The sequence below is a fragment of the Nipponia nippon genome, unplaced genomic scaffold, assembly GCF_047370975.1.
Source record: "Nipponia nippon isolate SJK-2023a ecotype South Korea unplaced genomic scaffold, ASM4737097v1 scaffold_24, whole genome shotgun sequence".
In the NCBI taxonomy this organism is placed as follows: Eukaryota; Metazoa; Chordata; class Aves; order Pelecaniformes; family Threskiornithidae; genus Nipponia; species Nipponia nippon.
Genome location: NW_028262341.1, coordinates 7,048,808 through 7,181,771, shown reverse-complemented (window position 1 = coordinate 7,181,771; position 132,964 = coordinate 7,048,808). Strand labels below are relative to the sequence as shown.

General features: G+C 40.9%; 5 protein-coding genes across 19 annotated transcripts; 2 read left to right on the top strand and 3 right to left on the bottom strand.

The window, feature by feature from the left end:
- Positions 1-18,659: 18,659 nt before the first annotated feature.
- Positions 18,660-22,401, bottom strand: RFESD (Rieske Fe-S domain containing). The gene is made up of 5 exons (XM_009476320.2): positions 22,354-22,401; positions 21,054-21,431; positions 20,010-20,190; positions 19,885-19,919; positions 18,660-19,656 (listed from the first exon to the last, which is right to left on the bottom strand). The coding sequence occupies exons 2-5, from the start codon at positions 21,129-21,131 to the stop codon at positions 19,363-19,365; spliced, it is 588 nt and encodes a 195-aa protein (XP_009474595.1). The 5' UTR covers positions 21,132-21,431; positions 22,354-22,401; the 3' UTR covers positions 18,660-19,362.
- GPR150 (G protein-coupled receptor 150) lies at positions 21,724-25,479 on the top strand. Its single transcript, XM_087761421.1, has one exon. The coding sequence runs from the start codon at positions 23,942-23,944 to the stop codon at positions 25,028-25,030; it is 1,089 nt and encodes a 362-aa protein (XP_087617547.1). The 5' UTR covers positions 21,724-23,941; the 3' UTR covers positions 25,031-25,479.
- Positions 25,480-29,771: 4,292 nt separating this feature from the next.
- On the bottom strand, positions 29,772-52,581 carry ARSK (arylsulfatase family member K). 5 transcript variants are annotated; one of them, XM_087761337.1, is made up of 9 exons: positions 51,303-51,323; positions 49,639-49,741; positions 46,299-46,428; positions 44,121-44,280; positions 40,837-41,119; positions 36,684-36,855; positions 35,021-35,245; positions 31,811-32,035; positions 29,772-31,725 (listed from the first exon to the last, which is right to left on the bottom strand). In XM_087761337.1, exons 3-9 carry the CDS (start codon positions 46,366-46,368, stop codon positions 31,451-31,453), a joined length of 1,410 nt encoding a protein of 469 aa, XP_087617463.1. In that variant the 5' UTR covers positions 46,369-46,428; positions 49,639-49,741; positions 51,303-51,323; the 3' UTR covers positions 29,772-31,450. The 5 variants fall into 5 exon arrangements, with proteins under 5 accessions (XP_087617463.1, XP_087617461.1, XP_087617462.1 ...); XM_087761335.1 differs by lacking the exons at positions 49,639-49,741; positions 51,303-51,323 and adding an exon at positions 52,438-52,581; XM_087761336.1 differs by lacking the exons at positions 49,639-49,741; positions 51,303-51,323 and adding an exon at positions 52,438-52,581 and having other exon boundaries at positions 44,121-44,226.
- Positions 52,582-52,700: 119 nt separating this feature from the next.
- Positions 52,701-102,020, top strand: SKIC3 (SKI3 subunit of superkiller complex). 11 transcript variants are annotated; one of them, XM_087761325.1, is made up of 43 exons: positions 52,701-52,829; positions 53,121-53,219; positions 53,674-53,852; positions 54,237-54,334; positions 54,843-54,986; positions 56,041-56,132; positions 56,827-56,902; positions 58,299-58,439; positions 60,283-60,381; positions 60,477-60,585; positions 62,399-62,539; positions 64,203-64,304; positions 67,152-67,285; positions 67,949-68,035; positions 68,125-68,228; positions 68,341-68,467; positions 69,663-69,842; positions 70,668-70,792; positions 71,240-71,493; positions 73,937-74,039; positions 74,804-74,980; positions 75,889-76,033; positions 76,199-76,277; positions 76,397-76,458; positions 76,583-76,639; positions 76,901-76,969; positions 77,948-78,022; positions 78,647-78,788; positions 79,979-80,072; positions 80,652-80,729; positions 82,035-82,159; positions 83,018-83,141; positions 85,665-85,883; positions 86,701-86,773; positions 87,505-87,558; positions 87,670-87,781; positions 89,073-89,201; positions 89,836-89,957; positions 91,850-92,008; positions 96,032-96,184; positions 97,945-98,075; positions 99,751-99,874; positions 101,390-102,020. In XM_087761325.1, the coding sequence occupies exons 3-43, from the start codon at positions 53,822-53,824 to the stop codon at positions 101,465-101,467; spliced, it is 4,728 nt and encodes a 1,575-aa protein (XP_087617451.1). In that variant the 5' UTR covers positions 52,701-52,829; positions 53,121-53,219; positions 53,674-53,821; the 3' UTR covers positions 101,468-102,020. The 11 variants fall into 11 exon arrangements, with proteins under 11 accessions (XP_087617451.1, XP_087617455.1, XP_087617456.1 ...); XM_087761330.1 differs by having other exon boundaries at positions 52,781-52,875; positions 53,674-53,772; XM_087761326.1 differs by having other exon boundaries at positions 52,781-52,875; positions 54,240-54,334.
- Positions 102,021-104,471: 2,451 nt separating this feature from the next.
- On the bottom strand, positions 104,472-129,907 carry FAM81B (family with sequence similarity 81 member B). Its single transcript, XM_087761363.1, has 8 exons — positions 129,876-129,907; positions 127,972-128,215; positions 124,195-124,313; positions 118,657-118,786; positions 114,974-115,080; positions 111,373-111,508; positions 108,894-109,089; positions 104,472-106,470 (listed from the first exon to the last, which is right to left on the bottom strand). Exons 1-8 carry the CDS (start codon positions 129,905-129,907, stop codon positions 106,364-106,366), a joined length of 1,071 nt encoding a protein of 356 aa, XP_087617489.1. The 3' UTR covers positions 104,472-106,363.
- Positions 129,908-132,964: the final 3,057 nt, after the last annotated feature.

Below are 132,964 nucleotides of genomic sequence, written 5' to 3'. Positions count from 1 at the left end.
TGAAGTCACTGGTGGAGACATCAAGGAAAACTAGCACAAATCCCAAGGCTTTTTTACTGAGTTGTGGAATCACCATCCTTAGAGGCATTCAAGCTTTCACTGGGAAAGTCTTTGCACAATCTGAGCTTGTTAGATGTGCTTGGAGTGGAGGCTGGGTTAGATGACCTCCAGAGGTCCCTTCCGACCTGAATTATTCCCTGACTCCACGAATGCCCTCCCTCCTGGAGAGTGACTGCTAAGCCCTGTCCTCCACTTCCTCTTCTTACACCAGCTTTTAACCCAAAAACCAACCTCCCATCCAATCTTGTGGCAACATAGTTTCTTTACAAAGTTTAATGAGCTTTACAAAAAGCTTCTCAAAGGCTTTTTGAAAATGCAAGAGGATTATTATGCCCACACGACCCCCTTTATCGGCATACTTACTGCCCCTCCTCCAAATGCCAGTGGTGCAGGACTGCATCGGAGCCTCTCCAACACCTTCCCAACAGATTGCGTTCATCTACGTGTCCCTTGATCTCATTCTCTGTCACAGACTGTATCACCTCACCAGGAATGGCAGCCATCCCCATTACTTCAGCATTCCCCAGGCCCCGCTAAAGCAGTTTTTGAGCATACTGGCAGCCTCTGATGGCACCTCCAATGACAGACAGACCTCAGACCCAGTTCTGTGGTTTCTTATCTGAGTTTCTGAGGAACACTCTCATAAATGTTATCCACTCCTGGATACCTATTAACATCTACTTTGTCTATTTTTTCTAGTATTACTGTATCAAGTAACGTAATATCAACCCAATACTGAATCAAAAGTATGAAGGGGGTGGAAAACAATCTGATAGGAGGAGAAGGAGAAAAAAAATTTACACTTTTTCAATGTAAAGCAGACCCAGTTTGTAGCAGAACAGAGCTGTGAAAGCAACTACTGAGTTTTGGAAAGCTGGTAACACAGTGAGGGTGAGCCATGGATTACCAGAAGCCATTTCTGCTGCTGCAGAAGTCCAATGGAAGGACTGCCCTCCCAGCTTGCTGCCTTCAGCCATGAGGGAACAAGTTCCCATGTCACAAGGAGGGGGCCCGTCTGCTGCCTACTTGCCTCAACCTGATGCAAAGGGCTGAAAAAAAACACCTTGAGGGTCTCAAAGATCTTTTCCAACCTAAACAATCTATGATTCTATGAACACTATATGCTGCAGAAGAAGACACCCCATTCACAGCTGGAAGAATCCTCAACTGCAGATGTGCAGCTGCACCATGTAATTCTCATGTCATTGTTAAAAGGAGCTATTAATTGCATTAGCAGGCAGGTCAAAGGATCAAAAAAGTACTTTATATCTTATTTCTACTGTTTTAGATACAGAAGCCGTTGCCCTGAGGTGGGCAGGGGCCATCACATCATGTAGACGAGCACCAGCCCCAGCCCACACTCCCAGGACAGCTTGCTCTGCTTTTCCTTGCCGAGGCTTGTTGGCTTGGCCTGGTGCTGAGGCTGAGCTGCAGGAAGAGGTGGGCATGGAGCAAGCACCAAGAGGAATGGGGAAGGGGCAGGTACTCCCCACCAAAGAGGTGGGGAAGGTCTCTTCTGGGATGGCCTGGCCAGATGTACTGATCAAACTGCTCCACAGGTCTCTGCTGCTGGGTGGTCCCTTCCACAAGGTGCTTGGAGAGGTGTGGGACCACCTTGGCAGGAGATGCTGCTGTAGTTTGGGGGCAGGGAAAGGGTGGCATATGATCAAAATGTTTTGAAAGTTCTGGGCTATTTTAATCCACTTTATGATCCTCTGGATAAGTGCTTAAGACCGAGTGACCCAGCACGTGAATTCTACAGGGAGAAGTGCCTCAAAACTACTTAATGTGCTCCTGCAGAAGCTCTGCCCTTTGCCTGCCCACAGTTTTGTTCAGTAATGTATAAAGTTTCTAGTTTTTCTTACTAAAAACATATTACAGGGGTGCAGATAGCATTCATTACATTAGGTAAATGAAAATGATGGAATAATGTCAGCTAAACATGTGAATTAATGTGCATTTTAAGAAGAGAAAATTAAGGAACAAAGGTTATACCTAGATACACCAATATCTACCATGTAGTATATATATAACACAAACAGTTATTCACCAATCAAACTTTTATGTTCTCAACGAGTCATAAATAAAACTTCACCAGGAGTAAGTTTCCTTTTTAAAGTTACCTTCTAACTCTTTTTTTACAACTGCAGTTCTCCAGAATTAAAAGACAGAGCACATTGTTAGTTAGCTTTCCTTATACAGACGTTAAACACCTTCCAAGTGGTCATTGGATGGCCATTTCATATTTGAAAAATTGTTTTCATTTCCAGAAGTCCAAAGATTCAGTTCAGATGTAGGCTTTAAATCAGCTGTTTATTTATTTATTTATCTTTCTTATTTTCTGTTATTATTTCACAGCCATTTAATACTCCTTCTAGTTCTCAGTAGTTCTCAGCCTCCTCTGCTGTCCAGATACCTCTAACTACAGAAGCATGTATCAAGGCAGCAAGAGAGGGGATGATCTGTGTGTGGAAACTGAATGTTTTTCATGGATTTGAATGTTGTCCTTACTGCCTTCACTGTAATAGAAAATCACTTAATTTTGGTCTCATAGCCTGTCGCAATCTTCTGCACTCTTGTGTTACTTATTCCAAAACTGGAGCACACTCTCAGGAGGTATTTGGCTGCTCAGGAGCCTTTGCTGGGTGATAAACTATACATGTGATGTGAGAAATGGCGCGTAACAAAAGGACATAAATGAAAATGTGTTTATAGATTTTTTTAAAAGCAGAAGACGGTGAATTACTATTTTCCTGCCTCAGATCCTGGGTATACAAAGCATAGTCACAGAAGGGTTCCTGTTTTGGCTCTTGTCTCTATAGGAGTGTTATTGAGGTCTCGCTACTGAACAGCCTATTTTTACAAAACTAATAGGAATTTACAGTCTTCAAGGCTTTTCCACCACCATTCCACTATAGTCAAAGTTTACCACTAAGGGCTGACAGATGGACAGGTATGGACAACATGACTCTTTAAGCGTTGCTTCCTCTAGAAATTAGGCTCTGAATCACCTCTGAAATCACTAAGGAGGACCAGGACATATTTGGTAAGTTTTCACGTAGAAAGTTTTCAATAAGAGGCTGACATTTCTGAATGCCAGCTCTCCAAACTGAAATGGAAACCTTCACTTAATCCATGAATCAGTATTGTACTTTTAGCTTTATTTTCTCTAAGTTGAGGTAAACAAAAGTAACACAAATTACCTTGTATTTATTGTTGGTCTAGAGTTTGCACAGATATAAACTGACTGATTAGAACTAGATATTTTGTGATAACTAGGTTCAGTGTATATTGCTTTATTAATAGTATTGTGGTTGCAAGAAAAATGAGGCCAAAAAGCCAGACTGGTCAGCATCAAAGACAGTCTGCTTAGAAAAAAATCAAAATAGATTAGCATTGAGGGCCTAAAATTTTCATATTGCAAAAAAGATAGCAAGAAGAGGAATTTTCCCATATTATAACAATATACTATTCTTGATACTGCAGAAAAACTAAAAGAATTGCCAAACAATTTGCAGAAGGAGCTGACAAACAATTGCAAAGAGAGTTGGTTGAGCTGGATGAAGAGAACACACATGCAAGTTACATAGCTGGTTTGTTTTCCACTTAGTGTCTATGAAGGTCTAGCAAATATTGCAATCAGTAACTTGTCTAAATTTCCTTTTTTACTTCTTGTATTTTCTTTTTCATGGCAGGTGTGGTGCTTTCCTGATGGCAGTATATGCATTGTAAACTTCCATCTGCTTCTCTTCAGTTAACCTCATAGTAAAACGTCATGCTTTGTTAATATGAAAGAATGCAATTCTGTTTGAATTTCATAAAACTTTTTTCTTCCTTTCTTAATGTTAACTTTTTCTCTACTGAATCGTAAGAAAGAACAAAATTGGTATTGCTTTCAAAAATCACGTTCATAGCCTGCTAACAATGACATCTCACTTCCCAGTTTAAAACTGAAGACAGAAGCGGCATCATATGACAAATAACATCAAATTTACTGTGGCAAAGGCCTTATTTTTGCTTTACTTTCACTTCAGAGGCACTGCATAAGTCTCCAAATAATTAAGATACTCTGACATTCTTACAATATAAGTATAAACAGTAAGTACTACTAAAAGGTAATATTTCAGGCACACATTTGACATGTTTCTTTCTTCTCTGGAAACATTTAAAAAAAAATCAGCTTTTTCTGCAAGAAAAGATTTGGCAGTTCCTGGTTTGGTGGGGTTTTTTCTTATATTTGATTCATTAGTAATTTTCAGTTTTCTACAGTAGAGAGTCTTAAATTACACTGTGATTTTCAGTTACGTATTTGGCAGCCACTTAAGCCATAGTCTTGAGTGTAGGTTGGTATCTCCAGAACTCTTGCCAGGTTTGCCTAACAATGCTTTTTCATTTAACAAAAATAGAAAAAGAGAGGTATGATGTTTGAAAAAGACCAAGTAGAGCAAAACATGCGGGAGCAAGATAAAACAAAGTGCAAAATAAGCTACAAAGAAAAAAATAAATTTTATTTTCTCTTTAATAGCAATACTGGTTTTCTATAAGCTCCTAGGTTTATAGACTTTCCCATGTATTTTACACACAATAGTTTATTCAACGACAGCCCTACAAGGCACTCTTGTTCTCATCTTTTGTTTACTTTTGACAAAAATGTGTTCTGCTGGGACAGAATATTCTGGTTTTACACCTAGTTTCCCCCTCTGGAAGCCAGTGCTCAGTAAGGTTGCGTGCAATGATTTATGCAGCTTGTGCTTATTAACAAAAGTCTTTTCAAGTGATTTCAAAAGAAAATAATATACAGCGTCATGACTAAAACAAAAATAACTCATGTTGTAAGTCCAGGAATGGAGTTACTTAATGGCTGGGCTTACCTCTTATTTCCTATTCACTACATGAAATCATGAAAATTTTAAAGTAAAAATATAAATGGAACTTACTTGAAAAGCTTCAGTCTTTAAGAATATTTTCCATTCTCAATCAGTCAAAACATTTGTACTAATATAAAATTAATCTGTCAGCAAAGTAATGAGTTTGTATATAGAAATATCTTACATGATACATTTCTATAGATTGCTAAATGTGATTTAATTAACTGGGTTTTAATCTTATTTTGGTACATCCATGGTTTAATATGTACTTCTCTGCTAGAGAACATATTGGTTTAACATCCAGTCCTTTTATGAGTGAAATTCCTGACGTACTCTTCGCTGGGTAAAAAACTGTCTGGACGGCCGAGCCCAGAGAGCGGTGGTGAATGGAGTTACATCCAGTTGGCGGCCGGTCACAAGTGGTGTTCCTCAGGGCTCAGGGTTGGGGCTGATCCTGTTCAATATCTTTATTGATGATCTGGATGAGGGGATTGAGTGCACCCTCAGTAAGGTTGCAGACAACACCAAGTTGGGCAAGGAGTGTTGATCTGGTGGAGGGTAGGAAGGCTCTACAGAGGGACCTGGGCAGGCTGGATCGATGGGCCGAGGCCAGCTGTATGAGGTTCAACAAGGCTCAGTGCCGGGTCCTCCACTTCGGTCACAACAACCCCATGCAATGCTACAGGCTGGGGGAGGAGTGGCAGGAGAGCTGCCTGGCGGAAAAGGACCTGGTGGTGTTGGTTGACAGCCACCTGACCATGAGCCAGCAGTGTGCTCAGGTGGCCAAGAGGGCCAATGGCATCCTGGCTTGTATCAGGAATAGTGTGGCCGGCAGGAGCAGGGAGGTGATAGTGCCCCTGTACTCGGCACTGGTGAGGCCTCACCTCGAGTACTGTGTTCAGTTTTGGGCCCCTCACTACAAGAAGGACATGGAGGTGCTGGAGCGTGTCCAGAGAAGGGCAGCGAAGCTGGTGAAGGGTCTGGAGCTCAGGTCTTACGAGGAGCGGCTGAGGGAGCTGGGGTTGTTCAGCCTGGAGAAGAGGAAGCTGAGGGGAGACCTTATTGCTCTCTACAACCACCTGAAAGGAGGTTGTAGTGAGGTGGGGGTCGGTCTCTTCTCCCAAGTAACAAGGAATAGGACGAGAGGAAACGGCCTCAAGCTGCGCCAGGGGAAGTTTAGGTTGGATATTAGGAAAAATTTCTTCACTGAAGGGGTTGTCAAGCACTGGCACAGGCTGCCCAGGGAAGTGGTTGAGTCTCCATCCCTGGAGGTATTTAAAAGATGGGGAGATGTGGTGCTTGAGGACATGTTTAGTGGTGGACTTGCCAGTGCTAGGTTAACAGTTGGACTTGATGATCTTAAAGGTCTTTTTCAACCTAAATGATTCTATGATTCTATGAGCAAGAGAAACCTTCAACAATCAGTCAGTAAGAGCAACAAATCTGATAATATCACCCACAAAATTTTTGAGCTCTCTAAAAAATAATTAGTTCAAGCCAGATATATACTACAGAACCTCAGACGCAGTGAGAGCAGGCTCTTCAAAAATCTCATCCACCTTCTTGCAACTTCTGTGTCATGGTATGGAGCATATATTGTAAATGCCTATGCATTAGATATGTCACAGTATAAACACTCAAGCATCCTCAGATACTCCAGAATTTCTAAAGTAAAAAAGGATTTACTTTTTAGAAGTGAGTGATCAAGACATTTGCTCATGATAAGAAATGAACATTTTATGGTTTTGATGTTTTGAATTCTCCTGACGGTATTTTGCAACCCTCTGAAATTGTGGCTCACAATTTATATTATACAAGAGGCAGTTTGTTGACATGAATTTGCAGTTTCATACTTGACCACTGAAGACAGTGGTCAGAATAGCTCAGCAACAGTAAAAACAACTTTTTGAAGCAGGTAAAGAAAGAAGAAAACTTAAAAGAAAATGGATAGTGCAGTATTTTGCCTGTGATTAGATAGTATTTTTTGCAAGGATGAAGATGAGCTCTTCATTGTTAGCTTCATGAAAACCGCTTCATTCATTTGGGGTGGTAAATATTCTGGCCTGATTATTGCAGGTGATGGCCATGCACAAGTAAACTTGGAGCACTCCTGGGGAGATGGAGGTCCAGTCGTCTGTTTTATAAATGAAGTTTATAGAAACAGCACCAGGCACCCAGCTCTTCCACTGCAAGTGGAAGGTGCCTTATGTTAGCTCCATGTCAATGAACCTGAGAAATATTATCAGTCACCTAATTCTCTTGGTGTTTGAAACCCTCCCAAGATGCGGTGCAATGGGAAGGGGGTAGCCAGACCCCAGTCCTTGCTGCTGCAAATAAACAGCAGGATGTGTTTTAAAAATGGGGGTTGTGCCCTACTGCTGCCTTACAGTCTGTACGAAAATTTTGAAATGGAGTTCTATGAAGGGTGAATTTTACTGAAGAAGCATCAGAATGCCAGCCCCCTTTCCCTAGCAAATATTAAGAGTGTTGCTATGGTTATATATAGAATGTATACATTAACACAACAAGTTAGGGACTTAAATCCAAAGACTTCTCATTTATATTGATCTCCAACCTGATATCAGGCAGACTTTGAAGGCTAATGAAGAATTCTTCTCTTCTTCAGTTGCCATGTACACTCTGATGGTAAGAACACAATTTTTGTTATCAATAAAAGAAATTCTCCCCACCAGCCTGCAAAATCTGGACTCATTATTTAACAGTTTGAGACACTTAAAGTAACTGAGGAATGGCATCAGTTTCTGTATGGATCACCCTTTTAGGATCTCTTTGTACAACGTGATGTGAGGATTAGTACTGAGGTTGCTTCTGCTTGCACACACTGTATGATGCTCTGCCTTCATAGCAGCTGTGATGGACGACCAAAAAATCAAATGGAGTACAGCAAAGAATGACAAGATAGTAATAAACTTCAAAAATATCCATTTAAAAGGTATAAACACTGACATAAAGTATTGAGAGAGAATTAAAACAATTTCAGAAAGTTATTAGAATATTAAGGGGGGGGGGGAGGCAAACCAATCCATCTTTACTTCTGTGACTTTAAAAGTAGTTAAATACTAGCTTTGTTGTGTCAAAATAAACAACCAGATTATTACACTAATTTTTTCTGATTGCAAGCAGCAGAAGTTTCACTTCTCTTGTCTTCCTTTGGGTTATGGCCTACCCATATTGTGAAATTAACTGCCACAGATACTCGCAGGCTATTAAATAACTGCTATTAAATAAGTGCTGGTCTAGAATAAAGTTATGCCAAGACAGTGGCCCATTTGGGAAAACACTGTTGTTTTATAAAACAGTTCTTATTAAACACCATGGGTCCCAGAAGGAGATCCTGCAGAACTCTTTCTTTGGATCTCCCAGCCAGATTCCCACATGGCAGAAAAATAAAATATTTGTGTTTGTCTCTGCGCTTGTACCTTCTCAGAATATCAGTCAAAAAATTTGGCCTGAAAAATCAGTTTGTTTTCATTTGTGACCTTCATACGGAACAGACTTCATGTCAGGGAAATTGCCAAAGGGAAGGATCACATAAATTCACGGTCTCATTACATAACCTGGACTTTCGGAATTGGATATATAAATTAGGCACCTAAATAAATGACACATATCTGATGTTGAACAAGTACCTGCCGTTGATGTCAGCTAAAAGTCTTGTTGCCTGAAGGGATGTAAGATCATAAATGTAAGTTACCTCATTACAAGTAGTAAGGATGCTCAAAATTAATAAGGTATTTTATTAACCTACTATACTGAAAGGAAATAACGAAATGTAAAAATACCATGCCTAGCTATTTTAGCCTCAGTATTTCCTTTTAACAAGCTTGAAGAAAATCTCTGAACAATACTGCATCATAGTTAATGAAATACAAATTCTCAGGCCTTCAAACAGGTTCTGCATTGGTTTTTTTTTAGGTAATGGATTTGATTGTCATCTTGCATTGTCCAGAGATGAATCTATGCCTGATTTCTTTCTTGACACCATCCACTAGAAATCGGATCATAATTATCATTTCACCTGATAAGACATTATAAAGTCCTACAGCTAATCTTGGTGGATTTGGGCCAGTGGTTTGGAACTGGAAATTATGTGTCAGACACCTGGTTAGGATGTAATGCAACCAGCTAGAGGAATGACAGGATTTTCTGGGATGTCTTGAATATTGATTAAATGACCCTTTTTATGTTTTAGAAGGAAGGCGTTTTATGTAATATCATAAATGACAGCAAAATTATTTTTTTAAACTGATTTCTGGTTATTAAGCATAACGGTAAAAATGAGCATTAAAAATACATTAATTAACATTATTATTGGGAAACGCAAGTGAAAAAGTTAATGATAAGAAAGGTAAACATCAACAGAGTGATGTTAAAATGCTATCTGTGTTTTAAATAGATCTTGTGCTGTTAATTCTTGTTCATTTGTTTTCAATACTAATTTAAGCGTTCCCAGATTTTTTCCAAAATTTCTGTTCTAGTAGAATCAACTAATGTATATTTGTCTGTTCTTATTGTCCTTTTTTTTTTCTTTCTTTTGACTACACTACCCTGTACCTCCACAGTTGTATATTTTCGAGTAAGTTTTTTAAAATAAAAGCTTAATTTCTTGAGTACATTAGAGTAATTTTGCTGACAGAGTTCAATTTCTTTAGAGGCTATATACTCTATTGTTGTTAACTGTACACTAATTGTTCATCATATGCCTTGATTAAGGGCTATCAGCCAGGAGAGAGCAGCTCTGGGCACTCTGGACAGGTGATCTCTCCACCAAAGCCAAGCTGCGCCTGTGATCCCCCGACATGGCCTCTCTCACTCACCCCCAGACCTCCAGCTGGAGTTTCATCTGTACCCCTGTGGCACTCGCACCAGAGAAATGCAGGGATGGTGTCATGCTGAACTCAGGTCCCAAGAAACCACGACTGCTCCCAACAGGACTTGGGAGATGCTCAGAGATCAGAAGGCACCTGGGTCACCACTTAGTGCTGCAGCTCCCGTTAAGCAACCTGGGTCTCCATGAACATCCACTTTCCACGTTCTCGTCTTTTCTGTAGCGTTATAATTCTCTTGTAACATTCCAGATTAAGAGGAAATGAGGATGTAGAGTCTCAAATCCATTACCAAGGTAACAGCACAGGGTTGGGATAGCAACTATGACCATGACAGCATCAAAAAGATTCTTGTCTCAAAACTTTGCAGTACGCTGTCACTTAGAGACTGAGTAAATGAGTTCATTATAGATGCAAAAAATTTCTAGTTACTCTTAAAGAATTTTTTCCTTGCTAGAATTCTTAAATAAATTTAGGCATGTCACTTGAAACAAATTTTAATGGGCAATGACTAACCGTGCATTTCTCATCTTCTTGACACTTTATGCTATGATTCATTTAAGTACAGAGTACTTACCTGAAACCACCACTGAAGAAAGCTGTTGTTTCACACAGAAGAGCTGTATGTTATTATGTACTCGGAAAAAAAAAAAACCAACAGGTTTTCAGTATCTCAGTTCAGAGATATGGGACTGGACGCAAAGTTAACAAGCACCCTTTATGTTAATATTTGCCTCATTTGCCAGGAATAATGGGGATCATTATCCTTTGATCTTGCTAGAAAATTGTGATAAGTTTTTCAGTGAAAAGTTGGGTATTACAGTGGTACAGTTTGAGACATATAGAGAGCAATTAAGGTAAAACAAAGCTCAACAGTCAGAGAATATTTAATACATAAGTAAAGAAGCAAACTACCAGACATTAGGTCTTTAATTCTGCAAAACAGTATATGTACCTGTGTCTTTATTCACCTAATGAATTTTGCTAAATTTGCCTTTGCATGAGTGAGCAGTAATTAGGGAGCAGTATGAGATTCCCATATCTTGGTATATGAACTTTCTGTAAAAATCTCCTAGTCTTTTTATCGGTCCAGAAGTTTTGCCCCTAACTTCAAGGCTTTCATGGTTTTGCATTTGAAAAAAGGTGGTGTGAGACACGACTCCTCTACTGCATCACGCCAGGAGAGGATGAGCTGTGCATGTTAATATGGTGGGATTCTAACACAGCTCAGGTTGTGCTTCACAGCCAAATGAAGGCAGTGTTTCAAAAAGTATTGCTAAGTCATGCCCTCATAAAAAAGCACTGATTTTCAGCTGCTACAATACCTCTAAATTGTAAGGCTTATGTTTGTCTATTGGAACCTGGATTAGCAAACTCTGAAAAGGATGAACATCTGAACGAAGAAATGATCTCACAGCTACCTCATTTGCCATTCACCATGTGCTATAGCCTAGCAGCTAGAGCTCGATTTACAGAGAAAGGTTGTATAATATGCATATATATGCATAACCATGTACCTTAGCTTCTCTTAATCCAAAGAAACCTGTGACTAGGTACCATTCCCTGGTACCATGCAGCGCTGTGCCAAGATCCCACCTTAGCAGAATAAACATCACGCATGCCCTACGTTCAGCAGAACAGGACACAGCTACATTCAGTTGTCAGATGTGTACGCTGTCAAGTGCCGCTGGGTTAAAAAAGATCCTGCAAAGTGGGAGGGCTGCTTGTTGTGGAAACTCAGTTCCTCCCCTTTGAAATAACCACCTGAAGTTTGCTGGCTGTCGGGCACATTGCCCTCCATTGTTCCATTTCCCTGGCTGCAAAGAAAACTTGGAGATGGGTGATATATGAAAGACCTTGACAATGACTTCGTTAGCGGTATTCATTCTTTACTGCTGTTTATGTTGCTCCTGAGCTATAGAGATGATGTTGAAGAAGCTCATTTTATGTTAAACACCAGGAGTTTGCCAGGGGTCCCAAGGTGAAGTTGCACTTTTTATTTCACATGGAACAACTCTGGCCAAATAAACTCATATTCTCACTGTCACTCTTCCCACCCACAGCTCCTTTATAAGGGGACTTGGAGGGGCCTGGGGGAATCCACCCCATCCTCCTATGAAATCGACCTGGTGACTGATTCCCAGCTACCCCACAGCAGGTCCACAAGCAGCACCACCACAGGATCCCAGTCTTGCCATGCAGCCACCAACAGCTGTTTGCAAAATACCCTGAGCAAAGTCACCCAAGGAACGGGCACAGACTATCCACATGCATTTCTAGCTTTTGCTGGCAACCACCTGAACAACTGCAGCTATAGCAGGAACCACCATTTCTCACAGATGTATGGATTTTGTTGGTAGTCAGTGATAGTCTGCACAGGAATACACTGTCCCCTCGGGTCCTGACCACAGCTCCGGGGTGAGCCCTGCAGAGCCAGGCGCAGGGAGGGTTTGGGAGCTTTCTGGCAAGCAGCCTTGTATGTGTGAAAGAAGTGGCTAAATACGTCATTGCTTAAGTAATGGAAAAGCTAGTCATCACTGTTAAAGAGCATAACTGCTGCCCTTTGCAAGTGGCAGAAACTACAAGCTGTGTTGCTTATCTGAAATCTCAGGAAGGGGATTTAGAACAGCTCTGGTTTTGTCTCTTTTGAACTCAAAAAGACAAGAAATCAGATTTATTTTGTTTAGCCCAAAGGAACTTTTGGATTCCTTCTTGTTTCCATTTTGCAATGGGGAGATACGGCAGGAGTGTTTGGGTAGATGCCAAAAACATGTTTTATGTTATTTTTGTTTCATTTTCAGTACTTACATTTTTTTTTCTAGAGGAATACTCATCTATACCAAAACTAGGGAACATTTCAAATGTTAATTTCTGCTTCAGTTTCACAGCTATGAAGTACGGATAATATTATTCACCAAGGAACCGACTGATAAAATTTGAAAATGCAGGCTATGTGAGGCAATATTATTGACTCACTGTATTTTACTGCTATGAATGTTCTCGGAAAGGATTCTTCCATTCTGAATGGCAAAGAAAAATTTTGTAAAAGATGTCCATAGAAACAAACAGATAATTACTGTTAAAGTTTGCATTGTCCAAATTATGGAAGCAAAGCCCATTGGGATAAGAGATCAACACAGAAGCAGCACATATTTTCAAATGCTAGTATGTTTTGTCTATATAGTTAAAGTTAATCAGTTATCAATTATTAAAAAAGCAACAGAAAAAATAACCAGGAGTACAACATTACATAAAATCACAGAATCACAGAATGGCTTGGGTTGGAAGGGACCTTTACAGACCATCTAGTCCAACCCTCTGCCATGGGCAGGGACATCTTTCACTGGATCAGGTTGCTCAAAGCCCCATCCAGCCTGACCTTGAACACGTCCAGGGATGGGGCATCTACCACCTCCCTGCGCAACCTGTTCCAGCGTTTCACCACCCTCATTGTAAAACATTTCTTCCTTATATCTAGTCTAAATGTACCCTCTTTTAGTTTAAAACCATTACCCCTTGTCCTGTCACCACAGGCCTTAGTAAAAAGTCTGTCCCCATCTTTCTTATAAGCCCCCTTCAACTACTGAAAGGCTGCAATATAGAGACCCTTCTCTTCTCCAGGCTGAACAACCCCAGCTCTCTCAGCCTTTCCTCATAGCAGAGGTGCTCCATCCCTCTGATCATTTCTGTGGCCTCCTCTGCACCCGCTCCAACAGGTCCATGTCCTTCCTGTGCTGAGGACCCCAGAGCTGGACGCAGGGCTCCAGGTGGGGTCTCACCAGAGCGGAGTAGAGGGGCAGGATCCCCTCCCTCAACCTGCTGGCAACACTTCTTTGGATGCAGCCCAGGATATGGTTGGCTTTCTGGGCTGCAAGAGCACACTGCCGGCTCGTGTCCAGCTTTTCATCCCCCAGTACTCCAGGTCCTTCTTGGCAGGGCTGCTCTCAATGCTTTCGTCCCCCTGTATTGATACTGGGGGTTGCCCCCACCTAGGTGCAAGACCTTGCACTTGGCCTTGCACGTGAATTTAGTTAACATCAAGCCTCCTTTCTGCTTAGCATATGCTAGATTAGCCAAACTGATAATGAAAATTCACATGAACACCTGCATCTCCAAAGTGATGTTGAGCTTCAGGTTTTCTTTTGGTGCTGAGTCTCATGAAAAATACCATGAGCACTGCAAGGTGACACAGCCTCCTGGGAGATGATATTCATCCTGAACAGCTATTGCTTTTCAAATTCAGGTGACGGTGCTGGTTTCTTGCATGCTGAGCCAGTACAGTGCCAGGAACACTGCAAGTCCATATAAACCATCAGGGAAAGGCCAGCACTGCACTGCTCTTCTGTGCTTTCCTTGGCCAAACGGCAGCTACAGAAGTATGCATTTTTCCCTGGAGCTATCTGTGCCAAACAAGCATGGAATTTTTTCAGGATAAAAAAGGTGATACTTCTTACTTGAATGAGGATATAGCTACATGTCTTGGATGTTAATGGAAATCAAGGCAGGACATCTGCAAGCATAGGTAATACTTCCTATTAAACAACTCATATATAAACACGAATAAATCAGAAAAACTTCAGGCACTATAGCCCTACTTCAGTGTGCCTGAAAGCTTTAGTACTTTTTCCAACTACAGTTGCTGGCTTAATAAAAAGATACTACCTTTATGTGCAATCTCTGGGTTGTCTGGGTCCTAAGTTAACCACAGCCTCAGCAAAATACCAAGAGCACATGGAAAGCCACAAACAAAATAAATTCATTTGTTCATTGTAATCCGAAGAGTTAAATTAATTATAACCTTTTTTTTTTTTTTAAATAAGATAACATACATTTTACCATAACTTTCATATAGGATAATTATTTCTGGAGTAGTCTTTCCTTCATAAGCCTTGGATTTCTAACAACTACAGTTTGTAATAACGAACCATGCTTTTCAAACATCTCTTTTAGCAAAACAATCCCACTGTTCAAGCATGACAGCCAGTGCTTGTCAGGGCACTCTCTTCATCTCAGAGACGAAGAGTCATTAATGGGCTAATCAGGATATCTGCATCAATTTCTCAGTTTGTGTACCTACAAGCAAAACTGGCATTTTCACTTTTAGCCTAGTTCAGTAATTTACAGATGTCAGGTGTTGAGAACTGTGTTTACTCTTCATTCAAGCAAAAAATTCCACTTAACAAAATCAGTAGGTTTGCATGAATAAATTCCACAAAAAAACATTTGCTGGATAGAGTTCAAAAAACTGACCCAACCCATCACACCCTCTTAAGCCTCACCTGCTCCTCCTGCATCCCCATGCCCTCAGTGTGGTCCTGGTTTAGCCACTGGTGGAGGTGGCTGAACTTGCTGGCCTGGCAGAAAACCACTTACCCCAAATGCCTCAGATGCAGCTGGGGGGCGAAGCCCCCACCAGTTGGATCCACTGTGGGACCGGCTCTGCCAGAGCGGTGCCAGCGAAGGGCAGTCTCCCCACATACAACCAGAGGCTTCAGTACCTCTCCAGCAGTATTATTTCCATTCCCCATCCCCTGCTCACTCCAGTAACCTCCAAAAGCAGCTGCCAAGCCAAGTGGGCAGAGCGATGGGACACCTGGGAATCGGTGAGTGCTGACTCTTGCAGCCCATGTTTGTATGATCAACAGGGGAACAACATGAATTACTTTTCCTAATCATATCGGAAAGAGCAGGTGCAAACTTCAGACCTGATTTCATTCCAAAATTGAGCATGAAATTAGGAACTGTGCACTGCTATTGAAAAGGGCTTCAACAGTGAAAGGTTGGTTTTAAAATTGTTTTCCCACAGACTAGACGTTTTTCCCTGCCTGGTGTGATCTCCTATCCTGCAAAGGCTGCTCTCACCGCTGTATGTGCTTCATATGGGGTACGTTCATAAACTTCTCAATCCTGACTTTATAACACTTTTCACATTGAAGCTGTCCTTTACTTCATGTGCAGCACCGAATGAAGTCAAGGGGACATTGGAGAACAAGGTACTACCTGCAGAAGCAAAACATACCACATCCAGCCTTACAGTTAATATTGTCTAATTAAGGTTTACGGTGCAGTTACATCAGGTGAAGGCTCAAGCTCCTGTTTAAACTACTACGGTGATAGTTTCCACCTCTCTTTCTCGAAAAGATGGCTCCATGATAGCAGAACTTGTTTATTCTGTTCAAGCTCCTTGTGAAAGCAGCTTACAGAGCCTGAATGTCTCACAGTCATCATGAAAATTTTCAAGCCAAAGCACAAAATATATTTCTCTGTTCTTTGCCTGGCTGATTAATGATGGGAAAACAGATGGTGTTTGCTCATTTGTCAAATTAAACTAAACCCCCAAAACTATCACTAACAAAACACTCCTCCTGAATGATTTGGAAGGTTGATCTTAACATCACTCTCATTAACAGATCTTGCCAGGAAGCTCTAATTATCCAGCCAGTGACTTTTTGGTCTCTTGCCCACAACTACTCATTCCTTCTGTCTCTTCATTGTCCCTTAAATGCCACCTCAGTCTCACTGCCTTAACTTAACCACTCCTCGTCTCCCTCCTTGTCCTGCTATTAGTCTCTAATTGCAAACAGCCACATCCCAGCCATCCTCCACCCTCACCAGCGGTTCCCTGGATGGCTCTTGGTCCCCCACCCTGCTTCAGTCTCCTTGCTCCCAAAAGTGCCTTTTGCTGCCTTTTCTGTTTTTTCCCACTGAAGTCTCCTTCCCCCATGAGTACCAACACCTTCTCTTCTCACCTGTCTTGACGCTCCTCACTTCTCACCCAGCTCCGGTGCCTGCCGTTCCTGCTCTCCCATCACATCCAAGATCCCCCCGTGCTCCCCCTCCATCCTTCCCTACCAATCTCCTGACTGGCTCCCTTTCAGGATAACCCCCACATTCTCCATGTCTTCACACGATATGCCAGTATAGCTAGAGACCTAGAAAGAGCTAGCAGGACAAGAGACTCAGAAACGTCCAACCCTGGGACGTTAAATGGTGACAGTATTTTCAAATCAGGTGCATATTCTAGCACTTCAAAGCTCAGACAAATAAAACAGAATAGTGCAGGTATTTTTTTAAAGGTAGCAACTTTAACATGCTGTAGGTTTTGTTCTCTGCTGTCAAAAAATAAAAAATAATAATAAAAAAAGAAAGTCTAACAGACAGCTAACTCTCCCTCCTTCGTTCACAGCCACCAGAGTTAATAATTGTCTGTTCCTTCTGTGATCATCAACAAGAAAATTGAGGGGAAAGCAAACTGACAAACTTTAGATATTAAATTAATGTGATCTCCCTGAGAATAAGAACGTTTAAAGTAAAAGCAAAAACACTTTAAAAGCTTGCAGATAGTTATTATGCTTGAGAAGTAGTGAAGAAAGGGGACTTTTCTAAGCCTGGACATGCAGTTCCACTGATTTCATATGATTAACAGTAAACATATGATTAAACTCTTCGCTGGCTTTTAGCCAGAAAATTCAATTCTGCAAAAGCCTGAGAACTCTTCTACTAATATGAACGTGTTCATGAAACTTTCAAGTAAAACTTCCTATTACTAACATTCTACTAAATGTCGTACAGGCAATAGCGTATTACTCATAATTGGTACTTTCTTAAATTGAACTGTGTCTTTATTAATTTAAATTGTCAATTTCTATTAATGCAGTACTTTAAAAAAACAGCAATAAAAATACTATCTAAGCAATCACATGAGTCAACGCAGGTATATCTGAAGACCTTACAATACTTTTATTTTATATGATCCCTGTCCTTCAATAGGACAAGACATCAATGCTTAAGTTTCATCACAGGTGCAGGTAGTTGGGTGAGGAGGGAGGGAAGGGAAGCAGTTCTCCATCCCCCCCTGCAGCACCCAGAGTGATGTGTGCTCCAGGCCCCTTGGAATATCAGCTGTATAACTTCCCCTCCTGCCTCACCCTCCTGCCACCTACCCTGTGGCTGCAAGATGAGAGAGAAAGAGGTTATCTATTCCTTTAAAAAACAAACAAGCAAACAAAAAAAACCCTACAGAACAGGTCAGTACATAACAGCATTTTCTGGCAGATGATCAAGATGTAATTCATCTGACAGAAGGCAGGCATTTGCATCTGATCTCGTCGGCACTGGCTGGCTGAGCGGTCAGCGAGAGGTGGAGGAGGAGGAGGAGGAAAACATTTCTGTGCTGTAGTTTTTCTAAAACACAAAACTGAAACAGGTCAGCTCAACAGCACCTTGAAGGTGCCGCTTCCCCCTATCAACCACAAAAACAATGTAAGGAGGCATGATCAGAGGTGCGCATCTGAATTTAAATGTGGTGAAATAAATTGATTATGTGCTTTGCTTTTTTCATTGTGATCAATCGGGCACAGAAGTTTTCCTCTGATACCTCCCTGTGCCTCATGACTTTTAAATACATTTATATGAACAATGGTGTTGACACAGACCTACTTACCCTTCACATACATTAAACGCAAGACAACCCACTGCATGCACAAGAGAAACTTACAGACCAGGCAGCTTCAAACTGAACCTGATTACAACCGAACTTTGCAAACAGCCAACAAATCACCCATAAATGCACCCCAAAGTACTGCAAACATGCAATTGCAGCCATGCAAGAGGATGCTAAGCATTCGCACAGTATTTCTGTACTCTGGACCCCACGGGCTGGGCAGGGAACCCACCGTGTCCCAGAGCCCAGCTTGGCCCTCACACAGCACAGGTCGGAGGGAAACTTTCTCAGAGGGATTATCGAGGCAAATCTGATATTATACAGTGAACACACATAGAGAAACCTAACTTTTGGCTCTAAACTGAAAGCTCATTTTTTCAAAGGAATGTATAAAACTGAACTTACAGTAAGTTAAAAAAAAAAGAAACAAGAGCCACTACATTATGTATCAGGTTTTTATAGACAACAGCTTCTTTCTTATCCAAAAGAATCAGGAAGAACAAGCTATACATGAAAAATGCTTGTCAAATTATTTGATGAACTACCAAAAGGAGTTCAATGAGGAGAAGGAAAAGAAATACTTCTATGGAATCATGGTAGTAATACACAAATAGGCATAAAGAAGGTCACTAAAATATGCTCAAGATTTGTACTTCTCTTTGTGGCACTTAATAAACACCCAGAGATTTCTAACGTATCTAAAGTTAAAAATTTTTGTGTCATTTATACCGAAGGCATTATAAGTATAAACTGTTAAGCCTATAAACATAACCTTTACACCTGACTATTTATCTTAAACTCTGTAATGTGTTTTATAAGCAGTAATACACTACATTCCCTCCTAAAAATTAAAAAGATTCTAGCAAACTAGGATTTCTAGGATATCAAATATTATGAGGCACTCTACTGTAAATAAGCCTTTTTGAAATGCTAGTGCAAAAAAAAAAAATCATTGCACAAGATCAGTCACATTTGTGACAACGCAGAGCTTCTTATCTTACTCAATTCTATGTGTTTCAATGCTTTAACATAACATTAACACTAGAGTTGAAGCTGGAGACAATCTTTATGGCCACAGTATGTTTTTATTTCACGACAATAGTTCGTTGGTACATTCACCAGGATTCTGCTTTCTGGCCACAACTTACGCTGCTGCTTGTGAATTGCTTTGTTTTTCCATAGCTAAATCACCATTATTTTTGTACTTGTCAGCAAAATAATCGGAGTCAAAGCTTACTGACAAATCTGGAGGACTCACATAAACGTTTCCATTGTCTATTGTGACTTTATGAATCCTTTGTTTGACTCCTTTTGATTGCCACTGTGGTGTCGGTGATGGCTCCAAAGGGTTTATTCCTTCATATAATCCTTCTCCTGTTTCCAAAGTAATTTTATACTTATGCCAAGGGCAAACAATACATGCTTGACCATCGATATCCTGCAAGAAGAAGAAAATAAAAATAGCAAGTCATCGGCTTCTGATTCTTCTCCTGGAACAACCTCTAGGACAAAAGACATGTTTGGTGATTTGGCTGTATGGCTGTCTGCTATTATAAATATATAGCCATTTCTTTTGATGTTATGTTCAGATAAAAGTATTCAAAAAAAGCATTAGAGTTTTCACATTACTCTGTCCCCCTACATTATTTTTATTTTGCTGACGTACCTCTATTTCTCCAAGACGTAAAGGGCCTCCTTCATCTGAAACATGGTAGAACACAGCATTAATTTATGCAGCAGATTTTACGCTTAATTGTTGCAACATTGAGCTCATATGTGCAAATATCTTACGGTAGCAACGAGAGTCCATAGCATGAAATTTCCCTTCATGGTAGAAAACAACAACTTCTCTGCCATTGACTTTGGCTGTTACTCTTCCTGACCTCTTTATGTCACCTTCTTTGCCAATTAATGTAAGACCATCTGGCTCCATTTGAACTGTTCCTGTGCTTGAGCTGTGCAAATCCACATCCTTAAAACACAAAAAAATTTAAAAAGCCACCTTAAGAAACAGTTTTTGTCTGAATTTCTACATTTCTTCAATGAGTGACTCAGTCCCGGAGAAAACCCTGACCCATTTAACACGTGAAGTGAAAGAAGCAGAAGTTTTAGTAAAAGACTATCAACATGCACACGAAGCAAAGCACATGAGTTTGGTGATAATGTTTGGCCTACGTGTTCACTAACAGAACTGGGACTAGGAAAGCCAGCTGTTGCAAACCTGATACCTGAGGCTGAGGCAAGATAAATTCTAAATCACTATTAATTTACTCTGCACTTTAATCACCATATCCCCGGGAAAGCTACATGCAAAAAAATACAAGGATGCTACATGTAAAACACTATACTATTTAGCTATGCAATGGGTAAACAGTAACATTTACATGTAAAGCCAATACTTTAAAAATAATATTATGGTTAGAAATACAACCTGATATAAGTTGATAAAAAACTGAAAATACCATCTGCAAAAGGGAAAAAAATTGTTTATTGAGAAGCTGTATTCAGCCTGGGCTTTTTACCAAATGTGTTGGCCTTTCCCTTCTTCCTCTTACATATTTCAAATGTCCAATGGCCCCTCCCTCTCCTAGCACAGGACATAAGTAGTTTTATCACAAAACCTGCCTTCCTATTAAATTTGCTTACAATTAGCTACTGTGTTCCAGTTCCTCTGACTTCCCAGTACAGCCATGCTACCCTTGCTTCCTCTGAAAAATCAGGGTAAAAAAGGTCTTTGTACGTGCTGAGACAAAAGGGGAACTGCAGGCAGGGGGGATCCCGCTGCAAAGGGGTGCAGAGCCACGAAGAGCAGCGTGGCAGCAAGCCACACCATACCTTAGGTGCACGCCAGATCGCAACAGCGATGAGAAAGCAGAGGAAGAAATGGAGGCTCAGAATAATGAAGTCCAGCATTGCGTCTCTTCGCCGTGCCTGTTGCAACTCTCCCACCTTGTTCACATACGTAACAGCATGTGTTGCAGCCTCTCTTTATGTGCAAATGGAGGCAGCGGTGCCGGCCCCTACAGCAGCAGAGGCAGGATGTATAGAGGCTCAGTGCGGCAGAAGCCAGCTCTGTCAGGACTGATAAGGAGCAGGGACACGCTGGGCCTGGCCTGATAACAGAAGAGAGCTCCGGGTTCCTCCTGACACCTTGCTCCCCATGAGCCTGTGCCACCACCACCTTCTCCAAGTGGGACGTGCCGAGCCGAAACCCTGCTCAGAGCCACATGTTACGTTACGTGTTTATTCAGGATCAGCAACTGCGCGTTTCCTAATAAACCGTTACAGCGGGAAGGCTGGTGTAAATAATAGTGTGGCATTTTCAAGGCCAGCTGCTATCTGATTTGCACACGATCAACCACAAGGACCAACTCTCTGCTTTCCAGTTTACAGGAACTTCCACCCAGTCTTACCTAGAAAGTGAAACGTCACTCCCAGACTCACAGGACCATCCAATAAGGCATTCACGCTTATTTTCTTTAGAAAATAAGCATAGCTTGTAGCAAACTAACCTCAAGAACTGGAGTAGGAAATCCCCTATTTTTTACTATCACCTTTTGACTGACTCTGCATGTAAACTTCCCAAATTGGCCAAAATCTCAAAATGCAGAAGCCTGTAGTTAGAAACGCTCTTACGAAGACACCTCTAAAAAATTGTGTATCTATATACATACATATATAGGCACACACATATATATCTACATACATCAACACACACATACATGCGTACTGTCCAGACCAGTATTAAAATAACACTTGGCACTCCAGCTCATTTAATGATGACATTTCTACAGCCAGCCTGGATTTTCTATACATAAATTATCCAGGCACCCCAGTCTGAACCTGGCTCCGACTGTCAGCACGTTGTGGACCCTACATGGCCCAACTGGTGTAAGCAATCAGTATGGTTTCATTTTACAGTCAAGACTTCCATGCTTATCTACAACCAACTGCAGATTAAGAATTGCCTTGGCATATCGGAGGTCCTCCAGAAGAAAGCCCTCAAGGCAATGTACGCTTGGTATTACACTAATGAGTTTGTTAAATGTATGGTGGGAAAAGACTTTGTTCCCTTAGAAAAAGAGCACAGCTAAGGACTCCTCATCACAAAAGACCTGTAACTAGACCCTCTTACCGCTGGCCTGCTGTTGGCCACTTTCTCATCCATGAAGTGGACATGTACCTGCAAAGTATGAACAGAAAATGAGAGATTTCAACCTAGAGCAGCCCAGGAGGGACTGAAAAAAGGAGGCAGCAGTTTCTTGCCTAGAGGAGTTCTCCGAGTTTGGGACAGAACCCAGCATACTGGAAGGGCAATAGACCTCTGAGGTGGTTTTCACCCAACGTGACCTTCTCCTCTTCCACCTCAGCCCCCAGCTTGGTGCCATCTGGACAGCTGCCTCCACAGCTGGAACCAGATGAATGAAGACCTGCTTTCTCCTCCCTTTCTTTAAACTGCACAGCCACAGGCATTAAGCCCAGATCAGGGGATAGCTGAGCTGGTGTCAAAATCACATTAAAATGGCAATTTGTCTGCCTGCCCTCTCACAGCTCCTCGGGAAATGAGCTCTCCATCACACTCTACCTAAGGTTAAATAATAACCAGTTTTGCTTGCTCCTGTTTTTTTCCAGGCTGATGACCATATTAGAACCACCCATTCAAACAAGACACAGAGTACCATGGCCCACATAACCCTCCCAGGTCCCATGACAGAATCCTGAGCTACCAACCCGCTACCAGAGCGGCATCTACCAACGGAAGTAAAAACATTTCAATTAAACAGAAAAAAAGTTATACCCACACACACACTTCAAGTTCATTTTCTACTAGATTTTTCCTAATGTTTTCTTAAGAGTTTGGCTGCTTTGACATTTTCTGAGTCACTGCGCACCGCACTGGATGGAGGCGTCCCTGCAGCCAAGTGCCGTCTGGTGGGAAGAGCCGTCAAAGGGGTTTGGGAGCAGCGAAAGGATTCATTTTCCGGCTAGAAATACAGCTGGGTTTATAAGTCGTAGTAGTTCATTGCTGTACCCTGATCTGACTCCTTTTCCTCCTTTGGGGAAAGAGAAAAAAAAAAACCACTGCCATGCGGGGCGTGGGCCCAGCATGCCCCGGAGACACGGGTGTCGGGGCTGCCTGGGGTCCCAAAAGCTCCGGTGTGGGGACCAGAACAAGCGGCGGCGTGACCCCCCGGCTCCCCCCGCTCCGCCGCCGCTCGCCCCGGCTGTCCATCCATCATCCTCCGAGGGATGCTCCGCCGGCGGTGCCGAGGGGGAACCGCTCCGCCGGGGCGGTGCGGCCGGCAGCGGGCGGGAGCAGGCTACTGAGCCGTCGGGGGAAGATGCCCGCCAGCCCCGGGCGGTGCAGGGGAAGATACCCGCCGGTGCTGGGCTGCGTAGGGGTTGAGGAACGTCGAGGGAAGATGCCCACCGGTGCCCGGGGAGAGCACTGCCAGGGGAACATGTCCGCCAGTGCTGGGCGGTGCAAGGGGAGCAGGCCACCAGGGAAAGATGCCCGGCAGTGCCGGGGGAGCGGACCGCCGGCTGAAGATGCCCGCCGGTGCCGGGGGCGGGGGGCGTGCGATCCGCCGTTCGCGCAGCCCACCCCCGGTGCGGGATGAGGGCCAGCCCCTATATATGCCTGCGGGGAGCGCCGCGCCGCCGCCGGGGAAGCTCGGGGGCCCGAGCGGCGGCCCCCCCTCGTCAGCCGGGGCGGGCTGGCGATGGAGGAGGACCCCTTCTCCCCCGCCCTCAACCTGTCCGTCCCCGGCGCCCTCCCGCCCTTGCCCGGCCCGCGGGCGGCCTGGGAGGGAGCCGTCCTGCTGCTGGCGCTGGTGGGCAACGGGCTGGTGCTGGGGCGGCTCTGCGGCGGGCGGCCGCGCCGGCGGAGGGACCTGCTGCTGGGGCACCTGGCGGTGGCCGACCTGGCGGGCTGCGGGCTGGCGCTGCTGCCGCGGCTGGCGGCCGAGCTCCGCGGAGCCGGCGGGACCCCCGGCGCCGCCGCCTGCCGCCTGCTGCCGCTGCTGCAGCGCTGCGGGCCGCTGGCCTCGGCCCACGGGCTGGTGCTGCTGGCGCTGGAGCGGCACCGCCCGGCGCTGCCCGCCCGCGGCCTGGCCGCCCTGGGCTGGCTGCTGGCCCCGCTCCTCGCCCTGCCTCAGGCCTTCGCCTTCCGCCCGGCCCCGCGCCCCGGCGGGCCCCGCTGCCGCAGCGTCTTCGAGGAGCTGCCGCGCTGGCACGGCCTGGCCTTCGCCGCCTACGGGGCGGCCACCGGCTTCCTGGCGCCCGCCGGGCTCCTCTGCTGGGCCTGCGCCCGCAGCCTGCCCGCCCTCGGGGCCGCCCGACGGCGGCGGGCGGAGGGCGGCGGGCGGCGCGGCGGGGGCCCGAGCCGCGGGCGGGCGCTGCGGCTGCCGCTGGTGCTGGCGGGTCTCTTCGCTCTCTGCCGCCTGCCCCGCTGCGCGCTGGAGCTCGGCCTGGCCTCGGCGCCCGACGGCGGCGGCGGCGGCGGGCCGCGGGAGGCGCTGGCGGCGCTGGGCATCGTGGCGGCGGCCAACAGCGCCCTCAACCCCTTCGCCTGCCTCCTGCTCCACAGCCGCCGGCCCGCGGCGCGCCGCCTCCGACGGGGCCTTTCCGGGACCGGCGCCGCTGCCTGCTGCTGCCCCGGCCTCGACGGCCAGCGGCGACGCGGGGCCACGCTCCGCCGCCCGCTCCGCCGCCGCCCCGGCGGCCCCGGCGGCCCCGGCCCCGGCGCCCCGCCGCCCGCGGCGGCAGCGGGGTGGGCCGGCGCGGCCCCGCCGGAGGCAGCGCGGTGTTAGCGCGGTGTTAGCGCGGCGTTACCGCGGCGTTAGCGCGGCGGCGGGGACCGGGGCACGCGTGGGTGGGCGCCGCGGCGGAGACTCGTCACGGAGGAGCCTCTCGGCCCGGGACGGGGCCCGGGACGGGGCTGTGCCTGGGGAAGCGCCTGGGCTGCCACACAGCCGTGCCCACGGTCTTTTACCTTACCGTTGGCTGAGCTTGGGGGATCTATTTTATTCTGTTTTTTTTGTTTTGTTTTGTTTTGTTTTTTTGTTTTTTTACTTTTTTGGTGTCTTTTCGTCTCAGACATGCTTACAGAAGAGGGCAAAATCAGCAGGATGGCTGTTGCTATGCAAACTGCCCAAACGTTTTTCCCATTCAGTGCCTGACTTAACTTGTCATCCTTACAAAGCCGTATGAGTATTTTGGTCGTACTTTCTGGATTTCGTGATACCTTGTTCAGAAATAAAATCGGTCAGTCCAAGAAATTAGTCTTTTTTTGTTGTTGCTGTTGTTTAAATCCACTAGAAAAGTATGGATGTGACCATGTAATTTCAGATGGGCTGGTGTAATTCTTGCATTAGTTAACTAATTAGCTGTACAGGCTGAGCAGGGGCCTGTAAAAGGCATGCTGCAATGCAATGTACGTGTGTAAAACGTGGCAAAACTCTTCTAAAACGTTGTTATATTTATTCCCCATGTTTAAGGCAGGGCAATGAAAGAATACTGCGCTGAGACCATATCCTTCTCATTTAGCTCCAGTTTTATTCCTAAGATTTCCACTACACCCACTTCACCAGCTGAATATTTTTTGTCATGTTGACACTACAAATTAAGCTAAACATAAATTTTTCTGAGATACGAGAGCTCTATTTCTGTAGGACTGCGCACGAATGATGTGCAATGTTTATAGCTGGTAGCGTATGCGTATCAGTACGCTCAATGTGTTGTTGATAGCTCACACGTATGAAAATGATTGACAAACCAGAGCAGGTAACAGTGAGAGCTCTGTGCCTGCGAATGGGAGCCGCGTTAGATGCTCTCATCAGACCCGGGAGGGACCTCACTGATCCTGACGGAGCGGGAGGTACACCCGCATCCCCACATCTGGCTGTCGCGGTGGATTCCCAGTCTGACTGACGCCCTTCAGGAGCCCCAGACGCTGAACGCAAACTGAAATGTGTTTATGCTGTGATGGCGTGATGCTGTTTCTCCCTCAAAGACCCTAGCTGTCATTTCTGTGCAGGTACCACCAGCGTGGGGAACAGCGCGGCCGCCTGTGCAGGTTTCAGCGGCTGCGTAGCATTTTTCATGACGTCGTCTTTTTTTGTAGGAAGCTGCCAAGTGGGGCTTTTCAGTTCCTAGAGCCTGCAGCGGCGTGCGTGCGGTTGGGCTCTCCCTGACACTGCTCACGTGGGGAATGAGGAAGGTCAGCCCGGGGCAAGGCTCCTGCTTGCCTGGGGTCTTGCTGGCTCTTCAGCAGGGTTTTGTCTTGCTTATCCTGGGTGACAGATCAGCACTGGTTCAGTGACACAGGACCTGAGGCTCATTACTACAAGGACATCCAGGTGCTGGAGCGTGTCCAGAGAAGGGCAACGAAGCTGGTGAAGGGTCTGGAGCACAAGTCTTATGAGGAGCGGCTGAGGGAGCTGGGGTTGTTTAGTCTGGAGAAGAGGAGGCTGAGGGGAGACCTCATCGCTCTCTACAACTGCCTGAAAGGAGGCTGTAGCGAGGTGGGGGTCGGCCTCTTCTCCCCAGTAACAAGCAACAGGACGAGAGGAAACGGCCTCAAGCTGCGCCAGGGGAGGTTTAGGTTGGAAATTAGGAAAAACTTCTTCACCGAGGGGGTGGTCAGGCACTGGCACAGGCTGCCCAGGGAAGTGGTTGAGTCCCCATCCCTGGAGGTATTTAAAAGATGGGTAGACGTGGTGCTTAGGGACATGGTTTAGTGGTGGACTTGCCAGTGCTGGGTTAACGGTTGGACTCGATGATCTTAAGGGTCTTTTCCAACCTTAACGATTCTATGATTCTATTTGATGATTATATCCCTGCTCTCTATCTGGCTCTCACCAACCTACCCAATGATCTTTTCTCCACGCTTCACTCTTTTCTATGGATATCACGTCTTGTATCAAAACCGTCTCTTGGGGGGTGCTCATGTTGTGCCGGGGTTACTTGCAAAGGTACCAGGTGCTGTCTGACAGGCAACTGTAGCATCTTGATCTTAACAAGCTTCCTCTGAGGAAGTTAAGCTTAAGGTGACTTCTCTTGGAAGACATCACTCCAAATACAATGACGTCATCGGATGTTTCAACAGAACCTCATCTCAATAATTCATGTCTACTTGTAATTACTGCTGCTGATTGATAAAAGGTGATCATAAAGGTGGGTAGAGCTGAAACTGTGCTGTGTAAATGGGACTGAACTTTGTTCAGTAAGAAACAAAGAGTGGTGAAGCCTAAATCCCCACCCAGCACGCAGAAGGGGGCCGTACAGAGCACCCTGGGGGCACTTGGTCTGGCCCCCTGAGCTACTGCAGGATCACACACACCTTGGCCATTCTTGACAAATATTTTCAACTTATTTTTAATAAATTCCAGTGACAGAGTTTAGATAGCTTCTCTAGTCAGGCTGTTTTAATGTTTAACCATTTCTAGCTCTTTTTTTCTCCAAACAGCTCATCAGAACAGCCCTCCCTGAAAACCAAAGACATTTCTTTTCCTGCTCGCAGTGGCAGCATTTGCTGTGCTCTCATGTCAGCCTTGTTCATAGTTGAGGACCTGTCAAGGTTGCTCTGAAACAAACCTAATATGATTCACAAGTCACTCATATTATTGTCCTCCAAATCCCCTCTTCTGTTGACATCCCTCTTAAAACACAAAAGCCACAAAGCAGAGACAATACCCTGAGGATTCACTAATGTTCAGAAGAATAAAATAATTGCCTCTTGTGTCTTGCATAGAACACCCCTTTAAATCACCCTAGCATGCCACTTGTTTCCTTCGTCACCACATCACACTGCTGATTCATACTCTGCTTCTGGTTCTCCAAAATCTCCAGGTGCGTGGGGCTTTTTTTTTTTCTGCAGAACTGCAGCGTGGACAGTTTGTTGTTCACCTTTTTAATATTTTTCCCTTGCCCTTTTATTTTGACCTTTAACTAATCCATGATGAATTTCACCTGATTGATTTCAGATCGTTTCTCCAGCTAATCAAGACTACTTTGAATTTGACCTTATCCTCAGAAGTGCTGATGGCTCTCCCAAGATGCATTTTCTCATGTTTAATAAGAAAAAAAGCGTTTAAAAAGAAAAAAGCCTACTCCTGCATTCAAATTACTTATTTAAAAAGTACCAAACAGTACTACATTAGATTCTTGCAGACCTTATTTGATCAGCTTTCCCACTTTTTAATTTTTGGGATCTACTGCTGAGTTTGATGTTAGCCAGCTGTGAACCTAACTTACAGTGATTTTATCTAGACTCTATTTCCATAGCTTGCTTAAAATAGGCCATTGCCCAAGTGCATTCAAAGTCTGGATGTCCCCACTGATTTTTTCCTTACCAACTAGCCTAGTTATTCTGACAAAGGCAGCAGATGATTATTTTCATGTAATTTGTTGGCAAATTCACAGTGGCAGTCTCTTACCTCTCCAGTGACCATTAGGACCTTGTATTTACAAAAATAATTCCTGTTTTTGCTCATCAGGATAGTGGTACCTCTCCTGCCTTTGTAAACACTTGGAGATAAAAGGAAGGTTCAGAAGCTGACCAGGCCCCTGCCCTCAATAGTCTTGTGTAAATCTCATGAGGCTGCGTTGACCTGACTACATCCAATAAATAAGCTTGAACCTGTTGGCATTCCAGCCTTCCTTCTCCCTTTCACTCCCCAATGCCTCTTCGATGTTAATACCACCTAACTCATTCAGTGTGATCGAAAAAGAGATTTTTTTCCATTGTTAGCTGGCCAACCTTGCCTGTGGCAAACCTCATTTGATTCCTGCTACCGTAATGCAGGTGCATTAGCATAACTAAGACAGAGTAACTGAGTATGACCACATTGTTAAATGTGCCCGTTTTGGACTTAAATTAGCTCAGATCTGTACCAACACAGGTAGATTGTTTATTGTAAATCAAGGCAGGAAGGCGTTAGGGGTCTTTTGCCTTCTTTCTTTCTAACTCATCAGAACAAAGGTTCACTCACACACAAATAATAAAAAACTGGCAAAAGTAAAAGTTTGGCTTTTAACAAACAAGTCAATGTTTTCTTTTTAAATAAGCATTTTAAGAAGACCAGATACAAAAAGGAGTACTAGGCTAGACATACTGACTTAGGACCTGATCACAGTCTGCTACTGGCTGGCTCACGCGCCACAGAATCACCTTGCAAGGGAGCATCCCCGCCTCCTGGCATTCAAGCTTTGCTCTGCGAGCTGGCACAGTCCTGGGGTTTCCTGGGTTATCTGGAAACCTGCCCCCCCTGCACTGGGTGTCTTTGGACAGTCCGTGATAGAAGTCGTTGCAAGGGATTACAGTAAGAAGTTTGTTTTTCCAATTTGTTTTTCCATTTCAGAGAGTATCACAAACTGCACTTGCAAAAGCCTAACACACACAAAGAAGTACATTTTAAAAGCTCGTGTCTTTAAAGAAAGCAGCATCCAGAGAACTGACAAAACACAATTTTCCTTAGCAATTTCTTTAAGCATTTTCTAGTAATTTGCTTAAACATTCAGTCACTAAAAAAAGCACACACACAAAACACATCCAGTTCACTGTAATTTTATTTTGCTATATTCTGTACAATGTACTGCATTCTGTCTAGACCTCTGGAAAGTGATCAGTTTATTTATTCTCTTCCCTGCTAAATGAGCCTTCATATGGATATATTTATTTTCTTTTCTTATGCAGCCGTTTTACATTACATTGCTAAGACGTGTTTTTTGTCGAAATTATTTCATCACTATCTGAACTCATTTTAGCAGGAATTATAATGACATGTGCTACAGTGTTTGAAGGTTTAACTATTAATTTGTTCCTTGCCTATTAAAAAAAAGAAAAAAAAAAAAAAAGGAAAAAATGCTACCATAGTGGTAAGTAGTATAAGGTTAGGCTTAATGTTCTATGAACACAAAAATATAAACCAGATAAAATATTCATAAATATGTACCTAATTCTAGTGTGGTAAGTAGTTTACAAAATGCATGTAGAGTGCTTAGCCATCAGAAAAGACGTATTTTTCATGTTCATTTTTACTAGCTTATTGCTACTGCTGAGTATTTCATTACAGATTCCAGAAAACATTTAGGTATGAGGTATAATGTCATTCTGAATTGTTACTATAGCAGCAACAACTGTGATCAATAAGCACACGTAAGTGCTGCTACAATTACATTTTTCCTTATGCAGAAGAGTTACTAGCTAAACCTTACCTTCTTCCAAAACTGCTTTGTGTTTTATCAGATCCCTGGAAAAATGTAAAATAGTATTTTTATGTTAACTTTTTTTTGCAAGCTTCAATTGCATCTCCTCTGTGTACACTGCAGATTCCAGTTCTCCACTCGTTGACGCACATCAACACATTTACCCGCAGAATCTAACTGCATAATGGAGATTTATTCAAGCAGTTTTCATCTTAAGCTATGCAAATCACACTATCCCTTTTCAGAGAACTGCTCTACTCACAGGTTTGGTCAGAGGGGTTTGTTTCAGTTTTTTTTTAATTTCTGACAGTGAACAGACACCAGATTCCTCTTCACTTGCACACATGTTCAATTAGTAGCCTATGCATCTTAAGAAATTTTAAACAGCAAGGAATGATAAGTACCAGATCCAAAAGCAAGAGATTAGAAGGCAGATCTTGAAAAGACGGGAGTCAATCACGTATAAAACAGGAATGCTGACAAAGTACTTGAATAAACTGCATCTACATTCAGACCAATACTAGTTGTTAACTTTTTGATTATATTTTAACCACTACAGCTTATCTAAGGTGGATGAATGTGTATTCACTGTAAACTTAAAATCCATCTTGATGGAAAGTTGGCTCCAGCACATTCCACTGGAGTTGGTATCCCACTACACTCAATTTTGTAATCCTTGCTGTAGTCTGTCCTTGGAAATTCCTGTTAAGTTCTAATGCTTAATATTCTGCATTTTTGCAACTAGCTAAATACTCCACACATGCAATTAGTACTTATGTACTATCCTTCCTACATATACTTAAGTGTTACAGCACTGTAACACATAAAAATCTAGATTTGTTGTGCTGGCTAGTTATATATAAAATGCTTTGGCTTTCTAATACAAAGCCGTAATTGTTCTGGCATCTTTGCTTTCAATAGCTTATATAAGACAGTAATTCTAACACTTGAAATACAGCATCATGTTACAAATGCAGAATGTTTTCATATCCTCAGTCATATTAAATCTAGGTTGTTTTTATTTACTTACTTTGACTAAGCCACTTGTCAATTGCATTCTCATATTTTTTTGGTTCCTTTAACCAGTCTTGATGCCACCTAAGGCTGGCAATAACATTTGAGTAATTCTGACCCAAACTTTGTTTCCAGCTGATAAACTGTCTTTTGTTATACTCCTGAACGGAAGAAGAAACCTCTGGATAGTTTACTATAGAGCGGAGTGTTTTGTCCAAGGAACGTACAATTACTGGGAATTTTATGGCAACGTTTGTTAGCTCATCTGGATCGGCAGTAAGGTCTGGAACAAACAAAAAGTCAGTTAAGAGCCAGTTTGCACTTAGATGAATTAATGAGTCAGTTAGGACATAAAAGTTGTAACATACCAAACAGTTGTGGAAGTACTGAATGGCCATCTGAGTACGTGATATATTTCCATTTGCCAGTTCGAAGCATGTACATGGAAGAATTCACATTGCATCCGTGGAACTCACTCAACACCCACGACGGCCGAGGCGCTCTGGGTGACACTTCGTTTTCAGCCTTTCCATGTAGCAGTGGTATAAGAGAATACCCACTGAGGTTCCGCGGGACAGGAATTCTTGCTATATCTAAGCAAAAATAGACAAAGTCAAAATGCTACTGCAGTAACTGTGATTGAAAAAGCCTGACATAATGCTACAGGTGTCTGAACATAAATTCTATTTCAGTAATAGAACATGCATTCCTAATTATTCTCCTTGTAGAACACAGGAACCCCAAGATACACACATAATAAAAACAACCTTAAGGAACTTTCCAAGGTTTCCAAGCTGCCCACCATCTTGATCAGAAGCAGTACCAGCTATGTCTGTCTAAGTCAATCTTTAACAGATGTTTGTTAAAACCAATCGCGATAGCCTCCAGTGATGGGTGGTGCTTTTTTATTTTTTTTAATCATGGTTTTATACCCTTCTCTTCTGCTCTGACCACGTCAGGGAGGAGAAAGAGATTGTCATAGCATGAAAGGACTCTAAAAGCTCCATATCCAACATGGTCTAACCATTCATTTCTTTGATAATAACAGCACTAAGCTCCTATCTAGCGTTCTTCATCAGTGAATTACAAAACACATTACAAAAGGTGGCCATGGTGGTTATCACCTATAACTGGTGGGGAAACTGAAGAACAGGGCCACTTGCTTCTCTGGTAGGGATGGAGACAAAGATGACATCAGAGGTGGTATCAATACAGTGCACACATGGAAAACACTGGATGACTCTATAGCCTACTAGATGGCCCCTAGAAGATGCTGTAACTTGAATACGCTCCTCAGTATCAACTTACATCGCAAGTGTCTCTAGCTCCCAAAGATCAGGTCAATACTAAGATCTCTCAGAGACATTCTGAAAAACATAGCTGAGAATCCCAAGGATGTCAACTAAACTTTGGTGTGTCCTAAAAACAGGGTATGACAGTACTGCTTGTTTTAATCACCCTACTGATCACAATATACAGTCATTCAAAATTCAACACTTCCCATTTCACAGAGCATGGTGGTAGTATTTTATCTTCTGTTCTATGCTGAGTGGTGATATTCAGCGCATACAGATTGCCCATAGATGACTTCTTCCTTTATCAGCATGTATCTTCCTTTTTCTCCTCTGTTTCTACAGCATATATGCCTGTCATTAATCTGTCGTTCTTCCTCTAGTAAATAAAGAGGCCAGCATTTGACTAAGCACTAGGAAGACCTGTAACATGCAAACCCAGTAGCTTCCAGTGCGTGGGCTAAAAACTTGAGCAAATACATACTACATTTGAACAAATGAAAAAGGGATATAGGCCTTCCTCTTCTGTCATCCTAAACCAGTAATGCTATTGATTGCAGTAACTGCATTCTCCACATGCAAGGAATGCTCCAGGCTGGCACCTTCAGCAGCTCCTGCTTTTCCAACAGAGATCCAAAGGTACTTCCACCCAGACCAACAAAGCCAGTGCTGTCTGGAGGAAAGCTTATGCTACACCCTGTTAAAAATGGAAGAGCTGTTGCAGTTCTGGCTGAGTTATCCATATCGCATAGATTCTGCTGGAATCAAAACATCTCTACCACACTCGCTATAGGATGCATCTAATCTCAAAGTCAGTAAAGGAGGAAGTATTGAGCAAAGCATTTGGATGGCATCTTAAGAGAGATTATTGCCCTGAGACAATGCAAAGCAAAGGGATTACATTTATCACAAAAAAGACTTGAAATCTGTTTCCTCACTAGTCAGCAGTAGCATGCAGCCTGAAGAGATAATAGATGACAGAGATGATTCTTCATGTTTTCACATTCATCTTGATGTATGTGCCTTTTTTGACATTCAGATTACAGGAAAGGGGAACTGCCAGAACAGAAGGAAAGGACTTATAAACACAAAGTTCTGTGAAGAAAGAAAAGGAGGAAAAGAACGAGAAAGAGGGATGTTAAACCACCTGACCAATTATGTTATTTGGAGAAAAGGCACAAAGAAGAAAACCAGAGATTTTTAACTCTTTGCATATCATACCACAACTTGTGTAAGAACCATATCTAATACAGATTACTTCATATAAAAGATTTGATATCATAATTTGGAAGAGAAAGGTACTCAGATCCTGGATATAACTGGTTCAAAAGTTTTGAGAAGAGACAGGCAGATAAATATCTTTTGTTCTGTTTTTAGAAAATCAACATTAAACAATATAGAAAAGGATTTTTCACAGGCTTTTACTGATAGAAGTACAGTTTTATCTACTGCCTCAGGTTCTCTCAGGCAATTGCAGTGTACACGTGACACTTCTTAAAGAGTGAGCTTTGAAGACTGCCTCAAAAAGAACATTTTTCTGATTGGTAGCCTAAAAGATCCCAGACAAAGCCTAGAACGGCGACTTGACCTAATGTTTAGTTCCAATGAGATTCATCTCTTGCATGCTTTATCACAGGCAACTGTTCAAAAATTCACTCTTAAAAGTAAGTTCCACCTGCATGTAAGTAATTTGATGTCAGTCCTTTTTATTTGATTCTCTGCCCCAGAATGAATATTTCCATATCCAAGAAGGTAAGAATGGATATCCATTATCGTTTCTTACTATGCTTGCCCAGATCAATTGTACATTTCCTATACGAAGTCTTTATCACGTTTCTTCCACATGACCCTTCATAAAGGACATTCCTTTGATAAGCTAATGAAGCTGCCATCCTTTCAGGTTTAATCTGATCTCTGGATGCATTTAGACCCTAATTTCTGTAGTAAACTGTTAGATATGAAGGCTAGCAAGGATTATTCATATCTAAAATGCATCTGATTCTCTTTTATCACCTTTTTTAAAATAACAAATAATCCTATATGTAGTCATTCACTGTAATTGTGTTGATGACAGTAAATAAGAAACATCATCAGCTCCTTTGTTTAATTTTTAGATCCATTTTTTGTGTGTTAAGTCCGTATGTATGCTCCACAGATAAATTGTTATCTTCTGTTGTGTTACTACATTGCCTCACAAAGTGCGGACATAATTCTCACTATAATACAAATGCATCATCATAATAGTAACTGGGAAAAAAAAAATTCATTTGAAATGACTTAACTCACCAAGCATAGTAGGATATATATCCACAAGAGATACCACATTTGGTACTTGCTGCCGTTCTTTTACACCTGGCCCCATAACTAAAAGAGGAACATGGGAACTTCCTTCATACATGCTCATTTTATAGAACTGCCTGTGTTCCATAGCAAGTTCTCCATGATCCGCAGTGAATATAACGATTGTTTTTTTAAGAAGCCCAGTATCTCTCAGAGCTGAAATAATCTCACCTGCAACAAGAAAAAGATACTGAAAAGGATACCTTCAAAATATTCCTTCCAACTTCCGTACCTGCAAGGCAGCCTGCAAACCCCGAGGAATCCTAGACGGAGGGTTGTAAACTCCTCTCTCTGCCACAGAAGGCAGAGCCCAAAGCGTTCAGCCCAGAACAACATACAGTCGTCAATATGTTGCAGGGGTGTGGCTCCCAGTGAAGTGTGGAGGGCACTGAACAGCAACCATGGAAAACTTCAAAAGGCAAGGATGCACCACAGGACAAGGTGCATTTTTGCTATCATCACTTTAATTTCTAGCATAACTAGTAATAGTTATTTCAACAGAAGTAAAATAGGCCAGTAGAAGCCCTGACACTACATTTAGGGTGAAGGACTCTTGACAGTATCCACCTCACACATGATCAGTGGCAGTCTCTCCTTCCTGTGCCTGTATCCCCACAGGAGCCCCTCGCACATACATTTGTGCAATGAAGACAGGGCCAAGATCTATGAAGTCGGTAATGAAGCAATGCGCTTATACATCTTCAATGTTAAAACACTAAGATGATTCTTGTTTAAACAGGCTAGTTAAAAACTTAAAATACATCACCAAATTAAACCCTAGTGCAGACACTTCGCAATACCTGAATTCCCTAAAACTGTCAAGCTCCTGTTGATCTCTTTTCTTTCATAAAATGTGGAAGAGTAATCTGTGTCTTTTAAGTCACTTTATCATTCTAACATTGCTAAAAAGATCAGCTTATTTATTAATGAATTTCATATTAGAATGCAAGGAAATTCTTGTTCTTTCATGGTCACTTTTCAAATTAAGAAATAAAATACTGTAAATGAAGACCAATTTGCATGATAATTTTTATATATGTAGACCTTACTGCAAAGTAGGAAGAATTCTGAATGCCTAATTAGGGTTTGGTGGGGTTTTTTTCCTTCTTCTTAACTTTCAATAATATGCTGCTAAGGGAGACTTCAAAGATAACCTTACTGTTTCGTCTGTGCGTAACAGCTGTCATCCAGTCTATGCATTTGAAATCAATCTCCAAGAAAACTGCTTATGCCCTAAAATTTATCTTTCCATCCAGCATTGCTTTGCTGGTCTGTCCCCTTCACAATTGTTTCCATTCTTTCAGTTAGCACTTCAAAGAGTGTTTAGTTCCTCTTGTACAAGGCTCAAGCAACGTTTTGCTGCAGTTACTGGGCTTTTACAGGGTCTCTGACTGGTGGTTGTCATTACTTTTCAGAGTGCTCTGAATTCACCTTGCAATAGCCTTAAAAGCTATCCCGTTATTTATCATATAGACTGATTAAGCAACATCCATGTGACTTACACCCAGATCTGAATTGTGTTTTTTTTTCCCCAGAAGACCAGCCCTATCAGCATTTTCTTAAAAAAATCAGAACAAGAAAACCCACTGTATAATGAAACATTACCTACCCAGCATGGCATCTGTCTCCGCACACATAGCATAATAAAATGCCCTAATATTTCTCACTTCTTGCTTTGTAAACTCTCCTGTGCAGTTCTTGGTGTAAGATGAGTAATAGTCTACTGGATGCATCTCTGAAAGAGAAGACCACTTGGGTATTTTAATAGCTTCATAAGTTACCTAAAAATAAGAGGAAATTAACATTACTTTAGCAACTGAATTAAACAAATTTTTCAAAAACAGATTTAATTTAAAACTTTTTAGCATAAATTCACAGTTCTCAACTTGTGGTCCAGGAAACACCAGCTGCTTATCGGTTACATGGTACTGCTACCTCCTCCATACTTCCCCTCTGCTTCCACAGGTATCAAGTCATGTTAAAAGAGCGCTATAAAAATCAGCTAGAAACTAAGGCTAGGAGCCAAAAATATGTGCTTTATCAGCTGATATCTTTTTTTTAAGAGAGATACCACAGAACAATCTTCTAGAACTGTACTCTAGGGTAAGTACAGAAGTATTGGCATAGTGTCTGTGGCGGTACACTCCCCCCGCTCCCCACCCGGCACCGACCTTTTCCCCTAACTCTGATCAAGTGATAACCACCAGTGGTGCCCATGGTGGGCGCACCTGGTTTTGATGGCTGCATCCGGCTAAAGGCTCAAGGTGGATTTGGGGGAGACAGATTACCACAGAACAGCCAAGGGCTAATTTATAGTAATGCACGCTCCTGACGACAGTGCTGGTCTGTGCCGATTCAAGCCAGATTTGGAAGAAACTGGCATCTGCAGTCAATATGCAAATATGACTATAAGTCAACCATCTTACCCCCATAAATAGTGAGCAGCCCAAGAGCCCTTTGAGCTCTCCTGCATGGCAGTGGGCTGCATGCTGGGATCTTCCCTTGAGTAGGGATGCCTCTCAAGGTTACTCCTCGAAGTTGAGAACACCCTCATTGCATCAGATACTTGGGAAGAGAACTGGGAACAAGTGCACTGAAACTTTGTAGTCTTAGCTAAGTAATATAAAGGATTGATTGTGCACATATACTCCTTTAGACATAAACCCTTGACCAAGTCTGGGACTAGGACTGGATCCAGCCACACCTAGACTCCTCTCTGAGAAGGAGTTTAGAAAGCAAGGGGATCCTTTCTGAACCTCACGACTCAATGGGAGGGTCTCCCTGACAGTCTTGTCTGATCCTGTCCCCTATGCAGTAAATAATTAAGGGTACCTTGCCATCGAATCTTGTTAAACCACTATTGCATTTACTATCAAACTTCATTATCAATAAACATATTGCTGCTTCTCTCTTATGAGTGAAGTGCACTCTCACTCTATCAACAACAGTGTCTCATTAACTATAGGATGACCAAAACCCATATGTATCAAGAAGACTGGGTGTTATGCGAGCCTACAGAACAACACAGAAGTCTGGTAAGGTCTCCAGGACAGTGGATGTCAAGTCTTCACATCTTGATAAAAAGAATTCATTACATTAGTCCATTTTTCTAATACATTTCTATTTGTTTCTACAGACGTCAATTCATTTAAGATCAGTTTGAAACTGAAAAGTAGACGCCAACCAATTACAAATAATGCTAGATTTGTATGTTCAAACTGGCATGCTCACAGATATTGTGTGCTGCAGTACCAGCTTTAGAGCCTCAAAGTTTGACATACACATTTAGCCTAGGCAGTTACACTTGTAAGCATTCCCTTAAGTAAGTGCTGCATTTAACAATTAATTACTTCTATACCGTAGACTTAAAGCACAAATTACCACAAAGCAGAGAAGATGTAACCTCAGTATGGAAAACTTAAATTTAAAACCACACCTGTTGTTCTCATTTACCTCTGAAAATCTTCTCTAACAAACAGAGCTGATGCCTAGATTATGCCACAGCAACTCCAGTGCCTGTGCAGCATGTTTCCAGGGCTGCAGCCACAGCTCCGCTACTGGGCTGTCCCCAACCATGGGCAGCACTGGTTCCCGATAAAATAACTGAGACACTTACTGTCCAAGGGGCTCCATGCAGCACAAAAGCAATCAGACCAAAGTTGTCCCTAGAAGCATTACATCCCTGTTTATTTGTGTAGCAATTTAAGTATCAATCCCTGCTGAACCCCATTTGCTTTTGCCCCGAGGTGTGGCATGGATAACTAAGAGCTGTCTGGGGAACTACTAGCATGGTGTCTGTCTCTTGAGCACATGGTATATCTTTGGCCACCAGTGCTGTGAGGGCCATGTGTTTCAATACCCACGGAGTGCCACCTCCCACAACAGTCAATATTCTTGTTATCTGGCAGATGTATTAAGTCTTCTAAAGAGTTGGTAAGACAGCAAGAGTTAAAGTGCCCATAGGGAAAAAACCGGGCTTTATAATAGTCAAACAGACATAACAAAGCCTAAGTTTCCTTAGGCCCCATAGAATATAGGCTGCAAGAAGAAATCATGGAAGATAAAATAATGGCAGACAACTGCTTCAGTCATCTTCCTGTTGCTGAAGGTCCCTGGCTACATAACATCACATTCTGACTCCTCAACTGGTATTTATTAGTTGCTTAAGACATAAGGGGAGCAAAAAGTTTCCCTCTCCATCCACAATTCATCAGGAGACTGAACACTTTTCTACAGGACTGCAACCTAGTTTTACAGATTCACAAAGTCATAATCCCTTTGTCTGTCTGTCTGTCATAATTCACAGCTAGGAAAGCAGCCACATGCCCTGAAAAAGTGCCAGCTTGTGCAAAATACAGGGGACCATCTGCTTAGCAACACGGGGTTTAATGAACGTACTATGTTGATACTCTGTTCTGTATTAGCTCCCCAGTAAACATACAATTTAATTCAAGTTCTTCATCTATGCACTCAAACTTCTTCATGAGATTGATCTCTTGTCATTTTCACAGACTGCTTCTTCCATGGCCAAAACACAGATACATTCCAGAAGAATGGTCAATAAACGGTAATGTGTCGTTCACAAAACTGAGTATGTACACATAATGGTGGAAAGGACCTCGGCAAACTATGAAGTTTAAGTATTCTAACTGGATTAAGGATGACAAAAATTTGTCAGAGATGTCTGTGACTTGAAAAAAGGTACCCCCACTTCCCAAGACATCTCTAACCTAGCAATTAGCACCTAGAAAGTTCTCCTTAATATCCAAGCCAGATCTTTGCTTTTTGCAAATGAAGGTTTTTCCCCCATGCTCTTCCTCTCCCCACAAACTTCCCACCATTCCTAGAAGAACCCACAACCCTCACTATTACAAAGAAATTCACATCTCTCAACCTTCATTTGTATATCCTTTTTTCTAAGTCTTAGTATTTTTGTCATGCCTAGATAAAGAGATTTTGCAGTTCCCCAGTAGAAAAGGCCAAGTGAGTTCTATAAATTGCATATGGGTTGTTTTTTTTTAAGTAAGCATAAAGACTTTTCGAATCTAATTCTCAGTTCTTCAGCTGCAGGGAATCTTAATGCCTTTATGCAGTGAAAGCTGTTGTAACACATTTGAATTTTTATGACCGATAATGGCACCTGGAGACCACACAAGACAGAAAAAAAAATATTTACTTCTTCTCTGCAATGGAGTGCAATCTGTTAGCTTTCCACAGACAGACATAATGGGACTTTTCTGCACTCTAAAAACATTGAAAAGGTACAGTAGCATGGAAACAAGTTAACAGAAAAGAGATTTCTGCTGTGTCTTACTACTTCATGTTCTAGGTTCATATTGTAGGAAAAGTCAATCTCTCACTATAAAACTCAGACAGAATGATTACATATAGCATTATTTATAACAAGCACAATACAGAATGTTATAAACAATAAACTTCAGACCATTACTGAAAAAAAATTACAGCTAAGTATAGCAACAATTTCATTCTCCATTTAATGTGTTTCTAGCCACTGAATTCCAAATTTCTTTATTGATTCAGAGACTACAGCTAACAAACCCTTTCCTACAACACAGAGAAATTCTTCACTTCTATTTGCTTAGCCTTAAATCAGAAGTCTAACATCTCATCCAAGTAGTTTCTTACTGTGTACTGAAATATCAAAACTGGGTCTGAATGGGAAAATCACACGATGAATAAACTACTGTTCAAAATAAGTAGAGTTATAAATAAAATTATATTTAAATTTCATCTTCACATACCTTTTCAAGCCAATAGGGAGATGTTAAAAACGTAGAGGATCCAAAATTTTCTCCCGCATAGGGTGATGGATATGGGTGTGGTAAATTTAGTCCCAAGTAAAGAACAAACGGTTGAGTAAGGTTAATGGCTTCTTCCTTTATCCAATTTACTGCTTTATCAGTATTCCGCCAGTCAGCTTCCATCACTCTCACATGCTTCTTATCTCCAGTAAGATTTACCATGGGTCTCCCTTCTTGCCGGAGCAGGAAGTCAACATCCCTCGTCCAGGCTTCCACACGGTTACTGAAAATATATACACAAGATACATACTCGGTGGAAAATGTTTTCTTCACTTTTCCTCCAAAACAAAAGAGTTAAGAATTCCTGAAGAACTTCCCCTATACTTGTAGCTGCAATCTATTTGTAATTTCTACATAAAGGATAATTGTTATTCAATGGTGCAAGCTATGGTGCATCTATTTTATACTTAAAGCTTTAGCCATTTTTTTCTGCTTCTGAATCTTCTTTCTTATTTATTATAACTTCATGTCAGAATGGTTCTTCTCATATCTACAAAATAATATTTAGAAATAGCATCTCCACCTTGTTGACCCTGCTCCCCAGTCTGGCATGGATTCACATACTATTTATCTGGTATACTATTTATCTGGTAAAGAGGGCCTTAGATTTTTGTTATTTGAAAAAGTCCTGTGGTTAAATAACTTGCCTGGAGAGGCTGCCTTTAGAAGCAACATTCTGGTTGCAACAGCAAACATCAGCAAAACAGGTCAGTACTGAAGAAGGGTCTGTTGGTGTTAAGATCCCTGTACTTGTCAGCAGCATCCTGATAGCAGGATAGCAACCAGGTCATCGTGCACTCTATGAGCCATTGAAAAACAGAATACAATAAGATAGCCACAATAAGGAAACAAAAAGGCTATTTTCCTAATGTTCCTGAAGACTGAAGTAAGCAAGATTTCAAGGCAAAGTATCACACCATAGCAACTTTTCACTTCTAAAGAGTGTAAAATACCTATGCAAAATGCCATTTTATCATTGCCAATCAACAGAAAAATAGGAAAGACCTCATGAGATGACATCCTTTGCCCTATCATATGCTCGCAATCCTGTTCAGGCTACTTGAACACGAATCTTAGTATTTGTGAGTATGTTTGTGGGTATGAGATTGTGAGTTGGCAGAGCTTACCAACCTAGAAAGTTAAGCAGCATAAAAATTATGTTCCTCTCCTATATAGTCTCACATTAAGGTTTTCTTTGCATTAATTCCTACACAATAAAATTTATTTGAGAACTAAGGACTATCTGTTGGTTCAGCTTTGCACTCCCCATGTGAAGGCCTTTGTACTGAAGCCAGAATTCATCTGCGGTCTTCAGCTCAGACAAATGAAAGCAAGACTTCTGGAATCCAGACATTTATAGGTAACCAACCTGTTTTTCAGTGCCACCTTTTTGTTCCAGTTATCATATGAACAGCCAGAAACTTCTGGAATTACTTAGAGCTGCTCTTATTTGAACCTGGAGTGACTTTAGATTAGAAATAAACAGATTTCAATGTTATAAAACATTTCTTCTGTCTCAGTGAAGGGCAGAGTGAGTGTATACTATATACTGTTTAGACAACACAGAATTTTCTCTGCACAAAAGTGATTCAGAAGAAAAGTGTAAGGGTCTGTATAATACTGGAGATAATTTTCATTTTTCAGAGTAATTTTAATTTACTAAAATCTATTCCAGATATGCTTAAGAATGATGCACCCACAGAATCATGTCTGTCTTGCTTCATTACATAGAACAAAATCTGACCCTTTGCTTTCTCAAAGAATGGTCTGTTACTGGCATTTTATGGTGTGCTGTTAAGACTACACTCTTTTGAAAAGCACAAATGCCTGAGGCAGTAACAACAAACCATCCCTACACTACAACAATATAAACATCTGTAAGCATTTATCTTAATGGTCAGTTGTTTCTTGATGGAGAGGAAATTTTCCCAACATTCATATAAGCAAGCACAAAGAAACAGAATAATACTAAAGCAGATGACTTTTTAGTACCTTGTACAAGTAATTGTTTCTTAGTGGAAAAAAAAAAAAAACCCAAAAGTTTTAAGAATAATGCAGAATAATGCAGTCTTCAGAAAAAAAAAAATCAAAGAAAAAACTAGAGGTTGAACACCCATCTGTTCAGTTAGATGCTAAGTTACTAAGAAGAGCTGCAGACAGAGACAAGAGAGAAGCATCAGCAGTACACAAATATGTACACTGCCTGGTAAAGTAAGTAAACATGAAGTTTTTGCTATAAGCCTGCATTTGAATAATCTTTTAATGCCAGTGTAGAACTGGCATATGGAAAAAGGGAAAAAAGCTTTATTTTCTTTTTTGACAGTCTTAAACTGGAGAGGAAATTATTACTTTGGCCAGATTCTGAAGTGGATGCTATTTATAAAGTATTTCGTAGATAAAAAACAGTGTGTACATGCAACATACTATTCACTACTAATGTGACGTTTCAACTTCCAATTGCTCACTTTAGTGAGGGAAGTGTGGAAATTTTAAGTAACTCTAACCTGTTTAATATCAAAGAAGAAGCTACTTTTTATTATTATTTCAACAACAGACATCGTTACTAATCGGGTAGATAGTGCATCTTCACAAAAACTACACAGAAGGAAGACACCATATTTTGTCCCAACTGTCCAGACACATTATACTTATTATTTTTTGAACATAATGAGTTAAGTCTCTAAATGTTTAAGTATTTTTCATTAATTGCTGTAATTCTAGTCAGATTTTTTTTAAAGAAAGCTTTACAGCATAGGAAGTACAGCACAAGTCTGTGAAAACATATGGCCTTCAAAAAACAAAAAATCACCTCATGTTTTGTGATGGTAGATGGTGATATAAGTATTATCAAATACGTTTATTTGTTCTGCTTTTCCTACACTGCTAGTATAACCAAGCCAGGAAGTCTCAAGGCAAGGCAAAAATGGCTCATGAATTTCACTTAGGGAGCAATACCAATGATCAAAAATAACCTTCGTTCATGCTGGGCAAAACCAGAGTCTTGATATTCACCTTCCAGCTATAGATAAAAGCCGAAGTGCATCTGCATGGGATATGCTTGCTTCTGCATAAAGTTGCAGGACAGACCCCTGCTAGGTTCCTAACACAATTTCTTTTAAATTAAAGCTACTACCATTTCAGTCAGAGACAGAAACCACTTGCCAGACCATTACATGATTTATTCACTGCTGTCCATTTCAAAGCAGGAGAATCTACCTGATTACCTTACTGAATGATGTCCAGAAGTATAGTCCAATTTCCCATACTTCTGTGTGTGGTAGCCATGCTTCTCCATGAGATCCATCCACGTTACATAATCTGGATCTAGACCTTTGAAGTTATTCCAAGATTCTGTTAAATGAGTGAAAAGACCACTCCACATAGCTGGGGTGGGGAGGGGAGAGACAGAGAGAGACGGTTTTTGACAAGTAAGTGGTACTTCCTATCTAAATGTAAGTTGAATATACTTGAGAAGGGATCAATCTTGTCATTATTTTAGAGGTAAAAAGTCCACATTGTGATCCAAGAGAGAAGGGAATACAAAGTATTACCCTTCCAAATCTTATTTTCATCATCAATACGAATAACAGCTTTTACTAAAAGAATCCTCAGAAGAAGGTCCCATTTTTCCAGGTGCTATGCAATCATTAAATCAAGGTTTTCTGTAGATCAGGAAATATTCTTATTGATTGCAGAAAGAAAATGCCATGGTAGTACAGATCCTGATGAAACAGTCATGTATTTACATGTGTTCCAGAGTATTATCTCCCCATACTTCAGTTAGACTTTAATGTGTATTTAAAGTTAAGTATGTTTGTGGAGGGAACTAGAGTGTATTATTTCTATAAATACTATATGCCCTCAGTTTTATCCTTTTTAGGTAATCTGCTTCACTACCAGCTGTAGAAACAAAGCGAGACTATTAAAGAAGAGGCCAAGAAGAAATGAAGCCAAGGGGAGTTGCAAAGGAACTGTAAGGACAGTTTTTATTAGCAAATTCCTGTGTGTCTTTGCAGCTTGTCGAGAATTGTTCACTCTTGCCAATGCTAATTTAGAGTCAAAGGGAACCCTAAAACGAAACCAAGCTGTTCTATAAGCAATAGAAATATCCTGTAAGCACTAACAGTGTGTCAACCTCAACCCCATACCATGGCAATACTCCTACTTTCCCCACCCCAAAGTCCTCCTTCCCACCATATCTTCTAGTATCATCCCTGACACCTCCACAATAGATGTACCCTCAGTTTCTTCCAGGTCTCCAAGCTACTGGCTAAACAAGAGATGTCCTGCTGGTTCAGAGCTACGCTTGTGATGACTGACCAGTGGTCATAATGCTGTTGATGGACCACTAAAATGCTAAACAGAATTCAATAGAATTGTTGAATTCATCATGCAGACTCTTCCTCACTGGGAGCACTAGCTGCTATTTTAACCGAACTTCTTAAAATTAAATAACCTAACACAAGGTTATTGTTCTCAGCAACAAAGACTGGCTGAAAGACTCAAAAATCAGGAAAAAGAAAACAAGACTGATAGCACATTCATGTAATCTCACTCACTTAAAATGTGACCTTTAGAAACAGAAAAGGGGACTAGGTTATCAATAAATGGAATACTAAACACTGACACTAAATTTGACAGCCTGTGCCTGCTGCAGTCAGGACAGGTTGCTTCTTCCAATGTATGCTTGAGAGAAAGGGAGATCTCCCTTTCAGCTATAGATGAAATTTCATTTACATCACCTCTGGAAGGTCTTTGCAACAACTGAAAGGGCTAGAAATGTTTTAGGACGTAACTTTTGATTCAAGACTACTGCTTCCTTCTAACTTCCCAGCAAATTCTGCAAGTGTGAAGATGAACGCAGGACAATGATTGCAGCAAGTAGAGAAAAGTACTGAAGCATTCAATTAAAGCTACTGAAGGATATATTATGCATTTAATGGAGTGTTTGGAATAAATGTCATCAGAAGGCAGCCACCAATTTATTCAGCTGTCATTATTTAATACTTTTTTCCTGAGAACAGGAAAGGAATTTATTAACTCTTTATTGGGAATGGAGAGCAGTTCTGAATGCAGCTTTGGCACTGCAGTAGACAAACTGACAATTTCTCTGCAAATCCTGAAGATTTTTAAAAAATACTGAAGCTTCAGTGGAGTTTGCAAAAAGATTTGGGAGCTCACACATAGCTGGAAGAAGGGGAGTAAAAAAAAGAAAGGAAGAAGCATGAGAAACAGATCAAACTTGAGAATACTGTATAAACCCAGACACAAACTAAAAAAAGTGGGTCTTACTGAAAAACAAAGCAAATTCCCCCAAATTCAATCCTTTGAAATTTCCCGTCAATACCACATATTTAAATTGACATATACAAGCATTTATCGGATGTTTTGCTTGGTCCTACCTGCACGGGAAGGACAACAAATTGGAGAATTGGTATAGGCATTGAGAAAGACAGTGCCATATCTTTTCATAAAATTTATGAAAGGCAAATCCACAGTCTGATTTCCTGGGTAAAATGTCAAGCGTCCGTCCTGGAATCAAACAGAAAAAAGCCAGTATGTAAATGGCATTAACCCAAATGATTGGCTGCATTAATTCATAGATTTGTTACCTCGAACTTGTATTACTCAAATGTTGCCAATTCTACTCAGGTATGGAAAATAAAGTGTTGAGAAGCTTTAATTAGATCATTATAAAATGGATTACTTATGAAAAAGTGTAAAGATGACTGGACTTCTTCATAGTAAAATTACTTCCTTTCTATTGCTATACATATTCTAAGCTCCAGTTCTTGCAGGACTAGGGACCTACCATGACACATTCAACAGGGACAGGTATGGTGAAAGATGAAAAGGAGTCAGTCTGAAACCTGATGCAGATGTGTGCATTGGTACATATTTCTGTGAAACCAAAACTGATCCCTCATCCTTCTCCTCTTTTTAAAAGTTTATCCACACCACATCTCTGTGAACTTATTTTAAACTATGGACTGGAAAAGCGATCAGCAAGCTGAAGGAAGGCTATTCTCCCACTGAAATGCCATTTGCAATGGTTCCCTTTTGATACTTCATTGATTCTTCATTTACCTATTTCTTTAGCTACAGTTTTTAACCAGTAATTTAAAAAAGACCCAAGATTTTGAATTGGTACTTTTACTGTACAAAACTATGACAGCGTGAAACCAGGTTTCATGTAGACTTCCCTGTTTCAGGTCACTGTCTTTTCCTGTCACTTGCATGTCTTTCCTTGGTTTAGTAAGATGTCTCAACTCAGCCCCAGCCTTACTCGTTGGCTATTTGGTAAAGAGACTGTTCACAGTGAATCTGCACAGTTTTAATAGATCCCCCGATCAGAGACGTTACTCAGATGTAGACATCTGAGTAACCCTCCTCTAGATTTCTGACAGAAGCGCAAACACCTTAAAGCATGGGTAGCTTAGAAGTTGTGTTTTGCACAGCATTTAGCTTGCAAGAGCACATAAGTACGCAGACAAGAAGGCCAGGAAAGTTTCTCAAACTCCAGTTACAAATTCACCAGCTACTGGCTCATTTGTTCCAAAGACAATGTACAAATTACCACATCAGCCTCTGCATAATAAATGCCAGGATGCAAATTCTTACCTCTAATCCATATATGGGCAATGGACCACCCTACCGAGTTACTTTAAATTATTTTTATTAAGTGAGAGTAGTTTCTATATGAGAAACCACAACAAAACAGCTGGTGCGTGATTGCTTGTAACCATGCAGTAACTTCTATGTATCCATACGCAGCCTATCAGCATCAGCAGCCTACAAAAAATGCTTTCCAGATCATACATTGAGCAAGCCTCATTTGGCACAATGGGTTCTTGGTGTCTGCTGAAGCTAACAGTCATCATTACATGGCATTAAGTACAAAATTCCACTGTGACTTTTACTGTAATTTTTTTGTTAGGTGAGAAATTGTGAAAACAATTATTTAGTGAGATATTACCTCTTCAATAGAAAGTATTCAACTGAACAACCACTTTGCTCCTACTGAATCATAACCAAAAATCAGCAGATATGACCAACAGTGAATCACAGGAGTTACCTTCTCTTAATACTGAATAGGTAGTTTTATTCAACTAATAAAAACTCCATGACTGCTTCAGATGGAGACCTCCGATCATCTACTTCAAAATGTTAAGAACATGTACAGTTCCAGGGATGCAGGACCAAGGCCTTACCTTCTGTGAAATTTCACCTTTAAATAATGGTACATTTGAAACAGCTACAAACACTTCTTAGGCATCTGAGTCACAATGAAAATTCCAAAGGCTAACAGAAAAATGCTATTAGCTTACAAGAAAACAGGTAGATGGATGCATGGGTTCTGAGACCTACCAGCCTCTACAGTTTTCAATTAAGAAAATGCATTTTTTTAAAAGACTGTATTTGTTTTGAAAATAACTGTTTGAAACAAACATTGTATTTAACATAATATTCTCCTATATGAAACACCAGGCAAGCTCACGTGGGAAGAACAATAGTTTCTTTCTGTCTTCAGCATTTAAGAATACAGATCAGACAACGTAAGACTTCCTATCAATTTCATACTATGCTGTTTCTGCACATTACCAGATGTGTTTCTGAATTTTCACTTTAGTTTTACCAGTTTAATTTTCTGGAATAATTTGTAAGAGGACAAAAAAAAAAACAACATCAAAGATAAGCGAGAGCAAACCTGAAAAATTTACAGGCTGTTACTACTGCTTCCATTACCCATAATTCCCCAGTGGTAGGCACTAATCATCCAAGTGAAAATTTACAAAGAATACTGCACATAATCAGATTTTGCAATGTTTCAGAAAGAACCCAGAAAACAGAGTTAAGCACAGCATAATTGTGCTCCCCAGTAGGAAATAACTCCTATAAATTACTGAAGTATTTTAAGATTAGAATTTTTCTGTCATTGTTTAAAATATTTTAACCTTACAGCATGAGCACTTCATTACTTCACTAGCCACCCAGCCATTGCTAATATACTAAGTCCACAGTCAAAGACTAATGTAATTTTCTTCACTCTTTAGAGTTCAACACAGAGACTGCATGCAGAAGAAAACAATTCCCTCCATTTGTTTTCTGGCAGAAAATGCTATTCGATAACATGGCGCTGTAGAGAGAATCACTTCATTTGGCACCAGGAGAGTGAACTGTGGCATCCCAGCACCATGTTGCAATGGACGACTACACAGTAAACCGGGACACTGGAGATCAGAATATGATAAAAGATTGGTCACCTAATTTTGTACACTACTACAAGTGGCAACTAGAACAAGCATTCAGTAGGACAAACTGCAAATAAAGCTGTAATCTGCAATATGAACTTGAAAGGAACTTTGGGCTGAAAGTGCTCTTTAGAAAGTACATGACTGATGTGTCATTCTGTCAACATATTCACAAGTTTCTCCAAGATATTGTTTGAACACCTGGAGACAAGAGTTCATTCTTTCGACACTGGACAGACAGGCGACATGTCTACTCAGTGAAAGAAGTAAGCTTCTTTAACAGGCTGAGAAGGTGAAAGCTTTACAGCTATTTCTGGAAATCTGCTCTCCTAGAACTGTGTAGGACTTGCAGGTTTTGAAGTACCTGAAGCAATACAATTGTTCTGAGTAACACAAGCAAGCACATTTCATCCAGGAACTTGAGCTGCATTGCAAGCAAAGCCTGTCATCACTCAGTTAACCTCAAGTAGTAGTTTAGGATCTGAATTACCTATAAGCACATTCCATCAGCAAGTCCTGTGAGAAGCACAGCGCTTGATGTGACACAACAGCATGAAGTCACTGCTCTGGAGGCCAAACACAGTCCAGCATCACTGAGAAGAAAATTTTTGTCATGCTTGACAAAACAGGTGTAAGTCTTTTGTAGAGAGCATCACCCACAACAAAGGCAGGCCCACTTTCAAATGAAAGCCCATACCTTTTGGCAGCCTGCAGGACTTAAGCTTTTTTCCCCAGGAAAACTGTTAGTTTCAACAGTACCAAACTCTTCCTGTTCTCTACCAGTGATATAATCAAAATGGTTAATCTATTTCTGCCTTCAAATCCATCTCATAAAAAACTTATGCCACACAATGATTCTTTTAACATATTCTTCTTCATACACACTACACAAATACAATACTTTTCAGAAACAGCACCTTGTTCTTAATTGTTTTTGTAAAAAACATCACAAACATCTGGGGGTTTGTCTTTCATTTTTCATAGAATCATAGAATCATTAAGGTTGGAAAAGACCCTTAAGATCATCGAGTCCAACCGTCAACCTTATCACTGCCAAGTCCATCTATACCATGTCTTCAAGCACCACATCTATCCGTTCTTTAAATACCTCCAGGGATGGAGACTCAACCACTTCCCTGGGCAGCCTGTTCCAATGCTTGACCACCCCCTCGGTGAAGAAGTTTTTCCTAATATCCAACCTAAACCTCCCCTGGTGCAGCTTGAGGCCGTTTCCTCTCGTCCTATCACTCGTTACTTGGGAGAAGAGACCAACCCCCACCTCGCTACAACCTCCTTTCAGGCAGTTGTAGAGGGCAATAAGGTCTCCCCTCAGCCTCCTCTTCTTCAGGCTAAACAAGCCCAGCTCCCTCAGCCGCTCCTCGTATGACCTGAGCTCCAGACCCTTCCCCAACTTCATTGCCCTTCTCTGGACACGCTCCAGCATGTCCATGTCCTTCTTGTAGTGAGGGGCCCAAAACTGAACACAGTACTCGAGGTGAGGCCTCACCAGTGCCGAGTACAGGGGCACTATCACCTCCCTGCTCCTGCCGGCCACACTATTCCTGATACAAGCCAGGATGTCATCGGCCCTCTTGGCCACCTGAGCACACTGCTGGCTCATGGTCAGGTGGCTGTCAACCAACACCCCCAGGTCCTTTTCTGCCAGACAGCTCTCCAGCCACTCCTCCCCCCTTTTGTAAGGGTTACGTCACTAATCCCCATAAGATAGACATGAGAATCTTCTTGTTTACAGGATGACATACAGAAGCCTTACTAAGATTTGTCTACAGCTTCTGCCAGCATCTGGAGACAAACTGGCCATTGATGAATGAAACTATTACAAATTTGGTATCTTATCGGTAAATAATAGTTTTAGTAAAAGCTGAAAATTTGGAGAAAAATTCTTATCTACAAAAAACATACATTACTTTGGAATGTTAAGAGAGATGATATTCTCAAAATAAAATAAAAATAAACAAAGAATAGAGTCAGAGGAAGGAAAGTAAATACGGAGCTATTGCTTTATCTTTGAAATCATAGCAAATATGTGTTTTAAGAAAGGATCTGAAGAAGAATAATACATGTTTACCAAATACTTAGGAAGAATTTATCCCAAGAATGACAGGCAGCAGGCAAAAAGTCAAGTGCTCTTACCTGTGCAGTCAGGCATGGTATTCAGAGATGGCTGGAAGCCAAGTGTTGATTTCTCAACAGTGAATGAGAAGTGATGAGATGTGAAAGTCCTTGGAAGTAATACCATGGAGCTTATGTTTGATTTAACAGAAAGGAGAGCTCAGATGAAGCAGAGAAATTAAGGCTTTCCCTTTCCTCAAAGTAAAACCTTAATAGAAGCATTTCCAGTTATGCTGAGTGGGCAGGTAGAAGCATGGTGAGAAAAGGGCACTAAATGTGCTATCTTTAACTGTAAGCAAGGAAATATGCTTACTATTTGTGAATGGAAAAAAAAATCTTTTCTACCTGTCTGGGGGTTAAAACAAATGTATCAATAAATCACTGTAATAAAGCCACTAGAAATTTATAAAAACATACCTACTGGTTCCTTTATCCTTTTAGCTGTAGATACTCATCTGACAAGTTTATTGTAATATTTGTTATACCCAATAAAAGTCTGAGCAAGTCAATATATGATGCTCAACAGCTTAACTCACTCATTTCATCTGTAATTACAGAAATTCTCCATTTCATCTGTTCTGGAGACCTAACGTTCTTAGGATTTACAACGGCAATAATAACAGGGTCTAGTGACCTTCCTTTCCTTTTTGCTTTTCAAGCCAAAAGCAAAGCATTCATTTTATGCACCAGGTCTGTTCTATTAATTGCTGCCCAGCACCACAGTCCTGCTGACATGCCCCCGTCCACCGTTAAGTTGTGGTGACAAGCCGTATGTGCCACAGCTGACCGCGGCAACCACCTATGCAGAAGTTTCGGATTATTGTCATGCACCTGATGAAAACCTGTAGCACGCCCCTGGGAAGAATGACGAGTTTGGTTTAGGTAACAAGAGCTACCCCGTGGCGGGAGGCCTGCCCTCATCGTCCCGAGCAAGCCTTCCACCTCGTGGAGATGGTGGAGTATAAAACCAGCCCTACTTTCGCAGGTCTGCGGTTGTAGCCCGGGCAAAGCCACGGAAAACCCTCGCTGCCGCATCCTCGGAGGCCGCAGTCAGGCGAAACGCCGCCGCCGAGGCCGCCCCCGCCGCTCTCCCGCCCTCCCTCCCCTCAGCCCTGCGGCGGCCCGGCCCCGCTGCCAGCCCGCCCCGCGCACTCACCCAGGAGTCGCAGGCCACCAGCACCACGCTGGGCCGGGGCTGGCCCCCGGGGGCGGCGAGCCGCGGCCTCGCCCCGGCCCAGGGCGCGGCGGCCATGAGGAGCAGCGCCAGCCCGGCCCAAGCCAGCGGCCCGCCGCCCCGCATCGCCCCGCCACCGTGGCCGCCCCCCCTCCCGGAGAGGGGGGAGGCGGCAGCCCCCAAGCCGATCCTGCCGCCGGCAAAGCCGCCCGGCCGCGGCAGAGGACCCGCCGCCGCCGCACCTGGGGAGCCGCCCGCTGCCCTGGGCACGGCGGACTACAGCTCCCAGCGAGCCTCGGGGCGGCGGGAGGCAGGCACGGCAGCTGCCACACGACGCAAAATGGCGGCTGAGCGGGGAACGTCGCTGCGCTGACGTAAGCGGGGAGCGGGCATGCGCCGGGCGGCGGCCGGCGGCGGCAGGTGATGGTGGGGCGGGGGGCTGGCGGGCCTGGTGGCCTGGTCCCTCGCGTCGTGGCTTCCCCCGCTCGGACGGCTGACGGCCCGGCCTGCGGCGGGGCGAGTGGCCGCGCTCGGAAGGGCCGCCGGCGCGGAGCCGCTTCCCCACGCGGGCCCCGGGCCCAGTCGGCGGCCCGGCCTGGTCGCCCCTCGCCCCGTGCCTCCCAGTGCCCAGTTATGCGCTGACGTAGTGCCCGTTTTCTCTGTAGGTGAACGTGGAGCTGAGGCTGGGGGGGCTGTACGTGTGGTGATCGAGGAGTCCGTGCTCTCTTAGGAAGCAAATTTACCTCCAGGAGCTGTTGAGCAATGTAAGTTTGACAGATTTCTTTATTTTTTTGTAGGATCCGAGGGAATATTTGAAATCCACCCTCTAACTTTGTCCTTTCATTACTAATTTCTCTCTAGGCCCTTCATCCACTCTTTATCTCTTGCTCTTCAGCTGCAAAAACGTTTTTTCTGTTCTTTGGCTTGTCACTTTTTAAATCTCTTTCAGTGCCTGTTCCAGCCGTGTTGTTTCTTGGCCTCATCCCATTCAGGCAGTTTTGACTGTGGTGTTTCTAAAGCTGATTTGAGGCAAAATATTTACCATATGCATCAAAATAGTGCATGATTATGTTAGGCTTCAGGCTGTACAATCTGCAACACTTGGACTTGGCAGTTGTAGGTTAACGGTTGGATGCAGTGATCTTAAAAGTCTTTTCCAACCTAAATGATTCTGTGATTCTATGTGTCCTTAAATGCTTATTCTTTTTTGCTCTACAGCTGTGGTCAGAAGCAGGGTCTGCTATAAATGTGAATGAAGGGAGAGGAGCATTGCAGACCCCACCTGAACATAAGTGCCACGCTGGCCATGGTACTGCTGTAGGTAGCACACAAGGAAAACTCTGATCTTCAGGAACCCCTTGAGCACATGTCCAGTGCAATATGCCTCTTAAGCACAGGTCACTGCTTAGTAATGCCTCTTTTAAAAGAAACTATATGCAGGGTGTCTTTCTAGGAGTGTAATTATGGTGACTGTCATGTAACACCTCCCCTCCTATTTAAATTTATCTTAAACATTAACCAAAATTTTGTTCTGGGATACCTACTTTGTATCGTTTAACTGTTTGTAATATTGACTTAATCCTGCATTGGAGCTAAGCGTAAGTAACTAATTTAAACCATATTATTTGTTTCAGCAGTTCTTAGTGCTGTATGCATTTTGGCATATTGCCCTATATTTCTGTGTTTAAAATGCTCTCTATGCAATTACAGTAGGATATAAACCATGTTTTGAGTTCAGTATGTCTTTTTATAAGAACTGATTATATGTCCTTTTTACTTAGTAGCCACAATGTCAAATAAGGAGGTGAAGGCAGCATTAAAGAGCGCTAGAGATGCAATACGAAATAAAGAATATAAGGAAGCCTTAAAACATTGCAAGGTAATTAATTTTTTACTTGGAAGTTAATGTTTCTTGCACATTTTCTTTGCTGTTTCCATACCCTTACAGCTGTATAGTAATGCAGAGCATAGAGTACCTTATTGACATAATAGTTGAGATTAATTTTCAGATTTAACGTCATTGATCGTTCATGTTAGTTGCCCATAGGTAAACCTTTATTCCCCTTCCGTTTTGCATTTGCTTATGTGTGCCACTAAGAATATTAAGTCTTAAATGATAGTGATAAAATCCATTTCTAATCCAGACCTCGACAGGAGTGCTTTAATTGCTGAGCTACAGATACAGTTACTGGCAGAACAGTTCAGATATGAAGCATTCTCTGCTTCAGGTTATTAAAGCTGAACAATCTTAGCCTTTTCCTAAAAATGAGTTAACTTCTAATATTACCATACTGAATAATTCACCAAACTGTAATGAAAAAATTCAACACGTGAATCTATAAGATGCATTTGATTCATCAGTTTCACTTGAAATCGTGTATTTCTAGGCAGTCTTGAAGCAAGAAAAAAACAACTACAATGCTTGGGTTTTTATTGGCCTGGCAGCTGCTGAGTTAGAGCAGCCTGATCAGGCCAAAGGAGCATATAAGAAGGCTATTGAACTTGAACCAAACCAGTTACTGGCATGGCAGGTACGTGAATGTTCAGATTCGCTTTTTCTTTCTCTGAAAAGTGTCACTATGGAGTTAAATATGGGAACAAAGCAGAGTTGAGACTTGCATCATGTTTTCTTGAGGCCCTTAGTTCTCCTGAAGGTTTGGAGTAGGTGAGGTTTGCATTATTTGCATGTCCAAAGTAAAGCCATGGGTGGGTGCATGTGTGTAACAGGGTGAACTTTAGTTCCAGTGTATTTAAGTTTGTATTTCTTGTGTAGACTAGATAGCAGTGAAACACGAAAGGGAGAACATGAATTGAAACGGGTACAGTAAATCTGTTCATGCTTAGGAATTTTCATGCCTGTAGCTCAAGAAACATTTGACAATGTTTCTTTCATAGGAGAGAAAATGTTTTATCTAGTAACTTATTTCTCCAGCTTCCAGCATCAAGTGGATTGTTACTGAATTTTGTTGTGGTTACTTAAAAACAACAGTATACATTTAAAACAGCGGTGTGCTGGGTGGTGTGTGCAGGACAGCCTGTAACAATACATAGTTAAAACATAACAGTTTTGTTATTTGGAGACTTGTGAAGCATAAGGTTGCATATTAGGTCTGTCTCTCAGATAGCAACAATCGGTATTTTTCTAAGCTAGTAGTTCTGAGTATTTTCAATACAAATAGCTCTTTAAAGTATCACTGTTGGTGCCTGGTTTCAAAGTATATTGAAACTTCCTCAGTTCTGCAATCAGATTCTGGCTTTCTGTTACTAGATGGTATGATACTTGGATATCATATGACTTAATGTGCTTTGTATATTGTCTGTTATACAGACAAGATTATGTAATATATACAGGTTTCAAATAGTTGTTGGTATTAGTTAAAAAAATGAGGAAAGCTTTTCATTTAAAATATGTAGTTTCATAAGGCTGTACAGAAGTAGCAACTTAGATTCTGCTCGGAGATTACTATATTAACACTTGACCGCACTGAAGGCAATGAAATAATTTTTGTAGGCAGTACTTACAGTGTTCTCATAACACGTAAGCCTTGACATCAAATCTTACTTATTTTTTATCTTATTTTAAAGGGTTTAGCAAATTTATATGAGAAATCCAACCAAACAGATGTCAAAGGAGACTTGGCAGATGTTTACCAAAAGCTTTTGGAACTCTATGAAAGGTAAAGAATATTGAATACTGTCATTCAGTCTATGATTTCTGGTTCAGTGAATGCCATTGCTGATACATAGGATAGTCTGCAAGTTTTTGGGTTTGTTGGTTTTTGTTTTTGTTTTTTTTTAAAGCCTTGTCGTATCAGTGGGTAAGCTCTTGTTACTAACATTTTTGTACCTGTATAAGGTTTCTCGATCCTGTCCCTTTTGATAGGGCAAAAACTCTTGGAATAATTGTACTTGAGGTTAGTAGTTCAGAGAATTGTAATGTTACCCTCTGTCCTCTGTCTAAACTCACTGCCTTGAAGCATTTAGTGGTGATAGTTCATTGTCTGCATTAATAAGTAGGCTTATTTTTCTCTGGTTTTGAGATCACAGAATATATGTCATCTGATTCATATAGGTACCGCTCTAAACAAATCTAACTCTTCAGCTGTCACTGTACCTGACTGGAGTGTTCGATTTGTTTCCTTAATTTGAAAATTGTTCAAAAAGAAAAGTACAATCCCTTAAAGTAACTTTTTTTAAACTCAGTTACAGTAGCAGTGAGGAAAACTTTTACGGCAATCTGTAGCATTTATTCCAAATATTTGTTTGGCAACTGAACCTACTAAGAAAATTATTTGTCAGAATTAGAAAAACGTTATACTACTTTATGGAAAACTTAGCTTGTTTGTGTGGGATTTTCTTCCTCCTTTCTAGTGGTGACAAGCAGAAATGGTGTGATGTGTGTAACAAGCTTGTGGAACTATATCATCAAGAAAAGAAATATTTAGAGGTGGGTTGACTGCTTTACTTTCTGTTTTCTGATCAAATGGGAATTTCTTCTTAGAACTAGCTACTTTTCATCAAGGAATCCCCAGTCCTTTGGGCCACAGACCACTTCAGGTCTCCTTGCGGACCACTACCAGAAAGAATTGGTTTTAACTATATTCCTTTCTTTTCCACTGCGTAAGACTTGAATGCAATCCATTAAACTGACAAACTTGACAAAGAATATTAGTATACAGGCTGAAAGGGTGCAACTTCCTTCTGCTTTATTTCTAGAAGTCAAGCATGATCACAAATGCACGTTTACACGCAGTATGTGAGAGTCAGGTGTCCTTTGCCTAGCTTGGCCAGTTCTAGGTGTCTGATCAGCCCTTCACTGGTGTGGTGATCATAGACTGTCCCTGATACTTCATGCCAGAGGGTAAGGTGGAATTTGTACACAACCCGAACACAATTGCCTGTGTTTTACAGACTGCATTCCATGCACAACAATAAGGACTTGCAAAGCTGCTCCAGGGCAACCCAGGCTTCAGCCCACATAGCCCTCTAACAGTCCCTGTCAGCATGACCATTGCAGAAATAGTCACGGCTCTTGTCAGCGTACCACAAGGTGGAGCTGTTAAATGCCTGAATGGTTCAACAGTAACATTGCCTATAGTCTCTGTAGTAATGTTACAGGATACATATTTTTGCAGTTATGCTGTTTACTCTGCCTTTACTTTAGAACCTTTAGAAAGGTTGCTTTCTTACAAAGTGGTGCATGGTCTTACTCCATGTCATCTTCTCCCTTTTCCTCCAACAATGGAAATTGAAAAGTTTTACAAATCACTTAGCATCATGCTCAAGACTGTTAATTAGCTCCAAAGCCACTTTGTATACCAGTTTCTGAAACTAAATCCAATGTTAATAGTTTAGCATATGAAGACAGGCTTGCTCTGTGTGCAACAGGAGATTGCAAGTTAGGCCTCAAGGTCCTATTTTCTCTTTTCCAGTTCTTTTGATTTTTTTCCACACTGGAATTTCAACATGTACTGCTGCTGTTCTTCTGTTTCTGTTCATAGTGCTGTAGGTGCAACAGGACTTCCATTTTTTTCTTCAGAGTTTATCGGAGGACCATTCAGGTCTATTTTTACTGTTGATTTCCTCCAGGAGCCAGAATCAGAATTCATACTCTTGATGTTGCCTCCCTTATTTACTGTACCTCGCAAGGTGGACAGGTCCCACACAATGGTTTGGGACTTGTTATTGCTTTAATCAGAAAGCAGGTAAATCTGGGTCATTACTTTAAGTGTTACTCTGTTGTCTACCCTAGTGTGGTAGAGTTGACAGTAATTGGAAAGCTTGTGTCAGACCTGCAGTTCTTTAAAGAGTGACAGCATGGTTCATTTGTTTCCTCGTGACAGGTGGCTGAAACATGGCAGAAACTAATACAAATGAAACAGGAGGAAGGTGCAGAAAAGGCAGAGGTGCATCAGCTTTGGAAGAAGATGATCCAGTTACTGAAAGACAGTACACAAAACCAGGATAACAAGACCAAGCAGTTGGTAATTTTTCTCACTCCTACTCATTTAGATAAATGTATGTGCACAGTGCAGCTGGACTTCAAATGAAGCCTTAAAAACTACACAAATCTTGTGACTCCTTGTCTCATTAATGTTTAGTAGTACTTAACTTCTCAGGAAAAGGTGGGTGATTTTACCTTCTGACAAAAACAGTGAGGATGCAGCAGCCTGAGAAGGGTCTTAGGTGGAATAAGGCACCTAAATCCAAGCAGTCGTCCTGGGACTCCTTCATTAACTGCGTCCTAAGTTCTGTAGGAGTCCATGTTTGCACTGTAGCACAGTGATGCATTGTTCTACCTCTGCATGTTAAAAGAAGCATCATTCATAAGCTTTGACAAGAGTCTAGAATGTAGGTGTTCTTCAAAATAAGAAACTCCCCCCTACTCTCCCCCCAGGATGAAACAGGTAGTTGTTTTTAGTTTTCTTTGTATGTAGTGCTTATCCTGGATAGCAATGTTTGAGTTCAAATTTTCCTTTCTCCTGTAGATTTTAATCTCTCACTTCTTAGGAGAATGTCAAAGCTAATTGGAGCAAACAGAATGATCATGAATTACACTGATCCTGTGTTCTCTATGGCCAAAGTCAATTTTGTTTTATCTGTTCTTGCAAGATGAACCTCATTCAATAGAAAGGGCAGAAATTTCTCATCACCAGTCTGGTTGATAGCAGTGCTCCAGAAAGGTGGAAAATACAAATTGAAATAATTTGAGACAGAAGAAAATTGAGTCTGAATCTCTACTTTTTGAGAAGGCAAATGCTGTAACTTATGAGCTATTACAGAAAAGAGGTGCTGCAGGCAGCACTGCTTTCGTTTTGGGGACAGGGAGTTTAAAAAAGAAAAAAGTTGCATAAATATCAGGAATGGGTTTCACATGCAAATCTACAGTTTACTCTACTGCGTTTCTGAGTAAAGTATCTGAACCTGGAAAGGTTTAGCATGCTTGTTTAGTAGCCTGCACTCTGTGGTGCCTGTGTTCTCACATATGTAAGGAGTCCAGAAATAAAAGACTATATTTCTGGACCAGAGCAGGGGGGAGGGCTGACAGCTAACTGTAGAGGATAGTAACATAGGTTTTGTGGTACCAAGTCCTTCTTTGAATTGGGATTAGGTATGAGGGAGGATATGTGTTCTTAGAAATTTTGCCTTCCTTGTACCCATTTTACATTATGAAACGGTACATAGCTGCTTCCTCTTGTACTGGACAATTAATGTGGTTTGGATCCTATTTGAGTACTACTTCACAGTAAGGAACTTGCTTTGTGCCTTTCTGTGTTCACAGTACTAGTGTAAACTTAATGAGTAGGATCCAGATAATAACATATAACTATCCACTTAGTTATGGAAGGGCTGGAAGGCATGTCCTATGAGGAGGGGCTAAGGACTTCGGGCTTGTCTGGTTTGGAGAAAAGGAGGCTGAGGGGTGACCTCATCGCCCTCTGCAGCTTCCTGAGGAGGGGAAGGGGAGAGGGAGGTGCTGAGCTCTTCTCCCTGGGATCCAGTGACAGGACACGTGGGAATCATTTGCAGCTGTGTCAGGGGAGGTTCAGACTTGACATTAGGAAGCATTTCTTTATCAAGAGGGTGATCAGACACTGGAACAGCCTTCCTAGAGAGGTGGTCAATGACCCAACACTGTCAGTGTTGAAGAGGCATTTGGACAATGCCCTTCATAACATGTTGTAGCTTTTGGTCAGCCCTAAAGTGGTCAAGCAGTTGGACTAGGTAGTCGTTGTAGGTCCCTTCCAAATGAATTATTCTGTTCAATGAAGACAACGTTTTCCTAGAGCCATTGTTTGTTATACTCCTAATTATTTCTTATTTCAGCTTTTAACTGGATTTGAACATGCGGTGAACTCTGCTGATACTGTTCCTGGTGAAGACCACCAAAATCTTTACAAGGACTTTATTCAGTGCTTGTCAAAAGTAAGGTTATGTTAATCTATCTTCATCAGTGAATAGATGTAATATTCCACATCTGATAATTCACACAAATAACTATGTAATTTTTTTCTTTCAAGTTTCCTCATGAAACGGCTAGGTTGGAAAAGGCCTGTAATGATATGTTGGCTTTGTATCCTACTGTGAGTTATCCTTTAGAAGTACTTTGCTTGCACTTTATTCAATCAGGTGAGTGGGATGGGTTTGGACATTTTTGGTGCTTAAAATATGTCTTTTATAGTTAGTTTTGTGACAGTTTTTTTGCAAGTTTTTACCCTTCACAACCCAATACAAGTGCACTATTTACTTTTATATTTCTGCCTGTCTGAAACGAAAATCGTTTGGTCCTATGCTTTGCTATTTCCTAGCTCTGTAATTGAGTGTGGACTGTAAATTGGCAAAAAAATTCTGCGAGTTAAGTCCAACTCTGGCAATGTACAAAGTCACAAAGAAAGAATGCCTTACAAAACTCAAAAGCAGCCTCTCCAGATAAATGAAGGTTAGCTTCTTACGCTTAGAAGTGGGAACGGAGAATGTTAACCAGTGCTCTAAGGCTGAGGATGGGCTACACTTAGGTTATTCTTCACGTAGAAAATCTCTCTTGGCGAAAAAACCCAAACATTTGTGAAACTTTCTTCAAAAGAATGCCTGGTGAATAGGGCATAAACAGATCTGTTTAGATATTTGTTCTAAGTAGAAAAGGAGAATCTCTGAGGAAAGAAACCCAAACATGGTGTGTCAATAATGCAGAGATCTAAAAGTATGCAACTGCTATTTTCAATAGTTCACTACACAATATTGCAGTAGTGTTGGACACTTTCTCAGCATTTTCAAGGACAACTACTAAATTTTGATCTTTCATTTTATTGTTTAAGGCATCAGAAGTTGATTTTATTTCTTTTTAAAACAAGGAAAGAAAATCAGGAAGAAAACCCCTGTGGTTTATATAAAGAAAAATAAGTTTCAGCTTAGGTAGAAGAATGCCTTTTCCAGTTTTGAAGGTAGGCTTCATGGAATACTGTAGCAACATAGAACGAGAGAGAATTTTTCACTTTGATTTGAAAGGATAAAGACAAATGAGGCCCAGACTCATTTCCATATGAGGAGGATTTACAGTTGAGAGAAACATGTAGAAATTGATTTCCAAAGGACAAGGAGCATCTGTTTGGCACAGTTCTTACATGCCAGCGCTCTGACAACATCTCACCATCCCACAGACATCTTGGGGTGGGGAGGATGATGCTTAGGTTTTAGTAAGGCTGTTTGTTTATATCTGAATCATTCCAACCATGTCATAGTCCTTCATGCCCCAAACTTGTGGGCTTGTAACTCGGATGCGTTATTAGTCACCTTTACCAAATGCAAATCAAAGGCAATCTTTATGTCAAATGAGTCCATATGTTTTTAAAGAAAACAGTAGTTCAAAGATTGTTGCTGCAAGTCACAATAGTTGCTTTAAGCAAGGACTGCCAAGTCTACAATCACAGATAAACATAAGCATAAAAAGTTAGTGGCATCAGTTAAAATTAAGCTAAGACATTAAATTATGTGGTTTCACAGCAAGACTGTTTCAGCAAGCTCATCACAGCAAATTTGTAGGTACACACAGCCTACTCTGGAAGGACATAATTTTGATTTGCTTGAGGCAAATTTTGATATGCGGGCATTCAGCTGGCCTTACATGAAAAGCATATGAAGGAATTAGTTTTTATTAATAAAGGAAGTATACCTGTAGAAATTTAACATGAGTGGTTAAAAACTCAGGTTTCAAACTGGTAGTTCATTTTGTTTGGTGGTACTGGGTTATTTAGATTACTGCTTGGTTTTTTGCATTTGGTTTTCGGGGTGGAGGGTGATAAGTGTGTCGTGCCTTTGGAAAAAAGTTTAGTTAATACATTACTTTTAGCTCAAAGGATAAGGGTCATATTTATGTAGATAAGGTACGCTGTTGCCTTTTTTTTTTTAGTCTAAAACTGTAAAATATTTCTTTTTCTGAAACAAGGCACTTTGTCAGAAGAGGCCCTGCACTGTTTTTCTAGACTTTTGGAAATGGACGCAAGCAGTGGTCCAGGCATCATTGGTTTTGGTATAAAATGCCTCCAAGAAAAGAAATACAAGGAGGCTGTTCAGAGTCTTACTGAAGGTAAATGTAAATATGAGGTATAAGTACTCTATAACTTGAACACCAGCTAGTTTATGCTGGATATTTTGGGAATCTTATACTTGCATAGCACTTTGCCAGTTCTAAGACCAGCTAGATTTTAAAAGAATACTCAACACTTTCTCTGAATTTTTTTTAAATATAGCTTTAAGTATAACATCTCTGAAGTCTGTCGTTGCTGTTACAGTCAGCTCTGTAGTATTTTAGTGTGATAAACTTTAAGCTTCTTTTATTCTGACTGTTACTGGGGAAATACCTAGATGAAGCAGTAAATACAGCAGTAGCAATTAATGAAAGAATGTGGAATTCATGAAGTAAAATGCAACACAGCTCCTTTAATCTAGTCACTGCATTTCTATACCTGAACAAAAATGACTTCCCTTTAAAGTTACATCATTTTAAGACCTCTTTAACACTTACATTGGGTAAACACTTATATTGGGTATCTAAAGAGAAATATCGGAGGATTTTTTTTTTTACAGTAGTCAGAATTGCTGAAGAGCTGGCTTACTAAACTGTAATTATCTTGTTTGTATTGAAATGGCAAAACTCTTTGAAAATTATTCATAAGTATACTAGGTGGAAATTAGGACTCTCCACTTCCACTGCCCTGGCCATGAATAATTCAAAACTGCTTATTGAGAAAGCTAGGTAAATAAGCACTTGGGATCTAAGCAATCAGGATTCAGTCAGGCTATGCTGTGATATGCTGCATCCTTTCACCCAGGTTTAGAAAAAGATTGTTTCTGAAATTAGATTTTGGAATATTCTACAATATTCTACAGTAGCTTACCCACAGTGAAATAACATGTCTTGCCTAAAATCTGAAATAAAAATTTCAGGTGCTTAAGAGGGAAAAAGTCTTCCATGGAAAGCAAATTCTTTTGGCTTAAATGGCCACTGGATGTTTTGACAAAACATACATCCTGTTTTTGGCAAAAGATACATCTCCCAAATAATTTTATTTATTTGTTTTTACTTTTACATGTAATACTCTGCTCGTGAAGGGGAGAATGCAAAGTGCAAGGCTTTTGATATCGGCAGAAATGTATAAAGCTTGGAAATAATGTCCTTTCTAGTGAGCCAAGTGTTTGCGTTTTAGGCATTGAAGTTTCAAGGCATTATTCAGTAGTATCTCCAAAGACTCAAATTCAGTTTTATTATTGAATCTTTAATTAAGGCAAGTTTATCAGGAGGTTTCAGTGAAACACTCTTGCCATCATTTTTTTGCTGGCTTGAAGTTCTATGGGCCTGTTCAGTTTCTAACAAAAACTTTGTAAAGCGGTCTACAGGCTGCTGATGTTAATGTCTGATCAAAGTGAAGGACTTTTTTCTTTTTCAAACAAAAGTGCACCTTAAGCCAGTGTTGTATATTTTGTCGCTTTTTCCCCATTTTCTTTTCTGTATATGTAATGTTATATACAAAATTAGCCCAGCAGAAGCTTACATGCTTCGTAGTCTTTGCCTTACTGCATGGAGGCCTATATGTCTAAAACAGTTTAAAATAAGACTCCAAGAAAAAATTAACTGCAGGTCTCATTATCTGATAATATGTTTTTGGTGGCGCTATAGGGCAATATAGCATCTGCCAGCTACAGTGTCTTTGCAGCCCAAAGCAACTTTTTTAAAACTCTTCTTTTATTAGGTTTGCAGAAGACTAGCCATTGTCCAGCAGCATGGCATTATTTGGCAGAGGCACAGATGAAAATTCACAAACACAGGGATGCTGTCCTGTCCTGCAATGAAGGTAACTGCCCACTAATTGAAAGAGCAACTGGAGGGGTACGCTACTTTATGTAGTCCGGCCAATGTGGGCTTTGCATGGTAGGTCTGAGTTAGCAGCAGTCATAGTCCTTTGCTTTTTGCAGTCTCACAGCTTGTGCTGGTGTCCCCTGCTTCTCTTGGTTTGTCACAGCTGAAAAACACCTTGTGCTGGTTGGTCTCAGGAAAAGAGAAAATACTTTGCTAATTAGAACCAGAAAGCTGTCTGATGGTTAATATTTAGAAGGTTTGCATGCTCTGATGTCCTTCTTCAGCTGGTGGTTGACCAACTCCGCCAAACAGCAGCTAATTGCCTGAAACCACAAGGGTAGCTGTCATAAATTTTTAGTCTGGTAGACTTCATATTTAGACTTAAGATAAGATTTTAATCAAGTTAATGTAAAAGGCAGGAATGTGCCATAGTATAACTGCATCTTAATAAACCTCACTGAGTGTAAATCTTCATCCGTGCTAGCTGGTAATGAGGGATTTGTTATGATCTAGTGATGCATGTCTAATCTGAATAGAGCTATTGTCTGATGGTTATAAATGAAGGGACAGCCAAAGTGGACTTTTTCCTGACAGGGACAAATGCAATGAAAAACTTCTCAAGAAAGACTTGAAGAAGTAAAAGTATGCAGACCTGGCTAAACAGTCATGGGAAATTATTAACAGCAAGGGGAAGTACTTGCCAGTGAGGGAGATTCAAAAGGCCTACAGAAATGTGAAAACAGAACAAAGTAGGTAAAAAGAAATTTATTGCAGAAAGAATGACAATGAGGTGATTCTTTCCCCATCTGTGTTCAGTGTGGTAGAGCTCAGGGTGACTTCTACACCATGACCCTTTTCAGGAGATTCATCAAACAATTTGTCTGTGATTATAGCCTTAATAGAAGTTACTATAAAACAAGACAAGAAAAATTAGCATTAAGGAACTATGAGGTATCGACTTAGGAATTGACTGAGGAACATAAAGATGAAATTGCAGAAGTACTAAGGCGTTTATGTAATTGCTTGCTTAAACTATCTTGGCACCCTAATACTTGGAGGTAGATAGCGTGACCCTAACTTATAAAAAGGGTTCTAGGAAACATCAGGGAAGCCACCAACAAGTCTGATATGTTTAGTGGTTGAATTAGTTAAAACTGAAAGAACAGGGTTAGGGAATTTATGTAGACAGATGTATTCTGGGGGATAGACAGCATGGCTTTTGTAAAGTAAAGCTGATTTTTAGAACTCCTTGAGGCAGTTTACGAGCACATAGATAAGGGAGAGGTGATATAGCCTTCTCTGATTTCTAGGTGGTAATTGATAAGATGTCTTACAAGGCTGTTAAGGAAACTAAGCAGCCTTGGCATAAGAAGTAGAGTTGTAGCATTGAGTGTTTTTTGTCGGTTTTAAATAAGTTAAAAGCTAGAACACAGTATAGTAATTATGTCTGTTTTCAGCTGGAAGGAGATGTCCCTGACATTTTCACCAATACCTGTGTTGTTCATTCTCTTTTCTAGTCCTTTATGAATGTTGAGTAATGAGGTGATAAAGTTCGCTGCTATTCAAAGCAGACTGCGGAACTCTGAAAGATTACCAGAGTGGGTAACTAGGTGTTAAAATAATGCATAAAGTTCTATAGTCTTAAATGCAAAATCATGAGTTGTGGGAAGAAATGTTCCCACAAAGCTATCCTACAGTCTTTTTGAAGTAGAGAGCAGAAAGTTCCTCATTTTGCATGAAAAAATAGGACTGTGTCTTTCCCCTTCTGTGCTTTAAAGGCAAGTCATATATTAGGAATTACAGGAAAGGGAATGGTTAGTGAAACACAGCACCAACATTCAGTTGCTTTAAGAACTTTAGCAGCATGGTGAAATTTGCGTGCACTTTTGGTACTCATCCACCATATCTCAAAAAGAAAATAATAGTAGAAGTTAACAGACTAGTAATAAGGTTGACCAAATGTATGGAAAATGCAGCATGTGAGAACAAGTAAATAGCCTGTAAAGTCCTTTTCCAGCCTGGAGACGAGGTGATTTTGAAATCTGTGAAATTGCAAGTGATGTGGAAAATAAGTAAAGATCAAGTGTTTTGTTTTCCTATGCGAGGTCTAGTTAGTACCAAATGAAACTAAAAGCTGGCAGGCTCAGAAGAAACAAAATAAGTTTTGTTTCTCAGTGCAAAGTGTAAGTTTCCCTGAGTCCAAAGAATGTGTGGAAAGTGGGAGAGAATTCTGGGGAAGCATTGCTTTATGCTTGGCCTGTCTTACTGGCTGTATCAAGTCATACAAAAGTTAATCATCTGTGAAAATAAATATAGTTAATTGAGTTGTTCAGAAAGTTCTTGCCTTTGGAGAATGCTGAAGCTCAACAGAGATGCCCCCATTCTCTGAGGTGAGATTATACTGTGTACTGGAGAAGTAATCAATACTGCATAGAAAGGTACAAAGTTACCTTTGCACAGACACAGAGTTAAATCCCTGGTTTCAGTAATATTTTTTTCTTCAAACACTGAAGTGTAAAACAACTTGTTTACTGAAAGGTCATCGATCGGAAGAATGTAGTGTTCCCATTTATAAGGCCAGCAGCTGCAAAGCAATCAATCTCTCCACATGTCTGAGAGGACCTTTCTAAAATTGATTTAACTTTTAAACTTGAATGGATAGAAATTTTACAGCACAATTTCTTCAACATGGGGGAGAACAGTCAAAAAATTGTTTTTTAGGTGGTGCTCTAGTAGACTGAAAAATTGTAATTAACAAGATTTAAACCATATTGGGAACAGTGGTGCTCTTTATAGTTCCTTTTTCTATTTTTACGTGATGAAACTTTTTTCTTCTCAACAGCTCTCGAGGTTCTTGGAACTCCTGAGGATCCTACTCTTCGGTGGAAGAACCTTATCCTTCAGTTGAAAGCAGAGTCTTTGATTAAAATAGCCAATACTGATGCTGCAGAAGAAGCCATTAAAGCACTTGAGCAGGTATTTTCATTGACTAAAATGTGTATTTTTTTGAATTTTAAAAAGTGCTCTCATCTTTTTGTACTAAAAACTCAAGCTGTGTATTTCTTCCCTTGCCTCCTCTTTACATTCTGTGTGGTTTAGACAAATCCTATCAACTATGGTGTAATCCAAACACTCCTTCCTTCTCTGTCTTTTTTAGGCTTTACTACAACTCTTTTTCACTCGTAATTCTAATTTTAGAAGCTGTTGCTTTTGACCTTGTCTGGTCTTGCTCAGTGCTGCTGGGTTCTTGCTAGTTCTATGTCTGCTGTTCATCTTAATTTAAATTATTGTTATAATCCTACTCCCCATGTCCTTCATTCGCTTGTCATTAGTCATGAACAAGACCATATTACTTGAAGATTGAATGGTTAAGCTTTAAGCAAAAGTTGCTTCCCCTCTTTTTTGCCTCTCAGTTTCATGTACACTACTTCGATGTTTAGACTTCTGTACCTTTGTCCTTGCTCTGTACCATCTTCTACCGGTTCTCCATAAAAATTAATCTGTCTAAGGCTTCTCAGGAGTATTTTGTCTAAATGTTTTTTTGTCTTTATCTTCATGCAGTCTGCGTGCTTTTGACAACTGTGATTTCTTAATCTGGGGAGAGAATAACTTGGTCATGTCTATTACTTGGTTTCCTAGATTGTGGATGCAAGCAGTGATCCTGTGGTTTTAGCTCTCAGAGGTCAGGCTTATCTAAACAAAGGTTTAATGGATCAAGCTTCCAAGGTTAGTGCTGTATTCTCATTCCTGTAAGCTAAGTAGAATTCTTGGTTTCATAGCGGAAATAACTAGGGAATGATGACATCCTTTTGCAGATTTCACAAGAGCTTCTGTTGTCCCACCCTGATCTGGCCGAGTCCCATGCTCTAGAGGGTTTCATCCATTATTCCCAAAAGAACTACGAACAGGCAGAAAGAAGGTAGATTTTTTTTTTTCTTTTCCTCTAACAGGGAAATGTGGGGGAGAATAGAACATAGTGTTTTGCAGCTTTTCAGAGTTTGTCTGATCTGACCTCTGTTCCTTTTATTTAGTTTTCTAAATGCTATTGAAAGAAAGGCAGAAACTGCAGAGTATCATCAGTACCTGGGGCTCACATACTGGTTCATGAGTGATGAGACAAAAAAAGACAAAGGAAAAGCACTCACTGAGTTCTTGAAGGTAATGCTTTAACTAATCATGTAGAATTAGTGTTTTCCTGTATCAGAAACCAAATCTGGAAAAATACGCTGACTGGAATGACAGACTTGAATATTCCCCTTGTTACCATTTACAAGCCTACAGAGCCTGTAAACCAAGTTCAGCTGTTCAAAAAAGCATTGCAGTGAGCTGTGCAGTTACCTGGAATCTCCCTGCTTTAGTTATCCTCTTTTCCCCTAATTCTTGAGGCCTCTGGTTGAGCCAAACATAGTGGTGATTCTCTCAGTCTTCTCTCCTTGAGGGCTTTAAAGTTGAGGCCTCTAGATGACCACCTGTGCATAGATCTTCAAAGACATTTTGAAACAGGGAGGGCAAAATTCAAATTGGGAAAAAAGTGAGGAAGGAAAAAAGATGAGAATGGTGTTAGAGTTTCAGTGTCTGTCCAAGGAAGTAAGTCTGCAAAACCCCACAATTTATATGCTTTTCCTGATCTTTGGATTTTTAGTGGTTGTGGCTTTTTCTCTGAATGTAGGTAAGAATGTGAATCTAAAAGATTTAGTCTGACATCTTTATTGGGAACATGGAAGTATGCAAAGTAAGACTCTAGACCTTGTAAACTCACCATATAACTTCATGACAGGTGTTTCCAACTCAAATCATTGCCTGCTGTTTGCACTTCAATAACAGCAGAGTGTACTGGAGAATGTAGTTGAAGTAAACAATACTTTTGGTTCTAAACTGTTTTATGTGAGCTTTTTTTTTTATTATTGTCAAAGCTGTTTTCTGCTCCTTGGGGGCTGTGGGTTTTTAAGTATAAACAAATCTGCCAAGTGTATCTAAAAAGGAACTTAAACTTTAGAAAAGGCTGGAGTTAATTGTGATGTAATATGGTAAGAGTATGAGCGTAATGGTTGAAACCGAGTAGAATGTGAAAATTGTGGGATGTAGTAAGAAGTTGTTTTCTCCTAGCACAACTAGCTTGTTAGTACTTCATGTACAAAATGCTTTGTGTCACGAGGTTTGTAGCAAATTCTGCAAATATTTATAGCTCAAGTAATATCTGAAATGTTGAAGTTTGACTACTCAGATATGTCACAGAAGGAGCTTAAATAAGTTGATAAGCAGAGATTGAACAAGTAGTTATCACTGGACCAGTTATATCATCAGTATAATCCTTCAAAATGCTGTCTTATATTGTGTTCATATTTCCTTATAGGCTGCAAAATTGGACAGCTACTTGGGAAGTGTCTTTTGTTATTTAGGTAACTACTACAGAGACATTGCTGGAGACAAAAGTAGAGCTCGTGGTTGCTATAAAAAGGCTTTTGAACTGGATGGAACTGATGAAGAATCTGGAACAGCAGCTGTAGGCTTAAGCGTGGAACTTGGAGACATGGTATTGTTTATTCAGGGTTTTGGATTACTGCTGTTTTGTTTTTCTCTTAATCCTGCTCTTTGAGGAATCACTTCAGGTTTCCTCTGTATTTGATAATAAGATCTGGAAACAGATGTTCTGTCGTTGCTTAGCAGTTTTCATAGTTGGACCTGCTTCAATTTCATGCTTCAGTGCCAAACTAAATCTGTCTGGGGAGAAGGGTAGGGGAACCAAGCATGACATTGTAGTCATCACATGTGTGATGTAGATGAATGATTTTTTCAGTAGGGAACATGAAGAGAAAGCTATTTTTCTTTCCATATTTAACTTGTGCCACTTCTTTTCTCCATCGTCCACCTTGCTTCTTTCAGGAAAAGCATACAAAGTCATTGGAACATTTTAAAAAGTATTTTCTATGTAGCATTGTATAAAAAGTTCTCAGCCTATGATATTACAGAGCAAGTGTAACCCATACTTGGACAGCCTCCATTGGAACATCTGGAAAGTCAGTCTAAGTGTCTGACTTGCTGCAAATACTAGTATCCTTCTTTAGTTTAAATAAATAAATAAATAAATAATAGTCTCTAGAAAACTGCAGGAGGCTACTGTCTATCTGCAAAGACAGGTGCATAAGAAATAATCACGTCTTTAGATGTGATAATTTCCTCCTCTAATCTGCCACTCAGCCTGCCAGCTTTAAAAAGTCCCTGTAACATTTCTTCATTACAGTAATTAACAGATTAGACAGTATAATGGTTTGCTGGATTAGGAGTATTCTTCTTCAACAAGAACTTCGTTCTTTACACATATATGTTTACTAACCTGGCATTTTTGGTGCTTTGTTAGGACACTGCTCTGTCAATCCTGAATGAGGTAACTGAAAAAGCGAGTACTGGTACAGCAAAATGGGCCTGGCTTCATCGTGGGCTTTACTACCTGAGAACTGGTCAGCCGTCACAAGCAGTGGCTGAGTAAGAGAACTAGTGGTTGGTTTAAGCAATTTTCTATAAATCCCAACAAAACAGTCTTTGATCTTAGCAAGTTTTGAAAATAAGTTAGCTGATTATAGGATAGCTTGTACTAAACAATGGGAAATGGGTCTGAGCAAGCCATGTCTCTCTTCAGTTCCAGAATTAGTACAATGTAGTCTTTTCAGCATAGCAGTGTTCTGTACTGACAAGCCTGGTGACAGGCTTGTCATAGACAAGCACAGTATAGCACTGAATAATGAGCCAAGATTAGGTACAATGTCTGAACTTGTATAACGTGCTCTGAGGATGAAAACACTACTATGCTGTGTTTAAAAGTTCTGTATAATTAATTGTGTGTTTGTGTCCTGAGAATATATAATGCAAAGAAATAATTTGGTAGCTTGCATCACCTTTTATTTAAATAAATTTATATCTTGATATCTTCAGTTTGCAGGCAGCTCTCAGGGCTGATCCGAAGGATTCCAACTGCTGGGAGTCTCTAGGGGAGGCTTACTTGAGCAGGGGTAGTTATTCAACAGCTCTGAAATCCTTCAGGAAAGCAACTGAGCTGAACCCAGAGCTCGTGTACAGCATTTACAGAGCTGCAGCAGTTGAGCAGATTCTAGGCAAATACGAAAATGCTATAGCTACCTATCAACAGATCTTAAAGAAGACAGAAGACTATGTGCCTGCACTAAAAGGTGATATGTCTGAATTTGAAAGTGTTAACTCTTTCTCCCTCTACACACTGTAGTGCTTCAGTCTTGTGGAGAGTGTCTTGGTGTATTGAGGTTTTCCTGCATGGAAGGATAGATGTGGATTTTGGGTATGTAGAGCACTGTGATTGCCTGCATGTAAGCTAGTGTGTAGTGGCCTGCCAATATCTGAAGAGCCCTTAAATCATGATGCATGGGAGTGATTATTTCTTTTTCAAGTAAGTATGAAAGTTATATCTGCGTAGCTACCAGGGCAAATGGGTAGACAAATTGAAGATAGGTAGAGGAAGCCAGCTAACAGTGCTGCAGTTTCACCTAAGCAGTCAAACACTGGCTCAACAGGCAATGGAGTCAGGCTGCCATTTCAAAGACATGGGCTATACTAACTTTCTGCTGCTCCTGACCATACGTTCCTCACTTTTTGTGTTAGCCCTGGTAATTCAGACCCCTGTGAGCTTCTTTGAGTGATGAAAAATAGCAGTAAGGTATCCCGAGAGGTCTACAGGTGTTAGAGGTGGCAATAGGTCTTCAGTATATCGCTGGGAGCAGAGAGAAATGGGGCAACTGGAACTCCTTTCTGGTGATAGGACTCTGATTCTCAAGATATATAGTATTGCGAGCGTGTAACGTTTTGATGGCCAATGAGTAACTGTTTGGTTCACATTCTCCTTGCCACTTAATTTTCAGTCATTCTCACCCCATATATCCATCTGAAATAGATGCTGTTTGCTGCTTGGTACCAGTATGAATTTTTACGTTACAGAGCGTTCTTTTGTTTTGTGTAAGGCCTTTTGATTTTTGAGTGAATGTAAGCTGATTCTTATAAGACTAAGTCTTACAAGTGTTGGTTTACTATTGCAACAGTACGCTTTTCATCTGAAAGGGCGACAGAGAGGTTGTCCCTTTACCTCCTCTTATATAATTTTGTCACTTGGAATTTGCCAGACTAAAGTGACATGGCAAAAGCTCCATGATGGAGTTGGAGAGTATTGCAGATAGGCAGTTTTACTAGTTGTCAGGCAAGAAGGCAACGGCTGACTGCAGCAGCAGTTTGCAAAGGTGTTGTATAGAAGTATGCATGTGTGTTATGGCTTTTTTAGTGTCTGTAGGTGACAGTTCAGTGTTACCTGGAATAAAATGCTTAGTGGGGACATGGTATCAAGGTTCCCCCCGCTCCTCAGTTGCCTGTGTACTTATTCTGTCCTTAAATCTCCTAACTCTTCTCTCATAATCCTTCTCATCTTAATCTCTGATTTGTTAGCTCCAGATCCTACTTTGAGTCCCAAAACAGTCTTCACCTTCTTAGAGACTGTTTAATGTTTAGTCAGGTTTGCTATCTTTTTTGGGCCGCCTTAAAATGCTCTGAAACATACATCAGTATACTTTTGTTAGTGTTCTGATCTGTTTAGACAGTTTCTGAATTGAGTTGTTGGAAGCATAGTCCCTGGTAGGTGAGAGAAAACTAAACTGATGTTACTTGAATGCATCTTTTCAATGTATTTTATTTTTGTGTTATTAAATGGTACGGTTATTCTGCCTCTGCTCCAGCATATCTTTTAATGTATAACTTTGAGGAATAAATTAAATTTTGTTTTTAGATTGCAGAGCTTCTTGACATCTGAGAAGCTCATGATCTTGGGACTTCTGTATGGTCAAGACAAACACCTAGTGAGGGCAAGATAAAGATGCTTGCAAAACATGACTACCATAATTAGTAGTTTGGTATTGGTACAGGATACGATAGCATGAAGAGGGTAGCTTCAGAACTGTGAACATAATGCTGAGAATGAATGGTACTCATAGCCAGTAACTTACTGCCAGACAGAATCACTGCCGGTGCCAGCAAGAGTATAACCCAAGCAGTTTTCTTGTTGATTCTAAAATGCTAGAAATTATGGCATTAGATACAGTTCCTTTTTAACAGTTGGATTTATTTCCATGTGAAGTAAATTCTTACATAAATAGGATTAAATAATGTTGATTTCAAGTCATCTTCTTCAAAGATTTCCCTTTCTGCCTACCTTGACATTCTTTCTTCTTTTTGTGTTTTGGCAATGATTTTTGACTCGTGTGAACTGAAAGTTGGTGTACTTGTGAAAGTCTTACCAATGCTGCACAGATTTCTCGTCAGGGCTTTAGTTAATGTTTGAGGACTAACCCAAAGCTTAAATGCTGTGGTTTTTATAATTAATTACGTTTATTTTAATATTCAAATTATTCTACAGTTCACATTTGACAGGATAGGTAAAAAGCAAAGTCTCTGTTGTGACCACTGTGGATCTTTTGATTTTGGCATAGCATGTGCAGGGTTTAAATCTTTATATCAAGCAGAACACTGAGCAGGCTTCCACCATCCCACTCCACCTCCTTTATCAAGCATGTCATAAAAGCATCTCTTTTCATAGAGGATCTTTTCTCTTATTTTCAGGACTTGGTGAGTGCTATCTCATGCTGGCAAGATCAGCCCTTGATAACTATTTTGATAGGAAGGCTGTGGATTACATAGAACAGGCTCTTGAATTTTTTACAAGGTTAGTACTAAATATTCAGTTATTTAATTTCCACTGGGATTGTGAGTTGACAGGCAGAAAAATAAGAGTTAAGTGTCTGAGGATTTTTGGTTAAAATAAATTAAATGGACCAATTGAATAATGCATTCTCAACTTAGGCTGCTTAAATCAATGGTAATTATAGAGTTTTCTTTTTTCTGTTTAAAGATACAGAGTCATTTGATTGTAACACAAGTGTGAAATGACACACGGTTCTCTCCAACTGTCTTCCTGTATATATGGGGCTGGGAGGAGGGGATTTCTACCAAAAATGGTGGATGAGAGGGAATTGTTTCTTCCCTCCCTCAATCTTTTTTTTTGCATTTCATACAAAATGCTTTAGTGTCCTAAATTAAACCTTGGGATAGCTGCTGTTACAGGAGATGGTCCATCAAGTTTCTGCAGATGAGTCGTGTCTTGTAACGTAACATGGTAGTGCTCTCAAATGGAAGAGTGGGTGTAGTCAGTTGACATGTTGATAGCTAATGGCTAATTTTCAGAACTGACTCTTAGTCCCAACAAAGTTGGGATACATTAGCATTTTGTAGCTTCTCTTTTTGGTTATTTTTGACCTTTTAGACCTATGGCTTGAATAGGAAGAAAACTGAATTAAAAAAACCAAATAGCTCGTTGATTAATTACATTTGAGTTTGTGTCGCCCTTCAAAGTGGTGAACTTTCTTTCAGAAAAGGATATTGAAGTGTCTGAATGGATGTTGTGCGGGTTTTCTATATTGTTAATTACAGGGCAACAAAGCACCGTCCTGATGTATCTTGCCTCTGGAAACTGCTTGGAGATACCTGTACTAGCGTGCATGTTATTTCACCACCCAAAGTAAATGTTCAAGTTCTAGGATCCCTTCTGGGTAAAAATGCAGGCAAACAGATACTGAAGAAAAGTGAGCTGCTCAGACTGGGAGGAAGGTAATAATCTTTATTATCAAGAGCTTCTACGCAGCTTGAGACTCTATATGAAGTATTGTGGACTATTTAATTTCTAGAGAATGAAAGACATGCTGATCTGTCAACACCTGCATATTGAGCAAAGATTAATGAGGTGGTAAATAGTGTCTCGTGCTTCTTCCAAATTACGCTGCTCATTTTAGAATATGTTTGCTGAATTGCCATAGTGGCTGTCAACACTTCATCTAGCACCTGCTCTTCTCCTTGTTCCTGTCTTCAGAGCATGGCTACATCCTGCCTGTCATTCAATAAATTGTGCCTCTTTAAATGGAGTGGTTGCAGTAGTTGCTAACTGATTCTCCCAGGAATTTTTAAGCTTTCTGTCTGTACTTCTTTCTTATAAAAATGTCATCAATCCTTGCCCTAGGTATGGGGTCTAGAGTACATTGGAAGAGGGAATTCCTGGTTTCTCACCCTGGAAGCTCATGATGGTAGCAGATATTTGTATTATTTCTGTAGCCTCTGTGACTCCCTCTGAGCTTTGTGCAGCTGGATGTGTAAGGCAGGAAATGCAGCTGCTTAGTATATCTCAACCACGATATGTGAAGTCAGATACTTCCTAGGAGAAGTCTTATTAACTGTAAAAATGACTGATGTTTGTTTTAAGTAAAAGGATGCATATTGCAGCTGACACAGCTTTGATTTAATGCATACCTGTGGCTTCACAAGTGGTGGGTAGATTCTGTGAAGATAACTGAGTGAAAAATCAGTTAGTTGTTGTTTGGTTTCCATTCTTGTCTGGTTTTGTTTGTATTTATGCATGTTTGCTTGGTTTAGGTTTTTAAGCACTCTTTTGAATGTTTTTTCAGCTTTCTGCTCTTCATGTAGAGAGGCTTGGAATAATGCTTCTGTGATTCATGTTTCTGTAGGTGTTACGGCAGAGCTTTAAAATTGATGCCTTTGCCTAGCATATGGTGTGATCTTGGAATAAATTATTATCGACAAGCAGAGCACCTCACAGCAGTGGGCACTGACATGAATGAGATCAGTGAACTGCTAGAGAAGTCTTTACAGGTATTGACTGTTTTTTCTGTTACATTCTTTAAAATTTAAATTGGTGTTGGTGTTTGTCTGCATACTCTCTGTCCTCAATAAAACCTACGTCTCTGAATAAGTAAGTGTGTAAAGTCTTAATTTTTGCTCTTTTAGTGATACAATCCATATTTGTTTTTCTTCCAGTGTCTCAAAAAAGCTGTGAGGCTTGACAGCAAAAATCATCTTTATTGGAATGCACTTGGTGTAGTTGCTTCCTGTAGTGGTAAGTCTTCAGTGAAACCCCTAGCTCCATAATACCCTAAATTAGAAGGCAACTTGGCTAATGGTGTTCATGAAATTCAGTTAGATCTAGCTCTCCTTTTTTCTTTTTTCCCCCCCCAGCTATTGGGAATTATGCTCTTGCTCAACATTCGTTCATCAAATCTGTTCAAGCTGAGCAAATCGTAAGTGCTGTAGGCAGTTGCCATCTGTTTCAAGTGGGCATTTAAAACTTTTTTCCCCTGATGCAGTGTTATTTTTGAATATAGTAATAATACATTGGTTTTTAACTTTATTTGTTCTGTCTAGAATGTTGTTGCCTGGACCAACTTGGGGGTTTTGTATCTGGCAACTGGAAACATTGAGGTAACTCTCTTTCCCATCCTCAAATATAGTTTCCCTTTCCTTTCTTTTTTTTTTTTTTTTTTTTAAGGGGGTGTATGGGGGTGGGAGTGTGGGCAAACAGTGAAGAATGTCCCTCTCCAGATTCAAGAAATGTACTTCCTTTGAATGAAATGCAGTTGGCACCTGTACCACGCAAATGAATTAAATATTTGTTCTGGAGGGGATAAGTGAACTGTTACCATGCCAGACAGTACAATAGCACTGTTATCTTTGCTTCTACAGCAAGCTCATGAAGCCTTCAAGGTAGCCCAGTCTCTGGAGCCTTCTTACTTATTGTGTTGGATTGGGCAGGTAAGATGATGAAAAATCGTAATACTGTGCACCAAAACCAGTTGTTAGTCAAAGAGAGGACTTGGACTCCATCCTAATAATTGGCACTTAAGCGTATTCCTGAAAATTAAATGTTTTAAGTAAAGGGAGCTTCTGCTTCCCCTGAGGGTGGGTAGGACCCTTTGTTTTCATAATGTTAATACAGTGGAAGCTACATTCATCAGATATCTTTATATGTTTTTCTGGCTGATGTTGTGAGTTCTGTAAGAAACTAGTTATTAAAAAAACAATCACTGTTTGTGCTCTGAGGCTTTTTATTGAGCATTGGTAACAAAGCACCATCTTCATAAAGTGCTAGTTATTTCAGCTTCAGCTATACCCCTAGCTCATTATATGGCACTGCTTAAACGTCTTCTCAGCCCCCACCCCCCCAACACCACTGTTAGAAGGATTAAGTCTCTAATGTATATGGGACAACAGCAGTACTTACTTCTTGGGAGGTCCCTTCCTCCCCCTACCACTGAGGGTTGGATGTGCTCCTACTGATATCTAGGCCATCTGTGAATAGTAGAAATACTTGTGACTCATACTTTTATGAGCGCTGTAGGTATACTTCATAATCCCATGCTGCTGACCTGCTAATAATATCTAATTGAAACTGGGTTCTAGGGAAGAACTAGCACCATCGTATGTCAAAATTCAGCTCCTGTCAGGTGTTGTTGTGAGTTGGGCTAACATGCACAAAGTCTTTGTCCTGAAGAATGTAAAGTAGCAGCAGAAGACTTTAAGCTTCAAGTGCTGATACAGTAGAAGCTGCTTGTGCTCGCTTTAATTGTGTTCATCTTATTCCTAAAACCCATGTTTCTTGAAGAGTACGAGGAAAAGAAAGTGTCTTCATGTTAAATGCTTAATATGTGCCTGACGTAACGTGTGCTGAGTTTCTTGTCAATGTTGTAATTTTTAAAGTACCTGACCACAGCAATTCTTGCTTCTCTGTAGGCTCTTATTGCAGAGATGGTAGGCAGCTATGATACTATGGATCTCTTCAGGCACACCACTGAACTCAGTATGCATGTAAGTGTAACAGTTTTATTGTCCTGAGGTTTCTGCGTATCTAATCACTCTATGTAGGTGATGTATTTTTTTAAAAAATAGACATGTCTTGAATGATGAAACAGTTATGGTCATGTTACAGATGAGATTGTCTGACTTGCATGTTGTTGTTCCTGGCCTGTGCTGGCATTGAATAGCAGGCAGTTATTTTATTAAATGCTTTGGTCCCAGTGGTCCAAGAAATCAGCTCCATAAGTCGTGAAAAAACATTCTTGGTGTTCCACAGAATTGGACAGAGACCAAAGGCATAAATTATAACTCTTCCAGCAGAGAGCAAGGATATTGCCAGTACCCTGAGTTCTAGGAAAGTGGAGGACTTTGTATTTCCTTACAGCTTTTTTCATCTGTCATCCCTCCAGTGGTGCAGCAAGTCATATGTTAATGTAAGAATTCCCTTTGCCCAAAGGACAAGTTAAAACTGTGTGTAGAGTAGTTCAGTTTGGTGTTTTCTTCTCCGACTTAACACTGATGCAGATTTTTAGCCAAGACTCTGCCTTAAACCACAGAATTGTTATTACAATCTTTAATTATTTCACTGTTGCTTAGGCAGGTTTAATGACTCCTATTTTTTGTTTGTTTCTTGAGACTGAGGGAGCAAAAGGCTACGCCCACTGGGTATGTTCAACACTGCAAGATAAAAGCAACAGAAACACTGAACTATATCTATACAACATTGTTCAAATGAATGCTATTCCAGCAGCCCAGGTGGTCCTGAGCAAATATACAGGTGGGTAATTTAAATGCCTCACTAACCTGTCTAGCCTAAGAGATGCATTCAGAATGAACAGATAGACCTGTACTAGTTCTGGCAAAGAGTGATCTGGCTCGGTTGGGGAGAGGCTTTTGAACTGTAAAGTAAGTGATTGAAACAGGGTAGGTGGGCCACTGATTTTTAGTATCACACAAAGATGAAAGAGATGTGATTTCTGTCTTCCTACTCATTCCAGCAGATTTTGTGTCAAAGACCAATCAAAATAAGGACCAGAGCCTTGTCATGCTTGTCATCAGGTGTTTGCTATCAGACTTCCTTTGGGTGTCTCTGTATGCGTAGGTGCAGATAGATGCTAGGTCCTCTGCCCCGTGCCGTGGTGTTTGGCAGAAGCCTGTTCATGGATGCTGTGTAACTCCATAACCTCAAGGATATGACTGTGTTACCCTTCAGTAGGAGGTGGACCGTGTTCTCAGGCATGGTTCCAAGCCAGTGTGGCCTCCCTGTCGGGGCAGGCTTGTGTATGTCTAGCCTGGAAGGTAGATAGAGCAGATGTGGATTTTCTTTAATCTGCATCTATTGCTGTAAATAAATCCTTTGATGAGTAATCTGTTGGTGATTTTTGAGAGCTACAAAATAAGGTGCAAGCACTTAAAATGAGATAAATGTGAGAATGTGTTTCTTTGTCTGCGAAATCCCCGTTCTTAAATGGACTGCAGGAGGGGCCTACAGGATCCTTCCTAGTCTGGGAAAAAAAGGTTAGAAGTCTGAGGTGAGATGACAGCTGACAAATCTGTGCTGTAGCTACTAACAGGCATTTCAAAGTTGTAGCATTAAAAATAAACCGTAAGATTCTACTAGTATTTTACTAGAGTCAATACAAGCTGAATATTTTCCTATTTCATTGCAAAAAAAACCCAAATCATTGCAGGCTGAAAAACTTAAAATATATTGAGTGCATTAATGCTGTATCGTAAGGTTTTAAACATTTTTGAGCCAACCTGATGTCACATCGTGTGTCTTAGTATCTCTTCTTTATTTGCCTGCAGCCTGTCAAAATGATTCCAGTGAGCAGCTGACAGAAGCACTTCGCAAAATGTTTTGTGTATATGCATATGCTGTAGCATCAATGTAGCAATGTTTTTGTAATGCTTTCTCACAGCTCTTTCTGATCGTCTTCTCCTGTATTGTCAATTCTGATTTTCTAGAAAGAAATCCAGACGATCCGTCTGCTTTCACAATGCTTGGTTATTTGAATGAGTATCTGCATCTAAAAAGGCAGGCAACAGAGGCCTATGAGAGGTAAACTGTACACCCTGAAACATTTACTGATAGAAGCTCCTTGACCTCTTTTTCTATGCACCAGCTGAAAAACTTAAGGGCTTTTCTTTTCCTTCAGTAAACCTTACTTTCTCAATTCAACAGTCCATTTCAACTAAGTGTGCTGTAAGGGGAGGTGTGGGGATGTTCTTATATCAAATTTGGAAATGCAAAACAGAACTGGAGAAGTAAAGGCATTCCAAGGCTTGAGTGTCTTACCAGGACATTTAGCTAATTCACTGTATGGGATTTAAGTGAAATTTTGGTTAGCTTGGTTTTAGTTTTGGTTTCTACCTCATTCTAATTAATGGAGATGGTTGGGCTTTGTTTTGCTTTTTTCTTCTCTCTTCTTTTCAAATGGTAGGGGGAGGTGGCGAAGGAAACCATGTTTAGTGAACATGTTTGCTTATGCATTAAAACTGTAAAATAAGCTCTGTTTGTGCTTAATTAGCATAGAAAAGCTTCTGCATGAAACATTTGTCCATTCTGCTCTGAGAGCTATTGTTAAAATATGCATGATATAGTCAGATGGTGGTTATTCTTAATTGTGGTTCTTTTCAGGGCAGCTTCATTGCTGAAAAACTCTGAGGATACTGAGAAATATAATACAGCAATGCAAAACTATGGCAGGTTACTGTGGTAAGCGTTTGTTTGTGTATTTTCTCAGCCTCTAACTTCAGCTCTGGATATAGTAAATGCAGTGGCACAAAACATGGGTGAGGGTGAAAGGTGAAAGACGGTTGCTAAAAATAATCTACTAAACATCATTCTCAACTGTAGACAAGTTTGACTGAACTTTGTATGTGCTCCAGAAATAGGTAGTGTATTTAAAAAAAAAAAAAATCAAATTGCAAGGAATTGCTGTATGTCTTCACAGTTTATAACATATCAGTGATTCCCTTATCCTTAGCCTTAAGTGCCTTAACATAGTTTACACAATGTAGCTGTTGCATCGTCTCCAGAATAAATTGGGTTTTTTATGATCTCTACACTTGAGATACGTAGTAGGCTTAGTCTGAATGAAATAGCTTCTTCAGGGTTTACTTGAAATCCCTTCTACCTGCCCTTAGAATTTGTATTGACTTGTACAACCTGAAGCATGTGGGGTTGCAGTGTTGTGTGCATGTATTTAATCTTTCTGCTGATGACCCTTTCTACTGCAATGCTACTCAATTCTGAATTTCTTTCATGGTTCCGTTCTGGTTCTGAGGGAATGCAGGGCACAAGTCTTAACAGATGAAGACTTTCAAACTTCTCTTTGATATGAGATAGCTCAAGCTCTGCTAATTAGATTTTTGTCAGCTCTTTAGGGAAACTTCATATATTCTTAAGTTTCTGTACATGACACGGGAACTTCTAGGCTGTGATAATGTAATAATTCATTCTTTAACTTCAGGGAAGATTTTAGAAGCAACTCTTCAGTGTTCCGTCATCTCAGATCCAAGCTGTATGCCTGGTGATTTCCTGTGTACAACTTACACAAGAGCAAAGCTCCAGTAAATAATAACTAGTTCTAATAAACACAATCCTGTATAATTTCTTCCATAGTGGTCTTAAAACACGAATGCTGCATCTCTGTACATGCACTTGCCTGTCTGTGTGCATACATACTTTGATTTGCCTTTTTCATGTTTTGCCTTTGCTATTATCGCCCACTCTGTTGTGTTGACCATTAAGAGACATCCTTACATATAGCTGTTGTGCAGATGGGGAGAACTTTTTCCTGTCGATTATTCTTCATGCAACAGATAGTTGGAGAGAGTAACTGCTATAACAGAAGGAGGGTGGGGAATATTGCTCATTCTTGTCCTAATCTTGCTCTTTCCCAGATGTCTGCTTACAGCTGATGTGGAATAGAGGATACTGGTCTGCAAAGATGGCTTGTCTGAATCATAGCAACTGTTGCTACATCCTTCATACCAGTGACTGTTTTTGTTTTTACAGTGCCCTTGGTCAGTGTGATAAGGCCATTAAGGTTTACACATCAACACCCCTAACTGAGTTTGATGGCATTGTGGGGATAGCATTAGCCTACTTCAAGAAAGGACTCTTACAAGAAAGTATCAAAGGTAACCATCTGCCTATCAGAGCATTATGGGACACTTCTCTTGAGATGAATCTTAAAAAATGTGTTTGTCTGACCAACCTAGCTGTAGTTCAGTTTATTTCACTCTTTCAGTCCTAATGCATAAGTACGAATTCCACAACTATTTTAATCATGAGGCTGTTCAGCAGGGTGCTAGAACTATTAAAGTGTACAAAGGGAAGCTACATTTCTTCCAAGTGTTTAATTCTTGTCCATTAAGCTCTTGTGCTCTTAGCTTGCCTTGTTCTCAAATGAAATGGCTTTCCTGAAAAAATCAGTTCTGGGTGGGAGATTAGTGTGTTGTTCAAAGCACTTCAACTTTGGTACTAAATGTAAGTGCTGTATTGTCATGTTCTGCACTGCTACGATGTGAAACTTCATGAAAAGGTATATGGAATTGTCCGTGTAGAAGTGTAAGCACTCGCAAAGGAGCAGCCAGCTCAGCATTTTAAATAACTCTTAGTTTTTAATTGGAGTGATGTGTGCCCATCTGAAGTACTATTTAATGAATAAACTATTACAGGGGATTATTTAAACTGTGTTCTTTTAGGCATTTTCTGGATATCCCAATATTTCTTTTCAGTTCTGTTTCCACTTGCTACACATTAAACAGCTCCCAGGCTCTAAGCAGCCCTGTAAATTTGGCGTTCCCCAACATACAGTTACTTCCAAAGTCTTAGTCAACTTTTTTTGTCTTCTGCCTATGATTTGAGGTGTGAAAATATAGTGAACCTGAAACCAAAGTCCCCCTGTGTGTGTGTTCTAATATCATGCCTTTCTAAAGGCTTTACAAATGTATTTTTCTCTCCTACTTCAATTCTGTGTCTTGAATTTTTACCAGCCTATGAAAAAGCCTTGTCTGTTGCTGAGTCTGAACAAGATAAAGCACATATCCTGACTGCCTTGGCAATAATAGAGTATAAACAGAACAAAGTGGATGCTGCAAAGACACTGCTGTTTAAATGGTGAGTGGAGGGAATAATGGTCGGTATACGGTGTTTTATTGTACTGCTGAATCCTCAAATTTACGTTTTGGAGGATCTCAGGTGGATATTTTCTTTTTGTGTTGCAGAGTAAAAGTGGGAGTGAATGCAGTGTTCTTTTAAGCTTATTCATTGATATATCCATTTTGTTTTATGGCCTGTGTCTTATTCCATATTTTTAGAGCAGTATGGAGTGGAAGGGTTAGTGGGCTGGCCAGTTTGGATGTTTTAATATCCTTGAATGGTAGTTTTAATAGGCTTATCTTTTAAGATAATATTAATCTGTAGCTGTCCTAAGCACTAGGCAGTATTTTTGCTCTTCAGCTGTAAGAGACCTATGACTAATGAAAACAATTTCAGTTTAAATAGTCAGTAATGTCCAGAACATTTGTATTCCAAGCATCATAGACAAGGACAATCTTGTAGTTTCCCCATGAAAAGAAACAGATCTGTATCAGTTGTTCACTTAAGGCATGAATGTCTTTTTTTTTCAGACCTGTGGAGGCTAAAAGCCTGTGCATCATTGTTAGTCTCTTGGTAGCTATGGATTAAGAGCTGACATCTCAGCCTCTCAGGATCAACTCTCTGTCAGCAGAGAAGTCCAGTAGTGGCTGTACAGTCTCCATCTTGCCAGCAGACTCATGAAGTTACTGAAATAGCGAAGGTCCATGACCTAGTACCCTCTAAATCCTGAGTAACTGATGATTAACTAGCTAGGGACCTGATATTTTCTCCATCCTGTTAATCACTGCAGGCTCTATTTTTGTCATAAACATCAACAATGAGAATTTTCTATATGACGTTAGTTGTTTGTGTTTATAGAAGAAAAAAATAAGTAGTAAATTGTTTAGGAAAGTAACACTACAGAGAATATGTCTAGAACTGAATTGGAAACACAGTGCTATAAAGGTATATGATGGATTTTAGTAATAACAAAAAAAAACGGTGCTTTCTAGTCCAATAGACAGATGTCTTTATTGACTGGAATTCATGCTAGATGACTCTAGATGACCTAAAGGGCCTGAGTAGGACCTTGAACAAGAAGCTGCCTTTCTTCTTTTCTCATGGCCTCCTTGGCACAGAGCTTTTTAGCAATGAGTATATCTTTGTAGCTAATGTGATAGAGTCCCACTTATTTGTTGAAGGGCAGTGCCTTTGCATCAGGTAACATAGTGCTGGCTATTCATAGATTTATAGAATGATTTGGGTTGGAAGGGACCTTCAAGATCATCTAGCTCCAGCCCCCCTGCCACGGGCAGGGACACCTTCCACTAGACCAGGTTGCTCAAAGCCCCATCCAACCTGGCCGTGAACACTTCCAGGGATGGGGCATCCACAACTTCTCTGGGCAACCTGTTCCAGTGTCTCACCACCCTCATGTATTCCAGTACCTCACCACCCTCATTCAAGTTTATGTTTAACATCTCATAGAAATTTTTCTTGCTAGGGACTGAAAACAAAACATAGAATTGGAAGTTTACATTCTTGTCTTTTTTTGAAGGCAAAAATAATGATTAGAAGCTTGATTAGGAGCCTGTAGTCACCTGATAAGTGAAAGTAAGCAGCACTTCAGTCTGTAGTTACGTTTAGGACATTACAGCGAAGTAGCTCCAAATTACTGTTGCTATGCAGTGTTTTGTTATTTGCCTCCATTCAGTTTGTACTGCCATTTATTGAATTGCCTTTATTGTAAGAACACCTTCAAGTAGTACATGAGTTAAGGTTTTTGATTTTGGTTGTTTGTGCTGAGCTCGCTGTTTGGTTTCACCAGAATTGAAGATCAGGGGATTAACTTAACTTAAGAGCTGTCCCCCTATACTAGAAAATTTGCTGAAAAAAATCAGTAACTGTATCTAGTAAGTCTCCGGTAAAGCTTGGAATACTATTGATCTGAGGTTAAACTTCCTTTCATAATGAAATGAATGGAACAGTGCAACTGATAGTGGTACTAAAACTAATACATGGTGGAAAGCACGCTGAAACTACCTTACGTTGGAACGAATCTTGATGTGAACAAGGCGTAAGTTCAGAACATCCCTGTTCTCAGAAAGAGCATTTCTATGCAGCAGGCTTATTTCTGGCTTTTTCCTTCCTGGATTTCTGTTGCAAAGCTGTAAACAGTAACACTACAACTCAGGTTTGATACTAGTTAGGAGTACAAACGTCTTCAAGAAAAGAAAATAGTTGTCAGTGTTACACGTTGTCTCTTACCATTGATTTTACGGCTGCTGCTGAAGGACAATTAATGTGTCAGTCTTGCCAAGTAGTTACACATTGTAAGCTTGAGTGCTGAAATGGCACATAACCACTGCTGTTTTCCATATCCTGAGATCTCAAGGATACTGATCTAGCTTGGTCCACGATCCCACAGTGAAAGGCTGTTATTTCTGTATACCATACATGATAGGAACAAGAGAACTCAGAAGTAACAAGTATTGTAATGTTAACTGTAAGTTTAATTTATGCTCCAAAATAGTGTCTCTTTCCCTCCCTCTGATTCAACAGTTCATTAAAGGAACCTAGTACGGAAAGTCTGAAGGCTTTGTGCACACTAGGACTGGTAAAGCAGGATGCTACACTTGCAACAGCAGCCCTAAAAGAATTACTGAAGCATGAAAAAGGGGACGATAAGATTTATGAGAGGTGCCTTATTGCATCTGCTGTTTATGCATTGCAAGGTAGAAATGTGGGGGTCCAGAGAGAAATCTCCAAAGCAATACATAGGTATGTATTTTGTCTTTCGTTAGATTGCTTTGTGAATGTGTTGCTTTGTTTACATTGAATAGTAAGCAAACCTCTGTTCACTTGCAGCATTCTTCTAAAAAAAAGCCAACTTGTTTTTCAAACATGAAGTCCTCGCTTAAGGTTGTAGCATCAGTTGACAGAAGCTTGCATTCTGATTTATGGGATCAAATGGCAGAAGTTTCATGGCTTGTTTGGGGTTTTCTTGTTTTGTTTTGGTGTCTTCTTTGGTAGCTAGATCAGTTCACTGTGCTATAAAAGCATTTTTCATCATATGTAGCAGAACCTTCAACCTAGAAAAGTCTCTAGGGCTTTTATTTAATATTTAACAGCCTCTGAAGCTGTTCATTCCATTAGCTAAATGTCTGTGTTTAAATGTATTTTGATTAGCCTTAGCAAAATAGAAAGGGGGAATTTTAATAAGTGCCTTTAAGCAAGCCACACTTCAGTCTCTCCAAGTGTTTTCAGAAACTATTCTTTATGCAAATTGTTTTTCTCCAAGTGCAGTTAAAATTCCTTGTTCTTCAGACTATGAGGACAACGTCTGTAGTCCTAGAGTTTATTTTCTTCCCATTAATATTGATATGCAAATTGTACATTTTATTTCTTTAGCCAGCAATATAACTTCAATATTGTGGTGTTTGTTTCAAATTACTGCCCATGTCTATTTTCAACCACACTGGGTTGTTTTATTAATAGAAAAAGATCCATTTGGGATTTATAGCAACAGTCTACCGAGTCACAGAAGACCAGATTCATATCTAAATCAGAAAGACTAATATCCTTTTTCTTTTGCCAGTAACCCTGATAATCCTGCCCTCTGGTCTCTTCTATCTCGACTAGTTCCACTGTATGCATCACAAAAGGCAAAAGTAAGTGCATTGCTGTAATACAGGTGTGCTGTTTACATCGTGAGTAGTCTGTGTTGTTTCTTAACAAAAAAAAACCCCACCCTTCAGTACGTAGACATTCACTCGTTAATATGAAAACTTAAGGCTTAACATACAGAAGCACATACAGAGCAATGCACAGGTACATACTGAAGTTACATATCCAATTATTTGCATCTTTCATGGGGCAGCAATTCTTTATCTTCTTGAAATAAACTTGCAGGAAAAATCTACTAGAATTATTCCAACAAGAAAGGGCTGTACTACGTATAATTTTTTTGTTTAGTTTTATACATACCTATGTGTGTATATAAATATATATTAGGATATACATATGTAGAATTTGGTTAATCTAGTCAATTTAACTTTTTGCATTAGCCAGTATTTCCTTGCCACTTTTATGCTTATTATTAGCTCTTCTCCAAATTTGTCTTAATTTGTGGCAGTTATGTGAACAGAAATACCCCTGAAAACAAACCCCTTTCTATATGGGGCTAAAATTAGAAACACAATGTATGGATAAGCTCTAATCCTGAATGTGTCTTCCTAATTCTTTATAAAAAGATTATGCTGTAGGCCAGGAAAAGATCTCATTGTGCAAACTTTGTATTTCTGATTAAAAAAGATAAAAAGATATTGGCATTACATTTTGTATAAAGTGTCTTCATGAATCAGTCATATAACCAAATCAATTTTTTTTCTTAATCTTGCAGGGGGGAGCTGTGGCAGGAAACATTGCACATGTACTTGATGTAAACCATGGAAAGGTTTGGCTTTATTAAAATGCAGATTTTATAATTCCATAAACAATCCTAAAATTAATTCCATCTGATCACTTACATTATAGTGTTAAGCCACTTTTATGTTCTGTTTTATAGGGAGTCCTGCTGAATATTGCAGTTAATCAGTTGGCAGCAGGATGTCACATGTTAGAAGATGGGAAAAACAATCCTCTGAAAAATATTCAGAAGGCAATCCACCTCTGTCCAGGTTACTCTTGTTCTCACACACAGTAGTGATTTTTTTTTTTTTTTATCCACTAGAAAAAAAATTACTGTGGCTAACAAAAAAATCTACTTTTCTTGGGTTGTTTTGTTGTTTTGGGTTGTCTGTGTATGTTTTGGCGAGAATGCTTAGAGTTGAAATTTTGACTGTCATTCCATGTTTAGATGTGGGGAATTAAACTAGATAAGAAGAAAAAAATCTCTGAGTTTTAAGGCTTGTTCTGAAAACATGGGCAATTTGTTAATCCCTTAGCAGGAGAAGAGTAAAAAGAAAACTATGTGTTTCCTTAGAGTCAGTAATGCTACACCAAATAGAAAAAAATGATTCATCTAGCTTGAGAATTTGCATTGGAAATGTTCTGTTAACAGTATGGTAGTTATGAACTATAGGCAACTGTTCACCTCTTACTAAATGGTGATCTTCATTAAATGTATGAAGCGCAAATCTAGTGGTGTTTTCAAGTGCTAATTTGCACTTGATAGTGAAATAACAAAACTTGTTTCTTCTGCAGTAATTTTGCTCTGATGCATTAGTGTGGCTGCAAGTTACAAATTTCAATTACTTTCCTACAGGTACGCATAAGACTACGACTGCTATTCAAAAGCAGTATACTTTACATTTTACTTTGGTAGATCTTCAAGTTTTGTTTCATTTTGCTGGCAAAATTCATTATCTTTGGGCTGAAAATTTACAGGGGTGAAATCTTCAGCTGAGCTCTGTCTAGTTCAGGGCAGAGACCACTCTTCTAGTCACAGTTGCTCTTCATGGGGCTAGTTCAGGGTAAAGCTGATACTGGAATTAGCTGACACTAGAAGTATGCAGGATCACTATAACTTTCATGCTAGTGGTCAGGCAAGACTGAATCTGTATGACTGAAAGCTGTGGATGGCATCTTGGGATTTTTGCTGCCACTGTTACGCAGCAGTAAGTGACAGTCAAGTTTAATCTGTGTAGTCAGAAGGAAACTGGCAGCTTCAGGTTAGCACACTGCTGGCTATGTGAAAAATATATTACTTGGCTTTAGAAACAGCATCTTTGTCTTATAATTTGAAAAATCTTACTAGTTAGAGGCAAATAGTTATCAGCTGCCCTGGGCTGAGCTGATGTAAGGGTCTGATTGAATTACTTGCCTTGTTCTTGCTATCTCTTACTTACAGTGTAGTGTGTAGTTCCCTTGATGGCTATGTTTTTATGCTTAGTCTGGTAAAGACCATTTCAGATGAACTACCAGCATATTTAAAATGGGCACGGGTTGCCTTTAACCATTCTTTTCTAGATAATCCTGCTACCTGGGCAGTGCTAATGGCAGCCTGTCATGCTGAAAACACCGTTGGCTGTCTAAACAACACTCAGCCGAAGAGAACAGATCTAGAGATGACACTTGTATCTACAGTTTCAGCCAAAAGTAAGCTATACAAGTTTTCTAGTTTAAAAAAAATAAAATAACACAGAAATGCTCTAAGCTTGCAATACTCTTCTGAATTTCAGAAACTTGCATATAAACTGAGAATTACTCAGTAGTGGTTTGAGATGTAACTGTATTTTATCACATAAAAATGCTAAATCCTAATGCACAGCTAGGGTTAATTACTTAATCGCAGCTTACTTTCCCCTCTAAAGTCTCAAATGCTTTTTTAAAATAGTACTTCTGAACTCTGATGCCTAAATGGATGGATGAACGTATTACAGCACAGGAACACTGCTTACAAGAGAAGGCTAAAGTACTCTTGGGTTCTGTAACTTTTCCAGTAGAGTGATAACTTCAGCCTCAGTCTTGCTCAACGTCCATAGTCATCTGAAAATGAAATAAAATTCCATCTTTGATTGATTGTTCTCAAACTATTAAGTCGAATGGTGTGTTCTTTTTTCCCCTCTTCTTGCTTTTAATTTTACTATATCTTAATGTTCCTACTAATGAAGGAATCCACGTCAGGTTAATACTCCTAAAAGTTCTCTCTTACCGGATATAGATCATGTGACATGGTATGGCACTATAGCTTGTACAGTAATCTGGTTAAGTGTTTTACCTGTCTTTGCAGCTGGAGAAAATAACCTTCCACATAATTATGTCCGGACTCTTGAAGACTGGTGTCTGTGTCAAGCTATTACTAGTCTAGAGGAGACTGGTAAACTCTCAGAAGCTGAAGCTCTTTGTACCAAGGTATGATGGCATCATACTGTCAGATTGTGGTAGAATTGTATAGAAATCATCATTTGTGTGCATTTTACAAAAATGTAATCTTTGAATTAGCAACTGTCTGTTCCATCAGAGCTACAAGATGCAATAGTTGTTAGCATGTTCCCCCTCCCCAAGATACTTACTCTGCCTGCAACACCAAAACTGTGTTCATAGTTGAAACAAGCAGCGTATGACATGACAAAGCTAAGTCTGCCCTTCCTGCCTTTATTCATTAACCTAGTATTAAGCAAAACATTAGAGAAATTCAAGGCAAGAAGCCCAGGTGGGAGACTTGCAGGGGACTTACATGTCTTCTGTTCTGTTGTGTTGGTACTCCATTTCAGAGCCAGAAGTGGATACTACAAGTTTAATTATTAAAAAGATAAGTCTTGAAGCAACACGGTTGGGAAAGGGAACTGGGGTGTTAACAAGCCTCAAGTGTGTGCATCTGTGTGTGTTTCATATGTTCATGAACAGAAGACTTGGCAAAAGATAAGCAAAAAAACAATTGGACTGAGCAGGACACATCCCTGACTAATCCCATGCAAATACGCTCCTTGCTTATGGCATTTCTGTATTAACGGGGAAGGGAGTTTAAAAAACAACAACAACAGCAACAACCAAAAAAAACAACAACAACAGCAACAACCCAAAAAAAAAAAAAAACCCCAAAAAAATGATTCCATGAACATGCTGGTTTTCTAGGGGAAAGTACTTTCTTGTCTCTGTTTGTTTGGTGAGGAGGTGTTTCCCTTTTCTGGCCAGCGTGTCTACTAAGCTGTCTTACATTAACAGGGATCAGAGATTTCTAGACATACAAGGTGGTATGTGGGCATGGGGGAAGATTATGGTGGGTTTTGTTTTGTTTTTGTTAAGTTAAATAGCTTAGGAAGAGGACAGTACCTGCAATTTGTGAAGAAACAAGAGTAATGCGCTCTGGTACCACAAACTCTCATTGACACTTGTGGATCCCAGGATTCTCAGAAAGCAATATAGCTGGGAACGATGAGTCAGGCAGTGCCGTTGTTCAATTTGAGACAGGCAACATGATTCCGCACTTGTTAATGGGGGGAAAATTGCAGCAAATACTAGCAGCTTCTGTTGTGTTTCAGAAAGTATCTGCATGCCCTTGCATTCTTTGCAAAGCAGCAGCTTGTTAAGGACTACAGACAACATAGTTTGTTTTTTAAAAAAATGGATGAAAAGTACAAGTGTTTCTTAGAACAGATGTGGTTTGAGTTGTAATTCTTGGAAGTATTGTGATTTGAACAGGTAAAATAACATGTAATGTGACTTGCAGAAGATTGACATGCTTCACCTAAGAAGGGTGAAGCGACAAATGGCTGGTTTTCTGTCTTTCCTTTTTCACATGAGTTTGTTCCGAAAAATACTCTGTAAGTATCTGCTGTTACTGAACAGGAAATGTTTAGTAAAGTGCTTCTGTTCCACTGAGAATACAGCACCTTAGCTGGGAGAACTGAAATTGCTTGGAACATACTCAAGGTCACTTCTAGCCACAGGACAGGTTTTTGCCTCCATTAGCCCAAAACTTGTAATGATTGTGAAGCCAAAGGAGAACTAGAGGTCTGCCATTTACCTATCTGTCTTTCAGAAACCTTTAAGAGTAGGACAGTTACAAAATTTAGGATAGAATTCAAATGTATTTTGAGGACAGAAAAAATGTTATCTCTTCTCATGTGTCAGTTCCTGGAACACTCCTTTGTGCAGAGTAGGAGGAACATGCCATGTTGCAAGCATCCTGAGAATGCTTTCAGTGCTATTTTCTGTCAAGACCAAAATGGAAAAATCAAAGTATCTTCTGATATTTGGAAATGATAATTCTGATATAATGTTGAGCCTTGTTTTGGTTTTAGGGTTTAAAAAGCTGCCCTGAGCACCCAGCTCTGTTTTTGCTTTTGAGACAAGTTCAGTGTAAGCAGCTGTTGCAGTCTCACAAAGAACTTCCAGACACCATCCTGGAGGAGCTTCGCAAGACAGTCATGACCAGTTCAACCTCAGTTGCAGCCTGGCAAGTAAGTGTGGATTCTCTCCCTGACTTTGGTGTGCCACTCTCAGCAGAGTATGCATTATAAGTGGGTGAGAGTTTGTTTCAGCGTTTGCTTTTATTTGTCCGCTGACAGCCAGTGACAGAAAAAACAGCTTATATTCAGTTCTTTATAAAGTTGTAACATTATGTTAACTTTCTTTAATAGTTGAAATAATAAGGACTGTTCACAAGAGCAAGCAGACATGGAGGAAGGAGAATTACAAACTTGACATAAATGCCTGGCACCTGTGTCTTTAGGGACCTGTGACTTGGCATGAGAGCAGAAAACAGTGAAATATTTCATAACCCATTAGAATAGATGGAAGTAAATGGTTTCCTAATGTAGTACTATACAATTCCTTATTCAGGGTCTGAAAGCCTGAATAAGTCTCTTTCTCCGTAATCTCCTGGCATCAGGTGTCACCGTTCTTTTGAGTAAGTTGAGTTGTAGGGAAGAGAAATCACTCCCAGTAACGGTGTTCACTCACTCCCTTCCATGGCATCATGAGAGATCATTTTTAGTTAATATGAAGGTGCTGTAATTTGCCTCATATGCTGCTTCTGTGAGACAATCTGAGAAGTCTGTCTCACACATGCCAAGAGATCTTTCTGGTGATGCAGCGTATTTAATTATTTATTTCCTAACCGTTGCTGTTAGTTACAGTTACTCTCTTCCTTTACCAATGTTAGGAGCACGTTGTTCAGAAAAATTCCGTGAACTTTTAGTCCTTTATGTAGCTGAAGGATTTATGGTGCTCCCTCTGTCTGTTGAACAAATAAAACTCTCTTTGTGGTAAGATTCACTGAAGCTGATTTCAGTCTTAGAAGATTAGTGCAAGGCTGCTGTAGAGATCATAATCTCACTTGTTATAAGGCTGAAGATCCTTTTCCCTTCTGGAACATATGAGTATCATTTGTGGAAAGGTGCTTTTTTTTTTTGACACATTTTTCTTTGCCTTGTGAGACTTCATCTTTCTGAACTGCAGAACTTATTCAGATTGGATTTGCAAAATACGGGGGCGCGCAAGATATGATTGTATTCTCTATTTTAGTAATATATTTTGAAAATGGAATTAGGGCTTGTATACATTCTTCAAGCATCCCTTGCTTTGCATTCTGGGAGTTACTGAAAAACACCTGAAAGACAACGCAGTCATTGGTCCCAGCCAGCACGGGTTTGCGAGGGGAAAGTCCTGCTTAACAAACTTATTTCTTTCTATGACAAGGTTACCCACCTAGTTGACCAAGGGAAGCCAGTCGATGTAATCTTTTTGGATTTCAGTAAAGCTTTCAATACTGTCTCTCACAGTATCCTCCTGGACAAAATGTCCAGCATACAGCTGGATAAACACATAATGCAGTGGGTGAGCAATTGGCTGATGGGTCGGGCTCAAAGGGGTATAGTAAATGGGGTTACATCGGGCTGGCGACCAGTGGCTAGTGGGGTTCTGCAGGGGTCCGTCTTGGGGCCAGTGCTCTTTAATGTCTTCATAAATGACTTGGATGCAGGACTTGAAGGATTACTATCTAAGTTTGCTGATGACACAAAATTGGGAGGAGCTGTTGACACTCTCGAGGGCAGAGAGGCCCTGCAGAGAGATCTGGACAAATTAGAGAGCTGGGCAATCCCCAACCGTATGAAGTTTAACAAGGGCAAGTGCCGGATTTTGCACCTGGGACATGGCAACCCTGGATGTCCATACAGACTGGGGAACGAGAGGCTGGAGAGCAGCCCCACGGAGAGGGATCTGGGGGTTCTGGTTGATGGCAAGTTGAACATGAGCCAACAGTGTGCCCTGGCAGCCAGGAGGGCCAACCGTGTCCTGGGGTGCATCAAGCACTGTATTGCTAGCCGGTCGAGGGAGGGGATTGTCCTGCTCTACTCTGCACTGGTGCGGCCTCATCTTGAGCACTGTGTGCAGTTTTGGGTGCCACAGTACAAAAAGGACACAAAGCTACTAGAGAGTGTCCAGAGGAGAGCCACAAAGATGGTGAAGGGTTTAGAGGTGAAGCCGTATGAGGAGCGGCTGAAGTCACTTGGTCTGTTCAGCCTGGAGAAGAGGAGACTGAGGGGAGACCTCATCGCAGTCTACAGCTTCCTCACAAGGGGAAGAGGCGGGGATCTCTTCTCCCTGGTGACCAATGACAGGATCCAAGGGAACGGCAGGAAGATATGCCAGGGGAGGTTTAGGTTGGACATTAGGAAAAGGTTCTTCACCCAGAGGGTGGTGGAGCACTGGAACAGGCTCCCCTGCGAGGTAGTCACGGGGCCAAGCCTGACAATATTCAAGAAACATTTGGACAATGCCCTCAGACATACAATGTGAGTTTTGGGGTTGTCCTATACAGGGACAGGAGTTGGACTTGATGATCCTTGTGGGTCCCTTCCAACTCAGGACATGCTATGATTCTATGATCTTGCTTACAAGCAGGGAGAAGTGAACTGAAAGTGTATGTGGTTTGGAGGGGGGAAGGGTTATTTTGGGTTTGTTTTGTTTTTTTAATCTAGGGCACAGATAAGATACGTCTGAGGAAGATCTTTTCAATCCTCAATTAAAGAAGATATTTCTCAGCGCTTGGATAGCATTCTGAAAAAGCCTGGCTGCTACATCTGTTCCTAATGGATAGATCTATGTTTTTATGTTTTCTGGCTTTAGACTTCCTAAGAGTATGATAAATGTTTTGTCTTACTCAGAAGGATCCATCTTGATGCCTTACAGTTTCACTAAGTTAGAGGGGCCATTAACTTTGTTCTTTGCTTTAGTTTTTGGCTTTTGTCTAAATGGTTGTTTTGTAGGATTTAGGAGTGCTGCTGAACTACTGTTCTGATGGCTGTTGTACTTTTTGTGCTATGGCTTAACAGGAAAATAGAGAAAAGCTGGCCTGGCAGAGCTGCCGTTGTGCCTTTGCATGAGGGTTCTCTTCTCCTTCACATCTTGAGTGCTAGATATCTTCAGCCGCAAAGAACTGCGGGCAAGGAAAGCTTTGTTTCCTGCACATGAATGGATGTTTTACTTTACAAAGCAGTCCTGCAGCTTGATGTCTAAGATGCACAACTGATACTTTCCAGCGTGTCTTTTTTTAATGATAAATAACTTCTATGCATCAGAAAGGGTTAAGAATTTTGCCCCTTCTAACACCAGGCAGCCTTTAGCTAGCAAAAGTCTAAGGACCTTTGCTTAAAGGCAAAGGAATTGTTTTTTTTAAGAAGTTGCTTTGCTTGCTTGGTGATCCAGCAAAAAATATTTCTAAATGTGGCTTACACATCTTGATGCATATCATGTACATGTCAGGGATTTGCAAACTTGTAGCTGGGTCTGCTTCAAAAAATGTGACATGACTACAGAATTAAAGAGGGAGGAGTTAGAATCCTTTTCCTTTTCATGAGCAAATCCAGAACATCTTGTGCTGTCAGAGCAGGCGGCAGGAGCATGAAACACTCTGCACAGCTCCCAGTGTCTACTTCCTTAGCCCCATCTAGCTCCTCCAGCCTGACCCTGCTGGGTGAGAAGCTGTGTGTAGCCCAACCCATCCTCTGAGCTCAGGCTCACATTGTAATGTCTTTCATATTCCTGGCATTACTCAGATGGGCTGGAAAATCCTTTGTTCCAGAGGAAAAATTATCTTTTCATTTCTACAGAACTTTTAGAGACAAATGAGACACGACGCAATGCTCTTCTAGTCTGAAGGATGACTTTCACAAAGCCAGTTGTGTTATTTGCTCACCAGTGAGCAATCTCCAGATTAAGACAGCTGTCAAACAGTCCATGGGTGGTCAAGAGAACTCTGAAACAAGTTACTGTAGTGAGGTGTACTGCCAGCTCTGCAGCAGACTACGTTTACCTGAAGGGTGGTGTGCAGTATGTTGTTGGAATGAGGGGTGGGTGGGTGGTGGTGTTTTAGCTAATAGTATGCTGTGGTACTCTGATAAATTGATCTAAATAATATTACCTAATGGATGTGCGTTTTGGTGGCTCCGTAACTGATTTTGTTTGATGTTTCTTTTCAGTGGCTGGCAAAAGTATATCAGTCTCAAAGAATGATGGTTGGAGCAGAGATGTGTTACAGAAAGAGTCTGCAGCTGGCGTCACAGCAGGGCAGCTGGAATGGGAAGTTATCCAGTCTGCTCAGGCTGGCTATGCTCGCACTGGAAATCTGCATGGTAGTATAATAAAAGTTAGATAACTGCATGATTTAACAGGAGTTTATGGGATGTAGGGCTTCTGCAGTCTTTAAATGAAGCCCCTGTTTAAATTACTGTGTGTTTTATGAGTGACAACTAGAGAAGAAAATGAGACTGAAAGGGGCAGCGGACTGTTTTTAGAATGTCTCTTTGTAAGAGAGGTTGCTGTGAAATAATCACATAGAACCACTGTGTACATAAAGAGGCTAACTTGTTCAATAAGGCTTATTTCTCCAATAACAGATTCAGTTTGGTCATCCAAATTGACATACCCTTCAAGCCTCTGTCCTCTTGTTCGGACAAGCCTTAATAAACGTTTTTCCTGTACTGGTGCCTGGAGACTTCGGTCAGGTTTCAATTAACTTGATGCTGGGTGGTCATTTCTGGATATGGTGCCTTGCCTTGAAGTATAAAAACAATCTGAGGGAAGTGTGTCTTGTGGTATAAAGAAAATTATTCTACTCCTTGCAAGTGTCAATTCTCTTTAAGCATTGTCACTCTAGAAACTTGAAGTGCACTACCAGACTTCTTTAAAGCCTGATGTAAAAGGTAGATACTGTCATGCTCTTGGCTGATGCTTTTTCATGTATTTTAACAGATGATCGAGCTAACAGCCATAATCAAAATCAGGCAAAGGAACCCCATATATCCTGAGTGCTTCTATAAGAAAAGTTAGTCAGTTTTACCGAGGATAGCTGCAAAGCTGTTGCTTCTGGTGGGAAAAGAGAATCCCCCTCAGTGTAGACAAGTTTCTTTCTCACAAGCCATATGCTTCAAACGGCAGAATTTGTCAAGTGACAGGATTTTTCCTCCCATGAATCTTCTGTCCATTTTCTAGTGGTCTGCTCCCTGTTTCCTGTAGCTCCTAAATGTCTCGTTGCAAAGTTGCAAGGTACCTTCTAACTTAATTAATAGTACTTCATCAAATGCTGGCCTGAACTGCCTGAGAATATAGAAGACTTTGTTTAAAAATGTAATTAGTCGAATTTGATTATCTCATCTCTACTTTTTGCATGAGCAGAGGAGGTGATCAGTGGATTTCTGTTCGGCCTCTCTAATCTGCACTGGCTTAATGAAATGTGCAAAAGCCTGGTGAAAAACCTTGCTCAGATCCAAGAAAGCTTTGTGTTGGAAAATTGCTTGTCTCCCAATTATCTGTCCAAATGAAAATTTCGGCACCCCTTCAAGTACAGTAATTTGAATGCTATCCAGACACAATGGGGATAATAAGATTTTTCTCAAGCCAAAAGATACAGAGATTTGCTCAATAGTTCCTCTGTTAGGTAATTACCATCTTGGAGTTGGTTTTTACTTCTGGTAAGACATGGTGTCACTTCTGGGGATAAATCCTACATTCTAGAATATTCTTGTACATGGGATGAAGATGTATAAGCTGAAAAGCAAACGAGGGTTTGTGATTAAAACAAGCATTACTAAAACATGTGTGGAAAAAAATAAAAAGATTGTTTGCATAAATGAGCAAGTGGAATGCTGGTAATGCTGGTCCTAGAATATGTAACATGACTTTTCCAGGCTCTTCTAACCACTGTTTGGGTTTGGGTTTTTTTAAAAGAAATCTCTCTCTAACCTGCCAAATACTTTATATAACTCAGAACAGCTTGAATTAAACCTGCTCTCTAGAGAGCCACAAACAAAAACTAATGTATACTACACGCTGCAATAAAGCCTGTTCTCTTTTTTTTGTTTTTTTTTGTTCTTTTTTTGGTCTTTTATCATAGGCTAATGTCTCAAATGAGCACTGGCCATCCTTGGTTCAGGAGGCAACAACTGAAGCTTTGAAACTTTCTTCTTGCCCCCTGGCAGCTCTCCTACAAGCACTGCTACAGTATAATCGCAAAATGGGAGCAAGGTATGCATGATCTGTTAAGTTCAAAGGGAACACACTGTCTAAAAGTACAAGCAGTCATTATCCCCAGATCTAACTCTTAAAAGGACAGATCTAACTTAAAAGGGAGAGGGGGGAAGGGGTTCGTAGTGCAGGGAGCATGAAGCAGTAGAATCTTCCTCCTTTTCTCAAAAAACCTGTTGATGACCTTCATACCAAAAGAAAAACAGCTGTAAGACAACTTTTATTTTAATAGCTTGTTACGTAAATAAATTAATCAGGAAGACTATACATGTCTCAAAGATCTTGTGAAATTGCATGGTTGAAACAGGTATTGCTACCCTGTCTACTGCTGGGATTCGTTTTGATCCTAAATTGGGCTCACAGTCAAAGTTTGTGTTCATTCCTGAGTAACCAGGTGCTCATTGTGGCTTTTTGAGGAAGGGGAGAAAGATCTGGGGGAGGGGGCTTGGAAGCCTTCTACTTTGTGAGTTTGGTTATTAAGTTTAGTTTGTCTTTTACAGTATTTTTGCTTAAGCTCTGAAAAATTGGAATATTCTTGATGGTTTTGTTCAATAATTTCACCTGGTTTTATAGATATTTCTAACAAACTGGCTTGCTTTCTCTGTGGGCTTTTAAGAAGATGAGAGGCAGCCTAATGTGATTGTGGTGGTTGTCAATTATAACAAAATTGGGCTGAAAACTTATTTAATCAATTAAAATCAGTCTTATTACAATTTCAGATATTAACGTAGGTGAACAGTAACGTATATCACAAGATCTAGTTGATCTGCCTAGGTTTTTCAAAATCCTGAAACAAGAAATTAATCCTAACTACAAATAGCAAACAAAAACCAGATGTAACCCCTCAACAGCCTGTTAAATCACAATGTACTGAAAAATCACATTGCTTATAAAGGACAGAATTCTTGAAACAAGAGCCAAAGTTGATGGAGCACCAGTGAATGTATATGACATCCCTAAACTTCATTGCCAGTTTTTACCAGGTTTCTGATGACATTGTGAATTTGAAAATGTCTTGGTTAGGTATAAGGGGGCAGTGTTGGAAGGTAGTATCAGCTAAATAGAATTTTAGACTTTGTGTAGTACTCTGTTCCAATTTTCTTCTCTTCTGCAATTTCACATCTTGCCTCTGTGTTTGCAGGAACTGCAGTACCTTTTGTGAGTGCCTGGATTAAATACATTTGTGTATAATATTAAGTTTTATTGGGATTATTAAGATTTATTGTAGTACCTGCTTCTCTCAGGTGCTGTCTTCCAAAACATTTATTTCATAGCTCTTAAACAGGAGAATACCCTCTGTACTTGCTCAGCAGATCACATACTGAAATTGGAGGTTGTGCTGAGTTCACAGACAGCATGGTGTTTATCATATTATTGTAGCAGTCATAAAATCTGCTATGTCAATCTAATTTGGGTTACTTGCTAGTTAAAGCACTAACTTGAGTGTCATATATTAAGCATAACAATGGTGGCAGTATTCCTTAGCGTTCTGGGTGCAAATACATAGGAAACAAAGGAACATGCAACTCTACTCCCTCACTTTCTTGGGTGGTATGGAAATAAGGACCTTCCCTAATTACTCCTGATCATTGTTGCTTGCTCTGTGATACTGGTGTGTTACATGCAACCTAGTCAGTTGCATTTGATTTGGATTATGTTTTGGTTATGCTTCTAGGGAGACTCGTCGAATGTTGGAAAGAGTGGTGTATCAACCAGGGAATCCAGAAACCATAGTGTCAGTGGCACGCTGGTACCTCCTGCAACATCTGTATGCCAAAGATGATTATGAATTAATAGATGTAAGACAGTCCATTTTATACAGAAATTCAGTCTATTTATGTTGAATATTGTGCTTCCAACTTGGAAGTGGGGTAGAGGGAGGCCAGGGAGGTGCTGGCTCACCTGCTCTAGAGGTCGCAATGTTTAAGGATTCTATACTGACAAAATGTACCTCAGTTTTCAAAATTGCATTCAGTTTGAAAGTCTTCCATTCCTCCATGCAGTACTAATGAAAAACAAACGGTAAAATCTCTCTCTAATCCAAACTGGCAAGAATTCTACTAGTGACTCTTCAGTAGACATGAGGACCATTTTATCAGAATTTTACCAGAACATATTAATACACTAAAAATGTTAATTCCTTCTAGCCTGGCTGGAACAGTGTGGTGGTATCATTGACCCAAAAGATCTGAACAGTAGAGTGCTGTACTTCCTGTACTTAAGATTTTTATTCTATCTATCTGTAATGGTACATTATTTTCAGTACATAGTAAATGTTACATTAGTTTCTGTTGATAGTACTTCGCAAATGGATTTGGTCACCACACAGCTCTTCCATGTGATGCAAAGGGGGGTGCTTCCTTTTGGCTTGTAATTGGAATCACTTTGCTACTCAAACTCTGAATACACTCTCCTAATAATCTCCTCACTGCTGCTGCTGGCACGATGAGCTGTTTTGCCCAGCTCTTCCCTGGTGAAATGTTGAATCCATAACAAAGTACTTTTGGAGGTACAACATATCAAGCAGGCTCAGCATTGACAAAAATTCATACACAGGTTCATAAAAAAGCTAGAATTAATGAGTTCAGATGACCCTGATACGATCTCATTGCACTTGCTTCTGCAAAGTCATCTGTACTCTCTACCAATGAGTACAATAAAAATAATGGCTAGGGTAAAGATTTGCTTGATTCTAGTTAATGGTTTCCCTTTTTAATATATATACTGTGATTGGATTACAAGAGAAGTGCCAGAAGCTTATGGACATCTGTGAACATTAGGCTATCATGGGAGCTTTTTTAACTAGTAGAAAAGCTGGAAATAGAAGGTGTGGAAAGTAAATCAAGGAAGAGTAAATTTAAATAGGGGAGGCAAAAGGATACCTTGGCAGTTTTGTTTAAGCAGCTGCAGAGAATGCTCCTGTTTGGCAAATTTAGATATATACAAATGTACTAGCAGGAGACAAGTGTGTGTCGGCAGGGAGATGGGTCTCATCTAGCTCTGCTTGTTTCATTGCCAGCAGGTAACTTATTTGTCAAGCTTTGTCTCAGCCTGAAGTAACAAATGATGTTGTTGATAGTGCATTGCAAGTGACTACAGGTTTAGCAGGTCACTAGAGGGTGGGCTTTTTATGTGCCTGATGTTTTAAGGAAGCTGATGTGTAATGTTGAATATTTCCTATCTGGGCTTATGGGTTACTTAATCTTCTAGGGAAACCGCATAGCAGAAATTAAAATGCATTTGAGATTGCCAGTAAAATATTAACAATAAAATTATTAAATTCTCAGGTTTTCATTGTTTGTTTTTCTCTGCAGGTGCTTATAGAAAATGCCAAAGCTAATGGAGATGTTAGAGCTCTGGAACTAAATGAGAAGTTGTCAGCAAGTGCCTAGTATGGACTATCTCAAGTGAAAAATCTTCCATTCGTGCAACTTAATCAGTCCATTTTCCAGGAGCATATGTGGTTTGGGCTTTTTTATTTGTTTGTGTCTGGTTTTTGTTGCATCAATTGCAACTTTGTCTTTAGTTTTACTTTTTCTTGAACAAAAGTACGTTATTTTCTTGTTGACATGGGTTCCACCAGAGAAATACACTTTATTTGAAAGGAAACCCCTGATTTTTTACTTTTGTGTTCTGCCTCGCTGAAACTTCAGCGCTATTTGGAACGGAGAGTACTTGTCTGTATTTCCCCCTTGGCCACACACGGAACTACAATATTAACTGCACTGGCAGTGATGCATGGTTTTCTTGGCACAGAATCTTACTGGCTAAGTAACAGCAAACTTTTCTTCTCTCCCAGATATTGTAAAACATTCAGAGATTTAAAATGCCTATATTCCTCTGATGCACTTTGTTTTGCTGTTGAGACCCAAATCCACTTGGAACTTCATGTGGGGTGTCAGTTTATCCTTTTTTAAAATATTTCTTTTTTTTTTTTTTTTTTTTTAGCTAATCTTAATTACAGCAGTGTATCCTCTTGACTGCAGGCTTCAGCAAACATTCCCATCAAGAAAAGCTTGTGATCATCAGGGACAGGGTCATATTTATAAATGTGTGTAACAGGCTCTATTTATGCCTTGGTAATTCTGCTGCTGACTGCTTAATTGGATGAATCATGACAGTGGTTCTTAAGACGTGATGTTATTTTGCCTTTATGTACATGAAAATAAAAAAAAATAAAGCAATGATTCTAATCTGTTAGTGTCACCATTCGGGATTTTCAAGCTGTTGACAAGAGTCACGGTAGCTGTCCGTTTCCTGGTTTAAAGTTTCTTAAAATTACTCTCTGTGCATCAAAGTCTTATGATAGCTCATACGATCCCATATTACAGAGAAGAAAGGGCGCTTCCAAGGTGTGCAGTGGCACTGCGTTGAACACGCGCTTGGTTTCAGAACCAGTTGTATTGGGCTTAAAGAAAGCAGGGTGCTGACCTGGGGTGCGTGGGATGTGCATCTCTGCAACCGGCCGTGCGGAGTGATCTCTGGAAAGCAGGTGAGAGCCACGAGCGTGCCACCGTCATTTTAAAGAGGAAAACTAAGCTCAGTAGGCTGGGGTTCCTACTCTGCGGAGGGGAGTAGAAACTTCTGAATGGCAAGAATCCCTCCTTGTCTCCCACGCTTTTGTTCTCCCACCCATCTCAATGCAAAATACCTTCCTTAAAAAGATTTTTTTCAGTAAATTTAGATCGATTGTGGTTCCCTTCACAGCCTGCTGTCACATAGTCTTGAACTATCAGTAACTGCAGATATTGAAAGGGAATGTTGCAAAAGCCAGACTCGTGACTCTCAAGACTAGCTGTAACTTTTTTTAGCTTGCTGCTATTAAAAGCCTGGAAAAGTTCTTACAGCCTATAGTTCGTATCCTTGCGTATGGTCTTGATATTTGTGCCTCCTACTCTAGTGGTGGGAGACCCGTCATCGCCAGCCTGGTGACAGCACAGTCAGCGACTGCCTGCCCTTGTTAATGCATTAGGCAGAAACGCTTCTACGTGAGCGTTAGCCTGTACTTTGTTCAGCACCAACCCTTGAATACTTTCTAACACCTAGGAGAACAGGCAAGTAACAACAGGCCAGAGAAACCAGCCACATAACCGTCACCTGTGATTATTCTGTATGGAAAAAAAAAAAATAGTGCAGTGTTCTTTGTCTTCAGAAGACCCTGAAGTTACTTTTACTGTGATCAGTGATGAAGTCCTTCAAGATAATTATACAGCCCAAAGTTGTATTACATGCCCTGTAGGAAAAGAAAAAAACACGTATCTCTACCACCTACTCAGTGAAAAGTGCTCAGGGAGAATGAGTTTAAATTTAAGCTTCTGCAAAATTCAGTATGAGGTAAAAATCTTGCTCTCCTCATTTTTTAACAATGTATAGCCTCTACAAAATCAGCACGTGTAGAAGGTCTGCTGTAACACTGAAAAAACATGTAAATTTATGCAGGTTGGGGCAGCCCTATACTTTATGCTCTTGTAGAGCTCACTTTAGAATACAAAGTACTGTACAGAGGCACATAAGCATCACTGAGTTGGGGAACAGAGAGTGGTTTATGGATTTCACTGCCTGTTCGGCTGCTATTACTGCAAAGGGGGGAAAAAAATAAAACATTCCCTGATTGTAATTTGTTTTATTATGTTGCCTTATGCTGAAGGCAGAATGGAATGACATCTAATGAATTTCAAGGTAGAACTTCCTGGTACTTCAGATATGAAGGATATTATATGCTTCTTGCATATCCTTTTATACAAACATGAGACAATGGCTTGCTCCTGAGAATTTTATTTATTCATTTGGGTCATGCACACTTATCTCATTCTCTGTATTTCCCAAGAACCGCTAGATTGGATTTCTATACAACTTCTCTCAGAATGGTATCATGAAGTACAGTGGGTAATTACATTAATTTAATCTTGCCTAACCTTAGAGTTTAACAAAAACACAGATGTATACTTCTCTCTCCCCAATACTTTTGTTTGATACCTTTTATATTTAAAAAAAAAAAAAAATTAAATACATAGGTAGAAAACCCTTGAGAACTTTTTTAATGCTGCACAAATGCAGCTTTGCAAGGAAAGATACATCCCTAATCCTGCAGCCCAGTTGAATATGGTCCTGGATGTCTAGAATTTAGCTTTCCTTCTTTCCCAGTTAATTGGCTTTCTACTGATTTAACTGAACATCTGACAGGTAAATAACTTTTAAATTTATTGTTCTCAGGGGAGAGAGGGGTCATTCTGAGTTTGGTCGCAGTGTGGAATGATAAATACTGAGATAATTCCTTTATGCAGTGAAGTCACTCAAACAATAGCAATATTCCAAATATATACAGTCATGTGTGATCTGAATTTATAATTAGGCCCTCAAACCCTTCTACTATAATCATACAAAACAGTGCTTAGGTAAAGCAGCATTCAGTTGTGCCATGCTGCCGTGTGAAATGTTGGACAGACACATAGATAGATAGGAAATGTGCAGCAATACTTATGTCCTTTTCTCTGTTCCAGGGTTAGACTCTGAAGGTTGTCTTGGATTTTTTCTTCTTCTTTTTTTTTTTTTTTTTTTGACTCCAGGTGGTTTTAGAAACCCATTCATCAATAACCTTGTATTTCACCTTTTTGCTGTTGCGCAGTTTACTGAGAACTGCAGCATCCAGGGTACTCGGTGGGGAGGCAGATACACCAAGCCATACTAACTGCTGCTTCACTGGCAGCCAAGTACATAGACAAAAAATTGCAAGACGGCCTAGAAGGAGCTAGAGAAAGAGAGTTTGGGAGGCTGCCCTCAGCCCCCAATGTCTTGCTGTGACTGCATTAATGGACTTTAAGCCCGCGGTGAAGGCAGAGCCCCCTGTAATGGACAGAACATGCAGGCAGACCAAAGTAGGGATTCAGAGTAGCTCAGACACTGCTGCATGTTATTGGGATTTCACTGTTGCTGGTTTCCTGCTGCTTGTAGGAAATGTGATGAACACAGACCTGACCTGAAAGCAGGCATGAGGCCAGGAGTCTTTCCCATGGAGTTTGGCTTTAAAGAGCCTGGCTGCAAACAAAATGCAGAAAGGTCATCTGCGACTTTAGTGGCTGTTCTTTGTCTTTTACAAGACGTGAGTGATTTCTAGGACTTTTTACTCACTGAAGAAAGTTTAAACGTACCAAAGTTTCTGCCTGCAGGAGCAATGTGATTGTTTTCTGAAGTGGTGTTACCTGCTGACTGCATCGATTTGGTTTCAGCCATCATGCTGTGCAGACCTGGCTTCTCAGAGGAGTCACCTGAAATCCATGTCTGTGAGAAACCTGCTGTTCTGTAGAGCAAAAAGCACAACAGACTTCAGATGTGGGTTACTGGAGGAGGATTATCTGAGCCCTTTTGAATTTTCTTCTGTGGGCAATGGACAATATTGAGCTTCCTGGAAAAAAATGTACTGTAGAAATGCAGGTTTCTGAATTCCGGTTGCAGTTGCATTGTGACCTCCTTTTTTGACCTCCCTGCTAAAGAACTCATATTAGCTTCTCTTAGGACATTATACTGATATGTTTCTTTTGCCCTACTCCCAGAGTTTTTCTCCACATTTCCAGATTGTTTTTCTTGATTTTTGAAGCAAAACAAAACCTACAATGTCAGTTATGTATTTGAGTGTTCTACTGCAAACCACCACTAACTTTTATTCGGTCAGAGATGAGAAATAAACCTTCTTAGTAATGCATCTGCTAATAATTAACTTGCATTTTGTCATTGTACCCAATCTATTAGCTACTTCTAATGATCCAGTAACTTATTATAATAGGTCCAAATCATGCACCAGTAGATGCCCCAATACCAGTTTTCATAATGCTATTAATCCATACACCTTGTGTGCAGCTGGAGGAATTTACTAGACCTTTCAATAGTTACACCAATCTAAACCCAATGTAGTTCATAGCAGGACCATGCTTAACCATGCTTAATAACGGAGAGCTTGTTTTCCTGAAGTCCTTTAAATACTATGAATACTTTTCTATGAAATCTGCTTGTAAAATTTTAAGTCAATCCTGAAAGTTTAACTTTTCTTCTACAATGAAGTACTCTGTTGTAAAATTGGTGTGAAAATGACTGTTGGTGTTACAGAGTTGTTATTTTTGTGGCTGCACAATATCATAGCTAGCAATAACATTCTACAGGGACAGGGGAAAACAAAATCAGGTGTGTTTAAAGGCTGCTTCTTTTTTTCACTCAATGCTGCTTCTCACTGGAGAGAACAGCTGCAAGAGTGGACAAGGCTTGCTCTTGGTGTTCAGTCTTCTGGGAGGTCACTTTCATTGTATCTTTTTCATGTCTTTCCGAATTTTCTTTTTTTCAAGTTTCAGCTTTGTGTTCTGTATTTGTTTGAGCAGCTCCAGAGACTCATGAATGGATTGAAATCCTGGTAGAAGAATAGGAACAATTAATTAAATAGTGGTTGCTTTCAACAAATTAAAAGATTCTTCTTTTTCTTTTCAAAGGTTTCTGACCCACATTTAATACAGAGCACATTAAATCCAATCTATTTCATCATTTTATTGAATACCATGGACATGCATTAGCAGCTTGTGTTGCAAGCTCCTTGCTATAGGAATCGCATCTTCCAATATAGTGGACAATACCAAGCATGATTACACATAGCCGTAAACTTCAATTAACATCAGATTTGTGGCGTGGAGTAAAGAAAATACTGTATCTGTCTTTAAAACCAAGGCTATTGTTAGCCTTAAAGCATATTGTTCTTTCACTGAGCATTGAGATTTTTTGTTTGGTTTGGTTTTTTTAAGTCCACAATCCTCATTTTGAATCGAAGACTCTGCGATCCCATGGGGTACTGACACTGTTGCTCTGCAGTCTGCCTACCAGATAGCAAGGTTGGTGCCATGGATCTCCCAGAGTTGTAGCAACTGTAAATGAGAGTTATGCTTCATCTGAGATGGACGCTGTTTTGTTGTGTGCTTCTGGGAGAACGGGAGCTCAGCTTCACTGGCTAAGTGTTTGTGCATGTGTATATAGGTATATAAAAAGAGAGAGATGGGAGTGTGCAGGCACACTTTTTTCCAAAAACAGAGCCAGAAAGCACCTGATGCACCTTTTTTGAACCACTGTACAGTCAAATATTGTCAATAAAGACTGGGAAAGTAGGATTGTGAGCTGCCGTTACCTAGCACTTTCCAGATTGCAACTTTCAAATTACAACATAATAGTTCTTCACATGTGTCCAGCGTGTCACATAGGCGTTAACTTATTAGCAAGCAAGCAGCCTAACAGTGGATTAAAATTAATTATCTTCCTCTTTTTTTCTTTTCCTTAAATGCTTATAGTAATGTGGCAGCTGATGACATGTTTTTCTTTTTGGAACGGTTGTTTAATATGGATTAATTTTGTCACTGCTACAGTCTAGATAGTGTTCAACCAAATCACTGCATAGTGCTTAGCTTTTTATAAATTCTAGACATGTCTCTGATTTCCAAGATGCCAGTCTGTGCTGAAGCACAAATGGCTGCTGAGACAGTCTATAGGCTGCCTCTGAGCCCTTCATGCTGCTCTGCACCTCTTTGCTGGCCTCTTTTCCCCCTTTTGGGGGGTCAGCCCCTACCAGACGAGTGCCATGGGAAAGAGCAATCCTTGGACTCGAGTTTGAACACAAGGATGGCCAAAGCTTGGTATAAACAAGCAGGAACTTGAAGTTAAGAACTCTCTCCTTTTTGGCACCAGAATCTTTTATTCTGAAATGTCTTAGCCACAGCTTTCTTTGAGATGCTGTCTTGTGCTTACTCAGATGATCTTGGAGACAGCCAAGCCTTACATGTCAAGCTGCACAAAGACTTTAGCTAATTTAGAGCTTGGTTTGCTACAGCCTTGGAGCAGGGCTTGTAGGTGGGTTGCAGACAATGAAGGAATTGGAGCTGAAGTAAAGAGCTGGGGTCCTCAATCACAGGAGCTTTGAAGATGAGAACCAGATGCTTGAGTTTTGAGTGAGAACATGTAAGATGTGAAGCCCTTGTGTAATGATTTTCAGCCATCTGTTCCCTTGGAGAGAGGGCTGCGTGATTTTTTTGGATAACCTAATGTGTCCACTGTATTACCATTATCAGCTGCAAGTGGAGGATATTACAATAGGTTAGGTTTGAGTGACACAGGACAGATTACAGTGGGCAAAATCTTCCTTGTGAAGGCCATGTGCTTAGTGCCAGGTGAAAGCCTTTGTAATTGCTGCTGAAAGTTGAACAGCTAGAATCATCTCAGACTGGTAAAGTAGTTCATGCTCTATGAGTTACATTAATGTGACTGTCCCCATAAGAAGCAGCTGCCATGTATTCAGCAATGTTATCTAACTGCTTCCCTATTCACTTGCATAATGTATGGTCTGTTTCTGGTAGCTGTTACTCATCCAGATGCCTCTTTCTCCAGCTACTGTTGGTTGAGAATGAGAAGTAAAGGATGAAAATTATGTAAAACCATCAAACACAATCTCAGCAGCAGGATCTGTCCAAAAGGGAATAACTTGTACCTCCCAACGAAGGTTAGTGACCTTGCTAACAGAAGCAATAGGTACTCTAAAAAATCTGGAAAACAGGTTGTGAAATTGCCTTTTAAATGATCTTACCTTGAGACTCTTAGGAAAGAATGCAACCTGTGTGCAAACGTTATGCTGGCTGTTTGCAGACGTGGGCTAACCCATACCTCCTCTGTATATGGGGTTTGGGAGAGACAAATAGTCATTTTAATGTTTTTCTGTCTTTACTGGAAAATATTTTCTGGAGCAGCAAGTTACTGTGGAAATTTGTTTTAAAAATAAATTGCATGATAGCCCATCCTCACCTGATCTGTATTCATTTTGGATTTCCTCAAGCTCCTTCCAGATCTGTCTTTCAAATCTGGTGATTCTTGCATGCAGGTTTTTTTCGTCTCTTTTCATCTGGGTCAACTGCTTTTCATATCTCTGTGATTTATCAATTTGTTCTAGCTTTAGTGACAAAAGTAGGAGCTTTTCTTCTATGCTTTTTTCTGCTCTTTCCTTTAAATACATAACACAGGTAAGACATTTTAAATATGCTCACATTAACCTGCCTCCTGCCAACCATGCATTTGATCAGTCTTGCTTCCTAATCCTATGCGTGACAGCAATGAATAAATGCAGGTGAGGTCTGCTACCCTGGAGGATGTGTCAACCCTCTCTTCCCCAACCAACCAAATAAACTGGGAAAGAGGGGCTGGGCCAGGACAAAGGAACTTTTTAAACTCTTATTTTATTTATTTATTTATTAATTTTAAATCCAATGATTTGCTGTCACACTTTGCAACAACAGACCGGGAGCTCAAACAACCTGTTTCAGATTGCTTTTGGCCATCTCAAGCCCAAGCTTCCCGACCTAAAGGGTGCAATGCTGTGGTGTAAACCCAGCTCAGCTGCTGGCGTGAATAAGGAGGCTGAGCCCCATAAGAGCTGCCTAACTGAGGGATGGCAAGCAGTCCTCTCCCTCTTTTGGGCTCAGCACAGCTCTTGGAGGCAATTCCCTCTCCTCAGAGGGGTGCTCATTCCTGTGCTGTGAGCTGCCCGCCCCTTCCTTGGTTTTCAAGTTGCACCAAGTCCTCTGGTCAACTCCAAATCTGGTCAATGTGATCAAAATCCTCCAACCTTCTTTAGCCCTTGCAGCCCAAGGGAGTCCTGTGGGCCCAAGTCAATGCTCTGCCTCCCAAGGAAGATGTTTGCAAACGTGGCAGAGCCGTCTGAACCTAAACAGCATTCAGTGCGGTGGTGGAAACACACTCTGAATTTACAAACATTGCTGTGCAGTGCGGGTGGCTGGCAGAGTGAGTAAGCTCTGCGCATAACCAAGCTGCAGCTCTGCACTCCCAAAACGGCTCCATCATCAGCACACAGCCTGCCAGATCCATCAGCCCTCCGGTCCGTGCAGCCCCAGCCACACGCAGGATCGCGTGTCCTCTCAACCTGACAAAAGGGCATAAACAGGACTGCTGCTGAAGGCAGCTGCCTCTGCTGCCAGGGCCCACCGCTGAGCAGGAACAAGAGCCCTCCTGGCACAGGCTGAAGCTCATCTCCAACTGCTTTGTCTCCAGTGTTCATGATGAGGTTTCCTTCAGCTCCCAGGGACTGAGCTGTGCTTCCACTGAGGTGACATCCAGAGCACCACCAGCTGCTCCAACCACTGTGCCTGCCTGTCTGTACGTGCATGCATATGTAAAAAAAAACAGATGCGCTCCTTATTCAACCTACTTAAGAGTGGCTTTGAAAGCTTTAACTCCTGTTAATGATGTATTTTTTGGCACAGCAGTCTCCCTTAGGGGAGAGTAGCCACATATATTGCTGTGTTTTCTGCAAAATAACCACAAAAACTATTAGCGTAGGAAGGGAATTCAAGCAGTAGCTTTGAGATAGCGGCTGATGCATCAGAAATGTTTTTACTATCTTCCTAGCTGCGCTGAGTGTTGGTGGATTGAGTAAAAGAGATCATCATCAGGCAGGATAAATGGAGATTGAAGCTCAAGAGTGTTTTAGTTCCAAGCAACTTCTGAATCTGGTCTTTGATCTGCAGCCTTCATCCCGGAGCTAAGACATGGTGATCCTGTGTCGATCGCTTTTGAACTCTGAAGCGGAATGAACTGCATGCAGCAAAGGAGGAAAAGCTTTAAAAGCTGTGAAGGAATTAATTAAAAGGCATTGGTCCTGTGCCAAGTGCTAACTGCTGCTGTGGAACTGAAATGCGCCGCGTTTTAATGTACCCACCGCAGGATGGTGAGGGTTTGTCTATATTTAAAACTAGGCAGAATTTGTACAGACGATTCCTTTTCTGAGGTTGTCAATTGTAGAAAATGGGTGGTATTCAGTGGTGGCACCAATGCCTGTCTTGGGACAGGAAAACATCATTGTCGGGTACATCAGGGTTACATGGATGTGAAGTGGTGCTATAATCAGGGAAGACTTTACTTCCCAGGATGCCCAGAGCACTGTGGGATCTCCATCCTTGGAAACAAAAATCACTTGGATGAGGCTCAAGCCCTGAATTTGCTGTTGGCCCTGTTTGAAGGAGGGGTTGAACCTTATGGCTTCCAGGTAACCCTTCCAAAATAAATTAATCTATGATTACATGATATCCATAACTCGTCATTTTTCTGGCTGTGTCATGAGGCACCTGGGTGTGTGTTAGATCTCATTTTTCGTGTGGGTGGTTTGGTACCTGCTGGGATCAAGGTGATGGGACCAGTGCTTCTTGCTCCCAGTCCTGGGAGGGCTGGAGGCCACCCCAGTGCCCTGGGCTGCCGTCCTGGAAAGTCTTACCAGTCTCTCCTTCACCGAGTTAAGCAGCTGATGCCTGTGCTGGGCTTGATCTTCTTCAGACCGTGTCAACTGCGTTTCTGTCCACTTCCGATGAGTCTGTATCTGATCCCTGAAGTCACTCAGAATACCTGTCAACCTAAAATTATGATTATTTTTTTGGTAACAAGACTAAGGTTTAGTCAGTGTTATGGGGGAGTCTTGAGTCACTCGACTAAATTGTTTAAATTACTCTAAATCTCTTCAATAGCTTCCTAAGAAGCCCTAAGCTCAATTATTTTATTAATCCTTACCTTAAAGATTGTACCTACATGCCAAAATGTGATTTCTGTAGTGTGGTCTACTTTAGGAAAATATCTGAGAGCTGAAAAATGTTAATTTCCCATTTGAATTAACTCTGTTCGAAGTGGATGAAGAAACTACACTATCCCATTGAATATCAACTGCATAGCTGGGCATCGGGGAGAGCAGCAAAATCACTTGTGGTCTGAAAATGAAGTTCATAAGGGTAAAAAAAGTTTATAACTAAAAGATTACAAACAAAAAGAGAATGCAGAGTTGCCTTTGAGGCAGCAGTTGGATAGGAATGTGAAATCCCACCAAAAGGGAACAGAGCAGGCGGCACCCAGAGGACACAGGGAACTGCAGGCAAGAGTGGCAAACCAACGCTGCTCGGGTCAAATCTGCGAAATGCCAAGTTAAAGGGAACTGTGTGGTTTGGATTTTGCTTTTCTTATGCTGCAACATGTAATCTTCAACATGAACCATGACCAGACGTGAACTTAAGTCCAAGTTGTCGTAACATACATTAATTTTCATGCTTATGCATCTGACCTGACTGTAGGAGTGTCATGAAAAATGTTAATGTAATTTTATTAATTTCTAACACATGCTTGCACGCAAACAATGATCACTTGAAATTTCTTTGGGCCTCGGTTAGGATACAAACCAACAGGTAAGGAGCAGGATTTTAAAACTAGACAACGCTTATGGCACTTCTAATATTTAATATCACTTTTCAAAAGGGTGTTTGAGTTAAAGTGTTTTTTATACCAAGTGATTGATAACAGCTCTGTATCAGCTTAATGAAGTGATAATTACCATCACCAGTCACTGTAAATGTGGGAAAAAAAAATTAATGGTAGCAAAATCTCTCTCAGTGATCTGTTATTGCAGTTTGCTATAGACAATGTCTTTTCAAAATCTACATAAACATCCTGTTAGGTCAGTTTATCAGTATTACTCATTTTAGTAGTTCCAAGATTTGATTTTTCAAGAATAAAAACTTGCAGTATCACGTTTGTCGGTTTTAGTCCTACCATGCACATGTGAACAGGCACAGAGTTTGCTTCTTGGAGCACTAATCTTTGTTCATGAGAAAATAAAATGATATTGTGATATTATGCTGATGATATAGACCAGTATCCAACCTGAGCACAGGAAGGGGAGGTATAACTAGCTTTTCTCAGACCTAGCAGTGAGCCATCTGACTGGAATAACAGGAACTGCCATCCAAGCCCTGTTCTGGAAAGGTCAGGTAGGGAGAGAGACAGCACTCTGTCGAAGCCACCGCTGCCTGCCCTAAGGTCATTGGTCAGGATCTTCATACCTGAGGATCAGTGAACGGGCTGGTCATTACAAGAGTTATAGCTCTGTTCGACTGCCACAGCAGGCAATTACAGGACTGGTACCTATTCAGACAGAACTTTAATGTGGTTATTTTTATATATATATAATAATATATATATATAAAAAAATATCTATGTATATATAGAATGCTTTGGGATGGAAGGCACCTTTAAAGGTCATCTAGTCCATCCCCCCTGCAACTGGCAGGGACATCTACAATATAATCAGTTTTTCATCCATAAGGCATAGAACAAAGGTATGATGCCACTGTTTGTGTTAAGATTACTGAACAAATTTGGGAAATATAATTTTAATGGGTGAAGATGAATTAACCATGAATGACAGAACTGATGGTCAGCTTTGTTCAAAGGTTCAAAACCAAACTTAGTGTATTTGGCAGCTGGCATTTGACTTTGCTCTGATTTCTCTGAAGTTGGAAAATGAGGAAGAAGGAAATTAAACCTAAAAATGACTCAAGTTTTCGGTAACAATATCAGTTTGTACTTTTACAATACAACTGCCAGACCGCAATCAAAGACAACTGGGTCCCAGACAGCTGCATGTCAACTGACGAGGTAACTCTGGGCTTTAAAGCTGATTTAAACATTCCAAGCTTTATGGGGAAGCTCCAGTCTGTTCCAGAAGTTAAATTTTATTTCAGCTCTATAAAAAGAATACATAAATCTGGTAGGTTTTTAAAGGAGCAATATAAAAGGAGACAGACATTCCCCAAAGGGCACACTATTTTAATTAAATTTTATATTAACTGGAATAAAATTGCAACGTTTAGTAAATAAGTATTTTGGATTTTATGTTAAATACACATTGCCAGCACATCTCAGCGTCTTGAAAGCCACCTCTTATTGAGCTTCATATTTCTGATGATAATTTCAGTAAGGTCTCATTAACTTTTGAGAAACTCAGCATTTACTTCAATTCAGTTTTCCAATTACTTTCTTTTCTGGCATTGTTCCGTTTTTGCTTTCCTCTTATTTTGGTTTCATTTCTTGTCCCTTTCATATGGTCTTGATCTCCATCATTCACTGCTCCCTTGTCTCCCTGTTCCTTCTTCCCTTTTATCAATTTTAATTCATTGCCCGCTTTAGCTGTTATTTCCCCATTCACCCCTATTCCTTTTCCTGTTCTGTTGGTGAGAACTTTCTTCTCTTTAAAGTTCTAGCCTATTTTTACCTCTGAATGCAATTCAGATAAAATCTTAATTAAAATAAATCTTTATTCAAATACTTCACCATTTTAAGGAGGGGAACTATTGCCTTTGAAATATCATGATTGCAGGATTATTATAATTAGATTTTAAATTATTTGTGCTGGCTCTGCTATTCAATACTGGGCTGTTTTGCATTGTTCTGAATATGGATGCCAGATGATACTTTTGTTCATTGCGTCCTTCCCTGGAGCTCCCTTCTCCCTAAAACTCAACAAGATTAAAATGGAACCCTAAAAGTACCTCTGCAGCTAGAATAGGAAAAATACACTGCATAAGTAATAAACAAATAAATCACAAATCTGTGGGCCCATGAGGCTGTGCAGCTACCTTAGCCTTGTGCCCACCTTTCTTCATCAGTAGCAGCCCTGTCCCAGGCGGGCGGCAGATGTGCAAGTGCATAAAGAAAATGCCTTGTTCTGCACATTAGGCAAGTCACAAATTAGCCCCAATTATGATGGTAAATAGCATCTTTGTATTTGGTGCTCTTAAGTATGGGAAGTTAATTGGTTTCACACCTTTCTTCTTACAAGGTGGCATTTAGCGCCTCGTTTTAACAATTAGCTTGCAAGACAATATACTTTTATTATGTCTTTTCATTATTTTGTGGCATAGATCTTCATTAACCTTCTCTTAGTGTTTTGAATGGATGTTAATTAACAGGTTTGTTTTGCTGTTTCATGGCAACCTGTTCATCACACTAAAGCATTCAGGGTGAATTATCATAATGAAAAACCCTCCATCACCTACTTGAAATCCAGAAGTTGCAATTCGTGTTGTTGATATCCCTGGACTGTCTTTAAATTCGAGCTTTGATCAGAGTTGGAAGTCTCTATCTTGCCTAATAGCTGCATCACCTAATGAGAATTCAACAGAGAATGCCTTTATGAGCCAGACTATGAGCACCTACATTTAAATATGCATTATGATTGCAAGTATGGAAAAAAACAGCTGACATGTAGGTACAGCTACACAAAACCAAACTTTTCGCACAAATAATTTCATTCAGTAAAGGCTGAAGTCTTGAGCTCAGAGTCTCCAAGGCTGTAAGACCTGCTAAAGTCAAAGTCTTTATGGATGCAGCCTTTGCTATTACATGCATGGGTAAGCAACACTTTTTTTTTATTTGAACAAGGCACTGGGCACTGCTCAGATCACCCCAACAGTGGCAGGAACTGAGAAGTAAATCCTTGAAAGTGTGTGTGTGAGTTGCAAAGCGTTGTCTGTCCAACACCTAACGGGATCCCAAAAAGAGCCAACAGAGGAGTGGCTCACCCGCAATAACAGATGCTTCAGTGGCTGCAGCACTAAGATGGTGCCTGGGGGACTCTGTTCAAAGCATCTGCCTCTGCTGCTGCATCCAGGCTGGGGTGTGCATCCCTGGCCCTGCGGCAGCCCCGCGCTCTCTAGGCTGCAGGATTTCCCAGGTACCTGATGCTCTCCCACACTTCTTTGGTTGGAGATGTCCCCATTCACAGGATCATTCTTGGTTGGTGCAAGGGGAAGAAAGACTGCTTCAGCAACCTGACCTGCAGGCTGAGGGCCCTCAGCTGGGATGCAGAGAACAAGATGGACTCATGAAGTGAAGCCAAGTACCCCATGTCCTGTGGGGACGGACATGCGTGCATTCCCCTTTGGCAGCTGTGGCCTGACCGCGCCGGGCACTATGGACAGGAAAAGCTGGATACATCTCATCTGAGAGTTGTTATTTCAGTCCTCGGAGAGTCTGAGGCTGAGCTACTGGTCCATCATCTACAAACATCTGTCTTTGCATGTCACAGTTAGTGTGAAAGTGCAACATTAAGGGCTCCCGATGCATCAGAGATGCAGCACAGTGGAGTGGCTTGGAAACGCTGTGGATGCTCCAACAACTGCATCCGCTGTTTCAAGAGAAGTTGAATTTCCATGTGCCTGCGGAAGATGGAGTGCAAGTGACTCAGGAGACTGGAAGCCACCTGAAACACATTTCTCATTCCAGGAGTTTTCCCTGTGCGACCTGGGTTACATTACCTGCTGCTGCAAGTAGACACTTGATCTTGAAGGGCAGTTCTGATGCAAGGGATGAGAGATTCAGCCTGCCTACCCTGGTTAATAAATTAAAGCAGATGTGAAATCCCAGCAGTTTTCTTCAGAGATTTTACACCAAATGAGTACAAAAAATCCCTGGCGAGATGCCACTGCCTGTTTGGTAGCCATGGCACATCAATGTCAAAAAGGTACCACTGAAGATTTATTATGTTGACTTTGTACCTTCTTCCTTTACAGCAACAGATGACTCCTTTTCAGAAATCCTTTCCTCTCTTCTTTCCTACAATCATGTGAGAACAATTTTTTCCCTTTTCATCTGAGGAAGCTTCTTCTGCATCCTGCTCGATGTCTACCCTCACTTATTTTTTATATGATTTTGTGTACTGTTTCTTGTGACTCTGGCACGCACACCTGCTCCCTTCCCCATTTCCAGGTAAAGAAGACCATTTTTCATAGGTATTCAAGGAGACAGATGTCCAAACACTGTCTTTTAACAGAATTCCAGGTAAGATATATTTGCTTAAGTTCTGTCATGAGTAATTTTTCCTTGGAGACAAGGACCTTGGGTAGGCAAGGTACATGATGACTGGCACTGCGCCTTGTGCAGCAGAAGATGCAGTCAAAATACAGTAATGAGATTATATTCAATATTAGAGTGCATGAGAAATTGAATGTCCCACATCTGCTCAATCCTGGCGGGCACGGGCGACATCTAGTTTGGAGCAGGAGTAGAGAGCCATCATGCTGCAGGTTTAAAAGCTGAATTTTCCAGTATAGCTGTACTCCTGTAAAATACTACTGCTAACGCTCCTGATCCTGCTAGAGGCTCCAAAACTGCTACTGAGCATAGTGAGCTTCTAGCAAGGAAAGGCCAGCTATCAGGAATGATAGGCAGTAACAGTTGTTATCTGCAGTTGGCTTACCCACTCCATGGAGAAAAGAAACACTCTCACACAAAACACCATTTTCCAAAACATTTTCAGTGTTACAGTTTCAAAAGCCTTTGAAATACTGCCAGAATTAATATGGAATTAGATATATGCTATTAGATACCTCCCTGCCACCACCTTAAAACTATAGAAAAACCAGCAGATTTAGATGGCCTTTTTCAGCTCCAAAATGCCTGCAACTGAAATTTCCAGGTGTATTTGAATATAAATCTTACTGAGAAACAGTAATGGGTCATTTATGATCTGAGGATCCCCAAATCCTAGAATATTTTTATTATCTGTTACTACCTTATATCTATTATAAACAGCACTACCAGATGGTGATCAGTGATGAGTGGTGCCCCTCAGGGGTCCGTATTGGAACCAGTACCGTTTAATATCTTCATCAGTGACAGACAGCAGGATGGAGTGCACCCTCAGCAAGTTTGGAGATGACACCAAGCTGAGTGGTGCGGCTGACACACCTGAGGGACAGGATGCCATCCAGAGGGACCTGGACAAGCTTAAGAAGTGGGCCCGTGTGAACCTCATGAACTTCAACAAGGCCAAGTGCAAGGTCCTGCACCTGGGTCAGGGCAGTCTGCAGTATCAATACAGGCTGGGGGATGAAGGCATTGAGAGCAGCCCTGCCAAGAAGGACCTGGAGTACTGGGGGATGAAAAGCTGGACATGAGCTGGCAATGTGTGCTTGCAGCCCAGAAAGCCAACCATATCCTGGGCTGCATCCAAAGCAGGTGGCCAGCAGGTCGAGGGAGGTGATTCTGCCCCTCTACTCTGCTCTGGTGAGACCCCACCTGGAGCCCTGCGTCCAGCTCTGGGGTCCTCAGCACAGGAAGGACATGGACCTGTTGGAGCGGGGCCAGAGGAGGCCACAAAAATGATCAGAGGGATGGAGCACCTCTGCTATGAGGAAAGGCTGAGAGAGCTGGGGTTGTTCATGCTGGAGAAGAGAAGGCTGCGGGGAGACCTGACTGCAGCCTTTCAATACTTAAAGGGGGCTTATAAGGAAGATGGGGACAAACTTTTTAGGACAGCCTGTTGTGACAGGACAAGGGGTAATGGTTTTAAACTAAAAGAGGGTAGATTTAGACTAGATATAAGGAAGAAATGTTTTACAATGAGGGTGGTGAGACACTGACACAGGTTGCCCAGAGAGGTGGTAGATGCCCCATCGTTGGACATATTCAAGGTCAGGCTGGATGAGGCTCTGAGCAACCTGGTCTAGTTGAAGATGTCAACCTTTAAAGGTCCCTTCCAACCCAAACTATTCTATGTTTCAATTATTCTATGATTCCACAGTATCATGGAAAACTTATTTTTTTATTAAAAATCCTGGCATATTGTATAAATACCATATCAGTCTTTAATATTAGTCAGCAATTAGGAAAAGAAGCTATATCTATATATGCATAGTCACCACTCACCAGGTATTTCACTGTAGGCTTCTCTACTCACCTTCTTCTCAAAATCACCAACACAATTTTTGAGGGCAGAGTGCAGGCCATAAATCTCTTTATCAGTCTTCTGGGCCTCATGCCTGATAATACTGATGTCTCCCGACAGCTTTGCAATGCTTGCCTCGCATCTGCAGTCAAACCAGAGACAAGAGAGCCTCTGCAGGGGGATGCTGGAGGGTGGCTGAAGGCAGATGCTGGTCTCCATGAGCTGCCGCCAGATCAAATCCAGCCCCCCAGGACCACCCTGGCAAGTAGCTAATAGGCAGAGATATTCTGTTGCAGAAACCCTGATCCCCATTCTGCTTTCAGAATTACTACCCATTAAAAGAGCTGCTGGAGGTGGTGGCAAGGAAGAGGGAGGCAGCCAGAGGCAATGCCCTCGGCTTCAGCAGTGATGCCCGTGGGGTCCTCGTACCACAAACCTCCTCCTGGTGCCCACAGGCTCCAGGGGAGCTGCAGGAGCTCACCTGGCCGGACTGAGTTCCCCCTGATTTCCCACTACCCAATCTCCATAAATTAAATTAAATCTGAAGTATAAATCGAGAGGCTAATCTGCACTCGAGCACCCCCAGCTTTTGGATGCCTACCAGGAGAGATGGCACACTGCTGCCACAACCACCCCAGCCCACAGCCTCCACTGGCTGGATGCAGATGTTGGGGAAGATCACTTTTAGAGCAAAAAATCTTGGTGTTTTGTAAGGAGCATTTGTTGTTTGCTATTTAAACTCTTTCAGTTGCATTCACCAAAATATCTTGTCACATTTTAAATGGACAAATGAATGATGTGAAAGTGGCGGCATTAATTGAGTATCCCAGGGACTGAATAGCATTCAACTGGCTACCCTTTCCAGTGTACTATTCCAGATCGAATGAATGACTGTTTCAGACCCTGTCTTTAACATGTGTATACATATATATACACATACATTGTGTATGTGTAGTATATATGTACATATATATATATATAAAGAATATATTTTTTTAACATAACCAAGAGGACTTTCTTTAGTGTATATGAAATTATACATATAACATTATACATATACTTAACATGAGCAAGGAGACATAGACTTCTCCTTCTGCAGCCCTCCTGCACATTGGCTCCCCAGGAGTAACCGCCTGCCCCAGTGCAGGTAGTACTTAAAACAAGAGTGTGGAAAAAAATACTTTAAGGCCATAAAATAGTGCACAATTTAATAGAAATAATGAAATAGAAATTGAGAGAGGAAAACAGCTAAGTTTTAAAATGCCAGAGAAATTATCCTCCAAAGCACCACCACCAAATAAAGCTGGTGCTGTTGACAGATAAAGGATCTAAAGAGAGTTTTTGACAGTTTAAATAGACCAGCTTTTTGTCATCTCCTGATAATGCTTAGATATTTTGATACACCTACAGAGCATGTAGAACAAGGAAATAAAATAAAAAAAGTTACTGCAGATAACAGAGGCTTTGTACAAAGGCCAGAACTTTGATCAAAAGAAACCATTGATTTGGAAAACAACTACAAAATAGCTGAGCAGGCGAGCACGGATCTGGAGAGGGAGGGGGCTGTTCCAGAGCTGGCTGCCGTCACAGCTTCTCCCGCTGCAAACCTAGAAAACAAGCTGGGAGCTGGCTATGGGAGGGGGTGGGGGGACCACAGTCCCAGGGGGCAGAAGGTCCCAGGGGACAGCCGGCACCGAGACGGGTTGGGGCTCCTCGCGCCTGCAGGGCTGGATGGCAATGTTGAGGTACACGTGCGCAAACAAAATGAGGCTGCAGCTGAGATGCAAGGTTGATGACTGACTGGACCCACACGTAAGCCAGCTTTTCAACAGAGATCAGAAAACGGGGTTCACCACTCCCTTAGGAAAATCCCACCCCAAGGCAACAATTACAAAGCTTTGCAAGAAGTGCACAGTGTGAGAAAAAAGACCATTAATGGATCTGCAGCAGTAAGAAGACATAACTTCAGTTACAAAAGAAAGAAACCTGAATATTCTATACAGAGAATACTTAAAAATAGAGGATATGTCAATAGGATCCAAAAAACCCAAGAACTAGCCTTGCAGTGTGGGATTAATGCAACTGCATCTGTATTACTGTGTAGCCTGACAGGTCAGAGCTGTGCCTGGGGACCTGCAGACATGGCAAGCTTTGCAAGGACCCTCAGCACTGCTGATTTGCCTTAAATCTCTGGGCCTGCTCAGATCTCACTTTCCCCACACATAATATCATTATTATGTGCAAAGTAGTTAAATGCATTGTTTCTGTTTCACAGATTGAGTCCTGAAGAGAATGGGGATACTTGGGACTTGCTTAAATCTTGCTCTAATTTGATATTTCATGTAGAAGACATTCAGCAGCTTACGGTGAGATCATGGTTTTCCAGTCATGCAAAACAGAGGCTGGAGAGCATGCAAGCAGCAAGGCAGGCTGACTGGGAATGGTACAGAAAGCGTACTCTTATAAGATTTGCATATATAAAGTAAAAAAATACAAAGAAATAAAAGCCTCTGATGGTTATATCAAAGCATTTAATTGAAGACAGGAATATAGCTACCTGCTATGTATTCAAGGAGATTTATCCTTCAAAGTCAGGGAAGGAACAGTATATATTGGACTGTTGTACTTGGTGAAGTATTGCATTTTCTGAAGGGCTGAGTAACTTGATAGGTACACACCAGGGCTTTTGATTGTCTAGTGCTACATTGGACTTCTTCTCTGAGCAACAAAAAAGTTAACAAGAAAAATAAGTAAAATGTAACCAACTGCATTGTTTACTCATTTGTGCATTCAGTTATTCTTTCGTTGGTGAGGCTGAAGAGAATGAATTAATATTTATCGGAAGTGTGGCTTTTTTACAGTTGATTACTTAATTTTTATTGCTGTAATACATATTCCCATTCCCAAAGGAATTCTTATTAAGAGTTAGAATACAAATAAAATATATAGTTCATTCAATTGGAATGCCACTATAGCTGAGATACTGAAGGCTGTTTTTTTTTTAAAGAAGATCCCTGCTATTTGTCACATACATGTTTACACAGTGTAGAAATGTAGTCAGAAGGGCCAAGAATTAATGGAGAGCCACCTCAGTAGTTGGCAAGAGGTCTCTATCTATTTTTCAGGGAAAGATAAAAGAATAGACACAATTTGAATTACAAGAGCTAATCCACATTAATCCTTTACACATGGCAGAATACAGGAGGATGAATCATCTGCTGTGAGAAAGAGCAGTGGCTCCATTTAAGGTTCATTTCATCCCAGACAGTCTTGGATTAAGGTTGGGCTACAAATGAAGAGGAAAACTGGCATTGTAAGTTTGGATTTGGAAGATTTCTATTAATTCAATAAATGTAAATTATATGAACACATGCATTTGTCTCCAGCCACTCTGGGGTCTCTTTAATATACATAGAAATTTTAAATCCTGAAACTCAAGGTCAAAGAAATGTGAAAAAATATAAAAATATTAATCATCACTATAATGGCAGTCCTCTGTCTGTCAGCTCCAGCTCACTCCTCAACCATGACAGTGGGGGCAGGTACGCAGTTCAGGCTTGGCATTTCCAGAGGGGAACTTCAGCAGCAAGAAAAACAAGAAAGTGCTGATGATTCATGGATCACATAAAACTATACTATGCTTTAGCTTAACAGCAGTCATTCGCATAAAACAGCATTATAATATTGGTGTTGAACTGCCACTAAAATGCCAGCTCTGGCTGTGCAATACCAGTATCATATTAAAAATAAATGGGGTCTAAGGACTTAGTTTCCAGCATCATAAGATGCTGACTTTGGTGCCCTCATAATAGGTTCTTATGTGCAATTGCATATGTGTGTTTTGGGATCCTCCCTTCTACCCATGGGAAGGGCCAACCAGCACACCCAAAAAATGGGCAAAGAAGGAAGAGGGACCTCATAAAAAGTGTTGTGGACCTCCATGAGTGCTTGACCTCTTGTTTCTTCTGGTTGTTTTTTTTCCTTTATGCAAGTAGTAGTGGACTGGTCATTTTTTCCCCCACATTTACCCTGTTTTCCTCAAGTGCTTTTTCTTTCCTTTGCTGCAGGCAAATGCTCCAGCACAGGAGCTGGGAGCAAGCCCTGGTGCAGCTGACGAAGGGAAGCATCACGCCTGGAAAAGAGGAGCGAGACACTTCACCTGTTGAATGCTATGCCTTCGCTAAAAGCATATCGTCTAGAGAGTCTGCCGACCCAAATAGGAAAACATCAGGACACTCTTGCAGGATCACCTCCTACTTTGTTCCAATGCTAATCAGCTACAACGTTAAAAAAAAACCCATCTTTTTCCTGCCAACTTTGAATGTGCTCGCTTCAGCTTCTCATTTTGGATTCTTGGGTCTCTCTGCAGTAGTCTGGAGTCCTTTGGTACCCTATAATTTTCTTCCTTTCTCTCCTGGTAGTAGTTATACATGGAAATGAAGACATCTCTGGATTTATTTTATTCTATAACTATACATAGATATATACTTCTCTCAACCAGAAATTTTCCTCATCCCACCATCACATTCCTGGCTCCTCTTTACACCATATCAAGTTTTTAATTTTGGAAAGGGGACTCTGAGCGCGGTACAGTATTCTGGTATCAATCTCTGTGCCATACATAGAGCTAAGAAAACCTCCCTATTTACTGGTCTTCTGCTTCTCTTGTCTAAGACCATACTCCTGGGATTTCTGATGCTGCATCATTGCAAGAGTTCATGGTAAGTTATTTACCTGCCATATTCCCCAAACTTTTCAGGGGGCACTCAGCAGTAGAACAGTCTCTTGTTCTGTCTATAAAACACGTTTTTTCTCAATTAGCCCACATTGCCAATATTCCTGGTTATTCTCAATTATGACCTTGTCCTCACTTCACCAATTTTTGTGTTATCCACAAATGTCAATAACACTGTTTTATAATATAATAATATAATATGATAATATTCTATATATTTTATATATCTTTTACAATTATCTAATAAGCAAGTATATATTATTATATAATAATTAATTATAATAATTATATAATAATTTATAATTATATAAAACTTATATTTTATATATAATATATACATAATTTTATAATATAATGTCATAATATAATCATAATATTTTGTGTTACTAAGTGCCCCACAGAAGTCCACCTAAGTTACGTACATGCAATTACTTGTACCAATGAAAACTTACAATCTCACCAAAAGAAGAAATCAAGTTTGCTCAGTAAGATGTACTTTCCAAGAGAGGAAGTAAAGATTTTCTTGAAACAACAGGAGAGTTTAAGTAAGAAGAAATAACCACTTCAGCTGTAGTCTAGGCAGACTGGAGAAGAAAAAATTCTCTAAAAAGTTAAGTGTGTGAAGAATGAGACAGGAAAATACAGTTATTTTTCCCTCGTTTGATAATTTTTCTAACATGGAGAGTGTGAAGCACAGATCTGGCACTAAAACTGAGACATAAAATGAGTGCAAAGTACATTCATGCCCACTCTGAATCTGCTCTGCACAAATCGACTAGCAGAGATGACAATGAGGGCCCTTATGCATTCCTTACCTTGCCACTCTTCCACGAAGGTCTCCAAGGCCCTGGTTGTATTTATGGTCTAGACTTTGAACAGCAAAGTTAGTTTCTACTGCGGCACCATCCCTTGTTCTTATTTGCCTCTCCAAAACCTGTAAATTCAAGACCATTAATGCACTTCTGGTTTTCTGCTTTGGTTTTTTTTTTCATTTCAAAATAGGCTTCAAAGCACCATTTATGGCAGCAGGTCTAAAAGCTTGTTTTTCTTTCTTGGAGAAACTAACAGTGTATTTTTCAAGAAATCTATGTCTGCAGAAATAATATGTCCATTTTTCTCTTAAAAATGAGATTTATTTTGAAAAGTCTAGCACACAAAAACTAGGAAATGCAAAAATTGGGAAGTTAATTGTATCAGCCCCCTCAAACAACCATTGTACAGTGCAGCCCACAATAAATAACACACAGGTTTTTTTAAATCAGGCTCCTTTCAACAGCGGGTACCGTATGTTTCTAGGAGGGAGGCAATAGCTAAACTGAGTGTTTTGCAGCAGCCTGAGGGCATTGCAGCAAGGCTTTGCAGGGTGGACAAGGCAGAGCAGAGACTGGCGCATGATCTCTGCCCCGAGACCAGTCTGCCCACGCTGCAAATACACAAATGTTTACGTCCAAGCTAATGCACCGCACGTGGCATGTATAAAAACATGTCCTTCACACACGCAGTCCTGCACAGGGCAGGTTTTGGCTCCAGTGAAGGCATGGACCTGCTGTTAAAACACATTACAGATATACCCACCCAGGCCTGACCATGGATGCAGGTCAGTGTAAGCAGCTCTTTAATGTCTTGTTTTACCGTTATTGTTCAGTATGTAGCCTGGTTTCTGATTTATTGTGCAGTATTAAAAGTCTCATCTAACTAGATGGAAGGAGTAACTGCCCTTCAGGGTCTTCTGAAGTGGCTTATCCTGATGGTATCTGAATGTGTCACAAGGATTAGTTTTAGGAAGCCCTTGTGCAGCTACTGTGACCTTTTACAGATATGGAGTGGGGGCTGGGAATGATTTCTAAAATCTCCCCATTTTACTTTTCAGGTTGAAAGAATAAGCCTGGGGCTGATATTTCAGTGTAATTCAGCACTACACAGCACTTCAACTGGTCAAAGCACAGCTTTTACCCTTTTTAATGCAAATATCTTATTTGTGCAAAAATAGAGTGGCTTTTATTGGCTTTTTATCTGAAATGTTCCCCATTCAGTGAATTTTAAAAAAAAGAAATATAGGAAAGGACAAATATCAAGGAAAATTTCAACTGCAAATGCTTGAAGTTTGGCAAAGTTCTTGCAGATGGGTTTGCCCATCCCACGGGTCACGGAGACTCGTCGCACTGCTGGAGCTGTGGGTGGGCAGAGGGATAGTCCAGCTGGGCTCAGCAGGGTTGTGCCAGTGCCTCAAGCTCGTGTGTCTGGACACAGCATCAGACCCTCTTCCCCTGTGTCCATGCCCCTGCAAACAGGGTCAAGGCAAACATTTCCCAGTCGGCTGCTAACAGGGATGGTGCACGGGCACATGCAAAAACCCCTAGCCCTGAGTCCCCATGTGGCACTGCTGTCCCACTTCTCCAGTAAATGGAGAGAGTGTCTGTCAAAACTGGGGCACAGGTGAGTGGGGAAAGCTGCAATAACTCTGCAGTAAAAATTAATTCAAATATTGTATGCAGTTATTTCTGAATAATCCTGGCTCCCCTGCATGCAAAGTATGGATAACTGAAATACTGAGCTAGGACGAGGTATTCCTATGTTTGTTCTGCATCAGAAAATAATGTTCTCAAAGGGTTGAATGTGCTCCACAACTCAAGAGTATTTTTGGCAGTGTATTTGGCAACACGAATATGATGCCACAAGTCTCTGAAGACAGAGCCACAGAGTGGGACCACTGCTCCCTCGCTGGCAAACACAGTGCGAGACGCTTGTTCATTAAGACAGAAAGCAGCAGCCTCCTGTATATCAAAGGAAACTGATATTCTCCTTCTTCAGCTAGTTCCCTGGGCTCCTGGCAGCACGCCCGTCCCAGAGCTCACCACCCCTGGGCAAGAGCGAGCCACATGCACATCATGCTTGTGACTGACGGTCACCCCTTAGTCTGTGTGCAACCCCTCGACTGAGACATAGTTGGTTATCTTATGGTTGTTATCAGAGGAGATGCCAAGCACGTCTCCCCTCTGCCCCTAGGTTTTTAGTATCACTGCTTTTCTCTGGCAATTTGCAATCCTCTCCTAGCATTGTGAAGGATGTCTTTGTCAAGGGTCTGGTCATTTTCCACCTCGCACTAATTGCTTTGATGTCCCTGATGCAGCGGCAGCCAGGGCATTTTTCTGGCTCTGGCAGAGGGGTGTGTTTCTTTGGGCTCAGCTTCATTCCTGATGGCAATGGCAAGCCAGCATCTTCCCCAAAGCAGGCTTTTTTGATAGATATTCTTCCTGCTCTGGGGAAGATTTGGAGTATGAGTGAGTCACATTTCCTGGTGGATCTTTTTTTTTTTTTTAAAAAAAATGCCTGAGAAATCGACATTGCTCAATCACACTCATTTGCTGAGTGCCAGAAGCAATTCTCCAAACCTCCTCTAATTCTGTAGTGGCTTTGACTGACATGTCTCACTGTGCTGTTTTCTGTGCTGTCGGTTCTCTACCCTTATCAAATCCTTACAACCAAAATACACAAAGCAAATGTGCACCTGAGATTAGGCCCTAGAGAAGAGTAATTTACAACCAAGGAAAAATAGTAGATGTAGATGCTAATAGCTTCTTAGGCATTTTTCTAGCAAAACAGTCCTGTACATACTTGATCTGGCTAGGGTTAGAGGAATTGGATGATCTAAAATAAGTGGTTTTATAGCATTGCTTATCTCCATAGTATCAAAATCTTGAAAATAAAATCAGTATGAAATGAACACAGACCCTAGTTTTAATTCAGATTAATTTCAGGGGAGCCATGATTACATACTTCTTAAGATAAATGTACAGAAGATCAAATATTTCTCGGAGTACAGGAAAAACAAAATGTATTGTGAATTTAGCAGCATTTGTAAGACATTTAATAGTTCAAAGGACAAAACAAATCTCTGGAAAAGTCTATTTCATTATATTTTTGTATTTTATACCTTTGTCCAAAAAGGAAAGACAAATGGTGTTGTTAAATTTCGCATATAAATTTGACAAATAACAGCAAATAATTGAAAGTCTTTAGCCAGAATAAGGGTATCCCATGCATTTCCAGCACAGAACCATTAGTCAGTTTAAATAAAACTTGAACCTGAACTTCCATTCTGGTCTGCAGTAAGCTTTATGAAAAGTTTCAGCAATATTTGATTATGTTTGCATGCAGAAGTTATGTAAAGTAGTAGAACATCTGCATCAGGAAAACTAAGCAGTATACCCAAACTTGAGTCCGGATGTTATATGTTAGATGAAAACACACCTTACTCCTTATTTACATTGAACTCAATCTCCCTCACTCCAACAAAACTGAAAGCAAATAGAATCTGAACCTTTGAATTAAAACAACCCCAAAACTCATTAATCTGTATTTTAATTTAATTTTACTTCCCTTTTTTTACTTTACTTTCCCTAGTTCCCTCCTTTCTGCTTTCACAAGTAACTGCAAATGCCACTCTACAAGAAAAATCAGAATTTAACTAAAATATAGCAGTCATGTTGAGTACTTTTCTGCTGCTGAAGCCAATATTAATGCTAATATGAGTTGACCATGGTCTAGAGCTGCACCACTAAAGCAGGGAAATACTCCTCAGCATGTATTACCTCAATGTCCTGGCTGAGCTTTTTAACGATGCTTGTAATGGTCTGTATGTGGTTTTCCAGCAGCTGCCGGGCAGCAGTTGCCCCGTGCTGATAACCTTTGCTTCCCTCGAGGTAGGAGACGATGTCATCTTTGATTCGGAAAGCCTGGTGGAGGAGGAAAGCAGTGGTCCTCTCCTGGCTGTATAACCGCTCTTCCAGCAGGCGAGCCCTGTCTCCTGGGCAAGGAGGAGGGGAAGGGTCTGTCCTGTGAACACCAAAAACCCTGGTGTCATGCCAGTCATGGTAAGCAAGCCAAGGGATGCGAGTGTTGGCAGTCTCCTGTCCACAGTGGGACCAGTCTCAGCCCCGGCTGTCCAGATTGCCTGTTGCACCAGGGCCTTTGATGCTCCCATACATTGCTTATGCATCCCTGCAATGCCACTAGTAATAACAACCTCTCAACACAGGGCTATTTGGTATTGGCCCCATTAATGGCCTTGGTGATGTAAACGGCATTTTTGCAGCTATTAGGCAAAACCCATACAGTTTAAGGACCTGAATTTATTTTTCAGAGGCTTCAGGGTACTTCTGTAATATATCATCATTACAATCCAAATTTTAGCCTCTTCCTATTTAATTTTAAATAAAGGCAAAACCAAACACACCCAGTGACCACCTTTGGAGACATCCCGGTGGATATGGTGATGGTCGTGCAGAGCATCCCCAGGAACATGCTCCATCTGAGAGTGGCCAGAAGGAGACCTCATGCCAAGTACAGCAATGCTTGTGTTTGGTTTTCCTTTGTGTTATTTACACCTACCCATTGGAAAGAAGTCTGAAATCCTAATGGTTTTCTTACAGCTACTCCCTCCCCATCCGCCTGCTGAAACCCAGGGGAATGAGCCAGGGGCTCAAATATGCTCAGTGAAACTGTGTATAAATATAGAAGAGAGGAAGGATGTTGCAAGGATCTGAAACTGGCAGGTACAGAATGAAGCTCAATTTAGACAGGCACAATCTGGAGTTTGAGGGAAACTAGAGTCACCATTTACTTTTTTGTAAAAAGCCAGAGAGAAATTTAATTACTGCAGAAATTTGGACTTGCGTGTTATCCAGAAAATAAAGTTTGTTTTATGTCTTAGTTAAACCTGAATGGTATATTTTTAATGCTCTCAATGCTATATGAAGTACCCTTTCATCACACAGTTTAGCTAAACTCTGTAGCTTAATGATGAAGAAAAATACCCAGTTAGTCATTTGGGGAAGAAGTCATCCACATTTTCTCTTGCTCTCTGCTTTTAGACTGCTATAAATAAAAGTTCTGATGTAAAAATAATTTTTAAAAAAGAAAGGAGAAGAGAAGAAAGTTCAGCTACCCGACTTGATCAATACACAAAATGCAAAGATGACAATTTAATGACTGAAGTGTGCCTGAGGACACTCTTCAACAAATTTTACAGCCATATGGTCTGCAATGATGTTCTGCAGCTGGCTGATGTCTGTGTGTACCAGGAGCTGCTTTACATTTGTCTGTGCAATTAAGGTTTTAAAATAAACATAACCTTTGGCAGCCATGAAGTACCAACAAGATCTGAACACTTAATTTCAATCTCTTTTTGGTAAAAACTCTAAATATCAAAATGACCAGCTGATTCTGTTCTACTTGTGACAGCAGAAGTCACTGCTGGAAAATAAAGCATGTCCATAATCTGTTTTTTCCCCTTCAGTTTACAAAAGCATTTTGTTTCTTACAAACCACCTTTTAAAAAAAATAAAAATAAAAAGATAATGTTTTAGAGGAAAATGGTTGTATGAGAATATAAGTTCAGTGAAGTCCACTGATGTACAGCTTACTTTTCATAGTCAGTCTCAAGACTTAGGCTTGAGGTCTGGTTATGGCAGCTTGACAAGTTACAAAATCTTACCTGACTTGTCCATGACCATGATTGTAGACCATAGTACATGTGGAATAGGACACCTTAACTCAATGCACTCTTAGGTAAGTCTGAAACAAGTCTTACCACATTGCATTTTTTGTGCATGCAGGCAGCCACGTGCACCACGGCTCTGCTGGTGTACAGCAGTTCAAGAGCAATGGCTTGATTTGGGCCTGAGCCCTTAGCAGGAGTTGCAAAGGACTTAAATGTATAATCTCTGAAGCTTTATTCCCCTTACCCTCTCTGCCTTTTCACCTGCCTTGCAGCCAATTTCCTCCTGAGGAGTCCCAGGGAATTCCCCTCAGACCCTTCATGGGTAGCCGAGCTGGTCCAGTGACTCCTGTGACCAGAAGGGACGGGTGTTGCTTTCCTGTCCCTCTCTCCTGCTCTTTCCTCTGCTCCTTTTCCCCACTCCCAGTCACTTGGTCCCATTTTTCATCCAGATCAGCATGAGGAGGAGAGCTGAGGAGGCAACAAAGGAAAAAAAAAAAAAAAAAACCACAAAAATGGGAAACCTAAGGTGACTCATCGGGCTAATGAGAAGTTTTGCTGTCACAATTACTGTCTCCAGCCCCTCGTAAAGGGCTGGAGCTTGCAGGATGCCTGTCACAGCTGGCACCCAAACTCGGGGGACTTCTGAGCCTTCTCATGTCACTGGTCTGGAAGCCCCTGCTGGCCAGCCAGAGCCCGAGCAGACTGTCGCTGGCTTGGAGCGCATCTCTAAATGTGAACACCTAGGAGCCCAGGAGATGGCTACCTCACGTAATCCTCCATAAATATCTTCCTCCTTGTTATGAGGCTGATACTATCATCACCCTCTATCCTCTGTCATCTTGTGTCAGTTTGAAGGCTAGTATGCATAATCAGGGCGGTAAAAGACCCTCGATCCTCTGTCAGCACCGGGAGATTTACCAAACATTTAGATCCATCATTTACAGAAATGAACTTCTGCTACAAACCTCGTTGACCTTCTAATTTAATGACAATTTTAGGTTTGATTTTGTTTGGCTTTAGTAGAACTAACATGGATTTAGGAGGTTCAAGCCACTTTGATTTATTAATGACCTCCTTCAAAAGAGTTGAGTGTGTGCAATAAGCTAACCTTGCAATCTACTGCTCTAATCACATCAATTATTATTATCAGTCATAATTAACCAGTGAGTGGAGAAGCCAAGAAGGTTTTCAGATTCCAAGGACGCTAAAAGTGCTTTACACCAGTTATTCCTCCCATGTCAGGGTGCTTTCTGCAGGCAGAGCCATCTCCCGCAGCTCAGGGCCAATGCAGATGAGATGCTCCATTCTCCAGCTGAAGTGCTAAAGCATACACACTAATGGCCTTAAGTATCCAGATATTACCAGCAGAGATACTGCTAGAAAATTAAGGAAGCTGATTGAATAAAAGCTCCCTGGTCCTGGATAAGCTGCAGTAGCTGCTCCCGTGAGACTGAGGTTTAGAGAGCCAGGAGCAACTGGCTGTGTCAGAAGACATCCCAAACCCTGAGCACAGGTGCTGATGGGGTGTTCAAGAGAAAGCATGTCAAGCAATTAAAAGAAGAAAACAACTGAAGCAGGATCAGTTGGATCAGATCTACGGTCTGGCTCTGAAGACTGAGGATAGCAGAGATTATGGGAGCTGGATGGAGGTGGAAGAGGAGAGCTAAGAGGTAGTGAAGGCAATCTGGGTCATACTGCTCTCATTTTATCAAGTAGCAGAAAAATGAAAGTGCCTCTGTATGACAACCCCAGCCTCTCTCCTACCTTTGACAAGTGTCACTGGAGAGGCACAGAGGTTTCTGCAGGTCCCAGTGCAGCTGACTGGCATATTCACATCCCTCTTTTGGAAATCTCTTCACGAGAGGCAAAACCAGGGCTTCCCACAGGCCATTGGAGATCATGCTTCAACTTCTTGTATTAAACAAAGCCCCATTCCAAACATTCTGTGAACTGACTGTTGTTCCCAAACTTTGCAGTTTTACAGCCCCTCATCAAAATAATCCCTCTTCTTTTTCCTGTTTCCTATGGCCTTTCCCATCCCTCCAGTCAGGATGCCTTCAGTTCTCTCTGGTGCCCCTGAGACCTTCCCACCCTTCCTCCCTCCCAGTAACACAGATCTGTTCTACCAGCCCAGACACAGCACGCCTGGGGTAGCTGCAAGCTGTGCTGCTCGTCAGAAGACCAAATAAAATGAAATAAAATTAAATAAATGAGCCTCACTTCACACTGAAGATCAGCAGTGACATTTCTCTGTAGCTCTACAGGGCTACTGATTCTCTCTAAACTTGCAGGAAATTCAAAACTTTGAGCACTAAGCTTCCATCAAATCTGTTTGAAATGCCCAAGGAATTAAAAAATAGTTTAAAGCAGAGCAACTTCACTTTGCTCAGAAAGCAGACTAAGCAACGCAGGGACACTTGCAGGGAACCATTGCACATAGGAAGAAAAAATATTCAAATGGGGCAAATACTTCTGGATGCTGTATTTCCTGGGTTTTCTTTGTTTATTTTTGTTACTACTGAGAGTGCTTCAGGCAAAAAAAAAAAAAGAGGGGCATTTGGCTCCTAGCAAATAACTTCATTATTCTACCAGTGAGACTATGAGCATTTGCTAGCAGACTTTTCTGGTGGCACAGCTGCGGTTTCAACTTTGGGAAACCAAGTTTAAGTCAGTGGCCTGCAAAGTTAAAGAGACCGTAAGAAAATACCAAGAAAATTCAGAGGAGGAACATTTATAAATGTGACATCAAGGGCAGTTAGTCAATTTGCTGTTACTTAAAGCTGTTCCCTCCGTTCTATGAAAAAAGAGAGTAGTCTGCCGCGATGGCACTTCACGGTTGTGAGTAATCAACATGCGCCTTCAACTCACATGAACCTTGAATGTTCTCCGAAGATGCAAATCCATCCTCATTTCTCTGATTATTCAGCAGGGAGCAGGCAAAGATACAGCTTAAAGAGAATCTGGACTTTTTCTGGTCGAGCTGCTGATAGGGGCCTAGGAAAAAGTCCATTTAAGAGCTAAACACAAAATATATTTTTTGTGCATTTTTCCAGGATACTGCTGCCATTCCTGACACAGGGGCT

Coding starts and splice junctions, on each gene's coding strand:
- RFESD (XM_009476320.2), bottom strand. CDS start 21,131: ATGCTGGACTTCATTATTCTGAGCCTCCATTTCTTCCTCTGCTTTCTC. Junction 19,920..20,009: donor TATGGACTCTCGTTGCTACC/GTAAGATATTTG, acceptor ACCATGTTTCAG/ATGAAGGAGGCCCTTTACGT. Junction 19,657..19,884: donor TACGTCTTGGAGAAATAGAG/GTACGTCAGCAA, acceptor TTCTTCTTGCAG/GATATCGATGGTCAAGCATG.
- GPR150 (XM_087761421.1), top strand. CDS start 23,942: ATGGAGGAGGACCCCTTCTCCCCCGCCCTCAACCTGTCCGTCCCCGGC.
- ARSK (XM_087761335.1), bottom strand. CDS start 52,581: ATGCGGGGCGGCGGGCCGCTGGCTTGGGCCGGGCTGGCGCTGCTCCTC. Junction 44,281..46,298: donor TTGTTGTCCTTCCCGTGCAG/GTAGGACCAAGC, acceptor TCCCCACCCCAG/CTATGTGGAGTGGTCTTTTC. Junction 32,036..35,020: donor TATATATCCTACTATGCTTG/GTGAGTTAAGTC, acceptor ATTTTTGCTTAG/ATATAGCAAGAATTCCTGTC.
- SKIC3 (XM_087761325.1), top strand. CDS start 53,822: ATGTCCAGTGCAATATGCCTCTTAAGCACAG. Junction 68,036..68,124: donor TAATGGATCAAGCTTCCAAG/GTTAGTGCTGTA, acceptor ATCCTTTTGCAG/ATTTCACAAGAGCTTCTGTT. Junction 76,970..77,947: donor TATTGTGTTGGATTGGGCAG/GTAAGATGATGA, acceptor GCTTCTCTGTAG/GCTCTTATTGCAGAGATGGT.
- FAM81B (XM_087761363.1), bottom strand. CDS start 129,907: ATGGTCTACAATCATGGTCATGGACAAGTCAG. Junction 128,216..129,875: donor CATGGTCATGGACAAGTCAG/GTAAGATTTTGT, acceptor TGGTGTTCACAG/GACAGACCCTTCCCCTCCTC. Junction 118,787..124,194: donor CTTCGTGGAAGAGTGGCAAG/GTAAGGAATGCA, acceptor GTTTGACTGCAG/ATGCGAGGCAAGCATTGCAA.